Source organism: Apium graveolens, chromosome 9, assembly GCF_009905375.1.
Source record: "Apium graveolens cultivar Ventura chromosome 9, ASM990537v1, whole genome shotgun sequence".
Classification (NCBI taxonomy): domain Eukaryota; kingdom Viridiplantae; phylum Streptophyta; class Magnoliopsida; order Apiales; family Apiaceae; genus Apium; species Apium graveolens.
The window spans coordinates 140,167,890-140,312,068 of NC_133655.1; the positions used below are offsets into that span (position 1 = coordinate 140,167,890).

The window sequence follows — 144,179 nt, forward strand, 5'->3', positions numbered from 1 at the left end:
AAATCTGCCTCCCCTGATTTCCAAAACTGCCCTGATTTTATCAACTTAATACTCACTTATCTTGTTCATTTATTGATTTTAATGGCTTGATAAGCTTCCTAAGACTTCATTACACTCATATAAACCAAGGCCAAATAAATTACTAACTTAAAGCATGATTATAATGGCTCAAATATGGACTTACACCAAATCTGCCCTGTTTTGGGCTCCTCTCGGTTTTGTGCTTGTGCACCTACCCAAATACATGTTTTTATTTAAAATAAAGCTACTGGACTCAAGTATATACCAATTACTAACTCTACTGAGTTCGGGCCTATCAAGGCCTCACCAATGCATACCTAAAACATCCTAAACTTATGGTGCAAAATCTGCCACTAAGTTTCTAATGCATCTCCTTCCACCTTAACTCCCTTCTTAACAACCAAAACCAAACAACAAATCAACAACCAAGTACTATGATGTACTAATACCTACTGAATTCTAGTATACAAGGTCTAATTATATTTTATTTAACACAAAAATTGATTATCAAGTAGTTAAAAGAAAAACTACAATAGTAATTTCATATCTTCGAGTTTTTAAGCAAAAATTTGAACTATATATTCAAAATAATCACGTGATATCTACGGAATATAATAACTTATTATCATGGAATACTTCATCTATCATTTTTATAACATAAACCAAATAATGCATCAAATAAAAATCAAGTACCAAGGCACAAAATCATCAAGTATGGTTTTTACTTCAATAATCACATGTAAATCGACATGCAAGTGCTAAATCCAACATGCAAGTGCTAAATCCAACATGAAAGTGCTAGAACTTAATATATCTTGAATAAAACATGGCATGAAAGAGTTTAAACAACATTTTAAGGAGCAAGTCTTTCAAAAACAACATGCATGGTCATTTTTCATAAAAACTTCTCAAGATCACCACTCTAAATATTTGGCTCTTAAGAAATCATTACCAAATGTTTATGAACAAGATTATGACTTGGAAAATAGAAGTAAAACACTTCTCCAAGACCATATCCAGTTCATGTCTATAAGCCAACATGATTTTAGACCTTAGATTCATGAGAATCAAAGTCTAAACCTTTGGCTCCAAGAACACATCATGCACTTAATAAGCTTACCTCAAATTTGCAAGAACTTCCAAATATCAAAGAAATATTACAAGGTGAACAAGATTTTTAGCTTGGTTTGGATTGAGAAATGAAAGAAAATGAGAGAAGGGGGGGAGTGTTTTGCTCTCGACCGAATGGAATAAGGAGGGAGTGGTGAAGTGAAAATGTGGTGGTGAGTGGAAATGATAACACTCACTTGATCTTTAGTCTTTTAAATGGTTAGATTGGTAGTGTAATTGATAAAGGTCAATTGTATCCTTTTTCCAAGCTTGAGAACTAATGCATGCAAGGGTAAACAAGTCTTTTGGTTGGTAAAAATGAGTTAGTGGGGTGTGAAATGTCAATCATTGCCTTAGTATCTTTTGTGCAAGAACTTTCATGCAAATGTACTATAGTAATCCAATAACTTTTATTCTAAAATTTATTGCATTATTTAAAAGAAAGATTTTTAGTAAATAATTTATAATTTCATAAATCATAAAAATTATACCATAAAATACTTTAGAATATTAAAAAATATATAAAAGTAATATCAAAATTTTTGAGCAAAAATATGTTTTTAAAAGGAATTTTCTGAGATTAAATGATTGAACAATAAACCATTTAAGCATGCAAATAATTAAATTTTTATGCAACTAAAATTTTGAAATATATAATTTATCACTATCTCAATTTTATCTAATCGTCTAAGCACAAAATTCTCATATCTAAATATTCGTACACATACGCAATCCATTAGAATCAAATTGCCACACAAGAGAATAAATATACAACTCACGAGAATTCATATTATTGCTTAAAATATATATACGCTCATATAATATTCTAAATAATTTTCCGGTTGCCATACTTTTGATAATCTATTCATTTCCTCAGTGGCAGCTACCATGCTTATGTGAATGTGAAACATTTTCATACTCATCTTTTTAACAAATTTCTTATATTGTGAGGCAATTATTAGGGCGAAAACACGCGCTAATATTCACGCAAGTATACGCATTCACAAGTAGTATAAGATATAAATTAGATTCATTCCCACAAAGACTGGTTTAAATTAAGTTCAATTTATGCACCTATGCAACAATGTATGGTTATTGCTCAATGCTAAGACAAATAACAAATTGGGTTTTTATTAAACTAGGAGATTATACTAAATAATATTAACTAAGAGAATTGAGGTTGAATTACTATATATGACAAACATGGAATTCTAACTTCATTACTACTTCATTCCAAGTCATTTTTATTAACCTTAGCATGTGATGGTGATGACACTAATCAGATAACACGAAACTAGTAAATGCCAACTTTCGTTGTACGAATACCCTACTACCAAGCATCTAAAAAAGAGATAGAAGTTGAATAGACACCAATTATGCTTAGTCCTTATATGTCTATAAGAATTGAAAACATAACGGTTTAATGCGCAAGTTATCTATCGTGATTACATAGGGCAAGTAAGATGGTTAAAATTACCTACGAATCATGCATAATAAATACATGAACCTATGCTAGCATGACAAGTTCTAACCTCTATATTCACTGTCACTTCAATAGAGATTAACATGATATCTTATATTTTAGCTACGCACATAAGACGAATAAGAACAACTAATACCAGGATATCAATCAATCACCACACACTAAGGTATCGGAATAAATTAACTATAGAAATCCATAAGTAAATCTGTTAGAACCCCATTATAACGATTAGCCCATAATAGAACTCATCGTCACCATGGGTTCATATGAAAGCATATTAATAACATAACTATATAAGGCTGAAAAATACTAAATAAATAATGAAGTACGTCACATGAGTATTAAGGTTCAAAGCATAAAGAAAACTAGCATCCACTATTACAACGAATTAAAAGAATCACAAGGTAAACTAATGCTTCCTCTTCTTCATTGTTGTGTGCTAAAACGGTCTTCTCAATCTTCTTGCCTTCGCTCCTGGTTGAAGAAAACGTCTTCCCATAAGGTTTATATAAGAGTCCAGGAGTCACCATGCCAACAGAAGCCCAAGCCAGAATTGAAAACAAATAAAACCATAATATGAAATTCCGCACGCACGCGGTCACATGCTCCCTCTACAGGGTCGCCTGCTGGCACGCGGTCGCATGCTCCTAGCGCGCGGTCGCGTGTTACCCTTCTGGAAAATTCTTCATTTTGCTCATGTTTGTGCTGATTTCTTTGCTCATCACCCCTAGACTGATTCCAAGTACTTTCTTAAAGCTTTATTTGATGAAAGCCACCTATCTAAGCAATTTATACCCTGAAATGCAAAACACTAGAAAACGCGTCAAATATACAAAATACTTGAATTTAATACACCAATTCAAGCTTTTATGAGACGCTCTAAGTGGTATAAAATGCCACTTATCAGCAATCAAATCAATGGTGGTTAGAATAGGTACCTCGGACTTTGATGTAAATGATTCTCCTTCCTCCAAGGCCATGAGATCATAGTTTCCATATTCTTTATTTTCATCTTCATCATATGTGTCATCCCAACTCTCTCCCTCACTTATATAAGTTTTTCCCTGTTGTTTCTTCAGAAGTGCTTCATACTTTCCCTCAATCTCCAGGTATGTCTTATATTTTTTCACCCTTTTTTGGATTATTGCATTAAGAAACTAGTTCAATCATCATAACTTAATTATCCTCAAGGCAATCACACGCTTATACGAAGAATATATTCTAGACAAAAAATGACTTATAACACTACAAGATTATTGGAGTTTATTACAGATTCATGCTTTTATTCAACACATAAAACAAATGCTTATTTGATCGTGCAATGAGTGAGGTCCACAAAAGACTTATGCAATGGTACCCATTTAACGAGTGTTAGGTTAGCGGATCCCACTATAAAAGCCTTAGGTCACTAGGAACAAAGTCCCCTAAGAACTTAATAACTCGAATACCAAAGAGCCCACTCGCGATCAATTGTGCATTAAACCATTTTTTTTTCTTTCTTTTTTTCTTTTTTCACACATATATTTTTTTTTTCAATTTCTGAGCAAATGTGTTTCGCTCCATCTTGCTCAACCCTAGACTACTCGTATACAATACGAGCCGGCTACTAGCCATTTAACGCCTAACCACAACTAGCAATGAATTCCAATTTTCTATCTCCAATTTTTACCTTTTCATGTCTTTTATTATTAAGAGCCTAGCATGCATTCTAAGTATAAGCAATAGATTAACCTTAAAAACCATCAAACCATGACAACGATCTAGTCATTAAACATACTCTAAGACTTAGTGAAATTACATGTGTTTCTAGCATGCATGTCAGCTTAACAAGATTCAACATCACTCTAACGCTATCACTACACTCGCATCAATATCACATATTAATCGGTAAAGTAACACAAAGGGATCATGGCATATGCATGAAAATGCAACTACACGGACTCGCATAATAACAAAAACAAAAATGCAAACAAATATGTCCTAAATGAACAATCATGCAAAAATATGAATGAACTACAACTAAACATGCAATATGAATCTATATGATCTATATAGACACACACACTACTAATCCTTACATTATCACCCCCAAACTTAAAATTTTCAATGTCCTCATTGAAGGTAATAATAAGTATTTCAGGCATACCTAATTAGCGGAAGAATCACCCTCGTCGGGTGGAGGATCAGGTGGCCAATCAACCTCGCCACCAGTATCTCGAAAAATAGTACCGAAAGCGTGTGTCTACTCTTTAGCAAAATATCGATGGATGACATGCATGGCCTCCATACGCCTAGTCAATCTTTTATATTGTGCATCACCAACACCAGTCCTATCAACTACCTGTTGCATATGAGAAGAACCCTCTATATAAGCACGGGAATATCCATCCAGCCACTCTCTACATCATCAAAAATATATTCCAACCTCTTATCATGGGGTGCACCTAATAATGAATAACTCAAGTGATCTGGCATTCGGTTGAGCTCAAGTGTGGGAGCTTCTTGAATAAATGGTTCAAAATGTTCCTGAGAACTTTTTAGCTCTGCTAACCCAAGAGAATCTAATGGCATATCCAACTTCCTCATCCACGGAGGTGCATTCAAATCCTGCAATTGCTCTGCTCCCTCTTTATCTTCAATAACTGATTCCCCTATTAAGGATCTCTCTAAGGCATCTAACTTTGGTAATTGCTCATGCTCTGAATATACTACAGAGTCGACCCACTCTACTTTAAAGCACTCCACTTTAGCTGTGGGTAACTTTATTTCCTTGAACACATTAAAAGTGACCTTTTGATCGTAAACCTTTATTGAAAGCTCTCCTTTTTGCACATCGATCATAGTTCGGCCTGTAGCCAAGAATGGTCCTCCCAAGATAATGGGAATCTTCTTATCTTCCTCGAAATCAAGAATTACAAAGTCAGCAGGGAAGATGAGTTTATCCACCTTGACCAAGACATCCTCCACTATAACTCATGGATAAGCGATGGAACGGTCAGCTAGTTGTAATGACATCTATGTTGGTTTCGGATCAGGCAGACCAAGCTTCTTGATGATAGATAAGGGCATCAGATTGATGCTAGCTCCTAAATCACATAAACACTTGTCGAATGACAAGTTTTCGATGATGCAAGGAATAGTGAAGCTTCCAGGATCTTTAAGCTTTAGAGGAAACTTCTATTGTAGCATAGCACTGTATTCCTCCATTAGAGCAACGGTCTCTAAGTCATCGATCTTCACTTTCCGAGAGAGAATACCTTTCATAAACCTCGCATAGCTAGGCATCTGTTCAAGAGCTTCAGCGAAAGGTATGTTGATATGAAGTTTCTTGAACACCTCCAAAAATTTCTCAAACTGCTTATCCAGCTTTTTCTTCTGCAGCCTCTTAGGAAAAGGAGGTGGAGGATAGATCTGTTTCTCCCCTGTATTACCCTCATGAGAAGTGTGTTCCATAGTAGTCTTCCTTGGTTCCACCTCTGCTTCCTTCTGCACTTCTTCTTCAGCCACAACTGCATTTTCTGAAACTTGAGATTTTCCAGCCTCTTCGTCTTACTGAATTTGGGTGCTTGCGACTTTTCCAGACCTCAAGGTGATGGCGTTCACCTGTTCTTCAACTTCCCTCTTACCTGGATTGGTTTCTGTATCACTAGGAAGCGTTTCTAGTGGTCGATTCAATAAGGCATTAGCAATTTGCCCTATTTAGTTCTCCAGAGTCTTGATAGAAACAGCCTGGCTTTGGCATATAAGAGCCTGGTTTTTGCACATAAGCCAGAACTCCTCCAATTCAGATTTTTCATTCAAAGATAGACATGCACCATGAGTTTATTATTTTGGTGTAATTTAGTACTGAAAACCAGGAGGGTTGAATAGCTTATTTCCAAACTACTGGAACGGATGTTGCATCACATTCTGATTGTTGCTACAGCTGAAGTTAGGATGATTCCAGTTGTCAGGATGATAAGTGTCTGGAACTGGTTGCTGCGATCTCTGAAAGTTGCTCACAAACTGAGCTGAGTCACTAGATATAACACATTGCTCCGTCACATGCGGACCTGTACACAGCTCACAAACACTAATTATCTGCTTAACACCATAGTTAGCCAGAGAATCGATCTTCATAGACAACGCCTTTAGTTGAGCAGTGATAGCCGTAGCTGTATCCACTTCAAGAACTCCTGCTACCTTGCCCTGTGGACATCTCTGGGTTGGATACTGAAATTCATTAGAAGCCATCAGTTCAATTAGATCATAAGCTTCCTCATAGCTCTTTGCCCATAATGCTCTGCCTGATGATACATCGAGCATGGGTCTGGACTGTGCTCCCAACCCATTGTAAAAACAATTGATGATCATCCAATCAGGCATTCCATGATGAGGATACTTCCTAAGCATCTCCTTGTAGCACTCCCAAGCTTCACATAGCGATTCTCCCGTTTGCTGTGCAAATTGAGTAATAGCATTTCTGAGTGCAGCTGTCTTCGCCATAGGGAAGAATTTGGTAAGAAACTTCTGAGCAAGATCTTCCCAAGTAGTAATCGAAACAGCTGGTAGAGAGTGTAACCAGCTCTTAGCCTTGTCCCTCAGAGAGAATGGGAATAGTCTTAGCTTCACAGCATCTTCAGTAACACCGTTGAACTTGAAGGTGTCGCAGATCTCAATGAAATCCCTAATGTGCATATTGGGATCTTCAATTTGAGAACCCCAAACTGGATTGAATTCTGCACCCATTGAATTATGCCAGGCTTGATCTCAAAGGTATTAGCTGTGATAGCTGTCCGGATAATGCTATATTGAATGTCATTGATCTTGGGTTGAGAAAAATCCATCAAGGCTTTCGTTCGTGCTGCTGGATCTCCCATTGTACTGAGTCCCTGAAACATAAATAAATAAACCGTGAGAGTAAAAGAGTCCGAGTCAGTGAACTTTAACGACCACTGATGACAAGCACATAAAATAAAAATTAACACCGACTCCCCAGCAGCGGCGCCAAAAACTTGTTAGGGCGAAAACACGCGCTAATATTCATGCAAGTATACGTGTTCGCAAGTAGTATAAGATATAAATCAGATTCGTTCCCAGAAAGACGGGTTTAGGTTAAGTTCAATTTATGCACCTATGCAATAATGTATGGTTATTGCTCAATGCTAAGATAAATAACAAATTGGGTTTTTATTAAACTAAGAGATTATACTAAATAACATTAACTAAGAGAATTGAGGTTGAATTACTATATATGATAAACATGGAATTCTAACTTCATTACTACTTCATTCCAAGTCATTGTTCTTAACCTTAGCATGTGATGGTGATGACACTAATCAGATAACACGAAACTAGTAAACGTCAACTTTTATTGTACGAATACCCTACTACCAAGCATCCACAAAAGAGATAGAAGTGGAATAGACACCAATTATGCTTAGTCCTTATATGTCTATAAGAATTGAAAATATAACGGTTTAATGCGCAAGTTTTCTATCGTGATTACATAGGGCAAGTAAGATGGTTAAAATTACCTACGAATCATGCATAACAAATACATGAACCTATGCTAGCATGGCAAGTTCTAACCTCAATATTCACTGTCGCTTCAATAGAGATTAACACGCTATCTTATATGTTAGCTACGCACATAAGACGAATAAGCACAACCAATACCAGGATATCAATCAATTACCACACACTAAGGTATCAGAACAAATTAACTATAGAAATCCATAAGTAAATCCGTTAGAACCCCATGATAATGATTAGCCCATAATAGAACTCATCGTCGCCATGGGTTCATATGAAAGCATGTTAATAACACAACTATATAAGGCTGAAAAATACTTAATAAATAATGAAGTACGTCACAAGAGTATTAAGGTTCAAAGCTTAAAGGAAACTAGCATCCACTGTTATAATGAATTAAAAGAATCACAAGGTAAACTAATGCTTCCTCTTCTTCATTTTTGTGTGCTAAAACAATCTTCTCAATCTTCTTGCCTTCGGATGGGTTGAAGAAAACGTCTTCCTATATGGTTTATATAAGAGTCCAGGAGTCACCGCGCCAACAGAAACCCAAACAGAATTGAAAACAAATAAAACCATAATCTAAAATTCCGCACGCACGCGGTCGCATGCTCCCTCCACGCGGTCGCCTGCTGGCACGCGATCGCGTGCTCCTAGCGCGCGGTCGCGTGTTACCCTTCTGGAAAATTCTTCATTTTGCTCCTGTTTGTGCTGATTTCTTTGCTCATTACCCCTAGAGTGATTCCAAGTACTTCCTTAAGCTCTATTTGATGAAAACCACCTATCTAAACAATTTATACCCTGAAATGCAAAAACACTTGAAAACGCGTCAAATACATAAAATACTTGAATCTAAAACACCAATTCAAGCTGTTATGAGACGCTCTAAGTGGTATAAAATACCACTTATCAGTAATCAAATCAATGGTGGTTAGAATAGGTACCTCGGACTTTGATGTAGATGATTCTCATTCCTCCAAGGCCATGAGATCATAGTTTCCATATTCTTTGTTTTCATCTTCATCATATGTGTCATCCCAACTCTCTCCCTCACTTATATAAGTTTTTCCCTGTTGTTTCTTCAAAAGTGCTTCATACTTTCCCTCAATCTCTAGGTATGTCTTATTTTTTTCACCCTTTTTTGGATTTTTGCATTCCGTGGCAAGCTCATCACATTTATAGCACCTAATCTTAGATCCGCCCACATATCCTGATTTATAACCACTTTTGTCAATTGCGTTTGTCTGAGTTTTTCCCTTCCAGTTATTGTTGTATGATGATTGAACTTTACCCTTGAAATACCTGGGCTTCTTAATTCTTATATTTCAGAACTTCCTTGCCAGGTAGGCCATAGACCGATCCATTTCATCCAACTCATAAAGAGTGTAATACACATCCTCTTCCAACTCCAGAATGACTTGCTTTTGAGTTTCCTTGTTTTTTTGCTCAACAGGTTGTATAACTTGAGTCTGAGATTCAGCTTCATTTTCAATTATTTTCTGATCCGTAGCTATCAAGACACTTAACACATCCACAACATGTCCTTCACTCAGATTTAATGATTTTCACTTTATCATCTCCAGCTCATAGGTTTTAAGAATACTATAAAACCTCCAAAGTTATTCTCTCTAGATCTCTTCCTTCTCTTATTCCAGAGATCTTTTATTTCAAATGGTTAGGAAGAGTGAGCATGAATTTCAGGTTGACCTCCTCAGCTTCATTGAACTTGTCATGTAACTGCAAGTCACTTATCAATTTGTTGAACCTTTCAAAAACCCCAGTTCTGCCTTCTTTAGGTTTAGCCATGAAACCCTCATATTGTGAGATAAGAATTCTTTTATGATTTGACCTCACTTCCTCAGTACCTTCACACAAGATCTCTATCTTCTCCTAGATTTTCTTGGATGAATCACTGTTGATAATGTTGTTATACATTACATTATCAAAAGATTCAATTAGAATGAGTTGCAAGCTACTGTCAAGTGAAACTTTCTCCTTTTCTGGTTCAGTGCATGTAGATGGTTCATTTGGAGCATAGTGATCAGGAAAGAATACATCACCTTCAGTTGCTTCAGGTACCCTTACCATAGGAATGAAGGGTCCTTGCTTGAGAATTTTAAGATATAGTGGATGAGCCATCCTGATGAAAAACATCATCTTCTTCTTTCATAGAGTGTAGTTTACTTTGTCAATGACAGGGACCTTGATACTGCTAAGTTTTTATGCACTCATACTTCCAAGATCTAATCTGTTTACTTTCAGATTTTGCACTAGTAGCACTTGTTAGGTATAAAATGCACACAAGGGGGTTTAATGTGTTTTCATGATTTTACTTACTTAAAAACTATGTTTTGATGTTTTCAAGATAATCAAGTTGAATGTTTGGCTGCTTGAACTCGACAGACTAAATAATTGTAGTGATAATCAAATAATTGTAAAGACAAAAACATAATTATCAAAACTCACTTGATTTATATTAAATCAAATTAGTTGTATGACGACCTCAATCTCGGGGTTAGGAAATGAGGACTCACACACCAGTAAACTAATTATATCAACAGATATAATAAACCCCGATTAATTACTAACAGGATCTAAACATGATTAGGTTTAAGACAAGATTACAACTATGAAACAAAATAAATAAATTACAACCCAAAATAATAATGAATTCAATTTATGCGATTCTGAAATGGAATCGACAGATAACCCACTGTATTTGAACCAACTTAAAGAATCCTTCCAACTACCACGCTTGCTCACACACACTGCTACTTGCTTTGGCATCTGGAAACCTATGACATGGTAGGGACTTCCAGGAACACTCATGCGAGCTGAACGCCTAAGTCTGGCCATCTCTTACTTAACTTCCATAGTTAGATCAAAGCAAATATATATGAGCCAAAACCTCAGCAGGTAACTACAAAGCAGTTCTATAAAGCAATAATAATAACAATTGCAAAATCTGAGGCATTCTACTTTTAAATCTTTAGGTGGCAGATTTTAGTCTTTGGGCTATGAAAGGGTTATGAGGAAAGGTTTGGGCTTTCAGGAATTAAGGCTCGAGATAAGGTGAAAGCCGACATTCATCACAAATCATTAACTGGATCTCAAAGGATCCTTCAAGTGGAAAAAAAGAATCTATTCAACTCTCGGAATCAATTATATGACTGATAACAATATATGAAGGTAAATCAACAATATGAAATCTCAAATAAAAGCTCAAGTCTTTAATAAGTGAATGGAATTGGAAATCTGCACGACGCTCTGAGCAATGAGGGGTGATCAGCCCGCATCAAAGCTCCGAACCACATAACAAGTGATTCACAACTATTGAGGTTCCTTGGCACACATTGGCCATATAAAACCATCAGGCTCCCCGCTACTGAGGTTTTTAAAATTAAAACAGTGACTGGTGCCTCAGTCTTATTGAAAAATACCATCCAATTCCTTTTATCAATTCATTTCAATTCAAATGGTTCTTGATCAAGGACAAAATAACGAGTGTATGTACTTTCAAGGTTCAAGTGACAAGTTGTCTAAAATGAGGGAACGTTATTAAGATCAGGGTTTCCAATAGAACTAATTCAAATTTATGAGGGGTTTAGGGTTCACATGATATATTAAGGGACTATTGTAGGGTATTCAAGTTAATGAAGAATTCAGGTTACTCAAGACATTTCGCAAGGGAATTCATAAAGGTTCTCTTAGGGTTTACGAGATCATAGGGTGACAAAGGAAATAGGCAATGTAATCGGGTATGAATCAATCAAGTGGTTGTAAACGGTCGAGCAGGATTGAAGAACAAGTTATCACAAGAATCAATATTAGGGTTTCTTAAAATTCAATATCAGGTGTATCACAAGTATAAAAAAAGAATCACTACTTTATCACGGCATCAGCAATATCAATTCATAAGACAAGGCAGAGTTACTTGCCTTAAATCGCTTTCCTTCTTTACTGAAATTGAAACTGAACTACTGAAGCTGAACTACTGCCACCTAAGTTTCCTTTCCCTTTTCTAGCCTGAATGCCTCCACTATTTGAATCTACAATCCTGAATGCCTCCGCTATCTGAATCTACAATCCAAAACATAATCCATAATTGGATACTTATTCGCACTCGACGTCCCTTGAACGTGTAACGATTATCCCAACTCGCATTGAAGCTTAACTTATATACACGAGTATAATCACAGAATATTCACATAGCACTTAGTAGTATATACTTATATACTTAACTCGTATATTCAAACATAATCATAGAGTACTCATATAACACATAACGAGTATATACTTGTATACTTAAATATTTATCTTAACAAAACAATTATGATCTAAATAACTCGACAACCAAACAACTATTCGTTCATTTTTAATTATAAAATTTGAACCAAAACAAATGGTACCAATCCAAGAAATTAACATGCAACCACTTAACTTGACATGCAACTAACCGAACATCTTTTAAACACCAAATCAATCTTACACAAACCATATAATTAGACTCTAAAATCAAATTAACCAACAACTTGAATCAACCCTTTTTAATTCCATATACCATTCAGCTTTTTTAATAAAACACAAACAACTTATCAAATATCGACATGCAAGGTTCTATTTATAATTTAAACCTATTTTAATCCCTTCCAAACAAGAACACTTCTTGAAATCATTTCTTTTAAATCAAAAACCGAATCAAAACATTATTTTTTAACAAAATCTTAACATGCATAAATCCAATCATTTATTCCTTTGAAAACCGAATGAAATCCATGCTTTTAATAATCAAAAACTTAATTTCTTCATACTTATCTACTCACATATCCAATATAAACCAAATTCTATTTCCAAATTAAACAATAACCCAATTAACAACAAAACAACATGTAGAATCGACATTCAATCAATCAACTCAACATGCAATACTCTAAATCACAAATCCAACTAAATTAAACCCATGATCTAATCATTTAACCCATCTTCTTTCCAAACAAAACAAAATATATCTTGATTACACTTAGGACTTTTCATGCATGCATGGAAACCAACTCAAAAACAATGGTTTACATATATCAACAAAACCAATCGAACATATAAACCCTTTTGCAAAACTCATTCATTCAAACCAAAAACCAAATCTTTGAACCAAAACCCTTTGTAAACTTTGAATCAAAATCAAAACCCACCTTTTTAATAGCAAAAGTCGAACCTATCTCCAAAACAAACCAAGAAAATCACATAACTTGTGTACTACACTCTCTCTTAAGGTCATACACTAAGAAATTGTATTTTCTTAGATATAACCAAGAGATGTTGATGCAGAAACTTCCTTAAATGCTTACATGCAAAGAGTATATGGATAGAGAATTGAAAATGATAAAGATTAATAGTAAGATCTTTGAATTCTATGTAGATTTTGGTGTTAAATGTAGGATAGAGAGAGAGAGAGAGAGAGTTCGGGTGAGTGAGAAAAGAAGAGAGGGAGAGAGCTGAGAGAGGGAGAGGAAGGAGAGAGGGGAGAGAAGGAAAAGAAATGAGATGAGTGATGTGGTGAGTGAAATGACAAGCTTTTAAATTGATTCTCCCATGTGCAAAGTTAGGGGATTTTGGAATTTACCAATTTATCCTTCTCCTACTACTAGCACAAAATGCATGCAAGGCTAGAGTGGTAATTTGGTTTGGTAGAAAAGAGTTAGCGGGGTGGAAAATGACACAACTACCCTTCTCTTATATTGTGAGTGGAAATGCATGGAAGGGAAATTAGGTAATCTAATGATTATTAATCTAATTAATTATAAAGAATACATTTTATAAAAAAAATCATAAATCTATAAATTACAAGAGTGACATCATAAAATAGCTTAAAATTTTAGGAATTTAATAAAATCAAATTCGAAATTTATAAATAAAAATAATTTTAAAAACTATTTTTCTTAAAGAATAAAAATGCATTTATAACCTATATAAATAGCAATTAATGTACTTCTTATTTTCTAAAATTCCAAATAATATCATACAAGCATATAATCACATATTCATCACCTTAACATAGATTCACATATCACGTATCGTAATGAAATATACTTAATCATAAAATTTTCTTTTTTACTAATATTCATTCTTCACGTAACGGGTCGCTCCTGACTGACGGCCCGACGCTGAGCGTTTTCAACTAGGCTTCACAATCATTCTCTTTATACCAGCTGACACGTCAAACTGGAATATAATATTTATTTAAATATTTCCATTTTCACATAATAACACATAATTCACATAATTACACTTTTACTCGCATAATTAATTCGCGAAAATTCCCAGTCGTTACATTCTACCCCCCTTAAAAGGATTTTGTCTCGAAATTAATCTAAACAAATAGAATGGGGATATTTCTCCCGTAATTCATTTTCTAATTTCCAAGTTGACTCTTCTATCCTGGGATTTCTCCACAAAACTTTAACCAGAGGCACTACTTTATTTCTAAGCGCTTTTTCTTTACGATCTAGAATTTATACTGGATGCTCCACATATGATAGATCTCGTTGAATTTCCACGGGTCCTAGCTCAATCACATGACTAGCATCATCATTATACTTCTTCAGAAGAGAAATGTGAATCACCTTATAAAGATGTTGCATCTGCAGAGGTAACACTAACTTATATGCTACTTTTCCAATTTGCCTTAGCACTTCGATTGGTCCAGTATATTTAGGACTCAGCTTGTCATTCTTCCCGAATCTGGATAGACCTTTCCATGGAGGGATCTTTAACAATACCTTGATTGCGGGTGCGAACATCACATCCTTTCTTGTTTTGATCTGCATCTTTCTTCTATCGATCTTGAGCAGCAATCAGCCTTTTACGAATCACATCCATTTTCTCTTTTGTCTGTTGCATCAACTATGGGCTAATAATTTGTGTTCGCCAACTTCGTCCCAGTAGGTAGGGGATCTGCACTTTCTTCCATACAATGCCTCGTAAGGCGGCATGTCGATAATTGCGTGATAACTATTGTTATAAGAGAATTCAATCAAAGGAAAAAGGTCGTCTCAATTCTCTTTGAAATCCAATGCACAAGTTCGCAACGTACCTTCGATTATTTGAATAGTCCTTTCGCTTTGTCCGATGTTCTACGGATGATATGCCGTACTAAATTTATAATTTAGCTTCCAAATGACCATGAAATTGTCGCCAAGATCTCGAGTTAAATTTCGGATCTCTACCGGATACGATAGATACTGGAATTTCGTGACGCATCACGATTTCATCCAAATACATCTTAACTAAAGTTTTCCAATGAGAATCTTTCACTGATATGCAAGAAACGTGCTGACTTTGTCAATTGATCAATTATTACCCATGTTGCGTCATGATTAGACTTAGCCTTTGGTAATCTTACCACAAAATTCATCGCGATAAGCTCCCATTTCCGTTCAGGTGTGTCTAGTGGTTGAAGCAATCCACTCGATCGCTGATGTTCCGCTTTTACTTTCTCGCACGTATAGCATTTACTTATCCATTTCGCATTCTTCCTTTTTCATATTTGGCCACCAATAACTTTCTTTTAAGTCCTTTTACATTTTTGTACTTCCATGATGAATCGATAATCTTGAGTTATGCGCTTCATGAAGAATCTCGTGTTTCAATTCCATAACACTAAAAATTTTAGATACGCGAGCAACTTGGTATATTCCTTTATTATCCTTTTGAGCCTTAATTTCTTTTGCAGACAACTAATCCTTCTCGTGGTTCATCATTTGTTCTTGATGACGTTGAATCTTTTCTAAAATTTCTGGCTGAAAAGTCATTGCATACATTACCTCACTTCCCATTTCTGGAATTCGCACTTCTAGTTCCAACTTCCCAAAATCCTTGATTAATTCCTCAGATGAAGTTTAACATATTCAACCTTTCTTTACGGCTTAGCACATCTGCTACAACATTCGCCTTTCCAGGAGGATAACTGATAATATCGTCGTAATCTTTGATCAATTCCAACCATCTCCTTCGCCAAATAGTTAATTTTTTTCTACATAATAATATACTTTAAGCTTTTGTGGTCCATATAAATCTCACAATTTACACCATACGAATAATGCTAGATCATGCGTAAGATATTTCTGCTCGTGTGGCTTTAATTTCCTTGTCACAGATACTATCACTTTCCCGTGTTGCATCAACACACAACCTAGACCTTTATACGAAAGATCGCTGTAAATCACAAACTTACCTTTTCTTCGTGTGAAACCTATACTGATGCGGTTACCAACCTTTTCTTTAACTTTTGAAAGCTTCCTTCGCACTGATCCGCCCAAACCAACTTTTCATTCTTCCTTGTCAACTTAGTCAATGGGACAACAATCTTAGAAAAATATTGTACAAATCTCCTATAATACCCTGCTAATCCAAGAGACCATATAGCTTCTATAGGAGTCTTAGGCCTATCCTCATCTCGTCACAGCTTCTATTTTGGCTGGGTCTACTTTTAATACCTTTAATGTTAAATACATGTCCAAGAAATTGAACTTCCTTTTAACCAAAATTCACGCTTCAAAACTTTGCATATAACTTCTCTTTCCTCAAAATCTCCAAAGAAATCCTTAAATGTTCCATATATTCTTCCTCCGTCTTGGAGTATATCAAGATATCGTCAATAAATAATACGATCACAAACTTATTCAAATATTCCTTGAATACTCTATTCCTGAGATCCATAAATGTAGCTGGCACATTTGTCAATCCAAACGCCATCACAAGAACTCATAGTGTCCATATCTTGTTCGAAACGCCGTCTTGGGTATATCGTCCGCTTAATCTTCAGCTGATGATACCCATATCTTAAGTCAATCTTTGAGAAACAAGTTGGTCCTTCCCATTTATCAAAGAAAGTCGTCAATTCGCGATAGAGGATACTTATTCTTATTCCTCAACTCATTCAATTCGCGGTAATTGATATACGGCCTTAGACTTTCATTTTTCTTATTTACAAATAGCACTGGTGCACCCCCCACGTATACACTCAGGCAAATAACTCCTTTATCCAGCAATTCCTGCAACTACGTAACTAACTCTTTTATCTCGACTTGTGCCATTCGATAGGGAGCTTTTGATATTGATTCCGTTCCAAGAGTCAAATCAATTGTAAACTCGACCTCTCGATCTGGAGGTAGTCCAGGTAATTCATCTGGAAACACATCGGGAAAATCTTTAGCTACTGGAATATTTTCAATCCTTAAGGAATCCTTTTCTACATCCTTCACATGTGCTAAATATGCTTCACACCCATGTCATAACAGTCTCTTCGTTTGGATATCCATTAGAAACTTCTTCTCTTACTTCTTTCCTTTGAATATCACATCAATACCATCTTTGGTCTCTAATTTCACTTTCTTGCTTCTACATTCAATTTGCACATAGTGGTTTGAAAACCAATCCATCCCTAATAGAATGCCGAATTCTCTTAACTTAAAAAGAATTAAGTCAGCGGAAAAGTGTCGACCTTCAATAACCCTATCGCAAAAGGGCCAGATTCTCTTGGCAGTAACTCTTTCTTGATTTGTTACTTCTCTAATCAAATTAGGTTCGAGAGGGTATGCAACACACTTTAATCTAGCAATAAAAGTTTTATCAATAAAGGATCTAGTTGCTCCAGAATCCATTAACATTTTAACTTCTACTAATTTTATATCAAGCATACTTGCCACCACATCCGCATTCTGCACAACATCTTTCATTGTTATGTTAAATGTTCTTGCCCTTGGCTGAGCTGATGGTGCTGCAGTAGGCGATGGTCCAGTAATCCTAAGCACATTCGCCTTCTGAACAGGCTCCTTACAGTTCCTTGCCATATGGCCCACCTTTCCATATTTAAAATAAGTCAATTATGGTTTCCCTGCTTCACTTGGGCATTCCTTCGAATAGTGACCTTCTTGATTGTACTTAAAACAAATCACGTCTTCTTGTCTCAGATTCATAAACCTCATCTCCAACTGGTCTTGTATATAATTTAGAAAATACTTCTCCAAAACATCTCCGTAAACTTCTCCCAGATTATAACTTTTCCTTCAAGCAGCGCCTTTGAAGATTTCTACCTATAACTCGCCTCAACCTAGAGGTAATAACTTGCGTACTACACCTTTTTCTCATCCTTAATTTCCGCTAACTTGAACGCTTTTCCATTTCTCTCAACCATGACTGAGCTTTAATCGATTCTGGAAATCCTACAAACTATGGGGGATGCACTGACTGAAAATATTTGAAGTTTCCGACTTTAGGGACTACATGTTATTGCAAAAGTTGAACAAGTCGGTTCATCATAGGAGTATCTTGGTTTAGTTCTTGGTCTTGGGTTTGAGTTTTTGATTGGTGGTTTGGTGATGTGACCATTCTTACAATCCTGATTGAGCAATTATTCAGTAATACGATAACATGGCATATATAACAATAAAGATTCTTTTTGAAACCATTTGTGGATTTTAAGCTTTACCCACTTGCACATGCAATCCTATTATTACATAATTCGCTCCTCAATTATGGTCCTCACATGGTACAAGATATGATTTACAAGGTATTTAGAAACATGGTATGTAAAAGAGTTGATAAAGATTTCTAGGGTTTACAAGGAGAAAGATTTATATAAGGCTTCAATAGTGCATAACAAAGAAGTTTAGGGACAATAAGTTCGGGCATAAGGTACAATGATACAGCAGGATAAAATAGAGGAAAAACTGGAAAACATCCCCCTTCCTTCCCTCAACTTCTACCTAGCCTCTACTGACTACGACCATAGAAAACCAATCATAATACAACAACATCGACAACTAATGCTCCACCAAAGGTCCTATATGGTCATCACCATCTAACTATCCAAGATTTCTCTCAATACGGACTACATCCAACGAATGATCTTATAAACCCTCCTGGCCTCAACATCCGCATCACCAGTGGACGGTCCCTCGTCCAATCTCCTTCGGCAAACTGCTCCACCATCTTAACATGAACTATCCACTCATCGTCCAACACTGAAGTCTGTTGCCCAGACTCACAAGCTAATCTATCCACCACAACTTTCAACTCTTGATATTAAAATTCATTTTGATGTTATATCAAATTAGATATCAATACGAACTTTGATGCTCACAACATCCCATACTAAAGTCAACATCAATCATCTATATTAATATTACTTTTGATATTTAACAACCTAAATATCAATATCAATCAAAAATTGAAATAAAACCGCTATCGTCTAAACTAGGGTCCTGAGAAAAGACATAAAATAGCAGCCACGAAACAAAATTAGGGTTAAATAAACCTCCAACTGACTCAAAGCCCTAATTCTATTCACGCTCTTATCCTATTCACTTAAACTATACCTAATAGTCTAACTCAACTCTATATGAGTCGAACACTCTCGCAATATAATATCCCAAATACCCTTTATCCTAACTTGTCTCAGGGACTATATCCTGTGGCTCTGATACCAAACCTGTGACGACCTCAATCTCGGGGTTAGGAAATGAGTACTCACACACTAGTAAACTAATAATATCAACAGATATACTAAACCTCGATTAAATATTAACAGGATCTAAACATGATTAAGTTTGAGACAAGATTACAACTACCTATCAAAATAAATAAATTACAACCCAAAATATTAATGAATTCAAGTTATTTGATTCCGAAACGGAATCGACAGATAACCCACTGTATCAGAAATAACTTAAAGAATCCTTCCAACTACTACGCTTGCTAACACACACTGCTACCTGCTTTGGCATCTGGAAACCTATGACACGGTAGGGACTGCCAGGAACACTCATGCGAGCTAAAGGCCTAAGTCTGGCCATCTCTTGCTTAACTGCCATGGTTAGATCAAAGCAAATATATATGAGCCAAAAGCTCAGCAAGTAACTACATAGCAGTTCTATAAAGCAATAATAATAACAATAGCAAAATCTGAGGAATTCTACTTTTAAATCTTTAGGTGGCAGATTTTTGTCCTTGGGCTATAAAAGGGTTATGAGGAAAGGTTTGGGCTTTCAGGAATCAAGGCTCAAGATAGGGTGAAAGTCGACATTCATCACAAATCATTAAGTGGATATCAAAGGATCCTTCAAGTGGAAAACAAGAATCTATTTAACTTTGGAAATCAATTATATGATTGATAACAATATCAAAAGGTAAATAAATGATATAAAATCTCAAATAAAAGCTCAAGTCTTTAATATGTGAATGAAATTGGAAATATGCATGGCGTTATGAGCAATTAGGGGTGATCAGCCCGCACCAAAGCTCCGAACCACATAACAAGTGATTCACAACTATTGAGAATCCTCGGCACACATTGGCCATATAAAACCATCAGGCTCCCCGCTACTGAGGTTTTTAAAATTAAAACAGTGACTGGCGCCTCAGTCTTATTGAAAAATACCATCCAATTCCTTTTATCAATTCATTTCAATTCAAAGGGTTCTTGATCAAGGACAAGATAACGAGTGTATATATTGTTAAGGTTCAAGTGACAAGTTGTCTAAAATGAGGGAACGATATTAAGATCTGGGTTTCCAACAGAACTAATTCAAATTTATGAGGGGTTTAGGGTTCACATGATATATTAAAGGACTATTATAGGGTATTCAAGTTAATGAAGAATTCAGGTTACTTAAGGCATTTCGCAAGGGAATTCATAAAGGTTCTTTTAGGGTTTACGAGATCATAGGGTGACAAAGGAAATCGGCAATGTAATTGGGTATGAATCAATCAAGTGGTTGTAAATTGTCTAGCAGGATTCAAGAACAAGTTATCACAAGAATCAATATTAGGGTTTCTCAAAATTCAATAACAGGTGTAACACAAGTATAAAAAAAGAATCACTACTTTATCACAGCATCATTAATATCAATTCATAAGACAAGGCAGAGTTACTTGCCCTAAATCGCTTTCCTGCTTTATTGAAATTAAAACTGAACTACTGAAGCTGAACTATTGCCATCTAAGTTTCCTTTACCTTTTCTAGCCTGAATGCCTCCACTATTTGAATCTACAATCCGGAATGCCTCCGCTATCTGAATCTACAATCCAAAACATAATCCCTAATTAGATACTTATTCGCACTCGACGTCCCTTGAACGTCTAACGATTATCCCAACTCGCATTGAAGCTTAACTTCTATACACGAGTATAATCACAGAATATTCACATAGTATATACCTATATACTTAACTCGTATATTCAAGCAAAATCGTAGAGTACTCATAATAACACATAGCGAGTATATACTTGTATACTTAAATCTTTATCTTAATAAAACAATTATGATCTAAATAACTCGACAACCAAACAACTATTTGTTCATTTTTAACTATAAAATTCGAACCAAAACAAATGGTACCAAGCCAAGAAATCAACATGCAACCACTTAACTTGACATACTACTAACCAAACATCTTTTAAACACCAAATCAATCTTAAACAAACCATATAATTAGACACTAAAATCAAATTGACCAACAACTTGAATCAACCCTTTTTAATACCATATACTATTTGACTTTTTCAATAAAACACAAACAATTTATCAAATATCGACATGCAAGGTTCTATTTACAATTTAAACCTATTTTAATCCATTCCAAACAAGAACACTTCTTGAAATCATTTCTTTTAAATCAAAAACCGAACCAAAATATTATTTTTGAACAAAATCTTAACATGCATAAATCCAATCATTTATTCCTTTAAAAACCGAATGAAATCCATGCTTTTAATAATCAAAAACTTAACTTATTCATACTTATCTACTCACATATCCAATATAAACCAAATTCTATTTCCAAATTAAACAATAACCCAATTAACAACAAAACAACTTGTAGAATCGACATGCAATCAATCAACTCAACATGCGATACTCTAAATCATAAATCCAACTAAATTAAACCCATGATCTAATCATTTAACCCATCTTCTTTCCAAACCAAACAAAATATAACTTGATTACACTTAGGACCTTTCATGCATGCAAGGAAACCAACTCAAAAACAAAGGTTTATATATATATCAACAAAACCAATCGAACATTAAAACCCTTTTGCAAAACTTATTCATTCGAACCAAAAACCAAATCTTTGAACCAAAACCCTTTGTAAACTTTGAATCAAAATTAAAACCCAATTTTTTAATAGCAAAAGTCGAACCTATCTCCAAAACAAACCAAGAAAATCACATAACTTATGTACTATACTTTCTCTTAAGGTCATACACTAAGAAATTGTATTTTCTTATATATAACCAAGAGATGTTGATGCAAAAACTTCCTTAAACGCTTACATGCAAAGAGTATATGGATAGAGAATTGAAAATGATAAAGATTAATAGCAAGATCTTTGAATTTTATGTAGATTTTGGTGTTGAATGTAGGACAGAGAGAGAGAGAGAGATAGTTCCGGTGAGAGAGAAAAGAAGAGAGGGAGATAGCTCAGAGAGAGAGAGAGAGAGAGAGAGAGAGAGAGAGAGGAAGGAGAGAGGGGAGAGAAGGAATAGAAATGAGATGAGTGAAGTGGTGAATGAAATGACAAGCTTTTAAATTGATTTTCCTATGTGCAAAGTTAGGGGATTTTAGAATTTACCAATTTATCCTTCTCTTACTACTAGCACAAAATGCATGCAAGGCTAGAGTGGTAATTTGGTATGGTAGAAAAGAGTTAGTGGGGTAGAAAATGACACAAATACCCTTCTCTTATATTGTGAGTGGAAATGTATGCAAGGGTAATTATGTAATCTAATAAATATTAATCTAATTAATTATAAAGAATACATTTTATAAATAAAATCATAAATCTATAAATTACAAGAGTGACATTATAAAATAGCTTAGAATTTTAGGAATTTAATAAAATCAAATTCGAAATTTATAAATAAAAATAATTTTAAAAACTATTTTTCTTAAAGAATAAAAATGCGTGGGAAAATGATTTTTTCGTCACCCAACTTATTGTGTTTTTAGAAACTTATCACTCAACTATATTTTTATTTTGTTTTACTCACTAATCTTAGGTTCAGATTTTTTTTAGTCACTAACATTAGGTTCGGATTTGATTATTAGTATTTTGTCAATTTTGTATAGCATTATTAAAATATAGTGATAACCAGTACAAAAAGTGTCATATGTGTCTTATAAAAAAGCTTATTGGGAAATAAAAAAAATCAATATAATCAAATTAGCAAACTGATCATAAAGTACTAAAAACATTAAAAATTTACATAACAATATTTTACCAAATGACACTTTCAAAAACCAAATGAAATCACTAATCACAACTCCTTCATGCAACTTTTACCGACCCAAAATCAAAACTATAAATCCATCCACTCTAATAGAATTGTGAAATAAGTATATATATATATATATAAACACAAAAATAGAATAATGTTGTAATAATGTGAATTTGGTATTAAATCAAACAACTCGCACAAGATATTTTTCTTACAAACATAGTTTTATAACTTATTTTTAAGATATTTGTTTTGTATATAAGAATTTAAACATTAAATTTAATATTCAGAAGAAAAAATTTTAAAATAAATCATGAAACTATATCTTTAGCATCCTTAAAATGTTTGTCAAACTCTCATCACCAAGGTAAAAGTCTTGCGGGACACATAGAGTACTATATATAAAGATATAGACATATATCAAATCATTAAAATATTACAGACTACCACTATATTTTAATAATGCTACAAAAAATTGACATAATGCTAATAATTAAATCTGAAACTAATGTCAGTGACTAAAAAAATATAAACCTAACATTAGGGAGCAAAAGAAAAAAAAAATAATAGTTGAATGGTAAGTTCCTAAAAACACGATAAGTTGGGTGACGAAAAAATCCATTTTCCCAAAATGCATCTATAACCTATATAAATAGCAATTAATGCACTTCTTATTTTCTAAAATTCCAAATAATATCATACAAGCATATAATCACATATTCACGCACCTTAACATAGATTCACATATCACGTATTTTTAAGGAAATATACTTAATCATAAAATTTTCCTTTTTACTAATATTCATTCTTCGCGTAACGGGTCGCGTCCCGACTGACAGCCCGACGCTGAGCGTTTTCAACTATGCTTCACAATCATTCTCTTTATACTAGCTGACACGTCAAACCGGAATATAATATTTATTTAAATATTTCCATTCTCACATAATAACATATAATTGACATAATTACACTTTTACTCGCATAATTAATTCGTGAAAATTCCCAGTCGTTACAAGTTGTGCTAAAAATCTGTGTTCTTGAATATGTTAGAACACAGCTACTTCTCGAGAGAATACAAGAATTCTAGATCTGTTTTTGTTAGATCTGAATAAAGGACCTGTGACAAGTTTTATAGATCAACACACAGTTTACAGAACTTCCACTAAAATAGACTAACACATTTTCAAAAGTTCTTTTGTCTATATCCATTTTAAGTGCAGCAAATCTGCATATAATCTTCTAGGTCCGTGACCCTCTTTTTTCCAGTTCATCTTGGCCCTTGAACTTGCACTCATCAAACTGCATTTGTAGACTGTTAGATATATTTGATAATGTCATGACTATTGTGATTTATGTTTAGTTTTCAGATCTTACTTAAATAGGACAAATCAGTACTTAACTGAAATCAGCACTTATCCTGAAGTCAGAACTTAAGTAGTCAGTACTTAAGGTTCAGGAGATATTTATCAGAAGATAATATCAGGACTTGAAGGAAACGTTCAGATAAGGAAGGCAGCTGATTTACAGGAAGAGAAAATCGAGACAAATATAAGAAGAGATATGCATGAAGAAGGAATTCTATGAAGAATAGAATACTTGGAAGAAAAGATATCTGATTGATATATTTTAGGAAGCAGAATTATATTCCATATCAATTAGCGATTATCTTGTAACTGTGTAGTATATAAACACAGACATAGGGTTTACACAAAAAGTGTTATCATTATCGAGAAGATTATTCATTGTAACCCTAGCAGCTCTCGTGATATTTGTTCATCACTGAGAGAGGACAGATCCATACTGTAACAGAGTTTATTATTTTGAATAAAGTTTGTTTTCTGTTACTTGAGTTATTAAAGTTTGATTTGATTGTACTATACACTGTATTCACCCCCCTCTACAGTGTGTGTGACCTAAAAAGTGGTATCAGAGCCTATCTGTTAACACACAAACAGTTTAAGATCCAAAAATAATCATATCTAAAGTAGAAACTCCAACTAAGCCCACCAAAACTGAAGAACCTCCAAAGACACAAATTCAAAGCCGATATGAGACTATTAGAGTTCCCATATTGAGACCATCTGAATATCCCATATGGAAGGTGAGGATGACCATGTTTCTGGAAGCTACAGATCCAGAATATTTTGATAGAATCAAGGAAGGGCCTCACAAACCAACCAAGCTCGCTGTTGCAGTTGCAGGTGAAGCAGCAAAGTCAGTACCAAAGGAAAAGAGTGACTACACTGCTGAAGATATCACATCAATTGCTAAGGATGATAAGGTACGACACTTACTGCATAGTGCCATTGATAATGTAATGTCAAACAGGGTAATAAACTGCAAGACTGCAAAGGAGATATGGGATGCCTTGGAAACAAGATGTCAGGGAACTGATACGATTAAGAAGAACAGGAAGACAATACTCACTCAAGAGTATGAACACTTTGACTCTAAGGCTAATGAGTCATTGACTGATTTATATGATAGATTTGTCAAACTCTTGAATGATTTGTCACTGGTTGATAAGGAGTATGATCTTGAAGATTCAAACCTTAAATTCATGTTGGCTCTTCCTGAAAGCTGGGATTTGAAGGCAACAACAATAAGAGACAACTATAATCTTGATGAAACAACTCTTGATGAAATTTATGGGATGCTCAAGACTCATGAACTTGAGATGGAACAAAGAAGCAAGAGGAAAGGAGGAAGTCAAGAACAGTTACTCTTAAGGCTGAAGAAGAATCCCCCAAGGCAGCTACCTCAAGGAAAGACAAGGGTAAAGCTCTCTTCACAAAGTCTGATACTGAGTCATCAAGTTCTGAAAGTGATGATGACTCAGAATCTGAAAGCTTGCCTGAGATGGATGCTGATGAAGAGATGATGAAGTTGTGTGCTCTTATGGTGAAAGGAATCACAAAGATTGCATACAGGAAGTTCAGGAAGGGAAAGAAGTTTTTCAGGAAAGGCGCAAGTTCTGATAAGAAGAATTACAGAAAATCTGAGGGCAGAGGAGGAAAGTCTGACAGAGGAGATTATACAAATGTCAAATGCTACAACTGTGGTGAGAAAGGCCACATATCTCTTGATTGCAAGAAAGTGAAGAGTGACAAAGGCAAGGCTCTTGTCACAAAGAACAAAAGTTGGACAGACACCTCAGATTCTGAAAGTGAGGAAAATTATGCCTTGATGGCAAATGCTGATAAGGCAAGTGCTGAAAGCAGTTCTGAAGCTGCTGAATTAAAGGTACCTCAAACTACTTATGTCTTTCATACTGATGATATTAATGAGTTGAGAAGATATCTTAAAACCATGTTCATTAGTTATAGAGATCAAACTTTAACATGTGAAAGATTAACTTCTGAAAATCTTGCTTGCAAAAAGAGGAATGATTATTTAGAAAAAGAGTTAGTCATGTTCCATCAAACTCAGAAAGATAGAGATGATGCTTTCTATGTTAGAGATGAAGTGCTTAAAATGAATGAATCTCTAAAAGCTGAGTTAGAAAAGGAAAGAGAGATTATCAGGACTTGGACTAACTCTGGCAGAACAACTCAGAATTTGTTAAGTAGTGAAAACTGGAAAGAGGGCTTAGGTTATGGAGAGGATAAGAATGATAAAGGAACTGTAGATATTAAGCCTATAGTTGTTAAACAAAAGCCAAAGTTTAAACCTGTTAAGTTTGTAGCTGTAAAGTCTGATATTGAGAAATCAGAAGTTAAAAACGAATTAACTTCTGACAAACTAAAACATGAAAAGACAACTGAAGTAAACGTAGGCTTAATGACAAAGAAGCAGCTTAAGTATAAGCTGAAAGATGTTAAGAATGCAAACAAGGTAAAATCACCTAGGAAAAATAGGAATGGAAAGGAAGGTGTGAATAAAAGCAATGATTATAAGCCCGTTCCTGATGCTCCTAGAAAAACATGTCATAACTGTGGAAGTTCTAACCATCTGGCTTCTTTTTACAGGAAGAATAAGAACATAAACTCCTTACCTTCAAAGTCAGGAGTCAAGAGTCAGTCTGTTAGATATAAGCCACAAAATCCTTGTTTTCATTGTGGTAGTTTATGGCATTCCATTTATACTTGTAAGGAATATCATAGTCTGTAGTATGATTATTATCAAATAAAACCTTCTTTAAAGAAAGTTAGCATTGTTCCTTCTAGTGTAAGTTCTAATTCAAAGTTTGATAGTGTAAATTCTGATAAGAAAAATGTTAACATAAACTCTGTTGCTAAATCCGCTACAAATGTTAACAAACTTAATAAGGCCAAAGGATCCAAGCAAATCTGGGTCCTTAAAACTAATCATTAGTGGTCTTTGTGATTGCAGGGCAACAGGAAAAACATCCTAGTTCTGGACAGTGGATGTTCAGGACATATGACTGGAAATAAAGCCCTGCTATCAGACTTTGTGGAGAAGGCTGGCCCAAGTATTTCTTATGGAGATGGAAACATTGGAAAAATATTAGGATATGACAATATCAATCTTGGGAATGTCATCATTAAAGAAGTAGCTCTGGTCTCAAGACTTAAACACAATCTGCTGAGTGTTAGTCAAATCTGTGACAGAGGTTATCATGTGGATTTCTTTGAAGAACACTGTGAAGTTGTAAGTAAATCTACAGGCAAAGTTGTTCTGAAAGGATACAGGCGTGGTAACATTTATGAAGCCAAGCTTTCAACAAGTACCGATGGTTCTGCAATCTGTCTGATTAGTAGAGCATCAATTGAAGAAAGCTGGAATTGGCACAAGAAACTCTCTCATTTAAATTTCAATAATATAAATGAACTAGTCAAGAAAGATCTTGTGAGAGGACTGCCAAAGTCAGTATTTGCTCCTGATGGTCTTTGTGATTCTTGTCAGAAGGCTAAACAAAGGAAATTCTCATTCAAGAGCAAGACTGAATCATCAATTCTTGAGCCTTATCACCTTCTACATGTTGATCTATTTGGTCCAGTAAATGTCATGTCTATTGCAAAGAAGAAATATGCTATGGTCATAGTGGATGAGTTCACCAGATACACATGGGTGTGTTTCTTGCACACAAAAAGTGAAACTGCATCTATCTTGATTGATCATGTCAGGCAACTGGATAAATTGGTCAAAGATTCTGTGAAAATAATAAGGAGTGATAATGGTACTGAGTTCAAGAATTTGATAATGGAAGAGTTCTGCAAAAACCATGGAATCAAGCAGGAATTTTCTGCTCCTGGAACTCCACAGCAAAATGGAGTTGTTGAAAGAAAGAATAGAACTCTCATTGAAGCTGCACGTACAATGCTTGATGAAGCAAAGCTTCCAACCTATTTCTGGGCTGAAGCTGTGCAGACTGCTTGTTTTACTCAGAATGCAACACTCATTAACAAGAAAGGAAAGACACCATATGAGATGGTGAAGAATAAGAAGCCAAATCTGAAGTATTTTCACGTATTTGGATGCAAGTGTTTTGTTCTTAAGACTCATCCTGAACAGCTATCAAAATTTGATCTAAAAGATGATAAAGGAATCTTTGTTGGATATCCACTTTCCACAAAAGCCTTCAGAGTCTATAACTTGAGAATAAGAGTGGTCATGGAATCTATCAATGTCTCATTTGATGATAAGAAGATTACTGGACTTGAAGATTTTATTGATCATGATCAACTGAGATTTGAAAATGAAGACTTAAATTCTGATACTGAAAATCCTGACAGTCTAAATCCTGATACTGCAAACTCTGGTGGATTAAACTCTGATGTTATTGAAACTATGGTGACTACGCCAAAGGAAGATGCACCTATGCAGGGGGAGCATACTCAAGATATAACCACATCTCAAGAAGCATCAGAACATACATCTGACTCTTCAAGTTCTGATTCGTCAAGTTCTGATTCGTCAAGTTCTGATAAGCCAAGATCTGATAGTTCTGAAAACTTAAATTCTGAAGGATCCAACTCAGAGAGCATAGTTTCAGGGGGAGCATCAGAAAATATTGATAAAGATAGCATGGATAATGGGGGAGCATCCAGTTCTAGAGAAAACCTTCCATCTGCAAGGAAGTGGACTAAATCATATACACCTGACTTAATTATTAGAAATCCTGATGCAGGTGTCAGAACTAGAACAACTACTTTAAGTGAATGTCTTTACAATTCTTTTCTTTCTCAGACTGAACCAAAGAAAGTGGAAGAAGCTCTTCAAGATGCTGATTGGGTGTAAGCAATGCAGGAAGAGTTAAATGAATTTGAAAGAAGCAAAGTCTGGACCCTAGTGCCAAGACCAAAGAACAGATCTGTTGTTGGTACAAAGTGGGTATTCAGAAACAAAACTGATAGTGATGGCATAATTACAAGGAATAAGGCAAGTTGGTTGCAAAAGGATATTCTCAACAGGAGGGAATTTATTATGATGAAACATTTGCACCAGTTGCTAGATTGGAAGCCATAAGGATATTTTTGGCTTATGTTGCTCACAAAAAGTTTACTGTCTTTCAAATGGATATGAAAAGTGCTTTTCTCAATGGAGAATTGGAGGAGGAAGTATATGTTGAACAACCTCCAGGGTTTGTAGATCCCAAATATCCTAATCATGTCTACAGACTTGATAAAGCACTTTATGGCCTTAAGCAAGCTCCAAGAGCATGGTATGAGACATTAGCTCAGTTTCTTCTGGAAAGTGGATTTAACAGAGGAACAATGGACAAAATACTGTTCTACCTCAACCATGGAAATGACTTACTTCTGGTTCAGATATATGTTGATGATATCATTTTTGGTTCTACAAATGACAAACTTTGCAAGAAGTTTGCCAAACTGATGCAGTCAAGATATCAAATGAGTATGATGGGGAAACTTAGCTATTTTCTGGGCCTTCAAGTCAAGCAGAATTAAGAAGGTACTTTTATTTGTCAAACCAAGTACACCAGAAATTTGCTGAAGAAATTTGGGATGCAAGATTGTTCAAGTGCATCCACTCCCATGGCCACTGCAACAAAACTGGATAAGGATACTGGTAAATCAGTAGATATTACTGATTACGGAGGTATGATTGGCTCTCTACTCTATCTAACTGCTAGTAGACCTGGTATCATGTATGCTACCTGTCTTTGTGCAAGATTTTAAGCAGATCCAAGAGAACCTTACTTAACAGCTGTGAAAAGGATTTTTAAGTATCTTAAGGGAACAGTTGATCTGGGATTGTGGTATCCCAGAGAATCAGATTTTAACCTAATAGGTTACTCAGATGCAGATTTTGTAGGTTGCAAAATTGACAGGAAAAGCACAAGTGGAAGCTGCCAATTTCTTGGAGGCAGATTGGTTTCTTGGTTTAGCAAGAAACAGAAGTCACTTTCCACATCAACTGCAGAAGCAGAGTACATTGCTGCAGGAAGCTGTTGTGCACAGATTCTTTGGATGAAGAATCAGTTACTGGCTTATGGGTTAACATATTTTAAAATCCCTATTTATTGTGATAATCAAAGTGCTATTGCTATGATAGGTAATCCAGTTCAACACTCAATGACAAAGCACATCAGCATTAGGTACCACTTCATAAGGGAACATGTGGATGAAGGTACAGTGGAATTGCACTTTGTTCCAACTAATCAACAACTAGCAGATATCTTCAAAAAACCACTGTGTGAAGCTACTTTTACAAGATTGGTAAATGAACTTGGAATGGTTTCAGGTTCTTTCTCTAGATCTGCTTAGTTTTTGTTCTGATGCATCAGACTTTATGATCAGTATTTACAGATATTACTCTCTCTATGTATTCTGTGTTTAATTGAAAATTGCTTAAGTACTGATTGTTATCTGATGTGAATTTCTAAACTCTGATATTGATATGATTATTTCTATGACTATTCGATCCTATGAGGATAATTGTGCTAGATGCTGATCTAGTAGTCTTCAATATACTAGAGATCCCATGTTAGAAGTAATTATTTATGTGGAAATCCATTGACACAAGCAAATTCTGATATTGAGCTTAGTTAAGTTTACTTTGTCTATCTTATTATTAAGTCAAAAACTAGAAGAATGCTTCTCATCTGTTAAGTTCTGATGTTAATAAATCTGTTGAATGTACTAAGTGCTGATAAACCTCTCTTATCAAAAGATAAAGGAAAAGAAAAAGAAATAAAAATCAGGTATTCCTTTGAGGTCTAGAGTAAAAATTTGGAAGGGACGACCCAAGTGCAGTGCTGGTATTAAGTAATATGCATCAGAAAAGCAAAAAAAAATTTCTTGGTGACTTTTCACACTCTATGATTACTGGAGAAATACTCTAATAATAGCATAAATTCTGATAAGCAGTTGTGACTCACTTACACTGAGAAGCCACTGCAAAATGGAATTTAAAAAGATGCATAAAATAAGCACAAAACAGTTGAGGTGGACACATGCATGAACTCATTCAATAGTAGGCTTCAGAATAATGACAGATTTTAAGTAAAGTTTTAGTTATGCCTTATTTCTAAGATGTACTGAAGTGAATCAGACTTTACTCTTTTTCTGATATTTAGCTTAATGCACACACTAACACTCCATATGAATGATGAAAATTACTGTGGTGATCTATGTTGTTGTAGATGAACAGTTTATGTGTCAGATTGCATAAATTCTGAGGACAGGTTCTGTTGAACGTTCCAATGATTAAATTCTGAAGAATCGATATCAGAATTTGGGTGAAGAACTACGAAGATAGGCATTCATTTTTCGAGTTAAGAAATCATGTTCTGATGATTGTTAAGTTTTGATATAAGTCTAAGTTCTGATATTACATTCTGATCCTTTACTTGACTTATTTGTGTTTAAAATATGAAACAGTCTCATTTTAAATTAGAATATGTTTGGGCGGAATATTAACAGTCAATATAATTAGGGATAGTGGTACACGTACATGCACAATAATTTTTACTTGTTTCTTGTGCGCATTAAACCTCGTTTTACACTTCCAATGACTGTTTTTCCTCTTCCCAGTCTAGGGAGACGAGGTAGAATTAATTCTACCTGTTAGCATTAAATTTCCTTGTGTCTCCTGGCATTCTCTTGCCTATATAAAGCAACACTTCACATCAGCCTACACATCATTTCTTTTCTCACATACTCACTCTCCTTTACTTCATACCAACACAAACATGGTCAACTACAATATGTTTTTGAACTACGAGACCTTCAACATGGAGCTAAACTATGAGGCCTGGCAGCAGGAATGGAACGTAACTATCATTCCTGATGAGATTTGGGACTCGGTTCCCCAGAAGGTTCTCACACACCTCTTGTTCTTTTACATGGACTACCATCGCCATCTGGAGCGATTGGAAGAAGAAAGGCTGGAAGCTCTCCGCCAACAAGAGCGAATCATTCGACTCGCTATTCTTTTTGTAGAGAGTCGGAAGAAGAAATAATTTATTTTCTTCTTCCTGTTTTTCTTCATCGTCAGCTTTGTACGGCTTCTTAGCCAAGGACAAAAGCTGTTGATGTTAGGTTTAGAAGCTTAGGACAGTCTGGTAATACTCTGATATAATTTTAATTTCATGAATGTATTCTCTTAATATATTAATGGAATTTCTTATTTTTTCAAGATTCTGTCTCTGAGATGTTTGCAATTTAACTGCACTGATAAATCCTGATATATCCATGTTCTGATGATCATTTTAATCATTGATTTAAATTAAGTTCTGATTTTAAAATATCAGTACTTGTTTAGCTGATTTATTTTGGTCATTCTCACACTCGAAATTTATTTTCAGAATATTGGTTTTGCAGTGAAAATAATTGAATAAGTGGGAACAGTTTAAATTTTGAATTAAAACTGACTCACCTCAATTAATGGGATTACTGGGTAAGTGGAACAGTTTTTCCTTGAAAAACCGCATGTGATAAGTAATGATTACTGTTTTCCCGTGCCCAATAATTATTCATTATTGCTGCATGTCTGGCAGGTGTCCAACGGTTATATTTTTTTAACCATGTATAAGTAAGAAAGAGAGAAGATTATACAATCTTTTATTTACTTTTACACTTTATCTCTCTTTCTTCACTTTTACGATCTCTCATCTCCTGAAGTTGTTTTTCATACAGACATTTTATCAAACACCTTACAGGCACTCTCAATTTTCAATTTTTCTCATGGCACTTAAGGATTTGATCATTGATGGAGCTAAGTTCGTTCCAATAACTATGCTACAATTCTCAATCATGATGAAGCTCCGTCTGAGTTGCATTTTGTGCAAGATCTTCTTGCACACAGTAAAATTGGGTATGCATTGACCCAGCCTTCAGTCTTTTCAAGCCAATAAGTTCTGATGTTTTGGCGGACTGGGCATTTTGATAATGGTGGTGCAACTGGTACTCCCAGTATTTTTTTTTTGAAGTGGATGATTCTGAACATGTGGTAACTCCTGGTACAATTCGCAAGGCCTTACATTTACCAGAAGGCTGTATTTTTTCAACACCGGAGGAATCAGCTCTACAAGAGTTAATGGACAGTTTGGTAAATGCTGACCTTAAGAAAACGATGGTTAGACCTTTACAGATTCCTCAGTCTGTAAAACAGATCTTGGTAAATGTTGATCCTGTAACCTATAGATCTGTTTATCCTGATGTACAATCTACCACAACATCCCAAACACCACAGCAACCATCAGAACATACCACTCATACATCTATACCTCAACCCTCCCTCAGAACATATCTCAAATCATATTTCACACCTTCACAGACACTTCAACCTTCGTCCTCAGCACCTACTGTGAAGCCTTCATCTTCCAAGCCCAAGAGGACAAAGATTGTTCCTCAAACACCCCAGAAGAGAAGGAGGATTGTTCTGAGAGATGAGTCTGATAGTGAGGAACAGGTTTCTGCATCAGAACCTGTTGTTACAGAAGCTGAGAAGGTTCCTTCTCATAAGGATTCTGGAATTGGGGGATCTAAGCTTCTCAAAAGGCTTAGAAGAATGACTTCTGCTGAACCTCCCAATGAATCCTCACCTTCAAAGAGATACAAGAAACAGAGAGCTAAAAGGCCAGCTTCAGATGATGAGGAAGCAGCAGCTAAGGAAGGAGATCAGGAATCTCTGATCTCAAAAGAACCATAATTTGCTGAAGCTACTGCATCTCCTTCTTCAATGTCCCCACCTCAGGAAGCTACTACAGACAAGGCAAACACACCATCTGTGTCTCCTGTACATGAAACTGCATCTCCTTCTTCATTGTCCCCACCTCAGGAAGCTACTACAGACAAGGCAAACACACCATCTGTGTCTCCTGTACATGAAACTGTATCTCCTGTAGACCCAAGCACAGGTGCTGAAATTGATATTCAAAACCTGGTTGTGCCTGAGGTTCTCTACTTAGAAGCTCCAACAGCAATTAATCCATCAACAACACCTGTTACTGATGCTACTCAAACTCCAGAATTGTCTACTACACCTTCTCTGCATCTAGATGTTGATGATCAGACTATAGGTGAGCATCAGGATATGGCTGTTGATCAGAACTTGGACACAGATCATCACTTAGATGATGATGCTGAAGCCTCGATTGCTTCTCATACTGTTGTTTTATCAGAAGATGCTGATTCTGTAAGTTCTGATGCTGCAAATGCTGATGATACTGGTGATGCTGCTCCAAATACAGATGCTGATGCAGTTGGTCCTTCAGGACATGCACCTCCCCAAACTGTTTCTAAATCTGAACTAGTCAAGAAGTTTGTACGAGGAGAAGCACCAGTACGTTGGAGTGAAACTCCTAGAGGACATGAGTGGACTAAGGAATGGAACTCAGTTACCTTTGTTCCATTTGAAAAGATTCTTGCTGAGCACTTGGCAAAAGCTGATGAAATGTTAATTAATGATGATTTCAAGACACAGCTTCGAGTCACTGCATTGAGTACTAGACATCTGCAAGGTCTCCATTCAACAACTCATGCAGAGTTACGTCAAGTTAAGGAAGAATTGCTCAAGTAAGATATGACTAGGACACTTGATAAGAAAAAATTCTTCAAACCTACCTTTGACAGAGTTGCTTACATTGAGAAGACTCAAGAGAAACAACAGTCTCAGATTGATGATATTTTGAAAAATCAAGCTTCTTAGCAATCTCAACTCGATGAAATCCAAGCCTCAGTGGAATTACTTGTCTCTCTTCTCTTACCTGCTGATGCCAAAAAAGGGGAGAAAGTAATTAAGCCCAAATGCAAAACTGGTCAGACACTAAGGGGGAGGATGATGAAAAAGATGACCAGGGAAACTCTGGAATGGGTGGAGGTCATGGTCAAGGTAGAAATTTCTCATCAAGAAAAGATGAAATCACAAGACACAGGACAAGTTCTGATGCTAGAAAAAGAATTACTTCTGCTACTGATTAAAGGATAAGTTCTGATGAACTTTTGGATCTTGATGAAGAAATATCAAGACAGTTATTTCTAAAGGAGAGTCCAGGAATGGACTTGGAAAGTCTGATGGAAGAAGAAGCTAGACTTAAATCAGAAAAAGTCCAACCTAAATCTGAAGCTTCTGTTGGTACAAAGAAACTTCCAAAAGTCAAAGGCATTGTGATAAAAGAAAGAACAAATCCTGAAGCAACCAAGGCTAAATCATAATTGCAGATAGATCCAAGGTCTAAGGGCAAAAAGAAAATTGGTGAACCTATCAAGGTTTATGTGCCTCCTGTGGATGAAGAAATTACCGTTGAAGATGTTGATCTTGCTCTGACTTCAAGAAAGATTTCTAAGACAACCTCTGACATGGCTCAAGTTGTTCAGAGTAAAGATAGAGTTAGTTCTGATATCTCAAAGAAGAAAGTAACCTCTGACATAGCTCAAGTTAACTTGATATCAGAAGATAAATCAAAGGAAACCTCTGACACAGCTCATGTTAAACCTTTAAAGATACTCCTACCAGGATTCACCAAAGCCAAACAGACTCAACCTTTGAAGACTGCTGCAAGTGGTTTTGAAGCAAGAGTGGTTACTGGAAAGGAATCAAGAGATAAAACTGGATTGGGAAGTGCTGATGAAAAAAGAATACAGAACATAACCAATAATCCAACTTCCTTAAGTGAACCAGGTATTGGAGCAACTCCTGAAAGATTGAATCAACTAGAATCTGTACAGATGGTTTACCATACCTACTTGAAAGAACACATCTTGTTGTACTTCATGACAGATGGTAGGGTTTATCATATAAGGGAAAATGCCATTCCACTGAAGTATTTTGAAGAACTGAAACATGTATTATTCTTACTTCAAGTGAATGACAAAATAACAGAAAGTGCTGCAAACTTTTTGAAGAGTCAAATTCAGAAACAGAAAAGGCGTTATTATGTTAAGTCTGACAACACATATCTTCCAATGTACAGAGATCACAAGGGTGATATTGTTGTGATGAAGCCCAACTCTGCTAAGATTATAACTACCTTTCTAGGTTACAGGGCTATGGAATTCAATCTTGAGTCTGACAAGGCGTATTTGATCAGACTGGATCAGGACTTAAAGAAAGCTAAATTAATGATCTCACGGCTGCAATCTTTCAAACTGGTGAAGATTCTGCAGAACTTAAAGATGCTAAAAGGAGGATGATTGATGAACTCAGATATGCTGGGAGATGTTTGTTAAAGAACTATCTCAGAACAACTCCTAACATTAGAGAGATCAGAAGATAAAGCCAATTCAAGATCTACAACTGCTCAAATTCTGATATGAATACAGACTGAAGTTGTTATCAGAAGTTAAAGTTGGTAAAGCTTTAAGGACTATAAGTTGTAGTTATCTAGTCAAATTCTCATGCATTTGTACTTAATGTTTTTGACATCATCAAATATCTGTTAACTTGTATATTATGCTAATTTACAAGTTGGGGGAGATTGTTAGATATATTTGATAATGTCATGACTATTGTGATTTATGTTTAGTTTTCAGATCTTACTTAAACAGGACAAATCAGTACTTAACTGAAATCAGCACTTATACTGAAGTCAGAACTTAAGTAGTCAGTACTTAAGGTTCAGGAGATATTTATCAGAAGATAATATCAGGACTTGAAGGAAACGTTCAGATAAGGAAGGCAGCTGATTTACAGGAAGAGAAGATCGAGACAAACATAAGAAGAGATGTGCATGAAGAAGGAATTCTATGAAGAATAGAATACTTGGAAGAAAAGATATCTGATTGATATATTTTAGGAAGCAGAATTATATTCCATATCAATTAGCGATTATCTTGTAACTGTGTAGTATATAAACACGGACATAGGGTTTACACAAAAAGTGTTATCATTATCGAGAAGATTATTCATTGTAACCCTAGCAGCTCTCGTGATATTTGTTCATCACTGAGAGAGGACAGTTCCATACTATAACAGAGTTTATTGTTTTGAATAAAGTTTGTTTTCTGTTACTTGAGTTATTAAAGTTCGATTTGATTGTACTATACACTGTATTCACCCCCCTCTACAGTGTGTGTGACCTAACATTGACTTTCCATTACAGTGATAAAACAGTTTGTTGACTGATAATCTTGAATCTTCAAGTTGGTTCCATTCTATAATTTGAACTGTTATCGAGATCTGCATTATTGTATAGAGATATCTCATATCAACCTATAGAATGACTTATCGAAATCTCCACTATCTACAAGTGCTATGACTTGTCGATGTCTCCAGTTCTCTATATATAGTTTGATTTATCGATATCTCCACTTCTCTACATGCAGTTTTGACTTGTTAACATCTCCACTTCTTTACATATCCTTTTGACTTGTCGATATCTCCACTTATCCTCATGCAGTTTTGACTTATCGATATCTCCACTTCTGTACATAAAATTTTTACTTGTCGATATCTCCACTTCCCCACATATATTATTTTTGAGTTGTCGATAGCTCCACTTCTCTACATAAACTTGAACTTCTCTACAAGTAGAGTGACATCTCTACAAGTATAAAGACTTTACTACAAGTAGAGTGACTTCTAAATAAGCTTGTCTGACTTCTCAATAGACTTCTCGACATCATTTGATCTCTCACTACTTGACACTTAACGTAGAACATTTTTCAATTACAACATTATTCTTCACCAAGCAGTTTATCTTCATTCTGAGGCATGATCAGGCTTGATCTTCTTTGAGAAATTTATTCCTAGCTTTTTGGTTGTTTACAGAAAAATACTCTAATCTAGTATACTTAAAAAATTTGCAGACTCAAGAAACATCATTGCGAAACACATAAAATATAAAACAACTAAATCTTGGGATTGTCAAATTACCTTAGTCTTGGTATGTAAAGGCATGTCTTGCACAACACACGCCACTTGGAGAGCCACTTGGCATGTGGGGGAATTTAAGAAGTAAGCATCAATTCCTGACAACTAGCATTATCAAATTGAGCAATTCGTACTCGGAAATTTGGTAGGAATTGGCCCGTTTTCCTACCAAAATGCTGCTAGAAAATGACCATTATTCTTGTAGTGAAATACAAGTAAGTTGGCAATAGATATTAATGTGTGTCTATTTGAAAAATTGGGGAAATAAGTTACTTTTTTTAAAAGAAAAATCAATAACTTTTTTTCAGTTTGAAACAATAAGATTTGATCTTCAATTTTTATAAAAAAAATTGTGTTTAGAAAATATTAAATATGAATATTTTAAAAAAATAAATTACTTATTATTTATAAGTAAATTTGTCAAACACGAGCATTATATATATAATAAGTTTTTGAAGGAGAAATTATCCCTTTACGGATCTTGAACAAATATTCGTAACCTCTAAATTAAGTTATAATAATTACTACTAACTTCTTATACCAATCTGGATACTCTGGTCCACCTGAGACAAAGCTGTAAGGGATTCTCCTCACGATTTCAAGTGACTAAGCCCCCCGCCGACATACTGGTAATCTGTTGTGTTGTGACATTTAAAAGAAAGTAAGAGTGAGCAATAATGCTCAGCCATAATAATCAACATTATAAAAGGACTGTTAAAGATATTATATTAATCCGTATAAGGATATGTATTTATTCAAGTAGTTTTCTTGGTGATACACACCTCTTTTCAAAACAATGTTGTTGATTGACTTATTAGTCTGCAAATACCTTAATGGTAAACCCCACGCCTAGGCTTGGTTTACGGTATTGCATCTCAATTCCAATTGGAAGAATAGGACATTTACCGGAGCCACCGCGTACGATGATCAGTCATAAGATGGAAATTAGTAACCTTTTCTACTAGTAGAAGGATGACACCTTCGTATACCGGTTATCACCCTTTCCGCATTCGGGCTATGTGTCCCATTTCGGGTATGCATAAACTTTACAGGCTCCTGAGTACACAGAGTACCTTCGCCTACGGTACCTTTGGTAGTCTCCCTAGTATTCATCGTATTAGAGTCTACCCCTCCTTGTCCTTTGAAGAATCTTATCATATCTCGAGAACTCGAACCACATTGAAGTTTCCCAAAAATTTTGCTTGTTGATAGAAACAACTCATCTCATATGTATATATATATATATGTACTTCCGAGAATTTTCGAAGGAAGTACTAAGATAATGTGAGTTGACCGTTGCCAACAGATAATTAAGTAAGGGGGAGTTTCTTTTAAAACTATATTCAAAATATTTAAAATACATCGAGATATTTTTGACGATCCGAAATAATTAGAATTATTATCTGAAACTCAGAAAATATATAAAATCAAGTCTTACTATTTTTAAATCATATTACATCATTTGATAAATATTTAATAATTAAATAATAATTATTAAATAATTAAACCTCAAATAAATATATTTTAAAATAATATTCATCAACTAATTTTTGTTTAAATAGTTAAAGTAATCTTCAATAGATATAAGTAATCGAGTTTAAAATAAATAATTGTTGGAGAATACTTCTCCTATTTAAAATGAATATCTGAAATATTATTCATTGTTCGAGTGATTAAATATAGTTGAGGGAATACGATATTTGAAAATCGTTTTAAATAAATTTGAGGTACAATACTTCATAATTTTCAATATTCGACCGACTACAAATAAGTATCAATTCTTGGTCGAAACGGACGGTCAAAGTGGTCTTCAAGAGTTGACTTTACCGAATGTTACTATTACGCAACTCACACTCTAAGATTTTTAATAAATCGAAAAATTAATATTTTAATATGAAACTACCTCAAGGAGCTTTTTGAGTGATTTTAATATATATTATAAAAGTTTTATTTTGAAATTATGAATTTAAATAGGTGAAAAACATTTTAAAAGTTCGGTCAACTACGGAGTTTTACTATTCATATCGCTTTCGCTAAAACGTTGATTTCTCTCAAACCGTTAACTCAATCGATGCACTGTTTTCCCGTGCGCGATCTACACAAAATTTATAACAGAGTATTTGAAAATGGTTTTCTGGTAACAGGGTTGAAAATCCCGAAGCACCAATTTTCTAGCAGCGGGTTGTGTTTGGTGTTTTTACTCTGCGCGACCTCGGCTCCGACATTTTTATAAAATTGAAAAGTTAATACTTTTACTTGAAATGTTAGTGGCAGTTTGTACACTCCATTTCTTACGCTCTGTAAAAGTTTCATGATTTTTGAATATTCTTAACTAGATCACTTATATTTACAAAGTTCGTAATTTGTAGCAGTTTTTGTCACGTAAATCGTTTTTACTAAAATGGTCATAACTTTTGATCCGTAAATCGAAATCAAGCGATTCAAGAGCCTAAACGATCCTCATAATATTTTCTATCATAATAAGGTCTTATTATTTAATAATCTACAGTTTATACATTCTGTATTTCTGCATAAAACCTATGGTTACGATTCTCTCATTTTAACGATGTTACGCTCGCGACTCGGGTTTCGTGTTTGCTCTAATTCATTAATCAACCATCATCAATCACCATATCATAATTTTAACACTTACTCCTCTTAAGAACATCATTTTCTTAAGGCTACAACATCAACCTTAATACTAAGTAACTAATCATAAAGAAAATAACAAATCAACCACAAAAACTAGGTTTACAACTAAGATCTTTAATCTTCTTGAAACTTAAACCTTAAACAAAGTTTGGGTAAATATTTATACCTTTCTTGAAATCTTGGAATATTTTTTTCTTGATGGTTGAACCTTGGGAGGGCTTAGTTGTGCTTAAGGATCCTAAATCATGCCATGCAAATTAAGAAAATATAAAGAGATTTTCGGAGTTACTATTCATCACCAATTTGAGCAATGATTTGACTATGCTATAATAATCCAATGCCCATGAAATTTTGAACGTACTTTTTACATGATATGAGGAAGCTTTGGTTAAAATTTTGTGACTTTTGAATGAGTAGATAATGAGATTTGAATTTTTCTTTCCTTGGTGTTCTTGAAAATCAGCATGATGTTTTTTTGAAGAGAGAGAGAGAGAGAGAAAATTTTCTTGGATTCTTGGATACTTCTTATGAAATTATGAAATTTATTATTTTTATATATCTCCTTGGATTTTCAAATCTTGCAAAATCTTCCTAGGATGGCATATGATCAAGGCTAGTTGCTAGGTAGTACTCTTGCTACTATTCATGCCACTTTTACTAGCTATGTTACTGTGCAATAGCTAGGTTATTATTCTTTCTAGGCTAGCTACTATTTAACCATGGTTACTTTCTTACCCTAGTTAGCTTGTATAGTTAGCTTGGCTCGATACGTTTATTTATTCTCTTACACGTTTGCTTGGTCACTTATTCGTTTTTGTAATAAATCTTTGTAAGCGGATCGCGGGGTAAATCCTTTCTTATACGTCCTTTACATTTTGAAGCCTCGTACTTGGGTTTGAATTTGTAGAATTTTAGATTTATAATTGTATCGTGATTCTCGTATTCCTTGACGATTCGTAGATACGGTCGTTTTTCAAAGTTCATTTTCTTCGAAAACTAATATCATTTACATACACTTATTTGGTACGTATAATCACAATATCAACTCAAAATCTTAAATTAAAAACTCGTATATGGTGTGGTCGCAAAAGTTTTTTTTTATACGACAAGGTTACTATTTATAAGGTTCTTTTACCGATGTCAAAAATTCGGGTTTCTACAGTCTTTCGCCCTTAAAAGGATTCCATCCCGGAATCAGTTTAGAAACAGGAGGGAATACAGTTCATTCATGACTACCTCAAGTTCTCACGTTGACTTCACAGTATTAGATCTCTTCATAAAATTTCCACTCGTTCGTCCAATATATTTTCGGGTACTCGCTCTTGTAGACCTATGACCTCTACATGTTATTCCACATACGCTAAATCTGGCTACAAGTTTATTAGCTCATTTTTAATCATATGTTTGGCGTAGACGGTTAAATTTCCTAACATCGATTCGTGGTACTCGTTATAAACTTGGCGACCATTTGACGATGGTGCGAATTTATAAGCCAACTTTCTTAGTCCTTTAAAGATTTCAACTGGTCCAATAAACCTTGGCTTCAACATTTTTTTACCTTTCGAATATCATCACTCCCTCCCCGGGAGGCACTTTGAACAATACTTGGTCTGTTACGTCGTACTCTCTGTCCTTATAGTTCTGGTCCGCATATCTCTAGTATTCATCCTGGGCTGCCACTAATCGGGTTCTGATAAGCTCTTGGAATTTCTTTGGTCTGTTGACTCAACTATGGTCCAAGTATCCTCCACTTACCAACTTCTACCCAACCTAAGGGAGAACGATTTCTTCTTCCGTACAAAGCTTTGTAGCCGTTCCAATGCCCGTATGATAATTCGTTATTGTCAATAATTCAATTAACGTCAACTGGTCACTTCATTTTCCTTAAAAATCTATAATATGGATAATTAGCGCATCTTCTAGTATTTGGAATGGTCCTTCAACTTATTTTTTTGTTCCTTAATGTTTGCTCATTTCGGCGCATCATCTATGTCGATTATTTTATATAAGAAGTTCTCATTGCATTTTTACACGCTCATCCCCTGTTATACGCTTAGCGCCAGATTTAATATTTCTTCTGGTAGTAATGTAAGGCACATCGTGGTCCTGTTGACATCTTTGAGGAAGAACCATTTCATACGCAATTGATTGATACGTTTTAGAATCGTGGAACGCTCAGCTTCCACTATCAGTCAGACTTCTTTAATCATTTCCCGTATAATATTTATAGTACTACGGTACCTTTCGGGTCGTATTCATTATTCTTGCTAGAGCCTTAGATGTATTCGCATTTATTGGGAACTGCTACTAGTGGCCTTTAAAGGACGTGTATGATGTTCTTTGCCTTCAATCAGCTCTAACCATAACATCCTTCATTCTTCCACGTTGTCCTTCGTAAGGGATATCAGCGATTATTTTCCTCATGCTAGCGTAGTAAGTATATCTACACGAATTTTCCATTAACGATAGGCGATTCTCAAAACCATTCCAAATAGAAGGCAAGCCTCTAGATAGTTCTCTCGCCCTTCTTGTCGATTTGAGAACCATAAGTCGTACCTCTGTTCGTTCTTTTTCATAAAATACTTGGGACATAACCCAGTTGTGAAATTAAATCTTGAGTCCTTGCGTGGCGCAATTGTCACAGGGTCTCTCTGTCACCAATTATCTCTTCTACATTCATAAAATTTTGTAGAGTGGAGATCTATTGTTTGCATAATAAAATAAGCGGTCTTATTTAACATATCACTTAAAATTCTCAAATAGCATGATGGCTTACTTAGTTCCTGATACCCTCCTTCAAAATTTATTATAATATACTCTTACTCCCATTCGGATGATTTACAAACCGTAATCACCCAAAATTTTAATTCTCGTCATTCCGTTTTCATTTTCAACCACGTCAATGACATCCCCTTTCATATTCGGTCATGACTAGTATCCTCTTAAGTTTCTAGGCATCATTAATCCTTCCCGTTACGTAATAAAGGGTTCTCTTCACATTATCTTAACTTCAAAATTCATTCATGCGATCCTTCTCATCAGTTGTTCTGAAATTTTGTATCCTCAATCTATCTTCTCCTACTTAAAGTGTCGGCCATCATATTGGTCTTTCTTTGATGATAATATATTTCTCAATCATAATCCTTGATCAATATGACTATAGCCTCTACCTCGTATTCAGTGTAAGTATACACTTTGGGATATAATTTGTTTTTTTCCATATTTTCCTCATGAGTTAAACTCTTCCCCCCTTACAGTGTGAACCTTATTGCGACTATTCTAGATCATTTATGACACCTTATGTCCCGGTCCTTAAGCCGCATAGACGTATTGTTATACTTCACACAAAATCCCTTTTTTTCTAGTACTGCTAACACGGGATTGTTACTAATCTTACCTTCACTTTTTGAAAACCCTATTCTTCTAATTCATATATGTTTGGTCGTTCCTGAATCCATTAAGTACTCATTCTGACAAAAGTATCGTATGATATGTTCTAAACATGTTATTCCCCCTTTTCAAAATTTTACCTATCAATATGTTTCAAATTGCACAATCATAGCACTAAGTTTTTATTCTCATATTATTGCAATCGGTTCAAAACTATACTTCTCTTTGTTCGGAAGAAAATCAGCCTTGGAAGAATGATTTTCACAATATCGATGTAATTTAGACAATCTTAACAAGATTTCAAAATCGAGTATCCCAAGAAATAATGAGCTCTGAATAAAAGAGTCACGACACTCAAAAGAGATATGATTTAGAAGAAAGACTACAACAAGGATTATTCTTCCATGTCCTTAAAATTTTATATAATGATATTATAGAGAATATCCATTGAAAGCAATGATTGCTAAATAATAATATCAGACGAATGATACTTGTAAGATTTCCCCATTGAAAGAATACTTTTCTTTTCGAATATTGAAAGAAATTTTGAATAACATCCTCAACCAAAAGTTAACCATTGAGGTTTCAAAGAGATGCTATTTTGAAAGAAGGCATTTTATTCAATGATTATAAGGAAGTATATTGTTCTTCAATCACTTTATGATTTTAATTGGATATTCATTATATAAACGAAAGAATAGAACATTTCATGAACAAAATATTTCATAAAACTGAATATGAATTCTCGTGTGAGTGGACGACCTAGTTAGGTCTCAATTAAATCATTCTTTGAAAATTTCATCAACAATTAATCTTGCATATATAATGCATCGTGTAAACCAAAAAATTTGATTAAAAGTGGAACTAGAAAAATAATAACTAGTCCATATCAAGCAATATTATCAACCGGCTAGGAAAATGGCCATTTCAATTGGTTTGGCACATAGCAACTAGCTAGGACGATTAGCTAGGCTTCCAATATATTAATTAAAATTTCAACTAGTTAGGACATTAACTAGTCCTTCATGAGAACATATGCAACCAAACATATTTCAGTTTGTTCGTAAAAATCTCAACATCATAACCACTGAAGAAATTTGTGGCTACCTGGATGACAATTTCAAAATAAAGAGTTTTCAAATTTGGTCTGAGAAAGGCAGTTATAACTCTGAATCGAGTGGTCTTGGCATCAGAACAATCGATAGCCTCCCATCAAGTATATCTTGCCAATAAAATGGTGCACTCAGATGTTCCCTTGTTCACATACTTTATCAGATTCTCAAATAGAATAGAATTCGGAATACCAATATCAAATTGATACCCTTACTATGATTTCAAAGTTCAATATACAATTTCATCCCGAATAGAAGAAAAGGATTCCTGAGGAATCTATGGATATTAGATCATCCATGTTTTTAACAATTTGTTAAATATTTAAAATCTTGACTGAAAAGAGTAAGTATGAAAGAAGAATCAAATGAAGATATTCATTATAAATATTCATCGATTAATTGAGGAAAATTTATTAAAAATTCCTCGGATAGTTGAAATAAAGTATAAATAGCGGTGAGCCGAACAAGGAGATCATAATCTATGAATGAAAGTTTATGGATCAACTAAAAGAATTGGACAAGTCCTCATGCAGAGAAAGACTATTCAAGTTGTTGGTCACATCAGAACTTCAAAATAGGGAAATAAAATGATTGCCTAATATGACTTATCAAGATAATAGGAATGATCAATAGTTTAGAGGGAGTAGTGTGACAGTAAGTAGGTGCCAAAATATTACACTGATTATCTTAACTCTCATCGTTATCCGTCCGAGGATGATCCCACCTCTTCGTCTTCGTAATTCCATGTTTCAACTAGTGTCTCTTTCAAACATTATTTTAAAATCGCTTACTAACTTGACTTTCGCAAGTATATATGTCATTTCGGTGTTTTACCTCGAAGACCTTACTCAGAATTATTCCAAAAGCATATGCTAAGCTGATAGGGGCCTGCTAAACGCATCCGTTACTAATTACAAGTGGCCAGTTCCCCCTGGGAATAGATCAAAGAGATATCTCAGGGATTTCAATGCAGTCCATAAGTTTAGTGGCTTGTGTGTTTAATTGAACATACGTTACCGAATATATTAGAGGTCTACGGGTATATTAACGTAGTCTCTGACATCATTTCTACCGAATAATTCCACTCTAAACTCATTGGTCTATCCTTTTAGAAGGTTCTAAGATCGAACTATCGCTCATTGTAATCTTATGTCATTTAATTGTAGACATGCCATCAATTCTCGACGCTCTCGATCTCTAAGCTAAACCATCATAATCTTACATGTTAAGCACACTAATAATATCATGTAGTATACTCGTCTTATGATAACATTATTATATTACATTCAAATCTTCCTTAATAAAAATAAAATCCTTAAGGGTATATTGGGCACTATCTCTGCTGAATCCGTTATTAATACAATATTCAAATCCTCATTGGTAAAATGACACCTTCAACTATTTTTAGTCAATAACCTCAATTGTATACTAATAATTAGACTTCATGATTTTCACATTGATGCCCCCTCATGGGCAACCTATTAGGAATGAGAGTAACCAGGATTGTGTTATCAAATCATCATACGGTCCTGGTAATATCTTCTTTACCTCAAACGCGCTGGAGGCTCAGCTCCACGTTTTATATCAAAATATTTCCCAAATCATATACGATTGTAAATTTTCTTCTCATCATTCTGATAATCTCTAATGGTTCTATTAGTCATACTTTAATACCTCAAATATACACTTATCCTAACCTACACATTGGGGCTACATCCGGTAGTCCAATGATGAACTCTATACGAGCTCTTACACAATATCGCATCTAGACAAACTCATAACACTCTCATCTCTAAGTAGTATAAGTTATTTCTCTGATACCATTTCTGTAACGCTTCCAAATTTGGGGTCAGAAATCTGGGTCATCACGCAACCCTTCACTCATGCGTAACTTGTATTAATTTAATAATCCAACAGACTCCAATCTCACGCGTACACACAAGTTATAGCTTTGGAAACGACGTACAAAATTTAATCTTCTTTATTACAACTCAAACGTACTTTACAGAATCTTAAACAATTATTCATAACCTCTATATGAAGTTACAATAAATACTACTAACATCTTATACCTATCTGAATACTCTGGTCCACCTGAGACAAAGCTGTAAGGGATTCTCCCCACTATTTCAAGTGACTAAGCCCCACGCCGGCATACTGGTAATCTGTTGTGTTTTGATATTTAAAAGAAAGCACTAGTGAGCAATAATACTCAACCATAATAATCAACAGTATGAAAAGACTGTTAAAGAAATTATATTAATCCGTATAAGGATATGTATTTATTCAAGTAGTTTTCTTGGTGATATACACCTCTTTTCAAAACAATGTTGTTGATTGACTTATTAGTCTGCAAATACCTTAATGGTAAATCCAGCTAATAGAATATATATTTATATATATTCTAAGAGATTTTAATCGTATATTTATATGATTTTGTATTTATTTGGGTATTTGTTAATATTATTTTGGTGTTCAATAACAGGATATAATAATTCTCAAAGTTGGAAGAGATTTGACCTATTTGGGCTAAAATCATATGGAAATTCGAATTTGTTGGAGGGCTTGCGCAACAATCGGTGTTTGGGCCTTAACTTGAATTCTGGATATCATATTTGAGTCATCTACCAGTCCACGTGAAGCTAAAAGAATTATCTTCAGTTTGGAGGTGGTCTCATATTTTATTTTGGACCAGATCAGATCGAAAACAAGCATGCAAATCAGCCTACGAATTTCATAATTATCCAACTTGTATTTATTTTAGGAAACAATTAAAAATACTTTTATATTAGGTTTTAGAGGATTATTCAGAGATATTGGAGAGAGCGTGTACTGGATTGAGAGAGAAGCTTAGAGAGAACTTGAGTAAGGATTGAAGGGATTCACTCCAAGTTTGAGAGATTTCGTAAAATTGTATATTTCTTAACTTTATACTCTTGCAATCACGGTTTCGGTTATATATATATATGTTTGTTTTATTCATATATTATGAGTAACTAATTCCATAATCTGGGAATTATGTAGAATTTATTGGTTAACTATGATTGTGTGATTTTATTGTGATTTCTCTGCCTTTCTAATCTGTTGTTGAGTGCTTAACATAATTGAGGGAGTCGCGAACCCTTTATTTGTATCTTTAGGAATCGTAATGAATCGGAAGATGAATTGCAATTTTAGTTTATGATATGACAGACATAATTCTATTATTTTATTTGGAGATTAATATGCGAGTTATGAAACCGAAATTCCATGGGCTTGAACAATTTATAATTATATGTTGATTGATCATGGGAGTGACTTCAATATGTAGTTGTAGGCATTATATTGTGTCTTGGGAGAGAGCAATATAATCATTAGAGGAATGTTTTTATCAAGAGCATGAGTCTTTAACATCACAGTTGATCCACATTCGTTAATATCAATGCAGAACCCTTATTTCTGGATTGCTTTCTATCATCCTTAAATTGTTAATTCTATTTACTTATTAGTTTAAATTAGTTTAAAAACACAAACCCAATTATTCTTCTCACTTCTAAATAGTAAAAAAATTACAACCTGAACTAGTATTAAATTCAGTCCTTCCCTGTGAACGATACTCTAAATATTACTTCAACAAATTGGCGCCGCTGTCGGGGAAGGCAGCAATATTAAGTTTTGGGTTAATTATTCCTTATTGTTTAGATTTTATCAGATTTGTTTCCAGGATCCATCTTATTGTGTTTTCTTTTTAGGTGCTATAACTCTTATATGCGATGTTCTGCAAGTACGGGAAATTTAGAGTTTTACCCAGAAATTGAAACCACTTTTCGAGCTTTAAGGAAAGAGGCAAAGCAAAGAAAATAAAGAGAGAATATGGGTGACCGTCAAATTGTGAATAATGTCAATCCTGATGAAACTTGTTTTTGGGATCAAGAGACTCTTAATCTTACAAACTACATTTACAGGAATCCAGCGATTAATGCAGCTTAGTTCAATATTAATCTGAGTTTAATTCAAATGGTGAGCAACTCTTATTTTGAAGGAGATATTGAGCGAGAGGATCCACACCATCATCTAGAGAATTTTATGCAGATGTGTGGTTCATTCAAAATCCCTGGAGTGACTGCTGACCAAATTCGTCTTCACATATTCCCTTACTCTATAAAGGGAAGAGCTTTGGAATGGTTTTAACAACTTCCAGATAATATAGTGGCTACTTGGGAAAGTCTCTCAACCGAATTTTTGTCAAAATACTATCCTTCGGACAAGACTCAACAAATGAGGGAAATCATCATAATTTCAAGACGAAACCAGGTGAAGGCTTATTTCAGGCATGGGAGAGATACAAGTCATTGTTAAGAAAATGTCTGCATCATGGATATTCAGAATGGATGCTTTTGAGTACTTTTATGGGTCCTTGAATAAAGAAGTTCGTTTGAGTTTGGATGTGGCAGCTGGAGGAGATTTTAAGATACCAGTAACCAATGCAAAAGCACTTCTCGAGCAACTGGCCGCAAATAACTATGAATGGGCACTAATGGTGCGAACTCAGTGAAATCAGCACAAGATACTGAGATGATGAATTTACTCACTCTTAAATTGGATGCTTTGACTCAATAGGTACATGGACAAAGGGCCAATGTTAATGTTATCTCTGCTTCAATGAGAGAATATAATGATTATGGTGTTGATCAATATTCATATGCTCCTAAATTTCCTGAGAAAGCATCTTTTATTCAAGGAAGACAATTTTGGCCTGTGCAAAATAATTCTTACTACAATCCAAATCAAAGGCCGAACAACAATCTCTCTTATAGCAACAATGTGGCACCCTCCAAACCCGGGTCAGAAGTTTGGGGTCACACCTTAATTATAACCTGCTTTTAACAATACTAAAGATAATAATAATATACAGTGACCCTACTTACCAACTACCACGGATCGTAACAGGTTAAAGTACGCACACAATCCATACACACACTTATATTATAAGCGCCCAAATCCCAACTATTCAAACTTATAACTGAATATTAAACATTATTAAAAACTTTATAAACTTAAACTATTCCAAAAGCTGTCAGCTAGCTTGACTCGATCAACCTGGACCCCTAGCTCTTGCACTGGATTGGGAATCCTCGCTACCAACAGGTTCCTTCTTAACTAGAAAAGAACATAAACAACATCGCACAAATGAGCTAACTAGCTCAGCAAGTCACAATGACAAGACTGAGAATAATGATCATCAATTGAAAAGGGTTAAGGTATCAAGTGAACAATGATTAATGATTTAGAATTGGATATTATATTTTTATTTTAAAAACCAAGGTTAGGCTGCTGATCAGTCACGCACTAACCCCGAGCAAGGCACACAGCTCTGCTCTAATTACTGGATCCAAGGCACACATTGGCCTAACTTGACCACCAATCTGGTCTGACCACGAATCTGGTCCACAATTTTATAAAATAGTCCAATTCTAACATAATAACTGAATAAATAATATAAAGCAGTAAACATAATTCATAAGCAACATTGGATGTCCAATAATGAGATGGTTCTGATTTTCACAATTGAAGTGTGGCTATCAAATGGTGAAAGAAATGGATAACAAAAGAATCAAAATTTCAAGGTTATAAGGATTTGGTCTTTCAGAGAATAAGGTACAATGGTTTGAATATGTAAGCAATCTGATCCAGTGTTCGTTTTTTAATTTGCATGTATTTATGGAGTAGTATCGTATATCTGTGGTTCGTATTCGGGGATTTAACAATCAATGATTCAGAAATAATAAGGTTTACGGCTCAAAGATCAATAGCTGGAATTAAGGTTTAAGGTTCAGTGCTTCAAAGCACTTGTAATATAGGACTATCAATCATCTACAATATATCTCGAGAAAGTTCAGAATACTTGCCTGGTACTAGCTTGCTATACTTCACTAACTTCCAATCACAACCGCCGTACTCCTCGACTATCTGCTTCCCTTTCCTATGTCTTGCCTCTTCTGCTCACATATCATAAACATCTATCAATACTCAACTCATACGATTTTATTCGGTATACACTTCAATCTACACATCGTTTTACCCAAATCCGACTAACTAATTGAAAGTTACACTAAAAATAAGTAAACAATGAACGTATAGACCGACAGTCAAACAAGCAAGCCACAAATATCACATAACATGTCAGACAATCAATGAAATTTCATTTATAAGGAAGTCTCGGGTCATAAACAGTCTTTCGGGTATTTAATATGATTTTTAAAATATTTTTGGGGTCAAAACGGGTCGTTGGGTAGGTTTTAAAGTAATAAACAGGGTTCGGTTGGCCACATCTGGCTTCAAAATAATTTTCTAATAATTATAGAGCCTTGAAAACAATTTAAAATAATATTTTAAAGCTCGAAACTATATTTCGGAATTTTTAAATCATTAATAAATAATTAAATCTAATTAAATAATTATTTAAAATTAATTAATAATTAAATCAATCAATTAATCAATTAATTTTTGAATTAATTGACCAATTAACTAATTAATTATTAACTAAAATTAATTAACTAATTAATTCAGATTTATTTTTGAGTTAAAAATAATTTTTAGAATTAAAATAATAATTTTTGGAATTTTCATAAATTAAAAACGAATTTTTATAATTAAAATAAATAGAAAATTTGATTTTTAAATAATTTAAAAACAGGAATCCTAAATTTGCAAGTTCTGAAAACCTGGGGAACCAAACTGTATCGTTTTTAAAACTACAGGGGCCTTTTTGAAATTTTGCCAGCCCCGCCGTCGACTTCGTCAGTGTGTGGCCGGAGAACATGATCCCGGCTACCACAGGCCACCAAACTCTCCAGAATTAAAGTACAGACCACCAGGAACTTATACTAGTAATCAAAACACATAACCTATTTCAGAATTGGCCGGAAAATGCTCAAAAAACTCGCCGGTTTCCGGCGAGCTCGACGAAAACTTTAAAATACAACTCCCTTCGAACCAGGGATCGTCTGTTAACGAGCTATACACCAATCGATTGCAAATTTCATGGGGAACAAAACCCACCCATCTAGAACATCTAATAACCCCTGGAACAAAAAACCCTAAATTTCAATTAAGAACATTCATACGTGTTATAAACCCTAATTTCAAAATTCGAAAATCAAACTCAATTTTGAACATGTTATTGAACTCCAAATCAGTCATATGACATATCAAAATCATCAGGAAAACAAGCTGTACAATATGCAAGCATCAAATCATTCAAACAATCATCCGTACAAAAATTCATATTTTTAATCAAAATAATTCGAAAATAAATAAAAATACATAAAATCAACCTTTGATTCTGCAGTTCTGAAACTTGTATAATCTGAAAGTACTCTTCAAACCCTTCCTTTTGATTACCAGAGCTTTCCAAACAAAGATCAATAACACCTCTGATTTGCAGTTTGATTCTTGAAATGTTATATGAATATAAGTATTTTCTCTGTAAAATTATATAATTACTGTTTACAAATGATTTTCGGTACGGAATAAAATACGGTAAAGGCTATTTATAATTACGAAAAATTAGTATCCCGCTGGATCATTCCGGATATAAAATAGTACGTTTATTTATAAAAAAACAGATCCAAACGGTACTGGTTTTCGGGATAATTATCCAAATCAGTACAATTTGTACTGCGGTCTTGGTCTCAGTGCTTGGTTACACGTATTACGAGGTGATAATTATAATAGTTTATTAAAAAAATCCCGTTTATCGAAAATACGAGTTTTATTGATTTACCGAAATGAATAACGTATCGAAAATATTACGTCGGGACCCGCACAGGACAAACCGTACGCCGGATCGACATGGAAAATGCTCGAAATATTGCAATTAGGTTAGGAAGGAGTTCTCGGAAGAGTTTCGGGTTATAAATACGTAGAAACGAGTTAAGTCTGCTGGTTCCCGATTAAATTAAATAGTTTATAAATACTCGGAAATAGAATTTATAAAATCCATAAATTTCCTACAAAATCATAAATCAACATAAAAATAAATAGGAAGATATGACAATTATCTATATTTTATTTTGGACATATAAAAATTAAAATACTCAATTTTTATTATTTTTAAACATCCCAACGCATATACCACTTAATAAATACTTCACAGAATAAATACGGAACATGCATAATATTTATTTATTTGTCAAAATAATTACACGATATATCCCAGATATTACATCATTCCCCCCTTAAAAGGATTCTGTCCTCAGAATCTCCTAAGAAAACAAATGAGGGTACTTTTCTCTCATATCACTTTCTAACTCCCAGGTTGACTCTTCAACCTTTGGGTTTCTCCACATTACTCTTACTAATTTTACCACTTTATTCCTTAACACTTTCTCTTTTTCTTCTGGAATCTCTATCGGACTCTCTACATACGACAAATCTGCTCTAAGCTCTATTGGCTCGTATTCGATTACATGCCTGGAGTCTGGATTATACTTCTTAAGCATCGATACGTGAAAAACATTGTGAATGTGCTCCATGTGCGGAGGTAACGCCAACTCGTAAGCTACTTTGCCAACACGCTTTGGAATCTCAAAAGGTCCGACATATCTAGGGCTCAGTTTTCCTTTATTCCCGAATCTTGTCAATCCTTTCCACGGAGATAATTTCAGTAATACTAGATTTCCTTCTTCAAATTCCACATCTTTCCTTGATTGATCTGCATACTTCCTTTGACGGTCTTGTGCTGCTATCAATCTCTTCTGGATAACTTCAACAACTTCCTTCGTCTGATGCACTAATTCAGGTCCAAGTATTTTGCATTCTCCTACTTCGTCCCAATATACAGGACATCGACATTTGCATCCATAAAGAGCTTCATAGGGTGGCATCCCAATGCTGGCATGATAACTGTTGTTGTAAGCAAATTCTACCAAGGGTAAATGCTCGTCCCAACTTCCTTTGAAATCAATAGCATAAACACGTAACATATCTTTGATTGTCTGGATTGTTCCTTCACTCTGGCCGTCCGTCCGTGGATGGTAAGCCGTACTCATGTTTAATCTCGTTCCCAAACATTCTTGAAAACTCTTCCGAAATCTTGAATTAAATCTCGGATCTCGATCGGATACGATAGACACAGGCACTCCATGACGAACTACGATTTCTTTCAGGTACATATGGACTAACTTGTCTAGTGAAAATCTTTCATTTATAGACAGAAAATGAGCTGACTTGGTAAGTCTGTCCACTATAACCCAAGTGGCATCATGATTAGCTTTCGTCCTTGGTAATCCAACTATGAAATCCATGGCAATATGCTCCCACTTCCATTCTGGAATCTCTAATGGCTGCAACAATCCACTTGGTCTCTGGTTGTAACTACCGGGAAATTTAAATTGTATTATATCATATTTGCAATAAAATATGTGTATTAATATGTCAGTTATGTGTGATTATCTGTTAAACCCTAATTGTTACGTGCCACGTGTATTCTGTATCATTTCTGTATTTTTAAGGTATTTTTCAAATGTTTTATATCGTATTCAAAGGTTTCATTTCAAACGTTTTGCAACCCAAACAATGATTTTAAAACCAGTATTTCAAATAAAATAATGGGCCTTGTTTTTCATTAAACGGCTTTTACAATCGCAATATTCTGAACATCTAGATATTTTCTAAATTTTCTCGTTTTACGAAAAATAACTTTTCCGGGCCCCATTGGGTGTTAAAAACCCCACAAAAATCACATTTTTATTTTTATAAAATTATAAGACTTTTATTTATACCATTTCTTTGTATTTTTGAATTATTCACAATTTTTGGGAATTTTTGGCATATATATTGTATATATAAAATATTTATAAATTAAATTTTAATACCCAAAAATTATCAAAATTAGGGCCAAATATTTTTATTAGATGTATAATTAGCCCCTTAGTTTTATTTAGGAGTATTATTTTTCATACTATAAATACCCTAATTATTATTATTAATTCATAATTCTGCAAATTATTCCTAAATTCAGAAATTAGGTGTTAGATATATTTGATAATGTCATGGCTAATATGTTTTATGTTTAGCTTTCAGATCTTACTTGAACAGGATAAATCAGTACTTAACTGTTGATCAGTACTTATACTGGAAGTCAGGACTTAAGGATATCAGTACTTATGTTATCAGGAGATAATCATCAGAAGATAGATATCAGAACTTAAGTGCTGAAGGACGATCAGATAAGGACAGTAGCTGATTAAAGGAAAGAAGATCAAGATAAACATAAGAAGAGATATGCATGAAGAAGGAATTCTGTAAAGAATGGAATACTTGGAAGAAAAGATATCTGATTGATATATTTTAGGAAGCAGAATTATATTCCATATCAATTAGCGATTATCTTGTAACTGTGTAGTATATAAACACAGACATAGGGTTTACACTATAAGTGTTATCATTATTAGAGAAGATTATTCATTGTAACCCTAGCAGCTCTCGTGATATTTGTTCATCACTGAGAGGTAACAGTTCCATACTGTAACAGAGTTTATTGTTTCAATAAAGTTTGTTTTCTGTTACTTAAGTTCTTAAAGTTCGATTTGAGTGTACTATACACTGTATTCACCCCCTCTACAGTGTGTGTGTGACCTAACAATTGGTATCAGAGCCTATCTGTTAACATACATATAGTTAAAGATCCAAACACAATCATGTCGGACACAGAAACTCCAACTAAGCCTACCAAAACTGAGGAACCACCAAAGACACAAATTCAGAGTCGGTATGAGACCATCAGAGTTCCCATACTGAGACCATCCGAATATCCCATATGAAAGGTAAGGATGACCATGTTCCTGGAAGCAACAGATCCAGAATACCTTGATAGAATCAAGGAAGGCCCTCACAAACCAACCAAGCTCGCTGTTGCAGTTGCAGGTGAAGCAGCAAAGACCGTACCAAAGGAGAAGAGTGATTATACTGCTGAAGACATAGCATCAATTGCTAAGGATGCTAAGGTACGACACTTACTGCATAGTGCCATTGATAATGTAATGTCAAACAGGGTAATCAACTGCAAGACTGCTAAGGAGATATGGGATGCTCTGGAAACAAGGTGTCAGGGAACTGACACAATTAAGAAGAACAGGAAGACAATACTCACTCAAGAGTATGAACACTTTGACTCAAAGACTAATGAGTCATTGAATGATTTATATGATAGATTTGTCAAACTTTTGAATGATTTGTCATTGGTTGATAAAGAGTATTATCTTGAAGATTCAAACCTTAAGTTCCTGTTAGCTCTTCCTGAATGCTGGGATTTGAAGGCAACGACAATAAGAGACAACTACAATCTTGATGAAACAACTCTTGACGAAATCTATGGAATGCTCAAGACTCATGAGCTGGAGATGGAACAAAGAAGCAAGAGGAAAGGAGGAAAGTCAAGGACAGTTGCTCTTAAGGCTGAAGAAGAATTCCCCAAAGCAGCTTCCTCAAAGAAAGACAAGGGTAAAGCTCTTTTCATAAAGTCTGATACTGAGTCATCAAGTTCTGAGAGTGATGATGACTCAGATTCTGAAAGCTTGCCTGAGACTGATGCTGATGAGGAGATGATGAAGCTGTGTGCTCTTATGGTGAAAGGAATCACAAAGATTGCATACATGAAGTTCAGGAAGGGAAAGAAGTTTTCCAGGAAAGGCATAAGTTCTGATAAGAAGAATTTCAGAAGATCTGAAGGCAGAGGAGGAAAGTCTGACAGAGGAGATTACACCAATGTTAAATGCTATAACTGTGGTGAGAAAGGCCACATATCTCCTGATTGCAAGAAGGTAAAGGGTGACAAAGGCAAGGCTCTTGTCACAAAGAAGAAAAGCTGGACAGACACCTCAGACTCTGAAAGTGAGGAAAACTATGCATTGATGGCAAATGCTGATAAAGAAAGCGCTGAGAGCAGTTCTGAAGCTGCTGAAACAAAGGTACCTCAGACTACTTATGCTTTTCATACTGATGATATTAATGAGTTGAGAAGATATCTTAAAACCATGTTTGTTAGTTATAGAGATCAAACTTTAACATGTGAAAGATTAACTTTTGAAAATCTTGCATTTAAGAAAAGAAATGATTTCTTAGAAAAAGAGTTAGTCATGTTCCATTAAACTCAGAAGGATAGAGATGATGCTTTTTATGTTAGGAATGAAGTACTAAAAATAAATGAATCTCTAAAAACTGAGTTAGAAAAGGAAAGAGAGATTATCAGGACTTGGACTAACTCTGACAAAACAACTCAAAATTTGCTAAGTAGTGGAAACTGGAAAGAGGGCTTAGGTTATGGAGAAGATAAGAATGATAAAGGAACTGAAGAAATTAAGTCTGTTGATAAGCAAAAGCCAAAGTTAAAACCTGTTAAGTTTGTAACTGTAAAGTCTGAAAATGAAAAATCAGAAGTTACAAAGAATTAACTTCTGACAAACTAAAACAGGAAAAGACAGCTAAAGTGAACATAGTCTTAATAACAAAGAAGCAGCTTAAGCATAAGCTGAAAGATGTTAAGAATGCAAACAAGGTAAAATCACCTAGGAAAAATAGGAATGGAAAGGAAGGTGTGAATAAAAGCAATAATTATAAACCTGTTCCTAATGCTTCTAGGAAAACATGTCATAACTGTGGAAGTTCTAACCATCTGGCTTCTTTTTGCAGGAAGAATAAGAATATTAACTCCTTACCTTCAAAGTCAGGAGTTAAGAGTCAGTCTGTTAGATACAAACCACAAAATCCTTGTTTTCATTGTGATAGTTTATGGCATTCCATTTATACTTGTAAGGAATATCATAGCTTGTACTATGATTATTATCAAATAAAACCTTCTTTGAAGAAAGTTTCCATTGTTCCTTCTAGTGTAAATTCTGATTCAAAGTCTGATAGTGTAAGTTCTGATAAGAAAAATGTTAACATAAACTCTGATGCTAAATCCGCTGTAAATGTTAACAAACTTAATAAGGCCAAAGGATCCAAGCAAGTCTGGGTCCTTAAAACTAATAATTAGTGGTCTTTGTGATTGCAGGGCAACAGGAAAAATATTCTAGTTTTGGACAGTGGATGTTCAGGACATATGACTGGAAATAAGGCCCTGCTATCAGACTTTGTGGAGAAAGCTGGCCCAAGTGTTTCTTATGGAGATGGCAACATTGGAAAAACATTGGGATATGGCAATATCAATCTTGGAAATGTCATAATTAAACAAGTAGCTCTGGTCTCAGGACTTAAACACAACCTACTGAGTATAAGTCAAATCTGTGATAGAGGTTATCATGATGATTTCTTTGAAGAACACTGTGAAATTGTGAGTAAATCTAAAGGCAAAGTTGTTCTGAAAGGATACAGGCGTGGTAACATTTATGAAGCTAAGCTTTCAACAAGTACTGATGGTTCTGCAATCTGTCTGATGAGTAGAGCATCAATTGAAGAAAGCTGGAATTGGCATAAGAAACTCTCTCATTTAAATTTCAACAATATAAATGAACTGGTCAAGAAAGATCTTGTGAGAGGATTGCCAAACACAGTATTTGCTCCTGATGGTCTTTGTGATTCATGTCAGAAAGCCAAACAAAGAAAATCTTCATTCAAGAGCAAGACTGAATCATCAATTCTTGAGCCTTATCATCTACTACATGTTGATCTATTTGGTCCAGTAAATGTCATGTCTATTGCAAAGAAGAAGTATGCGTTGGTCATAGTGGATGAGTTCACCAGATACACATGGGTGTATTTCTTGCATACAAAAAGTGAAACTGCATCAATCTTGATTGATCATGTCAAACATCTGGATAAAATGATCAAAGATTCTGTGAAAGTTTTAAGGAGTGATAATGGCACTGAGTTCAAGAATTTGATAATGGAAGAGTTCTGCAAAAGCCATGGAATAAAGCAGGAATTTTCTGCTCCTGGAACTCTACAGCAAAATGGAGTTGTTGAAAGGAAGAATAGAACTCTCATTGAAGCTGCACGTACAATGCTTGAAGAAGCAAAGCTTCCAACCTATTTCTGGGCTGAAGCTGTGCAGACTGCTTGTTTTACTCAAAATACAACACTCATTAACAAGCATGGAAAAACACCATATGAGATGGTGAAGAAAAAGAATCCAAATCTGAAATACCTTCATGTATTTGGATGCAAGTGTTTTGTTCTCAAGACTCATACTGAACAGCTATCAAAGTTTGATCTAAAAGCTGATGAAGGAATCTTTGTTAGATATCCACTTTCCACAAAAGCCTTCAGAGTCTATAATTTGAGAACAAAAGTAGTCATGGAATCTATCAATGTCTCTTTTGATGACAAGAAGATTATTGGTCTTGAAGATTTCATTGACCATGATCAGCTGAGATTTGAAAATGAAGACTCAAATTCTGATACTGAAAATCCTGAAAGTCTAAGTCCTGATACTGTAAACTCTGATGGAATAAACTCTGATGTTATTGAAACTGTGGTGGCTACGCCAAGGGAAGATGCACCGATGTAGGGGGAGCATACTCAAGATCCTACCACAGCTCAAGAAACATCAGAACATACATCTGGCTCTTCAAATTCTGATTCGTCAAGTTCTGATAAGCCAAGTTCTGATAGTGCTGAAAATTTAAATACTGAAGACTCCAACTCAGAGAGCATAGTTTCAGGGGGAGCATCAGAAAATGAAAATGAAGATAGCATGGATCATGGGGGAGCATCCAATTCTAGAGAAAATCTTCCATCTGCAAGGAAGTGGACAAAATCACATACACCTGATTTGATAATTGGAAATCCTGATGCAGGTGTCAGAATTAGAACAGGTACTTCAAATGAATGTCTTTACAATTCTTTTCTCTCTCAGACTGAGCCAAAGAGAGTGGAAGAAGCTCTTCAAGATGCTGATTGGGTGCAAGCAATGCAGGAAGAGTTGAATGAATTTGAAAGAAACAAAGTCTGGACCCTAGTGCCAAGACCAAAGAATAGATCTGTTGTTGGTACAAAGTGGGTATTCAGAAACAAAACTGACAGTGATGGCATAATTACAAGGAATAAGGCAAGGTTGGTTGCAAAAGGATATTCTCAACAGGAGGGAATTGATTATGATGAAACATTTGCACCAGTTGCTAGGTTAGAAGCCATAAGGATATTCTTGGCTTATGCTGCTCACAAAAAGTTTACTGTCTTTCAAATGGATGTGAAAAGTGCTTTTCTCAATGGAGAATTGGAGGAGGAGGTATATGTTGAACAACCTCCAGGTTTTGTAGATACCAAACATCCAGATTATGTCTACAGGCTTGATAAAGCACTTTATGGACATAAGCAAGCTCCTAGAGCATGGTATGAGACTTTAGCTCAGTTTCTTCTGGAAAGTGGATTCAACATAGGGACAATAGACAAAACACTGTTCTACCTCAACCATGGAAAGGACTTACTTCTGGTCCAGATTTATGTTGATGATATCATTTTTGGATCTACAAATGACAAACTTTGCAAGAATTTTGCCAAACTAATGCAGTCAAGATATCAGATGAGTATGATGGGGGAACTTAGCTATTTTCTGGGCCTTCAAGTCAAGCAGAATGAGGAGGGCACTTTTATTTGTCAAACCAAGTACACCAGAAACTTGCTGAAGAAATTTGGAATGCAAGATTGTTCAAGTGCATCCACTCCAATGGCCACTGCAACAAAACTGGATAAGGATACCGGTAAATCAGTAGATATTACTGACTACAGAGGTATGATTGGCTCTCTACTCTATCTAACTGCTAGTAGACCTGATATCATGTATGATACCTGTCTTTGTGCAAAATTTCAAGCAGATCCAAGAGAACCTCACTTAACAGCTGTAAAAAGAATCTTTAAGTATCTTAAAGGAACAGCTGCTCTGGGATTATGGTATCCTAGAGAATCAGATTTTAAACTAATAGGTTACTCAGATGCAGATTTTGCAGGTTGCAAAATTGACAGGAAAAGCACAAGTGGAAGCTGTCAATTTCTTGGAGGCAGATTGGTTTCTTGGTACAGCAAGAAACAAAAGTCAATTTTCACATCAACTGCAGAAGCTGAGTATATTGCTGCAGGAAGCTGTTGTGCACAGATTCTTTGGATGAAGAATCAGTTACTGGATTATGGGTTAACATATTTCAAAATCCCTATTTACTGTGATAATCAAAGTACTATTGCTATGACAGGTAATCCAGTTCAACACTCTATGACAAAGCACATCAGCACCAGGTACCACTTCATCAGGGAACATATGGATGAAGGTACAGTGGAATTGCATTTTGTTCCCACAGATCAACAACTAGCAAATATCTTCACAAAACCACTGTGTGAAGCTACTTTTACAAGATTGGTAAATGAACTTGGAATGGTTTCAGGTTCTTTCTCTAAATTTGCTTAGTCTTGTTCTGTGTTATCAGACTTTATGCTCAGTATTTACAGAATTAATCTCATTGTGTATTCTGTGCTTAATTGATAAATGTCTTTAAGTACTGACTGTTGTCTGATATATGTTTCTAAACTCTGATAAGTGATATGTCTGTTCAAGTACCTATTAAATCCTATGAGGATAACTGTGCTAGATACTGACCTAGTAGTCTTCAATAAACAAATGATTCCATGTAAGAAGTAATTATTTCAGTGGAAATCTTATGACACTAGCAAATTCTGATAACTGAGCTTAGTTAAGTTTACTTTGTATATCTTATTACTAAGTCACAAATTAGAATAATGCTACTCATCTGTTAAGTTCTGATACTAGTAAAACTGTTGAATGTACTAAGTGCTGATAAACCTCACTTATCAAAAGAAAAAGCAAAAAGATCAAAGAATAAAATCAGGTACTGCTTTGAGATCTAGAGTAAAAATATGGAAGGGACGACCCAAGTGCATTGCTGGTATTAAGTAAATATGCATTAGAAAAGCAAAATATTTTCTTGGTGACTTTTCACACTCTATGATTACTGGAGAAATACTCTGATAATAGCATAAATTCTGATAAACAGTCGTGACTCCCTTACACTAAGAAGCCACTGTAAAATAGAATTTCAAAAGATGCATAAAATTAGCACAAACCTGTCACACCCCCAACTTAAATAGCAAAATAATTATAGCTATTACATCATTTTAATGAGTATTACACAACCAAAATCCAAGATCTTACAGTTTAGGGTTTGGAACAGCCCAACACTACCAACTATTACATCTGATTACAAATACCGAGTCCTCACACAACTATTATTACTTATTCTACCTGAGCTCGAACATAAGCATCAGCATCACAGGTCTTACGGGCAGTCTGCTTGAATCTAACCATGGCTGCTAGCTGTAATATCAGGGTAAAGCAAGAAGTGAGCCAAAAGCTCAACAAGTGCTAACAATACAACGCAAAGCATAAATCGAGATATACCTTTAGGAATGACAATGGAATGACATAATCAATGATAATCGAGAGATAAAACTTATGTGAGTTGGCATCATTTTGCTTGCATCAAAACAAATTTTAAAACCATTCTTAATCAAAATCATTTTATGACGCTACGGATTACAGCCGGTGATCAGCCGTGAAGTAATCCCGAACCTCGCTGGGTTCTAAAACATTATTGGGAATCCCTAGGCAACTTTTAAGCCTAATATAAGTGTGGAAAGGACTCGCGTCTCAGTCCAGATCCACCATTCAAGAAAACATTTGTCCCCCTTTGGGACTGAAAAATCCACCTTTTATTCACTTTGAAAACTGATGCCGATTTATGACAAAATCTCTTTTGACTGAAATCATTCATCATTTTTTTTTATCAGGGGATTATAGATCAACTTGAAACACTGGAAATATGACACTAAATCTCAGGGCCATGATCCACTAGACTTTACTATATTAGGGTAATCGAGAGATTTCCATAAACAAGAATTTTGACAAGGAAATTAAGCAAGGCTACTGGATAATATGAAAGAGTAATGCCAAACTAGGCTTAAAGCAATGGTTGTAGACAAGGTATAGGTATTAGAACATCAAGAAGATAAGCATCACTGGTTCCAATAGGATAGAGGTGCTAAAATATAAAGGAAGTGATCATCAGCTCAAGATATAACAGGGTATCAAGCTTTAGGGTAAGGATAGGGTTATCAAACAATCATGAATGAATTTAAGAAAAGATTGGCTTTTAGGTATCAAGATAAAGTTTCTATCGAGGTTATTTCAAGAGTTGAATCAAAGCATCAGGGTGCAACATCAAGATTTCTTAGGGATCAATAGCATGATAATCAAAAGGATCAATAAGGTATTATAACACATCTCTATTTTATCATGGCATTAAACTATCATGAAAGACTTTTGAACTACTTGCAATACGTACTCGAGGGTTCATGGTATCTCTATGTAACTCAAAGATAAACAAAAGATACTCTTATTTTAAATATATCAAAATGACTCAGGATAATTGCATCGATATATATATGAACTGTTTACAGTAAATGCGAAGGTCAAGTTGAATCACTTGCCTTGAGATAGACTGGTCTGGTCTGACTGGTAGGAGCAACAACTGGAGCTTCACTCGACTTTTATGGCAAGTTTTCCCTCGTCTCGAGATCCTACATAAATAATAATAATCCTCATTATAATATATTCTTTCCATCTTAACCTATTTACAACCCGAAATTAAACATGGATGGCACTTAGGCCTATACACACTTAATTCATATCCACCATTTATATTTTCAAATGTACACACGTAGCCACATAATCACATATCGTATATTAATACCAAATAACATCATATACACCATAATGCCACACTAGGCTTGGATGATCTCGACTCACCACTTAAGTTACTTGGTCGCTAACTAAACGAAGTCTTCGAATTTGGGCTTCCTAACTCAATGTGCCTTTCCTAAATTATCCAAAACCTATTGACCCTCACTTGTGCCTTTTGTTCTACTGACCTTATACTATCTTACAACTATGGTGGTCGACCTAATACTCACTTCTAAGTGTCCTAAAACTATGTGATAAGTGAAAGTGCTCACTGGTGCAAATTTCAGAATGGTAACTAAGGTTTCTTGAGTGCATTAGACACTCTTAAACTACAAGTTTTTCTTCAAAATTTTTACACAAGACTCTCCTGACCTAAGGGCATCTCACAAGCTTGATGTGGCTCAAAGGCCTGGCTTGGGCCTTCTTGGGCCTAAGCTAAAAGTCCAAGGTACCCCTGTTTTTCTGGGCAGAAAATGCCCTGACTTGAATTAACTTGTGACACATGGTTCTAGCTCATATCCTATGAACTATGGTTGGAAAAACTTCTCTGACATACCCTCTAACTAAGGCCCAATTGGGCCTAATGAGGGCCTACCCATGACATGGCCAAATCTCCCTATTTCTAAGTTGCAACAAAACTGTCCCCTGCTGGACAGATTTTGTTATTCTACTTGTGCACCTAACCAAATGACATGCAAACCTCCAACCAACTCCTAAAACCTATTATATACTCCCCATACTAACTTCTGGTGGCTTGGGCCTCAAAGTGCACATCAATGACATGGTCAAAACTCACTCTAAACCTCAGGGTACTAAACTGATTTTTCTGCAGAAACTATAACTCTCATTTTCCAAGGTTTTGACTTGACAAACCCAATTATCAACAACTAAATACTTAAACCAAGACCTATACTTGGTATTCTACCGAACTAACTCCCTTTTTCTCAAAATAACCTTGGTGAGATCATCCTTACCTAAGGTGCAACTATGGCAAAACAAAAGAGACTACTCTTAACAAATCACAAATCTTCATGCTTTTGAAACAACAAGATATATATTTTTATAAAAGATAACCACAAATTATTACCATGCAACAAGAAGCATAAATCAATATTATCACATTATTCCTACTGAAATTAAGGCTCACTAACAAAATCTTTTCCAAATGATCAAAATCTTACAACAAACTAAGAGAATTCCACATGCATGCATGCCTTCGGGTTTTTCAAACCAAAACAACATATTTTCTACATATATTCCATCTTAAAATTGACATGCAAGCCTAGCATAAGGTATACCTAGATGATCACTTAGCATGCAAGGAGTTTTATCAAATTTTCACCACAAAATTCAAGTCATTATCACATAAACATGCAAAAATTGAACAAAACAACAAGAATGATTTCAAGGACCATTCATTCGGCTCCCATATGGTCATGGCCGAATGAAATGGATGGAAATGGCCATTAAATCATCAAGAGTTTCCTTCTCAAGACTTGGCACTTATCCATTTATTGTAGTCCTCTCGAAAACAACCTTAAATCCATAAGAATCAAGATTGTATTTTGAGTTTCACTAAAACCTTTACATGCAACCCTTAAACTTAAACTTTCTACTCAAAACTCTTTGAAATATGAATGATCATGATATAGGAAGTAATATTTACTTGTATGGAAGGTGGAAACTTGAATGTGGAATGAAGAAAAGGGGAGGGGGTAGGTTTTCGGCTAAAAACCCGAGAGGAGAGGGGGAGGGCCGAGAGGAGAGGGAGGAGGGAGGAGAAGTGTGGAAATGGTGGAGTGAAAGTGGTGTGTTTGTCATGTTTACTTGGTTTTTATTTGCCCATAAGTGAGTGGATGAGAGAAATTACAATAGTAACCTTCCAATCTTAGTTAGGTAGATTTGCATGCAAGGACAAAATAGTAATGTGGCTAGTAAAATGAAAGTGAGTGGGGTTGGAATTGCCCTCCTTGCCCCTTGGTTGAATAGAAGAGAGTTTGCATGCAAGGGTAATCATGTAATTTGATAATTATTAAGCAACTAATTTCCAAAGATTTATTTTTATATAATAAAATACAAGTTCAAAAATTATAAAATTTATACCATAAAATAACTTGGATTTTTAGAGACTTTATAAAATCATTTTCAAAATTTTGTGAACAAAATGTCTTTTAAAAGAAAATTTTTCCAAAGCTTAGAATATTCCTTATAAATCAAAAATAAAGAAATTAAATAAATTCTTGCTTTGAAAAATCATATACTACCCAAAGCAAATTTATAATGCAGAAATTTTCACTCACACAAACGTACAAGCATTGAATATATTTTTATTTAACTTAATATTATTCACAAATAATATTACATAAAATGCCGGTCGTAACATCCTCTCCCCCTTAAGGGATTCTGTCCCCAGAATCTAAGAGAACAGATGAGGATACCGGGAACGCATATCAGACTCTAACTCCCAAGTCGACTCTTCGACCTTAGGGTTCCTCCAAAGTACTTTCACTAACTTTACTGATTTATTTCTAAGACTCTTTACTTGCCAGTCGAGTACTTTAACCGGTTGCTCCACAAATGACAGGTCTGCCTGAATTTCTACAGGTTCATATTCTATCACATGGCTAGCGTCAGGATTGTACTTCTTAAGCAACGACACATGGAACACATTATGCACATGCTGATACTGAGGTGGTAAGGCCAACTCGTAGGCCACCTTTCCTACTTGACTCAAAATCTCAAAAGGACCTACGTATCTAGGTGCTAACTTTCCTTTCTTGCCAAATCTTATCAACCCTTTCCTAGGTGACACTTTTAGCAACACAGCTTCGCCAATTTGGAATTGAACATCCTTACGCGCTGGATCCGCATACTTCCTCTGTCTATCTTGAGCAGCAAGCAACCTTTTCTGAATTAACTTGACTGAGTCATGCAACTGTTGTACCAATTCTGAGCCGAGAATTCTTCCTTCTCCTACTTCATCCCAACTTGTTGGTGATCTACATTTTCGCCCGTACAAAGCTTCATATGGTGGCATGCCGATACTGGAATGATAGCTGTTGTTATATGAAAATTCAATTAATGGCAGGTGGTCGTCCCAACTTCCAGCAAAATCGATTGCACAACTGCGCAACATGTCTTCAATTGTTTGAATTGTTCTTTCACTCTGGCCATCAGTCTGCGGGTGATACGCCGTGCTCATATTCAACTTCGTGCCAAGACATTCCTGGAATTGCTTCCAGAATCTTGAGTTAAATCGGGGATCTCTGTCTGAAACTATTGATACAGGTACCCCATGCCTTAATACGATTTCGTGCACATACAGATGAACCAACTTGTCCAGTGACGACTTCTCATTTATTGGAAGGAAATGCGCCGACTTCGCAAGACGATCAATTATAACCCATATTGCGTCATGTCCGGATTTTGTTCGCGGTAGTCCTACTATAAAGTCCATAGCGATATTTTCCCATTTCCATTCTGGAATCTTCAGGGGCTGAATTAATCCGCTTGGTCGTTGATGTTCTGCCTTTACTTTCTGACAAGTATAGCACTTCGCAACCCTTCTGCCACGTCTCTTTTCATATTTGGCCACCAAAAGTTCTTCTTTAAGTCTTGATACATCTTGGTGCTTCCCGGGTGGATTGAAAATTTCGAATGGTGGGCTTCATGGAGGATCTCATTCTTTAATTCAGGTACATGGGGAATCCATATTCTGGATGAAAACCTTAGTATCCCTTGCTCATCCCTTTTAGTATTAATCTCTTCTCCAGATAACTGATTTTTCTCTTTTTCCATTACTTCCTCTTGATACTTCTTTATCTTTTCCAGTAGTGTTGGCTGAAAGGTCATTGCATGACAAACTTCTTTGACTTTCCCATAAGCACAAAGTTCCAATTCAAATTTTCCGATTTCTTCGGATAACTCTTTTGATGTTATCATTATATTCAATCTTTCCTTCCGACTCAGCGCATCGGCCACTACGTTCGCCTTTCCAGGATGGTAATTTATCGAACAGTCATAGTCCTTAATCAATTCCAGCCATCTCCTCTGCCTCATATTGAGCTCTTTCTGAGTAAAAATGTATTTTAAACTCTTGTGATCCGTGTAGATTTCACACTTTTCTCCATAGAGATAGTGTCTCCAAATCTTGAGTGCGAACACTATGGCGGCTAGTTCCAAGTCATGCGTCGGATACTTTAACTCGTGCGGCTTCAACTGTCTTGACGCATATGCTATTACCTTACTGTGTTGCATCAACACACAACCCAAACCCTTATGTGAAGCGTCGCTGAATATTACAAAATTCCCTTGATCATCGGGAAGTACCAACACCGGAGCTGTTACCAACTTCTGTTTTAACCCTTGAAAGCTATTTTCACATTCTGCACTCCATTCAAACTTTTGATTCTTTCTGGTTAACTTGGTCAATGGTGTGGCGATCTTCGAGAAATCCTTGACGAATCTTCTATAGTATCCGGCCAATCCTAGAAAACTTCGCACTTCCGTAGGAGTCCTTGGCCTCTCCCAACTCATAACTGCCTCAATCTTCGCCGGATCCACTTTAATTCCATCATTTCCAATAACATGCCCCAAAAATTGAACTTCCTTTAACCAAAACTCACATTTGGTAAACTTGGCATACAACTTCTCTTGTCGGAGTATCTCCAATGCTATCCAGAGGTGCTGCATATGTTCTTCTTCCGATTTAGAATAAATAAGGATGTCATCAATAAATACCACGACAAATTTATCCAAATACTTCTTAAATACTCGATTCATCAGATCCATGAATGCGGCCGGAGCGTTGGTCAATCCAAACGGCATTACTAGGAATTCATAATGCCCATATCTGGTCCTAAATGCGGTCTTGGGAATATCTTCTTCCTTGATCTTTAATTGATGGTATCCCGATCTCAAGTCAATCTTCGAAAAACATTTTGCTCCCTTTAACTGATCAAAAAGGTCATCTATCCTTGGTAGCGGGTAGCGGTTCTTGATCGTTACTTTATTCAACTCCCGGTAATCTATGCATAGACGCATACTCCCATCTTTCTTCTTCACAAAGAGAACAGGTGCTCCCCATGGCGACGTACTTGGTCGTATCACTCCCTTATCCAATAATTCTTGTAGCTGGCTCGCCAACTCTTTCATTTCTGCTGGTGCCATCCTATACGGAGCCTTTGAAACTGGTTCCGTGCCTGGAGCAAGGTTGATCTCGAACTCAATTTGTCGATCTGGTGGTAAGCCTGGTAGTTCGTCGGGAAACACATCGGGGAACTCATTAACTACAGGAATATCTTCCATGCTGGGGCTGCGTCTCTCTGAATCCACTACATATGCTAGGAACGACTCACAACCTTTTCTAAGTAACTTCTTAGCCTGAATAATTGTAAGAAATAGTCGCTCTTGCCTCTGTCCCTTAAATACTACCTTCTCTCCACTCTTCGTCTTTAAATACACTCTCTTGGTCTTACAATTTATCTGAGCGCTATTCTTTCCTAACCAATCCATTCCTAAAATTATATCAAACTCTCCCAGCTTGAAGAGTATCAAGTCGGCCGAGAACTTATATCCCGAAATATCAATCTCACATTTTGGACAAAATTGATTCACAGGAATCTTCTCTTGGTTCGCAATTACCACATTTACTACCTCACTCATAAACGTTTTATCACATTGGATCTTATCAACAAAAGATTCTGATATGAAAGATCTTGTGGCTCCCGAATCAATCAATACTTTGGCTTTGACATTATTGAGTAAAAGTGTACCTGCTATCACCTCAGAATTCTGAACAGCATCTTTCATCTTTAGATCAAATGTCCTTGCTGTTGCTTGCGGGGTTGGTGCGGGTGGTGGAGGTAATGCCAATACCTCAGCTGGCACGCTTGCACTGGTACTTGCCACGTTCATCAGAGCTCTGACTGGTCCTGTTGCCTTACACTCCCTAGCCATGTGTCCAGTCTTCCCACATTTGTAGCACGTAACTCCTGGCTTCGGCATCTTGCACTCATTTGCCAAATGTCCCTTCTGATTGCACCTATAACAGGTCATACTCAGCTTATTGCATACTCCGGGGTGCCTTCTTCCACAGTGCTTGCATTCTGGCCTCTGGAACCTGTTTTCTCCAACTTGCCCTTGGCTTGCCTGATTGTTCCCTTTTGATTCTTGCCTTTTGCCCAAATTTCCTTTCCTTTGAAAATTTCTGCCCTTCTGGAAACCAATCCTCTTTACATTCCGATCTTGCGAACTTCCAGCTTCAGACTTTTCTCCATAAAATGGAACCTTCCTCTTCTTGTTATCCCTCTCTTTCCTTGACTGCATCCCATTATTCTCAATCAGAGCAGCTTTCTGTACTACTCCCGCATAAGTTTCAAGCTCAAACATAGCCACCCTATCTCTGATCCAAGGCTCCAATCCTTGCTGAAATTTCTTTGCTTTTTCTTCCTCAGTGCTGGTATACTTTGTCACAAACCTTGACAACTCAGTGAACTTCTTCTCATATTCCAGTACAGTCATGTTCCCTTGCTTTAACTCAAGAAATTTTAGCTCCATCTGATTCTGCATGTACTTAGGGTAATACTTGTCCAGAAATAACTTCTTAAATCTCTCCCAAGAAACCTGCTGAGTGACTACCATAGCTTTTACTGATTCCCACCAATAAATGACTTCTCCCTTCAAGAAGTAAGTGGCATACAGCGTCTTCTGATCGTCTCCTAACTGTACCAACTCAAAAGCCCTTTCCATCTCCTTGATCCATGTGTTTGCTATCACTGGATCAGTGGTATCATGAAATACAGGTGGATTCACACTCTGAAAAGCCTTGAAAGTGACAATTTGTCTTGGTGGTACTGGTGGTTCAGGTGGTTGGTGTGGCTCACGGTCATCTTGGTTTTCAATTCGTTGTTGAAGAGTTAGTTGTTGTTGAGCTATAGCATTGGTTTGCTGTTGCAAGGTTTCCAGTAGTTGAAGAATGTTTGGGTCTGTGGTGAAGGTGGTTGTTGGGTTCTTCTTTTTGGGAGGCATGATCCTGAAATAAGAGTTGTGTCATAACAAATATGAATGATAAAATGATTCGAGGGTATCGCATGGCATTCGCATTTACATATGGGGTCAAGTTTCCAAATTAAGCAGATATGATGATAAAAACATAAAATAACAGTTGAGAGCAGATGGAACAATAGCACATAATTATTGAAATTTTAAAGGTCACAGTACATAGGATTGGGACATAGTCTGATTCTAGAAATAACAGGCTTATTTAAAGGAAAGACGGAAACAACTGGGGATTCCATAGAGTTTGATAGTACAACAACATGAAAGATAAATGGAAAGAACTAAGGCTCCACTCCATCTGAACGGGGCTTGGTAGTCTTTTCCTCTCGAAGCGTCTTCGCAATGCTCTGGAGCTCATCCGCCACCATCTGAATGACATACTGGCTGGTACGGTCCCGGTGCGCTGGCATCTCCTCAAGCTTAGTGTTGACGTACCCAACCAAGGTCTCAAGTCTCGCAATCATCTGCTCCTTGGGCTTCCCTTCGTAGTTTCGGCTGTCCGGATACACGTTCTTCAGTCGGTCTATCAGTCGGTCGTACTTGCCCTGAAGCATGTCGAACTCGCGCCTCAACTCAGCATACACGGAGAAAGCAATAGTGTCGTCCGACCCAGAGGATGACGAGGAATGCGCCCTTTGCTGACAACCAATAAGAGGAGTATTAATAATAATTTACTTTACCTTCTCTCTCGCGTAATATCTATAACCTACACACAAATCCTATAACCTATTTGGGCTGTCCACGGACTCTAAACCGTAGCTCTGATACCAAAACCTGTCACACCCCCAACTTAAATAGCAAAATAATTATAGCTATTACATCATTTTAATGAGTATTACACAACCAAAATCCAAGATCTTACAGTTTAGGGTTTGGAACAGCCCAACACTACCAACTATTACATCTGATTACAAATACCGAGTCCTCACACAACTATTATTACTTATTCTACCTGAGCTCGAACATAAGCATCAGCATCACAGGTCTTACGGGCAGTCTGCTTGAATCTAACCATGGCTGCTAGCTGTAATATCAGGGTAAAGCAAGAAGTGAGCCAAAAGCTCAACAAGTGCTAACAATACAACGCAAAGCATAAATCGAGATATACCTTTAGGAATGACAATGGAATGACATAATCAATGATAATCGAGAGATAAAACTTATGTGAGTTGGCATCATTTTGCTTGCATCAAAACAAATTTTAAAACCATTCTTAATCAAAATCATTTTATGACGCTACGGATTACAGCCGGTGATCAGCCGCGAAGTAATCCCGAACCTCGCTGGGTTCTAAAACATTATTGGGAATCCCTAGGCAACTTTTAAGCCTAATATAAGTGTGGAAAGGACTCGCGTCTCAGTCCAGATCCACCATTCAAGAAAACATTTGTCCCCCTTTGGGACTGAAAAATCCACCTTTTATTCACTTTGAAAACTGATGCCGATTTATGACAAAATCTCTTTTGACTGAAATCATTCATCATTTTTTTTTATCAGGGGATTATAGATCAACTTGAAACACTGGAAATATGACACTAAATCTCAGGGCCATGATCCACTAGACTTTACTATATTAGGGTAATCGAGAGATTTCCATAAACACGAATTTTGACAAGGAAATTAAGCAAGGCTTGTTACGACCGGCATTTTATGTAATATTATTTGTGAATAATATTAAGTTAAATAAAAATATATTCAATGCTTGTACGATTGTGTGAGTAAAAATTTCTGCATTTTAAATTTGCTTTGGGTAGTATATGATTTTTCAAAGCAAGAATTTATTTAATTTCTTTATTTTTGATTTATAAGGAATATTCTAAGCTTTGGAAAAATTTTCTTTTAAAAGACATTTTGTTCACAAAATTTTGAAAATGATTTTATAAAGTCTCTAAAAATCCAAGTTATTTTATGGTATAAATTTTATAATTTTTGAACTTGTACTTTATTATATAAAAATAAATCTTTGGAATTTAGTTGCTTAATAATTATCAAATTACATGAATAACCTTGCATGCAAACTCTCTTCTATTTAACCAAAGGGCAAAGAAGACATTCTCCACCCCACTAACTCACATTTTGCTAGCCAAATTACCTCCTTGACCTTGCATGCAAACTTGCCTAACTTTAGCTAGAGGGTTACTCTTGTCATTTCCTAAATCCACTCACATTTAGTCTAGTCAAAGACATAAAAACAAAACTAAAGTGATGATCACTCCATTTTCACTCCACCCTCCCCTTTTCTCCTCCCTCCCTCTCGGCTCAACCCTCACTCTCGGCCATCCCATAGCCGAGGCCCTCCATCCCCTTCATTTCTTCATTCTTTCACCCAAACAATCATCTTATATTCAAGTAATTTTACTCCCTATATGTTATTCTTATATATTTCAAAAGTATAGAGTGAAAAACCTATGTTTTGACCTTGCATGGTGATGTTTTTGTTAAACTCAAAGTGAACCTCCTTGATCCTTGTGAATCTAAGGCTTTCACCATGAGTTATAGTATCATAGGGTCAAGAATGGCTAGACATAAGAGTGTTACACCTATGCGAATGCTGTTTTTACCCTAATCCATTCGGCCATGACTTGATAGGAGCCGAATGGATGGTGTTTTGTTGCCTTGTTAACATTTTTGTGTATTTTGTGATGATAACATGAATTTTGTAGTAAAGTCTTGATAAAATCCTTTTGCATGCTAGTTGATCATTTAGTTGTAATCCATGTTAGGCTTGCATGTTGAATTATGATAAAAATTTATTTGGAAATCATGTTGTTTTGGTTTGAAAAACCCGAAGGCATGCATGCATGTGGAACTCTCTTAGTTTGTTGTGAAATTTTGATCATTTGGAAAGATTTTGTTAGTGAGCCTTAATTTCAGTAGGAATAATGTGATAATATTGATTTATGCTTCTTGTTGCATGGTAATAATTGTGGTTATCTTTTATAAAAATATATATATCTTGTTGTTTCAAAAGCATGAAGATTTGCGATTTGTTAAGAGTAGTCTCTTTTGTTTTGCCATAGTTGCACCTTAGGTAAGGATGATCTCACCAAGGGTATTTTAAGAAAAAGGGAGTTAGTTCAGTAGAATACCAAGTATAGGTCTTGGTTTAAGTATTTAGTTGTTGATAATTGGGTTTGTCAAGTCAAAACCTTGGAAAATGAGAGTTATAGTTTCTGCAGAAAAATCAGTTTAGTACCCTGAGGTTTAGAGTGAGTTTTGACCATGTCATTGATGTGCACTTTGAGGCCCAAGCCACCAGAAGTTAGTATGGGGAGTATATAATAGGTTTTAGGAGTTGGTTGGAGGTTTGCATGTCATTTGATTAGGTGCACAAGTAGAATAACAAAATCTGTCCAGCAGGGGACAGTTTTGTTGCAACTTAGAAATAAGGAGATTTGGCCATGTCATGGGTAGGCCCTCATTAGGCCCAATTGGGCCTTAGTTAGAGGGTATGTCAGAGAAGTTTTTCCAACCATAGTTCATAGGATATGAGCTAGAACCATGTGTCACAAGTTAATTCAAGTCAGGCCATTTTCTGCCCAGAAAAACAGGGGAACCTTGGACTTTTAGCTTAGGCCCAAGAAGGCCCAAGCCAGGCCTTTGAGCCACATCAAGCTTGTGAGATGCCCTTAGGTCAGGAGAGTCTTGTGTAAAAATTTTGAAGAAAAACTTGTAGTTTAAGAGTGTCTAATGCACTCAAGAAACCTTAGTTACCATTCTGAAATTTGCACCAGTGAGCACTTTCACTTATCACATAGTTTTAGGACACTTAGAAGTGAGTATTAGGTCGACCACCATAGTTGTAAGATAGTATAAAGTCAGTAGAGCAAAAGGCACAAGTGAGGGTCAATAGGTTTTGGATAATATAGGAAAGGCACATTGAGTTAGGAAGCCCAAATTCGAAGACTTCGTTTAGTTAGCGACCAAGTAATTTAAGTGGTGAGTCGAGATCATCCGAGCCTAGTGTGGCGTTATGGTGTATGTGATGTTATTTGGTATTAATATACGATATGTGATTATGTGGCTACGTGTGTACATTTAAAAATATAAATGCTGGATATGAATTAAGTGTGTATAGGCCTAAGTGCCATCCATGTTTAATTTCGGGTTGTAAATAGGTTAAGATGGAAAGAATATATTATAATGAGGATTATTATTATTTATGTAGGATCTCGAGACGAGGGAAAACTTGCCTTAAAAGTCGAGTGAAGCTCCAGTTGTTGCTCCTACCAGTCAGACCAGACCAGTCTATCTCAAGGCAAGTGATTCAACTTGACCTTCGCATTTACTGCAAACAGTTCATATATATATATCGATGCAATTATCCTGAGTCATTTTGATATATTTAAATCAAGAGTATCTTTTGATTATCTTTGAGTTACTTAGAGATGCCATGAACCCTCGAGTATGTATTGCAAGTAGTTCAAAAGTCTTTCATGATAGTTTAATGCCATGATAAATAGAGACGTGTTATAGTACCTTAATGATCCTTTTGATTATCATACTATTGATCCCTGAGAAATCTTGATGTTGCACCCTGATGCTTTGATTCAACTCTTGAAATAACCTCGATAGAAACTTTATCTTGATACCTAAAAGCCAATCATTTCTAAAATACATTCATGATTGTTTGATAACCCTATCCTTACCCTAAAGCTTGATACCCTGTTATATACTGAGCTGATGATCGCTTTCTTTATATTTTAACACCTTTATCCTATTGGAACCAGTGATGCCTATCTTTTGATGTTCTAATACCTATATCTTGTCTACAACCGTTGCTTTAAGCCTAGTTTGGCATTACTCTTTCATCTTATCCAATAGCCTGGCTTAATTTCCTTGTCTAAGTTCTTGTTTATGGAAACCTCTCAATTACCCTAATATAGTAAAGTCTAGTGGATCATGGCCCTGAGATTTAGTGTCATATTTCCAGTGTTTCAAGTTGATCTATAATCCCCTGATAAAAATAATTTCAGTCAAAAGAGATTTTGTCATAAATCGGCATCTGTTTTCAAAATGAATAAAAGGTGGATTTTTCAGTCCCAAAGGGGGACAAATGTTTTCTTGAATGGTGGATCTGGACTGAGACGCGAGTCCTTTCCACACTTATATTAGGCTTAAAAGTTGCCTAGGGATTCCCAATAATGTTTTAGAACCCAGCGAGGTTCGGGATTACTTCGCGGCTGATCACCGGCTGTAATCCGTAGCGTCATAAAATGATTTTGATTAAGAATGGTTTTAAAATTTGTTTTGATGCAAGCATAATGATGCCAACTCACATAAGTTTTATCTCTCGATTATCATTGATTATGTCATTCCATTGTCATTCCTAAAGGTATATCTCGATTTATGCTTTGCGTTGTATTGTTAGCACTTGTTGAGCTTTTGGCTCACTTCTTGCTTTACCCTGATATTACAGCTAACAGCCATGGTTAGATTCAAGCAGACTGCCCGTAAGACCTGTGATGCGGATGCTTATGTTCGAGCCCAGGTAGAATAAGTAATAATAGTTGTGTGAGGACTCGGTATTTGTAATCAGATGTAATAGTTGGTAGTGTTGGGCTGTTCCAAACCCTAAACTGTAAGATCTTGGATTTTGGTTGTGTAGTACTCATTAAAATGATGTAATAACTATATTTATTTTGCTATTTAAGTTGGGGGTGTGACAGGTTTTGGTATCAGAGCTACGGTTTAGAGTCCCTGAACAGCCCAAATAGGTTATAGGACTTGTGAGTAGGTTATAGATACTATGCGAGAGAGTAGGTAAAGTAAATTATTATTAATACTCCTCTTATTGGTTGTCAGCAAAGGGCGCATTCCTCGTCATCCTCTGGGTCGGACGACACTATTGCTTTCTCCGTGTATGCTGAGTTGAGGCGCGAGTTCGACATGCTTCAGGGCAAGTACGACCGACTGATAGACCGACTGAAGAACGTGTATCCGGACAGCCGAAACTACGAAGGGAAGCCCAAGGAGCAGATGATTGCAAGACTTGAGACCTTGGTTCGGTACGTTAACACTAAGCTTGAGGAGATGCCAGCACACCGGGACCGTACCAGCCAGTATGTCATTCAGATGGTGGCGGATGAGCTCCAGAGCATTGTGAAGACACTTCGAGAGGAAAAGTCTACCAAGCCCCGTTCAGATGGAGTGGAGCCTTAGTTCTTTCCATTTACCTTTCATGTTGTTGTACTATCAGACTCTATGGAATCCCCAGTTGTTTCCGTCTTTCCTTTAAATAAGCCTGTTATTCCTAGAATCAGACTATGTCCCAATCTTATGTACTGTGACCTTTAAAATTTCAATAATTATGTGCTATTGTTCCATTTGCTCTCAACTGTTATTTTATGTTTTTATCATCATATCTGCTTAATTTGGAAACGTGACCCCATATGTAAACAAGAATGCCATGCGATACCCTCGAATCATTTTATCAATTATATTTGTTATAACACAACTCTTATTTCAGGATCATGCCTCCCAAAAAGAAGAACCCAACAACCACCTTCACCACAGACCCAAACATTCTTCAACTACTGGAAACCTTGCAACAGCAAACCAATGCTATAGCTCAACAACAACTAACTCTTCAACAACGAATTGAAAACCAAGATAACCGTGAGCCATATCAACCACCTGAACCACCAGTACCACCAAGACAAATTGTCACTTTCAAGGTTTTTCAGAGTGTGAATCCACCTGTATTTCATGATACCACTGATCCAGTGATAGCAAACACCTGGATCAAGGAAATGGAAAGGGCTTTTGAGTTGGTACAGTTAGGAGACGATCAAAGACGCCGTATGCCACTTACTTCTTGAGGGGAGAAGTCATCTATTGGTGGGAATCAGTAAAAGCTATGGAAGTCACTCAGCAGATTTCTTGGGAGAGATTTAAGAAGTTATTTCTGGACAAATATTACCCTAAGTACATGCAGAATCAGATGGAGCTAAAATTTCTTGAGTTAAAGCAAGGGAACATGACTGTATTGGAGTATGAGAAGAAGTTCACTGAGTTGTCAAGGTTTGTGACAAAGTATACCAGCACTGAGGAGGAAAAAGCAAAGAAATTTCAGCAAGGATTGGAGCCTTGGATCAGAGATAGGGTGGCTATGTTTGAACTTGAAACTTATGCGGGAGTAGTACAGAAAGCTGCTCTGATTGAGAATAATGGGATGCAGTCAAGGAAAGAGAGGGATAACAAGAAGAGGAAGGTTCCATTTTATGGAGAAAAGTCTGAAGCTGGAAGTTCGCAAGATCGGAATGTAAAGAGGATTGGTTTCCAGAAGGGCGGAAATTTTCAAAGGAAAGGAAATTTGGGCAAAAGGCAAGAATCAAGAGGGAACAATCAGGCAAGCCAAGGGCAAGTTGGAGAAAACAGGTTCCAGAGGCCAGAATGCAAGCACTGTGGAAGAAGGCACCCCGGAGTATGCAATAAGCTGAGTATGACCTGTTATAGGTGCAATCAGAAGGGACATTTGGCAAATGAGTGCAAGATGCCGAAGCCAGGAGTTACGTGCTACAAATGTGGGAAGACTGGACACATGGCTAGGGAGTGTAAGGCAACAGGACCAGTCAGAGCTCTGATGAACGTGGCAAGTACCAGTGCAAGCGTGCCAGCTGAGGTATTGGCATTACCTCCACCACCCGCACCAACCCCGCAAGTAACAGCAAGGACATTTGATCTAAAGATGAAAGATGCTGTTCAGAATTCTGAGGTGATAGCAGGTACACTTTTACTCAATAATGTCAAAGCTAAAGTATTGATTGATTCGGGAGCAACAAGATCTTTCATATCAGAATCTTTTGTTGATAAGCTCCAATGTGATAAAACGGTTATGAGTGAGGTAGTAAATGTGGTAATTGCGAACCAAGAGAAGATTCCTGTGAATCAATTTTGTCCAAAATGTGAGATTGATATTTCGGGATATAAGTTCTCAGCCGACTTGATACTCTTCAAGCTGGGAGAGTTTGATATAATTTTAGGAATGGATTGGTTAGGAGAGAATAGCGCTCAGATAAATTGTAAGACCAAGAGAGTGTATTTAAAGACGAAGAGTGGAGAGAAGGTAGTATTTAAGGGGCAGAGGCAAGGGCAACTATTTCTTACAATTATTCAGGCTAAGAAGTTACTTAGAAAAGGTTGTGAGTCGTTCCTAGCATATGTAGTGGATTCAGAGAGAGGCAGCCCCAGCATGGAAGATATTCCTGTAGTTAAAGAGTTCCCCGATGTGTTTCCCGACGAACTACCAGGCTTACCACCAGATCGACAAATTGAGTTCGAAATCAACCTTGCTCCAGGCACGGAACCAGTTTCAAAGGCTCCGTATAGGATGGCACCAGCAGAAATGAAAGAGTTGGCGAGCCAGCTACAAGAATTATTGGATAAGGGAGTGATACGACCAAGTACGTCGCCATGGGGAGCACCTGTTCTCTTTGTGAAGAAGAAAGATGGGAGTATGCGTCTATGCATAGATTACCGGGAGTTGAATAAAGTAACGATCAAGAACCGCTACCCGCTACCAAGGATAGATGACCTTTTTGATCAGTTAAAGGGAGCAAAATGTTTTTCGAAGATTGACTTGAGATCGGGATACCACCAATTAAAGATCAAGGAAGAAGATATTCCCAAGACCGCATTTAGGACCAGATATGGGCATTATGAATTCCTAGTAATGCCGTTTGGATTGACCAACGCCCCGGCCGCATTCATGGATCTGATGAATCGAGTATTTAAGAAGTATTTGGATAAATTTGTCATGGTATTTATTGATGACATCCTTATTTATTCTAAATCGGAAGAAGAACATATGCAGCATCTCTGGATAGCATTGGAGATACTCCGACAAGAGAAGTTGTATGCCAAGTTTACCAAATGTGAGTTTTGGTTAAAGGAAGTTCAATTTTTGGGGCATGTTATTGGAAATGATGGAATTAAAGTGGATCCGGCGAAGATTGATGCAGTTATGAGTTGGGAGAGGCCAAGGACTCCTACGGAAGTGCGAAGTTTTCTAGGATTGGCCGGATACTATAGAAGATTCGTCAAGGATTTCTCGAAGATCGCCACACCATTGACCAAGTTAACCAGAAAGAATCAAAAGTTTGAATGGAGTGCAGAATGTGAAAATAGCTTTCAAGAGTTAAAACAGAAGTTGGTAACAGCTCCGGTGTTAGTACTTCCAGATGATCAAGGGAATTTTGTAATATTCAGCGACGCTTCACATAAGGGTTTGGGTTGTGTGTTGATGCAACACAGTAAGGTAATAGCATATGCGTCAAGACAGTTGAAGCCGCACGAGTTAAAGTATCCGACGCATGACTTGGAACTAGCCGCCATAGTGTTCGCACTCAAGATATGGAGACACTATCTCTATGGAGAAAAGTGTGAAATCTACACGGATCACAAGAGCTTAAAGTACATTTTTACTCAGAAAGAGCTCAATATGAGGCAGAGGAGATGGCTGGAATTGATTAAGGACTATGACTGTTCGATAAATTACCATCCTGGAAAGGCGAACGTAGTGGCCGATGCGCTGAGTCGGAAGGAAAGATTGAATGCAATGATAACATCAAAAGAGTTATCTGAAGAAATCGGAAAATTTGAATTGGAACTTTGTGCTTATGGGAAAGTCAAAGAATTTTGTCATGCAATGACCTTTCAGCCAACACTAATGGAAAAGATAAAGAAGTGTCAAGAGGAAGTAATGGAAAAAGAGAAAAATCAGTTATCTGGAGAAGAGATTAATACTAAAAAGGATGAGCAAGGAATACTAAGGTTTTCATCCAGAATATGGATTCCCCATGTATCTGAATTAAAGAATGAGATCCTCCATGAAGCCCACCATTCGAAATTTTCAATCCACCCGGGAAGCACCAAGATGTATCAAGACTTAAAGAAGAACTTTTGGTGGCCAAATATGAAAAGAGACGTGGCAGAATGGGTTGCGAAGTGCTATACCTGTCAGAAAGTAAAGGCAGAACATCAAAGACCAAGCGGATTAATTCAGCCCCTGAAGATTCCAGAATGGAAATGGGAAAACATCGCTATGGACTTTATAGTAGGACTACCACGAACAAAGTCCGGACATGACACAATATGGGTTATAATTGATCGTCTTACGAAGTCGGCGCATTTCCTTCCAATAAATGAGAAGTCGTCACTGGACAAGTTGGTTCATCTGTATGTGCATGAAATCGTATTAAGGCATGGGGTACCTGTATCAATAGTTTCAGACAGAGATCCCAGATTTAACTCAAGATTCTGGAAGCAATTCCAGGAATGTCTTGGCACGAAGTTGAATATGAGCACGGCGTATCACCCGCAGACTGATGGCCAGAGTGAAAGAACAATTCAAACAATTGAAGACATGTTGCGCAGTTGTGCAATCGATTTTGCTGGAAGTTGGGACGACCACCTGCCATTAATTGAATTTTCGTATAACAACAGCTATCATTCCAGTATCGGCATGCCACCATATGAAGCTTTGTACGGGCGAAAATGTAGATCACCAACAAGTTGGGATGAAGTAGGAGAAGGAAGAATTCTCGGCTCAGAATTGGTACAACAGTTGCATGACTCAGTCAAGTTAATTCAGAAAAGGTTGCTTGCTGCTCAAGATAGACAGAGAAAGTATGCGAATCCAGCGCGTAAGGATGTTCAATTCCAAATTGGCGAAGCTGTGTTGCTAAAAGTGTCACCTAGGAAAGGGTTGATAAGATTTGGCAAGAAAGGAAAGTTAGCACCTAGATACGTAGGTCCTTTTGAGATTTTGAGCCAAGTAGGAAAGGTGGCCTACGAGTTGGCCTTACCACCTCAGTATCAGCATGTGCATAATGTGTTCCATGTGTCGTTGCTTAAGAAGTACAATCCTGACGCTAGCCATGTGATAGAATATGAACCTGTAGAAATTCAGGCAGACCTGTCATTTGTGGAGCAACCGGTTAAAGTACTCGACTGGCAAGTAAAGAGTCTTAGAAATAAATCAGTAAAGTTAGTGAAAGTACTTTGGAGGAACCCTAAGGTCGAAGAGTCGACTTGGGAGTTAGAGTCTGATATGCGTTCCCGGTATCCTCATCTGTTCTCTTAGATTCTGGGGACAGAATCCCTTAAGGGGGAGAGGATGTTACGACCGGCATTTTATGTAATATTATTTGTGAATAATATTAAGTTAAATAAAAATATATTCAATGCTTGTACGATTGTGTGAGTAAAAATTTCTGCATTTTAAATTTGCTTTGGGTAGTATATGATTTTTCAAAGCAAGAATTTATTTAATTTCTTTATTTTTGATTTATAAGGAATATTCTAAGCTTTGGAAAAATTTTCTTTTAAAAGACATTTTGTTCACAAAATTTTGAAAATGATTTTATAAAGTCTCTAAAAATCCAAGTTATTTTATGGTATAAATTTTATAATTTTTGAACTTGTACTTTATTATATAAAAATAAATCTTTGGAATTTAGTTGCTTAATAATTATCAAATTACATGAATAACCTTGCATGCAAACTCTCTTCTATTTAACCAAAGGGCAAAGAAGACATTCTCCACCCCACTAACTCACATTTTGCTAGCCAAATTACCTCCTTGACCTTGCATGCAAACTTGCCTAACTTTAGCTAGAGGGTTACTCTTGTCATTTCCTAAATCCACTCACATTTAGTCTAGTCAAAGACATAAAAACAAAACTAAAGTGATGATCACTCCATTTTCACTCCACCCTCCCCTTTTCTCCTCCCTCCCTCTCGGCTCAACCCTCACTCTCGGCCATCCCATAGCCGAGGCCCTCCATCCCCTTCATTTCTTCATTCTTTCACCCAAACAATCATCTTATATTCAAGTAATTTTACTCCCTATATGTTATTCTTATATATTTCAAAAGTATAGAGTGAAAAACCTATGTTTTGACCTTGCATGGTGATGTTTTTGTTAAACTCAAAGTGAACCTCCTTGATCCTTGTGAATCTAAGGCTTTCACCATGAGTTATAGTATCATAGGGTCAAGAATGGCTAGACATAAGAGTGTTACACCTATGCGAATGCTGTTTTTACCCTAATCCATTCGGCCATGACTTGATAGGAGCCGAATGGATGGTGTTTTGTTGCCTTGTTAACATTTTTGTGTATTTTGTGATGATAACATGAATTTTGTAGTAAAGTCTTGATAAAATCCTTTTGCATGCTAGTTGATCATTTAGTTGTAATCCATGTTAGGCTTGCATGTTGAATTATGATAAAAATTTATTTGGAAATCATGTTGTTTTGGTTTGAAAAACCCGAAGGCATGCATGCATGTGGAACTCTCTTAGTTTGTTGTGAAATTTTGATCATTTGGAAAGATTTTGTTAGTGAGCCTTAATTTCAGTAGGAATAATGTGATAATATTGATTTATGCTTCTTGTTGCATGGTAATAATTGTGGTTATCTTTTATAAAAATATATATATCTTGTTGTTTCAAAAGCATGAAGATTTGCGATTTGTTAAGAGTAGTCTCTTTTGTTTTGCCATAGTTGCACCTTAGGTAAGGATGATCTCACCAAGGGTATTTTAAGAAAAAGGGAGTTAGTTCAGTAGAATACCAAGTATAGGTCTTGGTTTAAGTATTTAGTTGTTGATAATTGGGTTTGTCAAGTCAAAACCTTGGAAAATGAGAGTTATAGTTTCTGCAGAAAAATCAGTTTAGTACCCTGAGGTTTAGAGTGAGTTTTGACCATGTCATTGATGTGCACTTTGAGGCCCAAGCCACCAGAAGTTAGTATGGGGAGTATATAATAGGTTTTAGGAGTTGGTTGGAGGTTTGCATGTCATTTGATTAGGTGCACAAGTAGAATAACAAAATCTGTCCAGCAGGGGACAGTTTTGTTGCAACTTAGAAATAAGGAGATTTGGCCATGTCATGGGTAGGCCCTCATTAGGCCCAATTGGGCCTTAGTTAGAGGGTATGTCAGAGAAGTTTTTCCAACCATAGTTCATAGGATATGAGCTAGAACCATGTGTCACAAGTTAATTCAAGTCAGGCCATTTTCTGCCCAGAAAAACAGGGGAACCTTGGACTTTTAGCTTAGGCCCAAGAAGGCCCAAGCCAGGCCTTTGAGCCACATCAAGCTTGTGAGATGCCCTTAGGTCAGGAGAGTCTTGTGTAAAAATTTTGAAGAAAAACTTGTAGTTTAAGAGTGTCTAATGCACTCAAGAAACCTTAGTTACCATTCTGAAATTTGCACCAGTGAGCACTTTCACTTATCACATAGTTTTAGGACACTTAGAAGTGAGTATTAGGTCGACCACCATAGTTGTAAGATAGTATAAAGTCAGTAGAGCAAAAGGCACAAGTGAGGGTCAATAGGTTTTGGATAATATAGGAAAGGCACATTGAGTTAGGAAGCCCAAATTCGAAGACTTCGTTTAGTTAGCGACCAAGTAATTTAAGTGGTGAGTCGAGATCATCCGAGCCTAGTGTGGCGTTATGGTGTATGTGATGTTATTTGGTATTAATATACGATATGTGATTATGTGGCTACGTGTGTACATTTAAAAATATAAATGCTGGATATGAATTAAGTGTGTATAGGCCTAAGTGCCATCCATGTTTAATTTCGGGTTGTAAATAGGTTAAGATGGAAAGAATATATTATAATGAGGATTATTATTATTTATGTAGGATCTCGAGACGAGGGAAAACTTGCCTTAAAAGTCGAGTGAAGCTCCAGTTGTTGCTCCTACCAGTCAGACCAGACCAGTCTATCTCAAGGCAAGTGATTCAACTTGACCTTCGCATTTACTGCAAACAGTTCATATATATATATCGATGCAATTATCCTGAGTCATTTTGATATATTTAAATCAAGAGTATCTTTTGATTATCTTTGAGTTACTTAGAGATGCCATGAACCCTCGAGTATGTATTGCAAGTAGTTCAAAAGTCTTTCATGATAGTTTAATGCCATGATAAATAGAGACGTGTTATAGTACCTTAATGATCCTTTTGATTATCATACTATTGATCCCTGAGAAATCTTGATGTTGCACCCTGATGCTTTGATTCAACTCTTGAAATAACCTCGATAGAAACTTTATCTTGATACCTAAAAGCCAATCATTTCTAAAATACATTCATGATTGTTTGATAACCCTATCCTTACCCTAAAGCTTGATACCCTGTTATATACTGAGCTGATGATCGCTTTCTTTATATTTTAACACCTTTATCCTATTGGAACCAGTGATGCCTATCTTTTGATGTTCTAATACCTATATCTTGTCTACAACCGTTGCTTTAAGCCTAGTTTGGCATTACTCTTTCATCTTATCCAATAGCCTGGCTTAATTTCCTTGTCTAAGTTCTTGTTTATGGAAACCTCTCAATTACCCTAATATAGTAAAGTCTAGTGGATCATGGCCCTGAGATTTAGTGTCATATTTCCAGTGTTTCAAGTTGATCTATAATCCCCTGATAAAAATAATTTCAGTCAAAAGAGATTTTGTCATAAATCGGCATCTGTTTTCAAAATGAATAAAAGGTGGATTTTTCAGTCCCAAAGGGGGACAAATGTTTTCTTGAATGGTGGATCTGGACTGAGATGCGAGTCCTTTCCACACTTATATTAGGCTTAAAAGTTGCCTAGGGATTCCCAATAATGTTTTAGAACCCAGCGAGGTTCGGGATTACTTCGCGGCTGATCACCGGCTGTAATCCGTAGCGTCATAAAATGATTTTGATTAAGAATGGTTTTAAAATTTGTTTTGATGCAAGCATAATGATGCCAACTCACATAAGTTTTATCTCTCGATTATCATTGATTATGTCATTCCATTGTCATTCCTAAAGGTATATCTCGATTTATGCTTTGCGTTGTATTGTTAGCACTTGTTGAGCTTTTGGCTCACTTCTTGCTTTACCCTGATATTACAGCTAACAGCCATGGTTAGATTCAAGCAGACTGCCCGTAAGACCTGTGATGCGGATGCTTATGTTCGAGCCCAGGTAGAATAAGTAATAATAGTTGTGTGAGGACTCGGTATTTGTAATCAGATGTAATAGTTGGTAGTGTTGGGCTGTTCCAAACCCTAAACTGTAAGATCTTGGATTTTGGTTGTGTAGTACTCATTAAAATGATGTAATAACTATATTTATTTTGCTATTTAAGTTGGGGGTGTGACAAGGCTACTGGATAATATGAAAGAGTAATGCCAAACTAGGCTTAAAGCAATGGTTGTAGACAAGGTATAGGTATTAGAACATCAAGAAGATAAGCATCACTGGTTCCAATAGGATAGAGGTGCTAAAATATAAAGGAAGTGATCATCAGCTCAAGATATAACAGGGTATCAAGCTTTAGGGTAAGGATAGGGTTATCAAACAATCATGAATGAATTTAAGAAAAGATTGGCTTTTAGGTATCAAGATAAAGTTTCTATCGAGGTTATTTCAAGAGTTGAATCAAAGCATCAGGGTGCAACATCAAGATTTCTTAGGGATCAATAGCATGATAATCAAAAGGATCAATAAGGTATTATAACACATCTCTATTTTATCATGGCATTAAACTATCATGAAAGACTTTTGAACTACTTGCAATACGTACTCGAGGGTTCATGGTATCTCTATGTAACTCAAAGATAAACAAAAGATACTCTTGATTTAAATATATCAAAATGACTCAGGATAATTGCATTGATATATATATGAACTGTTTACAGTAAATACGAAGGTCAAGTTGAATCACTTGCCTTGAGATAGACTGGTCTGGTCTGACTGGTAGGAGCAACAACTGGAGCTTCACTCGACTTTTATGGCAAGTTTTCCCTCGTCTCGAGATCCTACATAAATAATAATAATCCTCATTATAATATATTCTTTCCATCTTAACCTATTTACAACCCGAAATTAAACATGGATGGCACTTAGGCCTATACACACTTAATTCATATCCACCATTTATATTTTCAAATGTACACACGTAGCCACATAATCACATATCGTATATTAATACCAAATAACATCATATACACCATAATGCCACACTAGGCTTGGATGATCTCGACTCACCACTTAAGTTACTTGGTCGCTAACTAAACGAAGTCTTCGAATTTGGGCTTCCTAACTCAATGTGCCTTTCCTAAATTATCCAAAACCTATTGACCCTCACTTGTGCCTTTTGTTCTACTGACCTTATACTATCTTACAACTATGGTGGTCGACCTAATACTCACTTCTAAGTGTCCTAAAACTATGTGATAAGTGAAAGTGCTCACTGGTGCAAATTTCAGAATGGTAACTAAGGTTTCTTGAGTGCATTAGACACTCTTAAACTACAAGTTTTTCTTCAAAATTTTTACACAAGACTCTCCTGACCTAAGGGCATCTCACAAGCTTGATGTGGCTCAAAGGCCTGGCTTGGGCCTTCTTGGGCCTAAGCTAAAAGTCCAAGGTACCCCTGTTTTTCTGGGCAGAAAATGCCCTGACTTGAATTAACTTGTGACACATGGTTCTAGCTCATATCCTATGAACTATGGTTGGAAAAACTTCTCTGACATACCCTCTAACTAAGGCCCAATTGGGCCTAATGAGGGCCTACCCATGACATGGCCAAATCTCCCTATTTCTAAGTTGCAACAAAACTGTCCCCTGCTGGACAGATTTTGTTATTCTACTTGTGCACCTAACCAAATGACATGCAAACCTCCAACCAACTCCTAAAACCTATTATATACTCCCCATACTAACTTCTGGTGGCTTGGGCCTCAAAGTGCACATCAATGACATGGTCAAAACTCACTCTAAACCTCAGGGTACTAAACTGATTTTTCTGCAGAAACTATAACTCTCATTTTCCAAGGTTTTGACTTGACAAACCCAATTATCAACAACTAAATACTTAAACCAAGACCTATACTTGGTATTCTACCGAACTAACTCCCTTTTTCTCAAAATAACCTTGGTGAGATCATCCTTACCTAAGGTGCAACTATGGCAAAACAAAAGAGACTACTCTTAACAAATCACAAATCTTCATGCTTTTGAAACAACAAGATATATATTTTTATAAAAGATAACCACAAATTATTACCATGCAACAAGAAGCATAAATCAATATTATCACATTATTCCTACTGAAATTAAGGCTCACTAACAAAATCTTTTCCAAATGATCAAAATCTTACAACAAACTAAGAGAATTCCACATGCATGCATGCCTTCGGGTTTTTCAAACCAAAACAACATATTTTCTACATATATTCCATCTTAAAATTGACATGCAAGCCTAGCATAAGGTATACCTAGATGATCACTTAGCATGCAAGGAGTTTTATCAAATTTTCACCACAAAATTCAAGTCATTATCACATAAACATGCAAAAATTGAACAAAACAACAAGAATGATTTCAAGGACCATTCATTCGGCTCCCATATGGTCATGGCCGAATGAAATGGATGGAAATGGCCATTAAATCATCAAGAGTTTCCTTCTCAAGACTTGGCACTTATCCATTTATTGTAGTCCTCTCGAAAACAACCTTAAATCCATAAGAATCAAGATTGTATTTTGAGTTTCACTAAAACCTTTACATGCAACCCTTAAACTTAAACTTTCTACTCAAAACTCTTTGAAATATGAATGATCATGATATAGGAAGTAATATTTACTTGTATGGAAGGTGGAAACTTGAATGTGGAATGAAGAAAAGGGGAGGGGGTAGGTTTTCGGCTAAAAACCCGAGAGGAGAGGGGGAGGGCCGAGAGGAGAGGGAGGAGGGAGGAGAAGTGTGGAAATGGTGGAGTGAAAGTGGTGTGTTTGTCATGTTTACTTGGTTTTTATTTGCCCATAAGTGAGTGGATGAGAGAAATTACAATAGTAACCTTCCAATCTTAGTTAGGTAGATTTGCATGCAAGGACAAAATAGTAATGTGGCTAGTAAAATGAAAGTGAGTGGGGTTGGAATTGCCCTCCTTGCCCCTTGGTTGAATAGAAGAGAGTTTGCATGCAAGGGTAATCATGTAATTTGATAATTATTAAGCAACTAATTTCCAAAGATTTATTTTTATATAATAAAATACAAGTTCAAAAATTATAAAATTTATACCATAAAATAACTTGGATTTTTAGAGACTTTATAAAATCATTTTCAAAATTTTGTGAACAAAATGTCTTTTAAAAGAAAATTTTTCCAAAGCTTAGAATATTCCTTATAAATCAAAAATAAAGAAATTAAATAAATTCTTGCTTTGAAAAATCATATACTACCCAAAGCAAATTTATAATGCAGAAATTTTCACTCACACAAACGTACAAGCATTGAATATATTTTTATTTAACTTAATATTATTCACAAATAATATTACATAAAATGCCGGTCGTAACAAAAACAGTTGAGGTGGACTCAAGCATGAACTCATTCATCAGTAGGTTTCAGGACAATGACAGCTCTTTAGCAAAATTTTAGTTATGCCTTATTTCTAAGATGTACTGAAGTGACTCAGACTTTACTCTTTGTCTGTTATTTAGCTTAATGCACACACCAATCACTCCATATGAATGATGAAAATTACTGTGGTGGTCTATGTTATTTTAGATAAACAGTCACTGTGTCACTTTGCACAAATTCTGAGGACAAGTTCTAGTTACACGTTCTAATGATTAAGTTCTGAAGTCTATAACTCAGAACTTGTATGAGGATTTACTAAGATGGGCATTCCTTTTTCGAGTTAAGAAATTATGTTCTGATGACTGTTAAGTTCTGATATAAGTTTAAGTTCTGATATTACAGTCTAATGTTTTACTTGACTTATCTGTGAATAAAATTTGATAACAGTCTCAGTTAATAATTGAATATGTTGAAGTGGAAGATTAATAGTCACTATGGTTAGGGTTAATGGTATTTGTACCTGAACAGTCCAATGTTACTTGTTTCTTGTGCACTTTAAACCATGTTTCCTCTTTCCAATGAATGTTATTCTTTTTCAAAGTCTAGGGAGACGAGGTAGAATTAATTCTACCTGTCAGCATTCAATTTCTTTGCGTCTCCTGGCATTCTCTTGCCTATATAAGCAGCCACTTCACATCAGTCTTTCCATCAAATTCTTCTCACATACTTATCTTCATACTTCTTCTTTCAAAAACACAATGGTCAGATACAACATGTTTTTGAACTACCAAAACTTCAATATAGAGCTAAGTTGTGCCGATTGGCAGCAGGAATGGCATGTCACAGCCATTCCTGAGGAGATATGGGACTCTGTCCCACAGGAGGTACTGACACACCTCCTGTTCTTCTATATGGACTACCATCGCCATCTGGAGTGATTGGAGGAGGAAAGGATGGAAGCTCTCCGCCAGCAAGAGCGAATCATCACACTCGCCATTCTGTTTGTCGAGAGTAGGAAGAAGAAGAAATGATTTAATCTTGTCTTCTTCCTGTTTTTCTTCATCATCAGCTTTGTCAGGCTTCTTAGCTAGGACTAAGGCTGTTGATGTTCGGTTTAAAAGCTTAGGGAAAATCTTGTATAAGTATTGATGTAATTTCCATTTCATAAATGTATTGTCTTGATATATTAATGAAAGTTATTTTTACTTCAAGATTTTGTCTCTGAGTTATTTTATCTTGTGTTGATAAATCCTGATTGATAATCTGATGACCATATAAATTTTGTTTTATATTAAGTTCTGATTCGTTTTCAGCACTTACTTATCTAATTTATCTTGGTCATTTTCATGTGATGTATTTTCAGAATATTAATGATGCAGTGAAAAATAATTCAATCAGTGATAACGGTTTAAATTTTGAATTAAAACTGTTTCTCTTGATAAATGGAATGGTTTTTCCTTGAAACTAGGCAAATGGATAAGTAATGATTCATGTTTTCTCGAGCCCAGTAACTGTCCGTTATTACTACATGTCTGACAGGTGTCCAACGGTAACATTTTTGTTCAGAGTATAAGTACAACAGAGAGAAGATTTCTTTAATCTTTTATTTTCTTCATATTTTATCTCTCTCCTTACTTTTACTCTCTTTCTCTTTATTTCTCACGTTGGTTTTTCATACAGACATTATATCAAACACCTAACAGGCATACTTGAATCTCAATTTTTTTCACATGGCACCAAAGGATTTAATCATTGATGGAGCTAAGTTTGTCCCCAACAACTATGCTGCAGTTCTTGATCACACTGAAGCTCCATCTGAATTGCACTTTGTGCAAGATCTTCTTGCACATAGTGAGGTTGGGTATGCATTAACACAGCCTGAATTCTTTTCAAGCCAACAAGTTCTGAGGTTTTGGAGGACTGGACTTTTTGATGATGGTGGTCAACGTGGAACTCCCAGTATTATTTTCCAAGTGGGTGATTCATCCTTTGTAGTCACTCCTGGTACAGTACGCAGGGCTTTACATCTTCCAGAAGATTGTACTTTCTCAATTCCAGAGGACTCAGCCCTTCGGGAGTTAATGGCTGAATTGGGATATGAAAAGAGTCTGACGAAACTTGGACAGTTGAAATGGGCTAATATGAGAAGAGAATGGAGTTTCTTCTTTGTTTGCATCATCAAAGCTTTTGGGAACAAATGTTCGAATTTTGATGCTATTCCAATTATGAGTCAGCACATCGGGTATGCAATTATCAATCAAACTCATTTTGATTTTGCAACTGCTTTAATTGGTTTTATTGGGGATAGGATGACAGAGGATCGAGATGTTGTTTATTTTGCTAGATTTTGTCAACTTATTTACACTTATTGTACTGATGAACCTCATTTAGTCAGCACCCAAACCCCACCTTTTAAGGTTGCAAAACGATACTTTAATGACCTGGTAAATGCTGATACTAAGAAAAAAGTGGTTAGACCATTACAGATTCCTCAGTCTGTAAAACAGATCCTAGTAAATGCTGATCCTGATACTTATAGATCTGTTTACTCTGATGTCCAACCAACTCCAAACACCCAAAATCCATCAACCTCAGTACCTACCTCTCATTCTACTCAACCTACCCTCAGAACATATCTCAAATCCTCTCTCTCCACTTTACAGACTGCTCAACCTTCATCTTCAGCACCTACTGTGAAATCTTCATCTTCCAAGCCAAAGAGGACAAAGAATGTTCCTCAAACACCTCAAAAGAGACGGAGGATTGCTTTGAGAGATGAATCTGATTCTGAGGAACCGGTTTCTGCTAGAGAACCTGTTGTAACTGAAGCTGAGAAAGAGATTTCTCAGAAGGATTCTGAAATTGGGGGTTCTAGGCTTCTCAAGAGGCCTAGACGAATGACAGTTCCTGAAACTCCCAAGGAATCCAAATCAACAACGAAGTACAAGAAACAGAGGGCGCAAAGGCCAGTTTCAGATGATAAAGAGGAAGCAGCTAAGGAAGGGGATCAGGAATCTCTGATCTCACAAGACAAGGAATTTGCTCCAGTCACTTCTTCTCCATCAACTCCATCTCAGGAAGCTGTATCTGACAAGGCTAACTCACCATCTGTGTCTCTTGTTGATCCAGGCACAAGTGCTGATATTGATGTTCAACACTTGGTTGTGTCTGAAGTATTTCTCTTAGAAGCTCCAACAACAAATAATCCTTCCACAACACCTGTTACTGATGCTGTTCAAACTCCAGAGTTATCAACAACACCTTCTCTGCATCAAGATGCTGATGATCAGACTTTAGGTGAGCATCAGGATATAGCTGTTGATCAGAACTTAGTATCAAATCAGCAATTAAAGGATGCTGAAGCCTCCATTGCTACTCACACTGCTGTCTTATCAGAAGATACTGATTCTTTAAGTTCTGATGCTGCAAATGCTGGAGATACTGGTGATGCTGCTCCAACTGTAGATGCTGATGAAGCAGGTCCTTCAGGATATACTCCTCAACAGACTCTTCCTAAGTCTGAACTGGTAAAGAAGTTTGTTACCGGGGAAGCACCAGTACCTTGGAGTGAAACTCCTGCAGGTCAGGAGTGGACTAAGGAATGGAACTCAGTTTCATGTGTTCCAACTGAAAAACATCCTGCTGAGCACTTGACTAAAGCTGATGAAATGTTAAATTCTGATGATTTTAAAACCCAGCTTAGAGTCACTGCATTGAGTACTAAACATCTACAAGGTCTTCATTCAACTACTCATGCAGAGCTACACAAGATTCAGGAGAACTTTATCAAACAGGAACAAGTTTGGAAAATTGATAAGAAAAAGTTCTTTCAACCTACCATTGACAGGATTGCTTATATTGAGAAAACTCAAGAGAAACAACAAGCTCAGATTGATGAAATTCTGACAATTCAAGCTTCTCAGCAATCGCAACTTACTGAAATCCAATCCTCAGTGGAATTACTTATCTCTCTTTTACTACCTGCTGATGCCAAAAAGGGGGAGAAGGTAATTAAGTCCAAATGCAAAACTAACAAGACACTGCAAGGAAAGGATGATAGAAATGATGATCAAGGATACTCTGGAATGGGTAGCGGTCATAGTCAAGGTAGAAGGTTTACATCAAGACAAGCTAGTCACAGGACAAGTTCTGATACTGGGAAAAGAATAAGTTCTGCTGCTGGTAAAAGGATAAGTTCTGATGAACTTCTAGATCTTGATGAGGAAATGTCAAGACAGTTATTTCTTCAAGAAAATCCAGGAATGGACTTGGAAAGTTTAAAGGAAGAAGAAGCCAGACTTAAATCAGAGAAAGTCACATCTAAATCTGAAGCTTCTGGTAAAAAATCACTTCCAAAACTCAAAGGCATTGTGATCAAAGAAAGGACACATACTGAAGCAACATTGGCTAGATCATAACCACAGATAGATCCAAGATCCAAAGGTAAAGAAAAGGTTGGTGAACCTATCAAGGTTTATGTACCTCCTGAGGAAGAAGAAATTACTGATAAAAAGGATGATCTTGCTCTGACTTCAAGAAAAGTTCTTAAAACAACCTCTGACATGGCTCAAGTTGTTTAGAGTCAAGAAATTGTAAGTTCTGATATTCAGAAGAAGCAAGTAACCTCTGACATAGCTCAAGTTAACTTGATATCAGAAAATAGATCAAAGACACTCCTACCAGGATTCACTAAAGCAAAACAGACTCAATCTTTGAAGACTACTGCAAGTGGTTTTGAAGCAAGAGTAGTTACTGGAAAGGAAGCTAGAGATAAAACTGGATTGGGAAGTGCTGATGAAAGAAGAGTACACAACACTACCAATGATCCAACTTCCTTGAGTGAACCAGGTATTGGAGCAACTCCTGAGAGATTGAATCAACTGGAATCTATACAGATGGTTTACCATACCTACTTGAAAGAATACATCATGTTGTATTTCATGACAGATGGTAGGGTTTATCATATAAGATTAAGTGCCATTCCATTGAAGTATTTTGAAGAATTGGAGCATTTACTTTTCTTACTTCAAGTGGATGACAGAATAACAGGGACTGCTGCAAACTACTTAAAAGAACAGATTCAGAGACAGAAAAGGCTTTATTCTGTTAAGTCTGACAGCATATATGTTCCAAAGTACAGAGATCACAATGGTGATATTGTTGATATGAAGCCTAATACTACACAGATCAGAACATATCTTTGTATTAAGGGACTTGAATTCAATCTAGAGTCTGACAAACCTTATGTCATAAGACTAGATCAGGAGTTGAGAAAAGCAAAGATCAATGATCTCAGAGCTGCAATCTTTTAAACTGGTGAAGATACTGCAGAGCTTAAAGATGTCAAAAGGAGAATGATTGATGAACTCAGATATGCTGAGAAATGTTTGTTGAAGAACTATCTCAGAACAACTCCTGACATCAGAGAGATCAGAAAATGATGAAGCCAAGTCGAAGATCTACAACTGCTTAAATTCTGATATTTATACAGACTGAAGTTGTTATCAGAAGTTGAAATTGGTAAAAGCTTTAAGGACTGTAAGTTGTAGTTATCTAGTCTAATTCTCATGCATTTGTACTTAATGTTTTTGACATCATCAAATATCTGTTAAACTTGTATATTATGTTAATTTACAAGTTGGGGGAGATTGTTAGATATATTTGATAATGTCATGGCTAATATGTTTTATGTTTAGCTTTCAGATCTTACTTGAACAGGATAAATCAGTACTTAACTGTTGATCAGTACTTATACTGGAAGTCAGGACTTAAGGATATCAGTACTTATGTTATCAGGAGATAATCATCAGAAGATAGATATCAGAACTTAAGTGCTGAAGGACGATGAGATAAGGACAGTAGCTGATTAAAGGAAAGAAGATCAAGATAAACATAAGAAGAGATATGCATGAAGAAGGAATTCTGTAAAGAATGGAATACTTGGAAGAAAAGATATCTGATTGATATATTTTAGGAAGCAGAATTATATTCCATATCAATTAGCGATTATCTTGTAACTGTGTAGTATATAAACACAGACATAGGGTTTACACTATAAGTGTTATCATTATTAGAGAAGATTATTCATTGTAACCCTAGCAGCTCTCGTGATATTTGTTCATCACTGAGAGGTAACAGTTCCATATTGTAACAGAGTTTATTGTTTCAATAAAGTTTGTTTTCTGTTACTTAAGTTCTTAAAGTTCGATTTGAGTGTACTATACATTGTATTCACCCCCTCTACAGTGTGTGTGTGACCTAACATTAGGGTTTGGTGTTCTTGAGATTCAAGCAGCGATTTGATTGTGATTCCGACTTCCAAATCAGACATGTGAGTACTCAATCGAAAGCTCTTGATCCCTACTTTTTAATTCTGTCATCAATTTTGTGTTTTATTACGTTGATTTTCAATTCGTAATTCTAGGGTTTATACCCGATTTGGTACTTTTTGATTCTGGGGTTATTTGTTGAAATTGATATTGTAAATAGCTTTATTTGATGATGTATGTTTGATTTCTGATAGTTAATTTTACTGACGATAGCTAGATATTGAAGTTCGATTTTTAGGGTTCTTGAACTAATTTGGGTATTTGTAAATCATTGAGTTTTGGTTGATGAGAGTTGTATGAATAGATTGCCCAGGTTGTGTAGATGATTATACGTATTTTTAATTGATTTTTCTATTCCTAGATTTATGATTCATATTTTTAGTGTTCGACCCATTTTTTGAATTCGGGTTTTGAATTTGAGTGATTGTTAGACGATTTTATTGTTAGAATCGTGTAGAGTGTTGAATTTGCAGTCGATTGGCGCCGGTTTGGTGTGTTTTGCATTCGTTTTTCGGGTCGCCGGAGTTTGCAACGAAGCTCGCCGGTTTCTGCTATGTTTTCGCCGGAGAAGGAGCTGTAGGATTCGTCGGCCACAGGAGACATGGGGGAAGGATTTCTGCAGTCAAGGGGAATGATTTTGCATCAAAAACGCATCGAAACCGTGCTTATTTGGCTATGTTTCTGTCTCGCCGGAAACAGAACGCCGGTGCCGGATTCTGGGCAGCCGGACGGCTGTTCTTGGCAACCCGTGGTCGACCCGGTATCAACCCGGTGAACGACCCGGTCTCGATCCGAAATTCCCCAAATCAGTTGTCTGAAACATGTTTCTGTAATTTAATTTATTTACTTTTATTTTTATAAAACATAATTTAATTTTGTAAATTATAAAAATCAAGTAAAAATCAGATTAAAAATCTGAATTTTTTGTAAATAATTCCTAAATTATTTTCTTAAATTATAAATTCGAATTTAGTGATTTAATTAAGTATTTAATTATTTATTTAATCATTTATCTATTTATTTATTAATAGTTAATAACTAATAATTAAGGATTAAATTTATTGAATATTACAGGGAACGATTCGATAAATAAAGTAATAAATCGAATAACTCGTAGTTATACGAGTAATTGAACGATAAGTTCGATTATTAATATTCAGATGATAGATAATTATTCGTATAATATCGTAATAATTATTCGTAATGAATAATTAAATACAGATAATTAATTAAAGCGTATACGTGTAATAATAACAGTAATGTTTCGATAATTATGCGAGAAACACGAATAACTCGTAGAAATACGAGTAGTGGATCGTTGCGTTGAAATATGATTCGAATAATGACTCATTTATTCAGTAATTAATGTACCAGTTAATGATATCGATTATTTATTTATAAATAATCGATCTAATCGAATAAATAACAATAAGTCGTAAATATTTGTAATAAATTGTGATTAATCCTAATAATTTGGGATTAATTATTTTAAATTATTAAATAATTATTTATTAATTTTTTTATTAGTTATTTATTTATTAAATATTTAAAAAGTGATTAATTATTTCGATAATTAATCACATAATTTTCAATAAATCATAACTTCTTCGTTTTAACTCCAAAAATTATAAAAAAATTATTTTTGACTTTGATTTTTCTTAAATAATTATTTAAAAATTATTTTAGGATTTAAAAGGTTGTAATAATTATTTATATTGAATAATAAATTGAATTATCAGTGTTTAATTGATAATAATTCAACCGTTAGTCAGATTTGAGTGAAACGAAAGCCATTTTACTCAGAAAAATGAATTTTTTTATTAAAAATAATATGAAGACCTAATTTCTTCTCGAAATTAGTTGAATTTATTGATTGCTTGATTATCAGTCGAAATACGCGCCGAGACGAGTCCAAAAATTCCGGAAAAATTGGAAATGAAGCAGAAGGTGATCAACGGAGCAATCAGCGAGTCGATTTTGATTCTAAAAATTATTTTAACTATAAAAATGATTATGTGCTTATGTGCTTATGTGTATTATGTGGTTGATCGAGTACTTGCTTATATGTAATATAAGAGTCAGTTATAGGCGCATGGGTAGATAATAGGAACGAAATGAAGTCAATTCAAGATGCAAATTGAAGTACAAGATGACTTAATCAGTCTATTTTGCTAACAGAAGCTAAGCCAGCAAGGCAGGTCAAGTAGGGGATAGACGGAAGTGATTTAATTGCAGTAAGTCGCGCAGAAGGCAAGTTTCTCCCCTATTCTACTTTCAGAATAGTAATAGACATTTTAAATTCTTATTACGCTTGTACTCCTTTAATTCCTTTATTCATATCTCAGTTTGATTCTTGAATTATTCTTTTCATTTGAATTCATTATTCATATTACAATTGTTACTCACAATTATTGATATATTCTGATGATTAGAATATATCAAAGCATACCGATTTGTTCCGGTTGCTATTCCATGGACTGGATAATACTATTTTTGGGATTAAGTCTACTTAATCCTAAGGACCGGGACATAACCGGATTCTTGAAATGGGCCATAGTGGCTGGGTGCCCGACGGGATCTATATAGTGAGATATAGATCTGCACTGTATCATGGCTGATCAGCAGGGTATAGCTGCGAACTTGAGTCCAGTCTAGTTCAATTGTATTCGCCAGTAATTGCCTTCTTTCGATTCTTATGAGGTTATATCTTTGCAGATATACCTGGGTTACAGATTCAATTATAATGCTTTAACACTGTTTATATTTTGTGGACTTGTTGAGCAATTTTGGCTCACCCCTTTTTGTTGTTATTCACTTTTTTGTTTTCAGTTAAGAAGGAATATGAAATCCATCAGGACACGAGTGGTAAAGAAGCGGGTCAAGCCTCGGGATCCTCTCATACCCAAGGTGTTGATCCCAATTCAGGAAGAAAGCTTTGAGTTGCCCGAGCAGGTGGAGTGTTGATAGATAGTATGTGTGTTTGTATAAAAGCTGAACTTAGTTTAAAAATAAATTAGACAATGGTTTGTAATAAAGAGAATTGTGAGATTTTAAATGTTGGTTTATAATAAAAGTAGTTAGTGGTTCTTGTTTTCATACTTCAACCTAAAAAGGTCCTGGTTAGTGTTAAAGGGGTTTAATTTCATTTCTTTATTATTTATTAATAAGCTTGTACAGGTTTGGTAATTAGCTCGTAACCCCCAAACTTATACCCCGGGTTTGGAGGGCGTTACAGTTTGGCATCAGAGCTGGTGGTTTGGTCCCTGAAAACAAGAACATTAGGACTAAGAGAGGATAGGGAGATCACATAAGATAGGGATAGTCAAATTAGGAAGAATAGTATTAGGATTTAGGTTAAATTAGAATAGGGAAATATAAATCTTAGGATTGTTTAGTGACCTTTTTTTTTCTTTGGTATATTATCAGATGGCATCTTCTGGTTATTCTGCATCTTCCGGGAGGACAGTCACTGGGCCAGCAGCACCAGTTATACCTCCAGTATCTGAGTATATGTTTCCTCCTTTACCACCTCCACCACCATTGTCGCAAGAGCCGGTACCACCAGTTCTGGGGATAGTGCATGACCCCATAGAGATGTTTGATCCTTTTGAGTTCTTCAAGCCGATAGTTCCTTTACCTATTGAGCACCAGTTTATACCAGGTATTGAGCAGGAGTTACCACCACCACCATTGTTACCTCCTATACCAGTGCATGCCCCAGAGCCGGACATAGTTCAGATGATTCCAGTCAAGGGGATGGGAGAGCATGATGTGGATCTACAGTTAGGTTTACCACAACAGGGTGCAGGTATTCCGAGGGTTCCTTCCCAGGAGTCAGTAGGTCAGATTGCTCAGCCGCATATGGTGCCATACCATGAGTATAGAGTCATGAGGGACGATATGGAGTATTGGCGGGCACAGTGTCGAGAGATTATGCATCTGTTTGATCAGAGGGACAGAGGACCGTTAGCGGCCCTACATCCGAATTATTACATGAGACAGCGATTACAGTCAGTGTTGATGAGTGCTACTTGGGAGCTTGATGAGTTGACCCATGATGGACCTCCTTCTTTTGCAGAGTTCTATCGGATATTCCGCTTGGCACAGACTTTGGTCCAGGCACTTAGAGAGGAGCTTAGGTGTATTCCGCCTGGGTTCTGAGATGGTTCGAGACGGTGACTCCAGAAGACATGTGTATATAGAGGCAGCATAGTATAACCTAGTGAGTAGTGTGTATGTGTGTATTAGTAGTTTAACATGTAGTAGGATTTTGACCTGTAGTGGTAGTATGACTTCTAGCCGCGGTGATTACCAGCAGAGCGAGACTTTTTGTATCAAGCATTTACACCTGAGGTTGGTGTCATATATATATAAACTGAACTTTTCAAATATCTTTTATTAAAATTTCAGTCTTTCCAGTTTTACAGCATTTACTTTCACTTTATTGCTTTATAGTCTTTTAAACTATAATTCCTGTTGAAAAAAAAATAATAAATAAAAAAAATAAACATTTTATTTAACTGTTTACATTTCTAGTTTTTACATTCAGTAACTGTTTTCTTTAAATAAACCATGTTGTTAATACAGGAGAAATTGTTTCCATCACATACTGTCAATTGTTTATTAAACTGTTAAATAAATATCACTTGTTTTATTATCAGAAGAAGATGAAACCAAAAAGAAAGACTAGAGCTGAAACCTCTAATAGCAATTCTGAAGATCAGACTAATGAGACCATGAACCAAATGTTCCATCTGATGCAACAACAGATGGTAATGATGCAGCAGTAGATGCAGCATCAACAACAGCAGATACAACAACAAATATTACAATAGCCACCTCGTCCTGAGCCTCAATTACCACCAGTATTACCTGTTGTTACTTTTAAGCAGTTTCAGTCGGTTAAACCTCCAGAATTTGATGGGTCTACTGATCCTATTAAAGCTACCACCTGGTTAAAAGAAATAGAGAAAGCGTTTGCACTAGTGAAGGTAGGTGAAGACCAGAAGACTGATTTTGCTAGTTACTTGTTGAAGGGAGAGGCAAATTATTGGTGGGAATCTAAAAAGGCTTTAGAGGGTGAAGATGTTATTGCTTGGGATAGGTTTAAAGAGTTATTTTTAGAAAAGCATTTTCCTCTCTACGTAAGGAATCAGATGCAGATAAAATTTTTAGAGCTGAAGCAGGGAAGTATGTCTGTAACAGAATATGAAGCCAAATTTAATGAGTTGGCTAGGTTTGTTCCGGAACAGGTTGACACTGAAGAGAAACGAGTGCAGAGATTTCCAGAGGGATTACGACCATGGATACGCGGACAAGTTGCAGTTTTTGAATTAGCAATATATACCACTATAGTCCAGAAAGCTTTGATCATCGAAGGGGAAAGTGAAAGATCTCAATGAGACAGAGGACAGGGAAGTTTCCAAGACCGTTTCAACAGGAAGCCGGGATTTCAAGCCCGGGCAAATTTGAATTTCAAAAGGATAGGACAGGGTACACAAAAAGCAGGTAATCGTTTCCAAACCTCCAAACAACAGGGAATTGTTAAGGTTCCAGTGCCATATTGCAAAACTTGTGGACGCAAGCATACCGGCGTATGTATTAAAGCAGATGTGACATGTTTCAAATGCAAGCATAAAGGGCACTATTCCAACGAATGTCCAACAGGAAAAATAGCAAAAATCACTTGCTATCAATGCGGAAAGAAAGGGCATATCGCTAGGGATTGTAAAGGACCAGCAATGGCAGCCAGTATTCCGAAAGTATTGGCATTACCTCCGCCACCACTGCCGAATCAACCCAAAGTAAGGACTTTTAACAAGACAATGAAAGAAGCAGTGCAGAGTCCAAGTGTGATTGCAGGTACACTTTTGGTGAACTCCGTAGATTTAAAAGTATTAATTGATTCTGGAGCTACCCGTTCATTTATTTCTGAGGAATTTCTTAATAAGTTACATTACGAAATCGAATGGTTGGGCGAAATGTTAATTATAAAATTAGCGAATGACGACCAAGTTCTAGTAGATCGAGTATGTCCTGCGTGTGATGTAGAAATAGCTGGACATCATATCTCTGTAAACTGAATTCCTTTTAAGCTAGGAGAATTTGATGTGATTTTGGGAATGAATTGGTTAGCGTATCATAAGTCTCAAATAGATTGTGCGAATAAAAAGTGAAATTGCGAACTACGGAAAATGCAACGGTAATTTTCAAAGGCGAAAAATAGCGGAAGAAATTTCTCACCGTAATGCAGACCAAACGATTGCTTCGACAAGGATGTGAGGCATATATAGCTTACGTGTTAGATACTGAAAAAGCAAGTCCTAGAATAGAAGACATCCCAGTTGTATGTGAGTTTCCGGACGTCTTTCCAGACGAACTTCCAGGGTTACCGCCAGATCGAGAAATCGAATTCATGATTGATCTAGCACCAGGCACAGAACCAGTTTCGAAAGCTCCGTATCGAATGGCTCCAGTCGAGATGAAAGAATTGTCCACGCAACTGCAAGATCTTCTAGACCGAGGCATTATATGACCTAGTGTATCCCCATGGGGTGCACCAGTGTTATTCGTGAAGAAGAAGGACGGCAGCATGCGATTATGCATCGACTATCGGGAATTGAATAAACTCACTATTAAGAACAAGTATCTTTTACCGAGAATTGACGATTTGTTCAACCAGCTAAAAGGAGCTGCATGGTTTTCAAAGATAGATTTGCGATCAGGTTATCATCAATTGAAGATTAAAGCTGAAGATATTCCTAAGACTGTGTTTCGTACGAGATATGGACATTATGAGTTTCTTGTAATGGCATTCGGTTTGACAAACGTGCCAGCTGCATTCATGGATTTGATGAACAGGATATTCAAGAAATATTTGGATAAGTTCGTGATTGTATTCATTGATGACATTTTGATTTACTCCAAGACAGAAGAAGAGCATGCAGAACACTTGAGAATAGCTTTGGAAATTCTGAGGAAAGAGCAATTATACGCAAAATTCTCAAAATGTGAATTCTGGATAAGGGAAGTACGATTTATAGGGCATATCATCAGTAGAGAAGGCATCCATGTCAATCCAGCAAAGATTGAAGCCGTGTTGAATTGGGAAAGACCGAAGACACCCACAGAAGTTCGAAGTTTCTAGGGATTGGCAGAATATTATCGAAGGTTTGTCAAAGATTTTGCGAAAATAGCAACGCCGCTGACCAAGTTAACTCGAGAAAGTGAAAAGTTTGAATGGAATGATAAGCGTGAAGAAAGTTTTCAAGAGTTGAAGAATCGGTTAGTGACCGCACCTGTACTAGTATTGCCAGACGAGCAAGGGAATTTCGTTATTTTCAGCGACGCTTCGTATCGCGGGCTAGGATGTGTATTAATGCAACACGGTAACGTCATTGCATATGCTTCGAGACAACTTAAACCTCATGAACAGAAATATCCTACGCATGATTTGAAATTGGCAGCGATTGTATTTGCATTGAAACTTTGGAGACATTATCTCTACGGTGAAAGATGCGAAATCTACACGGATCATAAAAGTCTGAAGTATATCTTTACGCAAAAGGAACTGAACATGCGACAACATCGATGGCTGGAATTGATAAAGGATTACGATGTTACAATCAGTTATCATCCAGGAAAAGCAAATGTTGTAGCGGATGCGTTGAGCATGAAAGAAAGATTGAATTGGTTAACTTTATGCGAAGAATTGGCCAAGGAATTCGACAAATTGGAAATTGAAATTCGTATTCCCAATGAATCTACAGAAGCTATTTACACTATGACCTTCCAACCGGAACTGTTAGAAAAGATTCGCCGTTGTCAAGATGAAGTAATGAGTCAAGATGACGACCTGACGGGAGAAGAGATCACAACTCAGAAAGATAGTGAAGGAATTTTACGCTTTGCATCGAGAATCTGGATCCCTAATATGGTAGAATTAAAAGAAGAAATAATGCGAAATGCGCACAATTCGAAGTATTCCATTCATCCAGGAAGTACAAAAATGTATCGCGATCTTAAAGAAAACTTCTGGTGGCCGAACATGAAAAAGGAAATAGCAGAATGGGTGAGTAAATGCTACACATGCCAGCGAGTTAAAGCAGAACATCAACGTTCGAGCGGGTTATTGCAACCATTAGACATTCCAGAATGGAAATGGGAAAATCTAGCGATGGATTTTGTGGTAGGACTACCGAGGACTAGGGCAAATCATGATACGATATGGGTAATCATTGACAGACTTACGAAGTCGGCACATTTTCTACCGATTAACGAAAGATTTTCACTCGACAAATTAGTGCACATGTATCTTAAGGAAATTGTGATGCGACATGGAGTCCCAATATCTATCGTGTCTGATCGAGGTCCTCGTTTCAACTCAAGATTTTGGAGATAATTTCAAGAATGCCTTGGAACGAAATTAAACATGAGTACTGCGTATCATCCGCAAACCGATGGGCAAAGTGAAAGAACTATTCAAACGATTGAAGACATGCTACGAGTTTGTGTGATCGATTCTGAAGGCAGTTGGGATGAACATCTACCCCCAGTGGAATTTTCTTACAATAACAGCTATCACGCCAGCATTGGAATGCCACCGTATGAAGCACTATATGGGAGAAAATGCAGATCACCAGTACACTGGGATGAAGTTGGGGAACGCAAAATTTTGGGTCCAGAATTAATTCAGCAGACGAAAGAAAAGATTGAACTTATTCACAAACGACTCGATGCAGCACAAAACAGGCAACGCAAATATGCAGATCAAGCAAGGAAGGATATGAACTATCAGGAAGGAGAACACGTATTACTTAAAATATCGCCATGGAAAGGATTGACCAGATTTAGCAATAAGGGTAAATTGAAGCCACGATACGTCGGACCATTTGAAATTTTGAAGAGAGTAGGAAAGCTTGCATACGAATTAGCTTTACCGCCTCATATGCAACATATTCACAATATGTTTCACGTGTCAATGCTTAAGCGATATAATCCTGATTCTAGGCATGTAATAGAGTATGAACCGATAGATATCCAACCTGATTTGTCTTTTGTAGAGCAGCCGGTAAAAATTTTAGATCGGCGAGAGAAAGTGTTGAGAAATAAGTCTGTATATTTAGTGCGAGTGTTGTGGAGAAATCCGATGATTGAAGAATCAACCTGGGAACTTGAAAGTGAAATGTTAGAGAAATACCCTCATTTGTTTTCATAGAAAATTCTGAGGACAGAATCCTATTAAGGGGGGGAGAATGTAATGACCGGGAAATTTACGTTGTATTATATCATATTTGCAATAAAATATGTGTATTAATATGTCAGTTATGTGTGATTATCTGTTAAACCCTAATTGTTACGTGCCACGTGTATTCTGTATCACATCTGTATTTTTAAGGTATTTTTCAGATGTTTTATATCGTATTCAAAGGTTTCATTTCAAACGTTTTGCAACCCAAACAATGATTTTAAAGCCAGTATTTCAAATAAAATAATGGGCCTTATTTTTCATTAAACGGCTTTTACAATCGCAATATTCTGAACATCTAGATATTTTCTAAATTTTCTCGTTTTAGGAAAAATGACTTTTCTGGGCCCCATTGGGTGTTAAAAACCCCACAAAAATCATATTTTTATTTTTATAAAATTATAGGACTTTTATTTATACCATTTCTTTGTATTTTTGAATTATTCACAATTTTTGGGAATTTTTGGCATATATATTATATATATAAAATATTTATAAATTAAATTTTAATACCCAAAAATTATAAAAATTAGGGCCAAATATTTTTATTAGATGTATAATTAGCCCCTTAATTTTATTTAGGAGTATTATTTTTCATACTATAAATACCCTAATTATTATTAATTAATTCATAATTCTGCAAATTATTCCTAAATTCAGAAATTAGGGTTTGGTGTTCTTGAGATTCAAGCAGCGATTTGATTGTGATTCCGACTTCCAAATCAGACATGTGAGTACTCAATCGAAAGCTCTTGATCCCTACTTTCTAATTCTGTCATCAATTTTGTGTTTTATTATGTTGATTTTCAATTCGTAATTCTAGGGTTTATACCCGATTTGGTACTTTTTGATTCTGGGGTTATTTGTTGAAATTGATATTGTAAATAGCTTTATTTGATGATGTATGTTTGATTTCTGATAGTTAATTTTACTGACGATAGCTAGATATTGAAGTTCGATTTTTAGGGTTCTTGAACTAATTTGGGTATTTGTAAATCGTTGAGTTTTGGTTGATGAGAGTTGTATTAATAGATTGCCCAGGTTGTGTAGATGATTGTACGTATTTTTAATTGATTTTTATATTCCTAGATTTGTGATTCGTATTTTTAGTGTTCGACCCGTTTTTGAATTCGGGTTTTGAATTTGAGTGATTGTTAGACGATTTTGTTGTTAGAATCATGTAGAGTGTTGAATTTCCAGTCGATTGGCACCGGTTTGGTGTGTTTTGCATTCGTTTTTCGGGTCGCCGGAGTTTGCAACGAAGCTCGCCGGTTTCTGCTATGTTTTCGCCGGAGAAGGAGCTATAGGATTCGTCGGCCACTGGAGACATGGGGGAAGGATTTCTACAGTCAAGGGGAATGATTTTGCATCAAAAACGCATCGAAACCGTGCTTATTTGGCTAAGTTTTTGTCTCGCCGGAAACAGTCCGCCGGTGCCGGATTCTGGGCAGCCAGACGGCTGTTCTTGGCAACCCGTGGTCGACCCGGTATCAACCCGGTGAACGACCCGGTCTCGATCCGAAATTCCCCAAATCAGTTGTCTGAAACATGTTTCTGTAATTTAATTTATTTACTTTTATTTTTATAAAACATAATTTAATTTTGTAAATTATAAAAATCAAGTAAAAATCAGATTAAAAATCTGAAATATTTTGTAAATAATTCCTAAATTATTTTCTTAAATTATAAATTCGAATTTAGTGATTTAATTAAGTATTTAATTATTTATTTAATCATTTATCTATTTATTTATTAATAGTTAATAACTAATAATTAAGGATTAAATTTATCGAATATTACATGGAACGATTCGATAAATAAAGGAATAAATCGAATAACTCGTAGTTATACGAGTAATTGAACGATAAGTTCGATTATTAATATTCAGACGATAGATAATTATTCGTATAATATCGTAATAATTATTCGTAATGAATAATTTAATACAGATAATTAATTAACGCGTATACGTGTAATAATAACAGTAATGTTTCGATAATTATGCGAGAAACACGAATAACTCGTAGAAATACGAGTAGTGGATCGTTGCGTTGAAATATGATTCGAATAATGACTCATTTATTCAGTAATTAATGTACCAGTTAATGATATCGATTATTTATTTATAAATAATTGATCTAATCGAATAAATAACAATAAGTCGTAAATATTTGTAATAAATTATGATTAATCCTAATAATTTGGGGTTAATTATTTTAAATTATTAAATAATTATTTATTAATTTTTTTTATTAGTTATTTATTTATTAAATATTTAAAAAGTGATTAATTATTTCGAGAATTAATCACATAATTTTCAATAAATCATAACTTCTTCGTTTTAACTCCAAAAATTATAAAAAAATTATTTTTGACTTTGATTTTTCTTAAATAATTATTTAAAAATTATTTTAGGATTTAAAAGGTTGTAATAATTATTTATATTGAATAATAAATTGAATTATCAGTGTTTAATTGATAATAATTCAACCGTTAGTCAGATTTGAGTGAAACGAAAGCCATTTTACTCAGAAAAATGAATTCTTTTTATTAAAAATAATATGAAGACCTAATTTCTTCTCGAAATTAGTTGACTTTATTGATTGCTTGATTATCAGTCGAAATACGCGCCGAGACGAGTCCGAAAAATTCCGGAAAAATGGGAAATGAAGCAGAAGGTGATCAACGGAGCAATCAGCGAGTCGATTTTGATTCTAAAAATTATTTTAACTATAAAAATGATTATGTGCTTATGTGCTTATGTGTATTATGTGGTTAATCGAGTCTTACTTGCTTATATGTAATATAAGAGTCAGTTATAGGTGCATGGGTAGATAATAGGAACGAAACGAAGTCAATTCAAGATGCAAATTGAAGTACAAGATGACTTAATCAGTCTATTTTGCTAACAGAAGCTAAGCCAGCAAGGCAGGTCAAGTAGGGGATAGACGGAAGTGATTTAATTGTAGTAAGTCGCGCAGAAGGCAAGTTTCTCCCCTATTCTACTTTCTGAATAGTAATATTCATTTTAAATTCTTATTACGCTTATACTCCTTTAATTCCTTTATTCATATCTCAGTTCGATTCTTGAATTATTCTTTTCATTTGAATTCATTATTCATATTACAATTGTTACTCACAATTATTGATATATTCTGATGATTAGAATATATCAAAGCATACCGATTTGTTTCGGTTGTTATTCCAGGGACTGAAAATACTACTTTTGGGATTAAGTCTACTTAATCCTAAGGACCGGGACATAACCGGATCCTTGAAATGGGCCATAGTGCCTGGGTGCCCGACGGGATCTATATAGTGAGATATAGATCTGCACTGTATCCTGGCTGATCAGCAGGGTATAGCTGCGAACTTGAGTCCAGTTTAGTTTAATTGTATTCGCCAGTAATGGCCTTCTTTCGATTCTTATGAGGTTATATATTTGCAGATATACCTGGGTTACAGATTCAATTATAATGCTTTAACACTGTTTATATTTTGTGGACTTGTTGAGCAATTTTGGCTCACCCCTTTTTGTTGTTATTCATTTTATTGTTTTCAGTTAAGAAGGAATTTGAAACCCATCAGGACACGAGTGGTAAAGAAGCGGGTCAAGCATCGGGATCCTCTCATACCCAAGGTGTTGATCCCAATTCAGGAAGAAAGCTTTGAGTTGCCCGAGCAGGTGGAGTGTTGATAGATAGTATGTGTGTTTGAATAAAAGCTGAACTTAGTTTAAAAATAAATTAGACAATGGTTTGTAATAAAGAGAATTGTGAGATTTTAAATGTTGGTTTATAATAAAAGTAGTTAGTGGTTCTTGTTTTCATACTTCAACCTAAAAAGGTCCTAGTTAGTGTTAAAGGGGTTTAATTTCATTTCTTTATTATTTATTAATAAGCTTGTACAGGTTTGGTAATTAGCTAGTAACCCCCAGACTTATACCCCGGGTTTGGAGGGCGTTACACTGGTGCTCTACTTTAACTCTCTGACATGTATAACATCTGCTAACCCATTCTGCAATTTCCCTCTTCATATCGGGCCACCAATAATTTTCCTTTAAATTTCTGTACATCTTGGTACTTCCTGGATGGATTGAATACCTTGAATTATGAGCTTCCTGTAAAATTTCTGTAACACCCCCAAATCCGGGGTCGGGGATTCGGGTTGTCACGAGTTCCATTTCCCTTATCAATACTTAATCTTAACAGTCAACCAACTACAGCGTACTGTGACCCCATAATATACACACACACACCACACGTTATAGTCTCAGAGATGAATATCCAAAAATAACACAAGTCATTTTATTCCACAATTATAAACCGTTACACCTTAAAAGGGTTTCTGAATAATTTACATATTCCTTGCCATTATTAAAATTCATAATATACATAAGTCTGGTTCATCAATAGTTGAAAACTTAGCCTATTGGTAGCTCTTACCTCAACTACGGCGGCATCAACGCTTCTAGAAAACTGCGGAACGTTTCCTAACCGCTTGCGAATTGGAAGCTTGGTCTTGTTCATCTTTTCTATCTGTTGTTGTGTGATGAAAGAAGAAAGCAAGGGTGAGCAACAAGCCCACCAAAATAATATGTATAATGATTAACAATATATGAGCATTCTCATAGTACTCATGAAAGTCTTGGTCAAGAAGAAATGAACCAAGTTTAATCTCTTAACGCTACCAAGTCATAAAATATTCAGTATATATGTACATATACTTTTCAAAATCTTGGAAGTCCTCTTCCATGCATAATAAACACAGAGTTCCATTTTATAACTGTATAAAAATATCGTTGCAAGGTGATCTCATATATCTAACCTTGTCTCAACGTTTTTCTGAAAATCTTTGACATGCATAAGATAATCATTTACTAGATATAAGTTTAAAAGATGAAGTAAAAAAATACTCCAATATACTTATATCTTTTCCGAATACTACTTGAACTACCACCGTTCAAGTTATAATTAGTTTCAAAAGTTCATCACATAGATGAGACTACAAGACAAGATTTGAATAGATTCAATCTTTGAATATCATTATAAATAATGAAGTTACGAAATACTTCATTAAGTCCCGATATATATATACACACCTATATATATATATTTCATACACTCCTTGAAAACCTCTGCTATGAAAATTATAAACAGAGTTGCAATATCCAATGAATTTGGAAAGGAGAAAACCTTGGCATAAACCTGATATCTTGCTGATCAGGCAAAGATACCAATAAGTAACCTTTTCTACTAGTAGATGGACGAATTCCCCACTGGTCATCACCCTGGCCGTAATAGGACCTTATGCTGGACTGCCACTCAGCCACTTACGCATTTGATGGACTCCCACTGAGCCACTTACACTTTCATGGACGCCCACTGAGACCATGTTGCTTATGCCGACTCAATAGATGGACTTACTTCCCGAACGTTGGGTAAGTAATCAATTCATTTACCAAAACAGCAACCTCATTGCGAATATAAAATATACCACAGAGCCGGATCCCTCAGGTTTTGAGCGAGTATTTAAATCCCCTTTAAAAGGAAGATCTTAAATATAAAAATGAGTTTTGGGATCCGCTCTAACTTTTAAAAATCATTTTGAAGACTCGAAAACACTTTAAAGAGTGTTTGGAGTAATGCTGATTTAATAAAGTAAATCAGTCCCGATATATTAGAAAATATCTGAATATTATCATTTAAATAATATTCCCATAAGGATAATCCTTATAAAAATAATTGAAGAAAAAGTTTTAAAACTTATACTTGAAATGAATAATAAATAACCAAAGATATACTTATACGAAAGTACTATCTTTATTTGAATAATCGAAAATAAGTTTGATTGTCGAAACCTTATTCTTTAATAAAATAAAGAATATTATTTAGTAAATAATCGGAGTCATAAGTCCTCAAATGAATATTCGAATAATATTCAATAAGTAGAATAAACAGAGTCATAAGTCCTCAAATGAATATTCAAATAATATTCATTAAATAGAATGAACAGAGTCATAAGTCCTCGAATGAATATTCAAATAATATTCATTATTTAAAATAAAGTTATCGAATAAACCTTATTCGATTAATAGTTTTGAAAACTATATCAATATATATATATATATATAAATATATATATATATATATAATATACTCGGGAACATCGACTCCCGGTTTTAGAAAATGTTCACCATTGGGTCCCCTATACTCAGGGTATACGCAACTACTGCTTATCTCTAGATAGGTATTATGCAACTAATAAGCATTTGAATCAACAGATATATATCAGAATACGAAACAGACATGCATATATATACCATATCAGCATGCTTCAATATATCGCAAAATTTGCTAATTATCCAACATGCATCTATCACAAGATAATGCATATATATATATACATCACAACAGTATAATGGGTAGAAAAATTGCCTGAGTGCTCCCGGATAGACTTAAGCTTAGAGTGGGTCTAATAACCTATGAACAACAACATAAGTCGGAATTAAACCCCGGTTGCTTAAGAAACTAGACTTTAACCAATTGAACCCTAACGTTTGCTTTTGCGCTTAACGATTCACTTACGTCGCTCGAGTACCCTCGGCTCCACCATTTTTAATAAATTAACCATTAAGAATTTTAAAGCGATTCTTTCGCGAGTACCTTAACAACTGCCTAATCCACTTAACATAATTATTTCATACCCCAATTAGTCATTTAAAGTCCTGAACCAAGGTTTCAAAGTAAGGCAAGGGGTAATGGTTCGGTCGCGAAACGCCGTTACTTAAAACGGTCGTTTATCCTAAACCGTACATCGGATTCAAACGAACCACATATCAAAACGAAGCTCGTAACATGAACTATCTAATCATGGCAATGGTCAAAACTTAACAGTGAGTTCTCGGGTCCTGATGTTATGAACAAAAACAGTCTAGGATAATCAAACATTACGACGGCTATGTTTACGCGATTACCAAATTTGTAAAACTCCAAATTAATCCACAATCAACCCACAATCAACATCACAACCCAAAATCCTTCCAAACCTCACCACATCAGTCCATTACTTCATGTTTTAACCAACTCATTCAATCACAACAAAAGCTACTAACCATATTAAGGTTCATTAACTAATAACCAAGATTCAACCATCAAAATCTCTACAAACTCAACCAAACTTTAAACAAACAAGCATCATGCTTCACATATACTATATCAATCATAACCATTCCTAAATACTCAAAACTAAAAGCTAGGGTTTGGATTTTATACCTTCTTGAAGCTTCTTAACACAACACAAGAGCTTTGAATGCCTAAGGAACCTTGATCCTTGCTTGTATAACCTTAAACTTTCATAAAAATTCAAGAAAACTAAAGTTATTTTTTGAAAGTTACTATTCACCATCTTCTTCCTTGAATTATTGGAAGAGATTGTGAAGGAATTTGAAGCTTAAACTTATAGGATATCCATATCTATGTACAAGGAACCTTAGATAATTACCTCACTAATTAACAAGGCTTGGATCTTGAATTTTGGAATTTTCCTCTTTGAAAAAGAAGAAAAGCCGAGAGCTCTTCTTGAAAATGGAAGTGTTTTGTGTTTTTTGATGTTTATGATTTGTTTTGGCTTGGTTGATGTTGTTTTGTTTGTTAATTACTTTTTACCATGGTAACTTTTGCATGGCCAAGAATCAACCAACAACACACTTCCTTTTTGTCATGCTTATGTCACCTTTCTTATGTCATCTTGTTACACTTATCTTCCTCTTGTTGGTGTGATGACATCATCATCCACTAACCCCTTGATTAACTCCTAATTACTTGGCTAATGACCGCTGATCTGTTATGCGGTTCGCTTAACTTTCGTTTTCGTTTTTCGTTTGAGGGATCATACCCGGGATCTTATTACTTAGGTTTCCTTAACCTTTCTCAATACATTATATTCCTTTTATGATCCTCTCTTATAATCCTTGAATTTAAATCCTTTTTATTATGTTACCTTATACTCAATTCTTTTGGTATCTGGTAGATTTCCGGGAAAAATCAAAGTGTTCGAATTTGGATTCTGACGATCTTTACATACACTTATATATCATATAGAGTACTAATAAGATCTCAGAATAACAATAAAAGAACCCCTATATAGTGTGGCATGAAAAGTTTTCTTATTCAGCATTATCAGCAAAATCACTATTCATAAAGGTTTCAAAAAAAATTCCAAAAAAATTGGGGTTATTACAGTCTCCCCTCCTTAAAAGGATTCCGTCCCGGAATCAGATAGAAAATGAATAGGTATACTTTCTTAGCATTGCACTTTCTAACTCTCAAGTAAATTTTCCCATATTGTGGTTCTTCCATCAAACTCTGAATAGTTTGATAACCCTTCTCCTAAGCACTTGTTCCTTTTTCAATCTATAACCCTTCCTGGTTGCTCCATATAGGTTACGTCTGGTTGCATGTCTATGCGCTCATATGCCCCTATTTGTCTAGCATCTGAATTACACTTCCTTAACATTAATATGTGGAACACGTTATGAACTTGCTACATATTCGGGGGTAGGGATAGCTCATATGCTAACTTCCCAATACGTCTTAATACCTTCAAGGGTCCAACAATTCGTAGGCTTAGCTTTCCTTTCTTTCCGAACCACATCCATCCTTTCCAAAGGAATACCTATAACAACACGAGGTCCCCTACTTCCTACTCTTTGTCATTTCGTGTCAAATCAACATACTTCGTATATCCATCTTGGGCTACTATCAGCCGTCCTCTGATTAGATCTATTATATCCTTGGTCCTTTGGACTACTGCGGGTCCGAGCATCTTGCGCTAGAGCAACTTCATCCTAACATAAGGGAGATCGACATTGTCTTCCCTCAAGGATCTCATAAGGCGACATCTCGATACCTGACATACGATCTATTATCGTGAGAAAACTCAATCCGCGTTAAGAGATAATTCCAAATTCTTTCAAGTCTATTGCACATACTCTCATTATAGCTTTTAGCATTAGAGCTTTTGCTTCTCAATACCCATTCTTTTCCAGTTCGTAATCGCTACTACCTTTCATTCCTAATATTATACTGGTTACACCTTTGCTCGTTATCATTCTATAACCTTTTAATACACGCGTCAACCTTAGTATCACGAATGTGTTTCCATTCCGAATACCACCATAACTTTACTACTCCTTTTTCAGCTATTTCTATTTTCCAAAGTTTGATCAATCATGTAGAAGTAAAAGAATTTATTGAGAGATCACTATGATCATGAACACTTGTTATATCGCATAGTTAGTACAGAAGGTGTCCAACCTTTAGTACTTGACAAGCAATTAAACAACACGTGGTATCCTACTAGGCTTCTATCACACAGATAGATAGTCATTCGGCAATACCTCCCCCTCTAGAAGGGTTGTTCTTCTCAGCTTACATGAAATGAAAAGAAGAGAAAAGAACGAACAGAAGAGAATTGTATATATATAAAATATACTATCACAAAATATCTGGCTTGGAATCTACCTCTGAACTATAGAGGTTTAACATAGGAGAACAAAACATATATGTATATAAATCCACATCAATTATAATAGCATCGCATTTCACATGCTTAAATATTTACTATTCCATCCATCATTCTATGGACCCATGCTCTTGCTCGAGCTTATACACAATCACCTTTGAAACTCCCTCGACATCAAAAATCAAATCTGGGATCTCATTCTATACATCATCGTTACTAGAATTTTATGCTTGCACCGCAACCTTCCTCGTATAGTAATACGACTCTCTATTGATAAGAAGGAATAAGTATTCAATAGGTAGATAATCTACTTAATTAGTCTATCAATGATAACTTATACACCACCATGACCCGATTAGTGGTACTCAATCTCAACATCCATTCCAATACAACTCTCACGGTTGCAAGTAATTGGCTCATTACTCGTAGAATCATTCCTGCATTACTATGGTCCACCGTTGACCTACTGTAGTCATTCATTTTCCATGAAATCTTAATAGCTAACCATACGGAGTCCATACATATCGTATCGAATTCTTTTAAGGAGTTAACATAATCACCATTCCATGATTCATGAAGAACACTCCAGATCCTGACGTACATATGACATGAAGCAGATAAAATTGCAGAAGAGTTTCAATGAAAGCAACGATAGCAGGTTAATACCATTATTAACCATATGTCTTTATTAGGAGACATGAAGCTCAAAGGTTCATTTAGTCCTTTCGTAACATGGTCCTGGCTTATCTTAAGATATGACCCTCTAAGATAGATAGCCCGCTCATGGTGATTACAAAAATTAATCTTTACCCAACTACTATCACGGTTGAGTATCGCACAATCATCAGAAGGAATGCAAATCTTCCACACCATAATACAACCTTCACGGACTTAACCATTATCACTATATTCCTCTGGCACGAGCGCCTATAATTATCCTCTTACACTTAAAGTGTCGGCCACCTCTTTGGCCTTTCCTGATAGTAAAATTTCCTTACAATTAATGTCTTTTAAATGACCTTCAACTAAATTTTCTACCTCATTTCCAATCACTGCTTGTGTGAAGATGTTTTCCTTAAAATCTGATGAGTAAAAAAAAAATATCACCATTTTTCCATAAGTTATTGCCTTAGTCTTTAGAGGTTAATCATTGTCACAACTGACTCTCGATCATACTTAGGACATCTTTTATCTTAGGTCCTAATGGCCCTGAACAATTTCGACCTTTACTGGTTCGATCCATACTTTCTCGTGGTTTAACACGTGCCCCACTTGGCATTATTATAATTACGTCACATTTCCTTTATCAAAATTTCTATCTTGAGAACTTTGAATATACCTTTCTCCTTGTAAAACCTCTAAGGTTATCCTTAAATCATCCCTCCTGTATTCCCTGGATACATGGCATATCAAAATACCATTTACTAATACTAGAACCATTGTCTATGTACTTCTGAAAAAATTCTTTACTGATCTTTAAAGGTTGTTGTTACCTTGATCCTTTCCAATTCATACTGTCAAAACTCATGATGTCCCTATTAAGGGTGGAATGCCAACCTTTTTGCATTCCCCTAGGATTCATCTCAAGTTATCGAAGTTATATCCTTAATTCCACCTTTAAAAAGGTACTTGCATCCTTCCATGGATAAATCAAGTCATATATGCTTGATAGATTATCTTATTCATCATTCCCACCTCGATAGTCTATACCTAATTTCATAATAGCATCCTTATTCAAATTGAGGTCAATCCATATGGCCTCCAAAAGATAACAATGGTTATCTGCTTTTCTTTCCTGATTTGGTAATGATAACATGGATGTTCTGGAAGATATTGGTCCTGTTCAACGTGAAAATCTTCTTAATAAATCCTCATTTACCTTTGTTGTTTATTTCAACAGTCATCTCAATATGGGATATCTTTCATACCAGGCGTCTCCCTTCCTGGGTATCATGCCACCGGTCTTACACTTCACATTCTTGAAGGTCACCTCCTTCATCCAATTTTCCTAATTTCCTACTTTCTTGTCTCCTCAGTCTATCCGCGTCTCATTATTTATCCTTCGAACTATCTCAAGGTTTCCTCGAATTCTCCCAACTTAAAGGGGGTACAATATGTACATCTCTTATGCCTTTAACCATCAACTTTAGCTCATAGTGAATCATCCTCATCCTGACGATCACATACTTTTCTATTTCTATTACTATGATTCTTTAGGGTTTCCTCATACCCAACTCCCTTATCATTCCTCAAACTCTATTGCCTTTATATTGCTTTCCACTTCAGTTTCTTTTTATTTTCCTTTCTCTTACAATCATTTCATGAACCCACTAATTATTTACTTCAAACATCACATCGTTCTGGGATTCTTGTCCTCCGAACGAATCTTTACAACTTTTGCAATCTTACATTCATAATTCATCATATTCGTCCGCCTTTGTTCTGGCTCTTAAAGCTTTTACACTATCTCCCTAACGTTGGGATTTACTTTCTCGAAAACAATTGACTGAACTTTAATCAATTTATCATAATCTCTTGCTCCGTGCCTTTCTTGGTCTTTCACCAGTGGGTGGCCTCTCTCTTAGGAGGGTAAGTGACAAAAATAGTCTTTTGCGCTTTATCAATCATTTAGAATATAAAATCATTTCTCTATTTCCTTTAGCCAGGCTCTTGCCTCGGCTAGGTCAGCTTGTTCCTTGGAACTCTGAGAGCTTAGCGACTTAAAGGTCCTGAAAGAATTTCTCACCGCATTGTTTCCTCAAGGTGGTGGTTGGGAATAAAAGTATAAGTTATGTTTAGACAGGTCCATGAATTGCCCAATAGGAGTACCATCCTGGTTCTCCCTATCTTGTTCGACTTCTGTTTTCTCAGTATGAAATGTTTCAACCTTCTCCCATAATCGGGGTTATCTTATACGTTAAAAAAACCTTGTTTTCCACTCTATTATGTTATGGGTTCTTTCTTTCTTGATGGCAACCTCCCTGACTATCACATTCAAGGTTTTCCCTAAATCTTATTCCTCAAACTATGGCTCTCATCTAAGTTCTCATCCTTAAGCTCTTGAACTTTTGGAACCCAAATTCTGTAGGAACACCTCACTATCCCCTTATCATCTTTCTCGGTATGGATCTCTTCTCCAGTCATTGACTCTCTGCCTTCATTCATCCCTTTTTCTTGGCACAATATTATATTTTCCAATAATTCAGACCGCATAGCGATCTCAAATAGCTTTTCGGTACCGGCTCCGGTTGTGTTCACTTCTATTTCCATTTTCTTAAAATCTCTAATCAACTCTCTTACAGACAATATCATCTTGAGTTTCTCCTTTCTACTAAGGGAATTAGCCACCATTTTGGCTTTCCCTGGATGATAAAGAATCTCATAATCGTAATCCTTGATTAGCTCTAACCACCTCATTTGGCGCATGTTGAGCTCTTTCTGTGTGAAATTATAATAGAGCAATTATGGCTTGTGTAAATCTCGCACTTCTCTCCATACAAGTAGTGCCTCAAATCTTTAGGGCAAACTATTGCCACGAGCCGAAGCTCATGGGTGAGGATATCAAATTTTTATATTCCCTTAATTGTCTTGACGCGTACGCGATTACCTTGTTGTGCTGTATAAGAAGCACCCTAATTCCTTATGTGAAGCGTTACTACACTTCACAAAATCTCATTTTCCATCCGGCAACGCCAACATAGGGGACGTCACCAACCTTTGCTTCAGTTCTTAAAAGTTGTTCTCACATTTCTCTGTCCATTCGAACTTCTCAGTCTGACGAGTAAGCCGCGTTAAATGGGCTACTATCTTTACAAACTTGAACGAACCTCCGGCAGTGACTAGCCAATCCTACCTCTGGTAGTCGCCCTAACCATGGTTATCAATTCCTCAACGATCATCTCTTCAGTCTTGTTAGGATCCTCCACGAGATCCTTCTCACCAACAATCCCTTCTGGGACAACATCCTCAACCGCTATATCCTCAATATGAATATCATCCGGTCCCTCATTAGGGTGTTCCATTGGATCCACAATCCGATCCCCAATCAGTAATAAAACATCATCGTGTTGTTGCTCCTCAACCTGAGGGTTCGGAGTCCCGCTACCATATACGATAACGAACTACGCTTCTATCACGATATTTATAAGGGTTCCCATAAGGGTTTTTACTGTCAGTACTACGTTAGGTAGCCTGACTATGAACTTGGCAAAAGTTCTTATTATCTTAACGTCACATCATCTCTGAGGTTTATAACGCTTGGCTCTGATACCATTTCTGTAACACCCCCAAATCCGGGGTCGGGGATTCGGGTTGTCACGAGTTCCATTTCCCTTATCAATACTTAATCTTAACAGTCAACCAACTACAGCGTACTGTGACCCCACAATACACACACACACACCACAAGTTATAGTCTCAGAGATGAATATCCAAAAATAACACAAGTCATTTTATTCCACAATTATAAACCGTTACACCTTAAAAGGGTTTCTGAATAATTTACATATTCCTTGCCATTATTATAATTCATAATATACATAAGTCTGGTTCATCAATAGTTGAAAACCTAGCCTATTGGTAGCTCCTACCTCAGCTACTGCAGCATCAACGCTTCCAGAAAATTGCGGAACGTTTCCTAACCGCTTGCGAATTGGAAGCTTGGTCTTGTTCATCTTTTCTATCTGTTGTTGTGTGATGAAAGAAGAAAGCAAGGGTGAGCAACAAGCCCACCAAAATAATATGTATAATAATTAACAATATATGAGCATTCTCATAGTACTCATGAAAGTCTTGGTCAAGAAGAAATGAACCAAGTTTGATCTCTTAACGCGACCAATTCGCAAAATATTCAGTATATATGTACATATACTTTTCAAAATCTTGGAAGTCCTCTTCCATGCATAATAAACACAGAGTTCCAGTTTATAACTGTATAAAAATATCGTTGCAAGGTGATCTCATATGTCTAACCTTGTCTCAACGTTTTTCTGAAAATCTTTGACATGCATAAGATAATCATTTACTAGATATAAGTTTAAAAGATGAAGTAAAAAAATACTCCAATATACTTATATCTTTTCTGAATACTACTTGAACTACCACCGTTCAAGTTATAATTAGTTTCAAAAGTTCATCACATAGATGAGACTACAAGACAAGATTTGAATAGATTCAATCTTTGAATATCATTATAAATAATGAAGTTACGAAATACTTCATTAAGTCCCGATATATATATACACCTATATATATATTTCATACACTCCTTGAAAACCTCTGTTATGAAAATTATAAACAGAGTTGCAATATCCAATGAATTTGGAAAGGAGAAAACCTTGGCATAAACCTGATATCTTGCTGATCAGGCAAAGATACCAATAAGTAACCTTTTCTACTAGTAGATGAACGAATTCCCCACTGGTCAACACCCTGGCCGCAATAGGACCTTATGCTGGACTGCCACTCAGCCACTTACGCATTTCATGGACTCCCACTGAGCCACTTACACTTTCATGGACGCCCACTGAGCCCATGTTGCTTATGCCGACTCAATAGATGGACTTACTTCCCGAACGTTGGGTAAGTAATCAATTCATTTACCAAAACAGCAACCTCGTTGCGAATATAAAATACACCACAGAGCCGGATCCCTCAGGTTTTGAGCGAGTATTTAAATCCCCTTTAAAAGGAAGATCTTAAATATAAAAATGAATTTTGGGATCCGCTCTAACTTTTAAAAATCATTTTGAAGACTCGAAAACACTTTAAAGAGTGTTTGGAGTAATGCTGATTTAATAAAGTAAATCAGTCCCGATATATTAGAAAATATCTGAATATTATCATTTAAATAATATTACCATAAGGATAATCCTTATAAAAATAATTGAAGTAAAAGTTTTAAAACTTATACTTGAAATGAATAATAAATAACCAAAGATATACTTATACGAAAGTACTATCTTTATTTGAATAATCGAAAATAAGTTTGATTATCGAAACCTTATTCTTTAATAAAATAAAGAATATTATTTAGTAAATAATCAGAGTCATAAGTCCTCAAATGAATATTCGAATAATATTCAATAAGTAGAATAAACAGAGTCATAAGTCCTCGAATGAATATTCAAATAATATTCATTATATAGAATGAACAGAGTAATAAGTCCTCGAATGAATATTCAAATAATATTCATTATTTAAAATAAAATTATCGAATAAACCTTATTCGATTAATAGTTTTGAAAACTATATCAATATATATATATAAATATATATATATATATATATATATATATATAATATACTCGGGAACATCGACTCCCGGTTTTAGAAAATGTTCACCTTTGGGTCCCCTATACTCAGGGTATACGCAACTACTGCTTATCTCTAGATAGGTATTATGCAACTAATAAGCATTTAAATCAACAGATATATATATATATCAGAATACGAAATAGACATGCATATATATACCATATCAGCATGCTTCAATATATCGTAAAATTTGCTAATTAACCAACATGCATCTATCACAAGATAATACATATACATATATACATCACAACAACAGTATAACGGGTAGAAAACTTGCCTGAGTGCTCCCGGATAGACTTAAGCTTAGAGTGGGTCTGATAACCTATGAACAACAACATAAGTCGGAATTAAACCCCGGTCGCTTAAGAAACTAGACTTTAACCAATTGAACCCTAACGTTTTCTTTTGCGCTTAACGATTCACTTACGTCGCTCGAGTACCCTCGGCTCCACCATTTTTAATAAATTAACCATTAAGAATTTTAAAGTGATTCTTTCGTGAGTACCTTACCAACTGCCTAATCCACTTAACATAATTGTTTCATACCCCAATTAGTCATTTAAAGTCCTTAACCAAGGTTTCAAAGTAAGGCGAGGGGTAATGGTTCGGTCGCGAAACGCCGTTACTTAAAACGGTCGTTTCTCCTAAACCGTACATCGGATTCAAACGAACCACATATCAAAATGAAGCTCGTAACATGAACTATCTAATAATGGCAATGTTCAAAACTTAATAGTGAGTTCTCGGGTCCTGATATTATGAACAAAAACAGTCTAGGATAACCGGACATTACGACGGCTATGTTTACGCCATTACCAAATTTGTACAACTCCAAATTAATCCACAATCAACCCACAATCAACATCACAACCCAAAATCCCTCCAAACCTCACCACATCAGTCCATTACTTCATGTTTTAACCAACTCATTCAATCACAACAAAAGCTACTAACCATATTAAGGTTCATTAACTAATAACCAAGATTCAACCATCAAAATCTCTACAAACTCAACAAAATTTTAAACAAACAAGCATCATGCTTCACATATACTATATCAATCATAACCATTCCTAAATACTCAAAACTAAAAGCTAGGGTTTGGAGTTTATACCTTCTTGAAGCTTCTTAACACAACACAAGAGCTTTGAATGCCTAAAGAACCTTGATTCTTGCTTGTATAACCTTAAACTTTCATAAAAATTCTAGAAAACTAAAGTTATTTTTTGAAAGTTACTATTCACCATCTTCTTCCTTGAATTATTGGAAGAGATTGTGAAGGAATTTGAAGCTTAAACTTATAGGATATCCATATCTATGTACAAGGAACCTTAGATAATTACCTCACTAATTAACAAGGCTTGGATCTTGAATTTTGGAATTTTCCTCTTTGAAAAAGAAGAAAACCCGAGAGCTCTTCTTGAAAATGGAAGTGTTTTGTGTTTTTTGATGTTTATGATTTGTTTTGGCTTGGTTTATGTTGTTTTGTTTGTTAATTAGTTTTTACCATGGTAACTTTTGCATGGCCAAGAATCAACCAACAACACACTTCCTTTTTGTCATGCTTATGTCACCTTTCTTATGACATCTTGTTACACTTGTCTTCCTCTTGTTGGTGTGATGACATCATCATCCACTAACCCCTTGATTAACTCCTAATTACTTGGCTAATGACCGCTGATCTGTTATGCGGTTCGCTTAACTTTCGTTTTCGTTTATCGTTTCAGGGATCATACCCGGGATCTTATTACTTAGGTTTCCTTAACCTTTCTCAATACATTATATTCCTTTTATGATCCTCTCTTATAATCCTTGAATTTAAATCCTTTTTAGTCTGTTACCTTATACTCAATTCTTTCTGTATCTGGTAGATTTCCGGGAAAAATCAAAGTGTTCGAATTTGGATTCTGACGATCTTTACATACACTTATATATCATATAGAGTACTAATAAGATCTCAGAATAAGAATAAAAGAACCCCTATATAGTGTGGCATGAAAAGTTTTCTTATTCAGCATTATCAGCAAAATCACTATTCATAAGGGTTTCAAAAAAATTCCAAAAAAATTGGGGTTATTACAATTTCATTCTTCAACTCCGTCACTGGTGGAATCCAAATTCTAGAAGAAACCCTAAGAATACCTTGATCATCATTTTGTGTGCACAATTCCTCACCTACCAAACGGTTAATATCTTGATCCATTACCTCCTCCTGACACTTCCTTATCTTCTCTAATAACTCCGGCTGGAAAGTCATACTATACACTTTTGCTTCATCAGGCTTGCTAACTCTAATCTCCAATTCCAGTTTCAGAAATTCCTTGTATAACTCTTCGGGTATTGATAACACATTCAACTTTTCTTTCCGACTTAACGCGTCCGCTACAACATTTGCTTTACCGGGATAATAGCTAATCGTGCAATCATAATCCTTAATCAACTCTAACCATCTTCTCTGTGTCATATTAAGCTCCATCTGTGTGAATATATACTTCACGCTTTTGTGATTCTCGCATTTCTCTCCATATAGATAATGTCTCCAAATCTTCAAAGTGAAAACTATGGCTGCTAGCTCCAAATCATGAGTAGGATATATCTGTTCGTGTGGTTTCAATTGCCTTGACGCATACACAATAACCTTATCGTGCTGCATCAGAATACATCTGAGTCCTTTATGAGAAGCATCACTATTGATTACAAAATTCCCTTGATCATCTGGAAGTGACAAAACAGGTGCCGTGATTAATCTTTACTTTAATTCCTGAAAACTTTCTTCATATTTATCGTTCCATATAAACTTTTCATTTTTCCGTGTAAGCTTTGTCAATGGTGTTACAATCCTTGAGAAATTTTGAACAAATCGGCGATAATATCCCGCTAATCGTAAGAAACTTCTTACCTCTGTTGGTGTTCTCAGTCTTTCCCAATTTGTAATTGCTTCAATCTTCGCTGGGTCCACTTTGATCCTTTCATTACTGACTATGTGTCCTAAGAATTGGACTTCCTGTAACCAAAACTTACACTTTGAGCATTTAGCATATAACTTTTTCTTCCTTAAAATCTCCAAACTGTCCTCAAATGTTTTGCATGATCCTCTTCTGTCTTTGAATAAATCAAAATATCATCTATAAACACAATAACAAACTTGTCCAAGTATTCCTTGAAAATTCTATTCATCAGGTCCATGAATGCTGTCGGGGCATTGGTTAATCCAAAGGACATTACTAAAAATTCATAATATCCATACCTTGTCCTGAAAGCTGTCTTTGGTATATCCTCTGGCTTAATCTTTAGTTGGTAATATCCCGATCTCAAATCGATCATGGAAAAGTACTTGGCTCCTTTCAACTGGTCAAACAAATCATCAATTCTGGGTAACAGATACTTGTTCTTGATTGTAAGCTTATTGAGCTCCCGATAATCGATGCACAGTCTCATGCTTCCATCCTTCTTTTTGACAAATAGTACCGGTGCACCCCACGGGGATACACTGGGTCTGATTACTCCTTTCTCTAACAACTCTTGCAATTGCTTTGCTAGTTCCTTCATCTCAACGGGCGCCATTCTGTACGGGGCCTTGGATATTGGTTCCGTTCCAGGTGCTAAGTCGATTGCAAACTCAATTTCTCTGTCTGGAGGAAGTCCTGGTAACTCATCGGGAAACACGTCTGGAAATTCATTAACTACTGGAATATCTTCAAGTTTTGTTGGCTCCTGACTTCTATCAATCATATAAGAAATAAAATGCTCGCATCCTCTCCGTAGTAACTTTTTAGCTTAAATCATCGTTAAAAACTTCTTTGCTTGCTTCTGGCCCTTAAACGTTACTATCCTCTCGTCTGGCGTCTTCACCATTACCTTCTTATTTTGACAATCTATCTGGGCATCGTGCTTAGATAACCAATCCATTCCTAAGATAACGTCAAACTCTCCTAGCTTAAATGGTATCAAATCTACACAAAACTTATTACCAGAAATCTCAATCTCACAATTCCCATAAACTTGATTAACAGATACACGTTCTTGATTTGCTAATTCCACAGTCATTATTTCATTTAAATACTCAACTGAACAATTTAACTTATTAACAAAATCTTGAGAAATAAACGATCGAGTTGCTCCCAAATCTATTAACACTTTGCACATAAAGAATTCACATTAAGCATACCTGCCATGACATCAGTATCCTGGATAGCGTCCTTCACAGACATATCAAAAACTCTAGCCCTTGGAGTCTCATTCACTGTTGGAGTAGATCCCATAATTCTTAATGCATTACTGACTGGGGCTGATGTCTTGCAATCCCTGGCTATATGTCCTGGCTTTCCATATTTAAAGCATGTAAATCCAATAGCTAGAATCTTAACCGCTGGATTCCGAGTAGGCTGATCCTTATTTACTGGTTCTCTCGCTGGCTGATTGCGGCACTCCCTCGAATAGTGCCCTTTCCAATTACACTTGAAATAAACCACGTTCAACTTATTACAAACTCCTCAGTTCTTCTTCCCACATACCTGACAATCGGGAAAAGTTAACCTTAACTGATTCGGCTGATTCACATTGACTAGACGGTTGCCCTGGCCTCCGTCACCTGCATTTTGCTTCTTGAAATTAAAATTTCTCCCTGGATAAAACTTGCCCTTCTTAAAATTTGGAAACTTCCCTGGTTGTGACTGTCCTTCATTTCCTTCAAACTTCCTCTTCTTACTTTCATTTTCTTTCTGTGACATCTCACTCTCAGTTTCTGCAATCATGGCCTTCTGTACAACTCCTGCATAGGTATACAATTCATATATAGCTACCTTCCCTCTAATCCATGGCTTCAGACCTTGCTGGAATCTTTTGGCCTTCTTCATGTCAGTATCTACATATGATGGCACATACCTTGACAATTCTTCAAACTTACTTTCATAATCAGCTACCGACATATTTCATTGCTTTAGCTCTAAAAACTTCAGCTCCATCTGATCCTGAACAAACTGAGGAAAATACTTTTCTAAAAACAATTCTTTGAACCTCTCCCAAGTAATAACATCTGTACCTTCCAATGTCTTCACAGTCTCCCACCAATAGGTGGCCTCATTCTTCAAATAATAACTTACAAACTCCACCTTCTATTCTTCCTTCACTTTAACTAAAGCAAACGACTTTTCTATTTCCTTTAACCAAATATTCGCTTCAATCGGATCTAAGGAACCCTTGAATTCTGGTGGGTTTACCGCCTGAAAGGTTTTGAAAGTTACCTGGGGATTGGTTTGTCTTTGTTGCTGTTTTGTCAGGTGAACTGTTTGTTGAGCCAAGATTTGAAGAATCCGGGCTATTACTGGGTCTATGGGTCCTGGGTTTGCATTCTGGTTGGTATCATCTTGGTTGTTATTGTTGTTGTTGGGTTCTTCATTCTGGGTGTTGGTGCGGGTATTTCTTCTGGGAGGCATTTTCTGTAAAGAATCAAACAACTTATTTAGTATTTAAATCAAATCCTTTGCATAAAAGAAAAGTTTTGTAAAACAGAAATACCTCTTTTTGATAACAGTTGTAACAGTTGAACTAAGTAAATTGCATGCTTCTTTACAAAATATAAACAGTTAAGGGAATAAGGTATATGGTATCACAGGAGGTATAACTGGTGCAATAAATAAGGTAAAGTAAAACATGTGCAGTAAAGTAAATGATAATGCTGGAAATGAAAAGGTACTGATATATATAGATCAAAAGTTTTAGGTAGTACAAGCGTTAAAACGCTTCGGAAATAAAAGCAAAAGAATACAACAAACCTACTCACTAGTCAGCAGATCTAGTCTATAAATACAACCTAAAAGTCTACTGATACATACTACACACTACTGTAAATACTAAACAACCACAACAACACTGCTCAGCATCTCCATTTCTGCATCTCTCGCTCATGGCAAGTCCGGGCCTCCAATCTCCTCAAGCTCCTCTAGAACCCACTTAGCCCACTCCACAAGAAAATCAGGGGTGATATCCTCATGAGTAGCCTCAGCAATCCTCACAACAGCTGCTCTCCGAAACACCTGGAGCCTCTCTCTGAGTCGCCTCTCACCACTCCCAACCTCTCTGGTACGCATGATATGCAATAACTCCTGAATCTGACCCTGTAGGAATCGCTGCTCCATAAGAAAAGCCTCAAACTGATGATATGGGACAGGATATGAAGAGAACTGAAAAGGTACACCTGTAACTGAGTGACCAGTGAGACCTGAATCAGCAGGTGGGAGTCCTCTGATAGGTGGTCTCATGTCTGGGGGTGGAATAGCCTGCAGTGCTACGGGCTGCAACACAGGTGGAGGTAAAATAGCCAACACTGGTGGAACAACAGGACATGGATCTGAAGATGGTACTCCAACTGAGGGCTCTGAGTGATCAGCTGGTACGGGGATGAAAGAGTCGGCCATCTGTTAGGGCGAAAACATGCGATAATATTCACGTAAGTATACGCATTCGCAAGTAGTATAAGATATAAATCAGATTCGTTCCCACAGAGACTGGTTTAGGTTAAGTTCAATTTATGCACCTATGCAACAATGTATGGTTATCGCTCAATGCTAAGACAAATAACAAATTGGGTTTTGATTAAACTAAGAGATTGAACTAAATAACATTAACTAAGAGAATTGAGGTTGAATTACTATATATGACAAACATGGGATTCTAACTCCATTAAATACTTCATCCAATAGCCTTATTATTCTTAACCTTAGCATGTAATGATGATGACACTAATCAGATAACACAAAACTAGTAAATGCCAACTTTCGTTGTACGAATACCCTACTACCAAGCATCCACAAAAGAGATAGAAGTTGAATAGACACCAATTATGCTTAGTCCTTATATGTCTATAAGAATTAAAAATATAACGGTTTAATGCGCAAGTTATCTATCGTGATTATATAGGGCAAGTAAAACGGTTAGAGTTACCCACTAATCATGCATACAATGCATGAACCTATGCTAGCATGGCAAGTTCTAAACCTCTATATTCAATATCGCTTCAATAGAGATTAAGACGCTATCTTATCTGTTAGCTACGCACATAAGACGAATAAGCACAACCAATACTAGGATATCAATCAATCACCACACACCAAGATATCAAAACAAATTAATTATTAAAATCCATAAGTAAATCCGCTAAAATCCCATGACAACGATTAGCCCATAATTGAACTCATCGTCACCATGGGTTCATATGAAAGCATGGTATAAAACAAGGTCTTAATATACTGAATAATAATCAAAGTACGAATAAACGAGATCTAGGTTCAACAAGAATGAAAATGAGCATCCAAAGTTACAACTAATTCAACGAATCACAAGTTGAAAATAAAATCTTCTTTTTCGGAGTTGTTTTGTGCTTCTAGGTCTTCTCCTTGGTATCCCAATCTTCCCGGATGGTGAAAACCTTTTTTTAAGTATATATCCGCCCATATTGGACCTGAACCCTTAAAATCGTCAAATTCCACTCAAAAAAGGCATTTTCAGTAAAATCAACGAACTCAGCCACGCATCAGCGGGCGGCCGCGCGGCACACCAGGCGGGCGCCTCCCCCAGCGGGCGGCCGCGTGGCACACCAGGCGGGCGCCTGAGGCCTGTCTGGAAAAATTGTGATGAATCTTGTTTTGGCAATAACTTGAGTTCTACTCGTCATAATTAGGCGATTCAACTGCCCATGCGAAGCTAACGAGATTCTCTACAACTTGACAATGGGCTTGGCTTCCAAATCTGATCACTTTTCATCATATTTCCTTTAAAAACTACTTTCTTCATTTAACTGATACCTGAAATGCAATAACACAAAAACACATCAAAATACCAACAAATTGAGTCCAAAACACCAATTTAAGCTTGTAATGAAGCTTTCCAAGTGGATATAAAATCCACTTATCACACCCCCAAACTTGAATCGATGCTTGTCCTCAAGCATAAATGTAATAACCCCAATTTTTGGAATTTTTGAAACCCTTATGAATAGTGTTTTTGCTGATTATGCTGAATAAGAAAATTTTTCATGCCACACTTTGTAGAGGTTCTTTTATTGATATTCTGAGATCTTATTAGTACTCTATATGGTATATAAGTGTATGTAAAGATCGTCAGAATCCAAATTCGAACACTTTGATTTTTCCCGAAAATCCACCAGATACAGAAAGAATTGAGTATAAGGTAACATGATTAAAAGGATTTTAATTCAAGGATTATAAGAGAGGATCATAAAAGGAATATAATATATGAGCACTAGAGGATGAAGAGTTACCAAGGGCACAGAGGATAATGAGGGCAGAAGAAGTGGGACCTTCCACGACACCGGTTATACCAGTATCGGACCCTCTTCCAGAGGTTCCTGTAGACATCCATGAGGTTCCACCAATTCCTGTTCCCTCCACTGTACAGAGCCCAGCACCTACTGAGGAAATGCCACCTTTATCTCCTCCACCATTGTCACCTGATACCGTGCTAGGTTATCCATTTGGATCTCCTGGATCTGCACCACCTGCACCCCATGGACTGCTAGATGCTACCACTCAAGCTTCTCTTATCGCCGATTATTATATGACTTTGGGTGGCCTGTCTGAGGCTCATAATGTTAGGAGTGATCTGTTGGATCGACTTACTGCTCCGAGGATTGAGGGCGGGGTACTTCCGGCAAGATTAGCCTATAGCATGGAAAGGATTGAGGCTACCACCCTTGTTACAGCTAGAGGCCATCTTGAGGGTCAGATTGATCCAGCTCTACTTGCAACTATCTTAGACCTCATCACCGCTTTAATGGAGCAGGTTAAGGAAGTCGTGCGTGCCCGCATTTCTTGATCCATAATAGTGTGCAGAGTCTGACCAATCTGACAAGGATTTCATGCAGCACCGCTTTTGGAGGATTAGCCTAAGTTATGAATGATTAGTTTTTAATGACTAGATGATTATATGTGGTAGTACTTTTAAGATAGAAGCGATCAGGCCAAATGATATAATTCTCTTTCATGTGTTCAGTTGTTGTACCTCGAACAAATGGTTATGTATATATTTGTTCCTTTCAGTTCAGATCAGTTTGTTTGTGATAAGTTCATATTGTTAGTTGCACTATCAGCACTTAATAGTGTCATGAAGTTTATAGAACTTGAGAACTCATAAGTTACGATCATGTAAGGACTGAACGAAGAAAGAATTAAGCAAAGTAAGTAAGACAAATATAAAGAGATTCCCAAAATTTTTCCAAGCATTATGCCCCTCGAAGAATAAGATTTGGGGCAAACCCTGAATGTGATAATCAGGGAGGTCGTAATTAAGATATAAGGGACCCGAAACATAATGAAGTGGAAAATAAGGATTTTAAAATATAGGAATCATTTGAGCTTCTAAATGATTGACGAAGCACAAAAGACTATTTTTGTCACTTACCCCCTAAGAGAGAAGCCACCCGCTGGTGAAAGACCAAGAAAGGAACGGAGCAAGAGGTTATGATAAACTGATTAAAGTTCAATCAATTGTTTTCGAGAAAGTAAATCCCAAGATTATGGAGATAGTTTAAAAGCTTTAAGAGCCAGAACAAAGGCGGACGAATATGATGAATTATGAATCTAAGATTGTAAAAGTTGTCAAGATTCGTCTAGAGGACAAGATTCCCAGAACGACGTGATGTTTGAAGTCAATGATTAGTGGGTTCGTGAAATGATTGTAAGAAAAAGGAAAATAAAAAGAAACTGAAGTAGAAAGGAGCATAAAGGCAATAGAGTTTGAGGAATGATAAGGGAGTTGGGTATGAGGAAACCCTAAAGACTCGTAGAAATAGAAATAGAAAAGTATATGATCGTCAGGATGAGGATGATTCACCATGAGTTAAAGTTGATGGTTGAAGGCATAAGAGATATATATATATATTGTACCCCCTTTAAGTTGGAAGGATTCGAGGAAACCTTGAGACAGTTCGAAGGATAAATTATGAGACGCGGATAGACTGAGGAGACAAGAAAGTAAGAAATTAGGAAAATTGGATGAAGGAAGTGACCTTCAAGAATGTGAAGTGTAAGACCGGTGGCATGATACCCAGAAAAGGAGACGCCAGGTATGAAAGATATCCCAATATTGAGATGACTGTTGAGATAAACAACAAAGGTAAATGAGGATTTATTAAGAAGATTTTCACGTTGAACACGACCAATATCTACCAGAACATCCATGTTATCATTACCAAATTAGGAAAGAAAAGCAGATAATCATTGTTATCTTTTGGAGGCCATATGGATTGACCTCAATTTGAATAAGGATGCTATTATGAAATTAGGTATAGACTATCGAGGTGGGAATGATGAATAAGATAATCTATCAAGGATATATGACTTGATTTATCCATGGAAGGATGCAAGTACCTTTTTAAAGGTGAAATTAAGGATATAACTTCGATAACTTGAGATGAATCCCAGGGGAATGCATAAAGGTTGGCATTCCACCCTTAATAGGGACAGCATGAGTTTTGACAGTATGAATTGGAAAGGATCAACGTCACAACAACCTTTAAAGATCAGTAAAGAAATTTTTCAGAAGTACATAGACAATGGTTCTAGTATTAGTAAATGGTATTTTGATATGCCCTGTATCTAGGGAATACATGAGGGGCGATTTAAGGATAACCTTAGAGGTTTTACAAGGAGAAAGGTAATATTCCAAGTTCTCAGAATAGAAATTTTGATAAAGGAAATGTGACGTAAGTATAATAATGTCAGGTGGGCACGTGTTGAACCATAAGAAAGTATAGATCGACCCAATGAGGGTCAAGATTGGTGAAAACAAGAAGGACCCATGATAAGAAACGTCCTAAGTATGATCGGGAGTCAGCCGTGACAATGTTCACATCTAAAGACTAAGGCAATGACTTATGGAAAAATGGTGATTTTTTTTCTTTTTTTCACCAGGACTTAAGAAAAGCATTTTCACATAAGCAGTGATTGAAATGAAGTAGAAAAATTTAGTTGAAGATCATTTAAAATGACATTGATTGTAAGGAAATTTTACTATCAGGAAAGGCCAAAGAGGTGGCTGACACTCTAAGTGTAATAGAGGAATTATAGGCGCTCGTGCCAGAGGAATATATTGATGATGGTTGAAGCCGTGAAGGTTGTATTATGGTTTGGAATATTGACATTCCTTCTGATGACTGTGCAATATCCAACCGTAATAATAGTTTGGTAAAGGTTTAGTTCGTGTAATCACCATGAGCAGGCTATTTATCTTAAAAGGCACTATCTTGAGAATAAGACAGGACCATGTTTTAAAAAGGACTAAACAAACCTTTGAGTTAAGTCTTCTATGCATATGATTAAGAATGGTATTAACCTTCTATCGTTGCTTTCATTGAAACTCTTCTGCAATTTTATCTGCTTCACGTCATGAATGTACGTCAGGATCAGGAGTGTTCTTCATGAATCATGAACGGTGATCATGTTACCTCCTTAGAAGAATTCGATACGATATGTATGGACTCCGTATGGTTAGCTATTAAGATTTCATGGAAAATGAATGACTACAGTAGGTCAACGGTGGACCATAGTAATACAGGAATGATTCTACGAGTAATGAGCCAATTACTTGCAACCGTGAGAGTTGTATTGGAATGGATGTTGAGATTGAGTACCACTAATCGGGTCGTGGTGGTGTATAAGTTATCATTGATAGACTAATTAAGTAGATTATCTACCTATTGAATACTTATTCCTTCTTATCAATAGAGAGTCGTATTACTATATGAGGAAGGTTGCGGTGCAAGCATAGAATTCTAGTAACGATGATGTATAGAATGAGATCCCAGATTCGATTTTCGATGTCGAGGGAGTTTCAAAGGTGATTGTGTATAAGCTCGAGAAAGAGCATGGGTCCATAGAATGATGGACGGTATAGCAAAAATATTTAAGCATGTGAAATGTGATGCGATAATACTTGATGTTGATATATATACGTATATGATTTGTTCTCCTATGACAAACCTCTATAGTTCAGAGGTAGATTCCAATCCAGATATTTTGTGGCAGTATATTTTATATATATACAATTCTCTTCAATTCGTTCTTTTCTCTCCTTTTCATTTCATATAAGCTGAGAAGAACAACCCTTCCAGAAGGGGAGGTATTTCCGAATGACTATCTATCTGTGTGATAGAAGCCTAGTAGGATACCGTCTATTGTTTAATTGCTTGTCAAGTACTAAAGGCTGGCCACCTTCTGTACTAACTATGTAATAGAACAAGTGTTCATGATCATAGTGATCTCTCAACAAATTCCTTTACTTCTATATGATTGATCAAACTTTGGAAAATAGAAACAGCTGAAAAAGGAGTAGTAAAGTTATGGTGGTATTCGAAATGGAAACACGTTCATGATACTAAGGTTGATGTGGTTATTAAAAGGTTATAGAACACTAACGAGCAAAAGTGTAACCAGTATAGTATTATGTACGGAAGATAGTAATGACTTCGAACTGGAAAAGAATGGGTATTGAGAAGCAAATGTTATATTACTAGAAGCTATGATAAGAGTCGGTGCAATAGACTTGAAAGAATTTGGAATAGTCACTTAGCACGGATTGAGTTTTCTTACGACAATAGATCGTATGTCAGTATCGGGATATCGCCTTATGAGATCCTTGAGGGAAGACAAGGTCGATCTCCCTTATGTTATGATGAAGATTGTAGAGCGCAAGATGCTCGGACCCGAAGTAGTCCAAAGGATCAAGAAAGGCTACAAAGTAGGGGACCTAGTGCTGTTATAGGTATTCCCTTGGAAAGGATGGATGAGGTTCGGAAATAAAGGAAAGCTAATTGTCACACCCCCAACTTAAAAAGCAAAATAAATATAGCTATTACATCTTTTTAATGAAGAATACACAACCAAAATCCAAGATCTTACAGTTTAGGGTTTGGAACAGCCCAACACTACCAACTATTACATCTGATTACAAATACTGAGTCCTCACACAACTATTATTACTTATTCTACCTGAGCTCGAACATAAGCATCAGCATCACAGGTCTTACGGGTAGTCTGCTGGAATCTAACCATAGCTGCTAGCTGTAATATAAGGGTAAAGCAAGAAGTGAGCCAAATGCTCAACAAGTGCTAATAGTACGACACAAAACATAAATTGAGATATACTTTTAAGAATGATAATGGAAAGACATAACCAAAGGTAACGAGAGATAAAAACTATGTGAGATGGCATCATTTTGCTTGCATCAAAACAATTTTAAAATCATGTCTTAATCAAAATCATTTTATGACGCTACGGATTACAGCCGGTGATCAGCCGCGAAGTAATCCCGAACCTCGCTGGGTTCTAAAACATTATTGGGAATCCCTAGGAAACTTTTAAGCCTAATATAAGTGTGGAAAGGACTCGCGTCTCAGTCCAGATCCACTATTCAAGAAAACATTTATCCCCCTTTGGGACTAAAAACCCACATTTTAATCATTATAAAAATTGATGCCGATTTATGACAAAATCTCTTTTGACTGTAAACATTTTTATCAAGGGATTATAGATCAACTCGAAACACTGGAAATATGACACTAAATTTCAGGGCCATGATCCACTAGACTTTACTATATTAGGGTAATTGAGAGGTTCTCATAAACAAGAACTTTGACAAGGAAATTGAGCAAGGCTATTGGATAATATGAAGGATTAATGCCAAACTAGGCTTAAAGCAATGGTTGTAGATAAGGTATAGTATAGGTATTAGAACATCAAGAAGATAAGCATCACTGGTTCCAAATAGGATAGAGGTGTTAAAATATAAAGAAAGTGATCATCAGCTCAAGATATAACAGGGTATCAAGTTTTAGGGTAAGGATAGGGTTATCAAACAATCATGAATGAATTTAAGAAATGATTGGCTTTTAGGTATCAAGATAAAGTTTCTATCGAGGTTATTTCAAGAGTTGAATCAAAGCATCAGGGTGCAATATCAAGATTTCTCAGGGATCAATAGCATGATAATCAAAAGGATCAATAAAGTATTATAACAAATCTTTATTTTATCATGGCATTTAACTATCATGAAAAGACTTTTGAACTACTTGCAATACGTACTCGAGGGTTCATGGCATCTCTATGTAACTCAAAGATAAACAAAAGATACGCTTGATTTAAATATATCAAATGACTCAGGATAATTGCATCAATATATAAGAACTATTTGTAGTAAATACGAAGGTCAAGTTGAATCACTTGCCTTGGGATAGGCTGGTCTGGTCTGACTGGTAGGAGCAACAACTGGAGCTTCACTCGACTTTTATGGTAAGTTTTCCCTCGTCTCGAGATCCTACATAAATAATAATAATAATCCTCATTATTATATATTCTCACCAACTTAACCTATTTACAACTCGAAATTAAACACGGATGGCACTTAGGCCTATATGCACTTAATTTATATTCACTTTTAAATTATAATTGCACACACATAGCCACATATTCACATATCATATATTAACACCAAATAACACCATATATACCATAATGCAACACTAGGCTTGGATGATCTCGACTCACAACTTAAGTCACTTGGTCGCTAAACTAGACAAGGTCTTCTAATTTCGGCTTCCTAACTCGATGTGCCTTTCCTAAATTATCCAAAACCTATTGACCCTCACTTGTGCCTTTTGCTCTAATAATCTTATACTATCTTACAACTATGGTGGTCGACCTAATACTCACTTCTAAGTGTTCTAAAACTATGTGATAAGTGATAGTGCTCACTGGTGCAAATTTCAGAATGACAACTATGGTTTCTTGAGTACATTAGACACTCTTAAACTACAATTTTTCCTTCAAAACTTTTACACAAGACTCTCCTGACCTAAGGGCATCTCACAAACTTGATGTGGCTCAAGGGCCTGCTTGGGCCTTCTTGGGCCTAAGCTAAAAGTCCAAGGTTCCCCTGTTTTTCTGGGCAGAAAATGCCCTGACTTGAATTAACTTGTGACACATGGTTCTAGCTCATATCCTATGAACTATGGTTGGAAAAACTTCTCTGACATACCCTCTAACTAAGGCCCAATTGGGCCTAATGAGGGCCTACCCATGACATGGTCAAATCTCCCTATATCCAAGTTGCAACAAAACTGTCCTCTGCTGGACAGATTTTGTGATTCTACTTGTGCACCTAACCAAATGACATGCAAACCTCCAACCAACTCCTAAAACCTATTATATACTCCCAATACTAACTTCTGGTAGCTTGGGCCTCAAAGTGCACACCAATGACATGTTCAAAACTCACTCTAAACCTCAGGGTGCTATACTGATTTTTCTTCAGAAACTATAACTCTCATTTTCCAAGGTTTTGACTTGACAAACCCAACTAACAACAACTAAATACTTAAACCAAGACTTATACATGGTATTCTACTGAACTAACTCCCTTTTTCTTAAAATAAACTTGGTGAGATCATCCTTACCTAAGGTACAATTATGGCAAAACAAAAGAGACTACACTTCACAAATCACAAATCTTCATGCTTTTGAAATAACAAGATATATATTTTTATAAAAGATAACCACGAATTATTGCCATGCAACAAGAAGCATAAATCAATATTAACACATTATTCCTACTGAAATTAAGGCTCACTAACAAAATCTTTCCAAATGATCAAAATCTTACAACATTCTAAGAGAAATCCACATGCATGCATGCCTTCGGGTTTTTCAAACCAAAACAACACATTTTCTACATATGTTCTATCATAACATTGACATGCAAGCCTAGCATAAGGTATACCTAGATGATCACTTAGCATGCAAAGAGTTTTATCAAGACTTCGCTAAGATTTTCATGTTATCATCACAAAAACACACAAAGTGGAACATGATAACCAAAACACCATCCATTCGGCTCCTATCAAGTCATGGCCGAATGGATTAGGGTGAAAACAATAATTGCATGAGTGTAGATACTCATGTCTAGCCATTCTCAACCCTTTGCTACTATAACTCATGGTGAAAGACTTGAATTCACAAGAATCAAGGATATTCACTTGGAGTTTTAACAAAACACCACCATGCAAGGTCAACACATAAGTTTTTCTACTCTATACTCTTAAGATATACAAGAACAACATGTAGGGAGTAGGATTACTTGATAATAGGATGATTATTTGAGTGAGAAATGAGGAAAGAAGGGGATGGGGGCTCGGTTTTTGGGAATTTCCGAGAGGGGAGGGGGAAAAACCGAGAGGAGGGGGAGGAAAGGAGGAGTGTGGAAATGGTGGGGTGAATGTGAAGTAATAATCATGTTAGTTTGGTTTTTATTTGGCCAAAAGTGAGTGGATTTGAGATTTTACAAGAGTAACCTTCCAATTATAGTTAGGTAGATTTGCATGCAAGGGTAAAGGGGTAATTTGGTTAGTAGAATGAAAGTGAGTGGGGTTGGAAATGTCTTCCTTGCCCCTAAGTTGAATTGGAAGAGTATTTGCATGCAAGGGTAGCCACGTAATTTGCTAATTATAACAAATAAAATTAATAAAGATTTATTTTTATAAAATAAAATACAAGTTCAAAAATTATAAAATTTATATCATAAAATAACTTGGATTTTTAGAGACTTTATAAAATCATTTTCAAAATTTGTGAACAAAATACCTTTTAAAAGAAAATTTTTCCAAAGCTTAGAATATTCCTTATAAATCAAAAATAAATAAATTAAATAAACTCTTGCTTTGAAAAATCATATACTACACAAAGCAAATTTATAATGCAGAAATTTTCACTCACACTAGCGTACAATCATTGAATATTTTTTTTTTATTTGACTTGAATATTATACCCAATCCACAAATAATATTACATAAAATGCCGGTCGTAACATCCTCTCCCCCTTAAGGGATTCTGTCCCCAGAATCTAAGAGAAAAGATGAGGATGCCGGGAACGCATATCAGACTCTAACTCCCAAATCGACTCTTCGACCTTAGGGTTCCTCCAAAGTACTTTTACTAACTTTACTGACTTATTTCTAAGACTCTTTACTTTCCAGTCGAGTATTTTAACCGGTTGCTCCACAAATGACAGGTCTGCCTGAATTTCTACAGGTTCATATTCTATCACATGGCTAGTGTCAGGATTGTACTTCTTAAGCAACGACACATGGAACACATTATGCACATGCCGATACTGAGGTGGTAAGGCCAATTCGTAGGCCACCTTTCCCACTTGACTCAAAATCTCAAAAGGACCTATGTATCTAGGTGCTAACTTCCCTTTCTTGCCAAATCTTATCAACCCTTTTCTAGGTGACACCTTCAGCAACACAGCTTCGCCAATTTGGAATTGAACGTCCTTACGCGCTGGATCCGCATACTTCCTCTGTCTATCTTGAGCAGCAAGCAACCTTTTCTGAGTTAACTTGACCAAGTCATGCAACTGTTGTACCAAATCCGAGCCGAGAATTCTTCCTTCTCCTACTTCATCCCAACTTGTTGGTGATCTACATTTTCGCCCGTACAAAGCTTCGTATGTAGGCATGCCGATACTGGAATGATAGCTATTGTTGTAAGAGAATTCAATCAATGGCAAATGGTCGTCCCAACTTCCTACAAAATTGATTGCACAACTGCGTAACATGTCTTCAATTATTTGAATTGTTCTTTCACTCTGGCCATCAGTCTGTGGGTGGTACGCCGTGCTCATATTCAACTTCGTGCCAAGACATTCCTGAAATTGCTTCCAGAATCTCGAGTTAAATCGGGGATCTCTATCTGAAACTATTGATACGGGTACTCCATGCCTTAGTATGATTTCGCGCACATACAAATGAACCAACTTGTCCAATGACGACTTCTCGTTTATTGGAAGGAAATGCGCCAACTTCGTAAGACGGTCAACTATAACCCATATTGCGTCATGTTCGGATTTCGTTCGCGGTAGTCCTACTATAAAGTCCATAGCGATATTTTCCCATTTCCATTCTGGAATCTTCAGGGGCTGAATTAATCCGCTTGGTCGTTGATGTTCTGCCTTTACTTTCTGACAAGTATAGCACTTTGCAACCCATTCTGCCACGTCTCGCTTCATATTTGGCCACCAAAAGTTCTTCTTTAAGTCTCGATACATCTTGGTGCTTCCCGGATGGATTGAAAATTTCGAATTATGGGCTTTATGGAGGATCTCATTTTTTAATTCAGGTACATGGGGAATCCATATTCTGGATGAAAACCTTAGTATCCCTTGCTCATCCCTTTGAGTATTAATCTCCTTTCCAGATAACTGTTTCTTCTCTTTTTTCATTATTTCCTCTTGACACTTCTTTATCTTTTCCACTAGTGTTGGCTGAAAGGTCATTGCACGATAAACTTCCTCAACTTTTCCATAAGCACAAAGTTCCAATTCCAGTTTTTCGATTTCTACAGTTAACTCTTTTGATGTTATCATCATATTCAATCTCTCCTTCCTACTCAGAGCATCGGCCACTACGTTCGCCTTTCCAGGATGGTAATTTATCGAGCAGTCATAGTCCTTGATCAGTTCCAGCTATCTCCTCTGCCTCATATTGAGCTCTTTCTGAGTAAAAATGTACTTTAAACTTTTGTGATCCGTGTAGATTTCACACTTCTCTCCATAGAGGTAATGTCTCCAGATCTTGAGTAAGAACACTATGGCGGCTAGTTCCAAGTCATGCGTCGGGTACTTTAACTCATGCGGCTTCAACTGTCTTGACGCATATGCGATCACTTTACTGTGTTGCATCAACACACAACCCAAACCCTTATGTGAAGCGTCGCTAAATATTACAAAATTCCCTTGATCATCTGGAAGTACCAACACCGAAGCTGTTACCAACTTCTGCTTTAATTCTTGAAAGCTATCTTCACATTCTGCACTCCATTCAAACTTTTGATTCTTTCTAGTTAACTTGGTCAATGGCGTGGTGATCTTCGAGAAATCCTTGACGAATCTTCTATAGTATCCGGCCAATCCTAGAAAACTTCACACTTCCGTAGGAGTCTTTGGCCTCTCCCAACTCATAACTGCCTCAATCTTTGCCGGATCCACTTTAACTCCCTCATTTCCAATAACATGCCCCAAAAATTGAACTTCCTTTAACCAAAACTCACATTTGGTGAACTTGGCATACAACTTTTCTTGTCGGAGTATCTCCAATGCTATCCAGAGGTGTTGCTTATGTTCTTCTTCCGACTTAGAATAAATAAGGATGTCATCAATGAATACCACGACAAATTTGTCCAAATACTTCTAAAATACCTGTAACACCCCCAGATCCGGGGTCGGGGATCCGGGTCGTCACGGTCTTTCTTTCCACAATATCACTTCACTTAATTAATAATAAATAACCTTATGCTGTGACCCCACACTAACACACACCACAACCCGTTATAGTCTCAGAGATGAAATTTAAATAAGTACAAGTCTTTGAATCCACAATTTAAAAGTTATTACAACCCAAAATGATTACTTGATAAATTTACAGTTAATTGCCATTATCTGCCACAAGTTATAATTATACATAATTGATTCTCAAAAGTAGATGGTCTGATCTACAATAGATCTACCTCTGCAGCTATAGCAGCTACAACATCAACGGGAAGACGCGGGACGCTTCCCACGCGCTTGCGCTGGGTCTGCTGGGGTCTGGCCATCTTTCCTAACTGTTGTTGTGTGATGAAGAAATAAAGCAAGGGTGAGCAGCAAGCCCACCAAAATAATATGTATAATGATTTACAATATATGAGCCTACTCATAATACTCATGAAAGTCTTGGTCAAAAGAAATGAACCAAGTTCGATATCTTAATGCGATGAAGTCGCAAAATATTCAGTATATATACATATATACTTTTCAAAATATTGGAAGTCCTCTTCCATGCATAATATACACAAAGTCCCAGTGTATAACTGTATATAAAAAAAATATCGTTGCAAGGTGATCTCATATATCTAACCTTGTCTCAACGTTTTTCTGAAAATCTTTGTCATTCATAAGACAATTATTAATTAGATATAAGTTTAAAAGATGAGGTTACCAAATACCCCAATATACTTATATCTTTCCCAATACTACTTGAACTACCACCGTTCAAGTTATAATCAGTTTCAAAAGTTCATCACATAGATGAGACTACAAGACAAGATTTGAATAGATTCAATCTTTGAAATATTATTGAATGAAATAAATTTACGAGATACTTTATTTAGTCCCGATATATATATATCCACATATATATATCTCTTAAACATTTCCTGGAACCTCTGTTATGTAAAGTATGAACAGAGTTTGAAACATCCAATGAATTTTGGAAAGGAAAAGAATTTTGGCATAAACCCGATATCTCGCTGATCAGGCAAAGATACCAATAAGTAACCTTTTCTACTGTAGATGGATGAATTCCTCACCGGTCATCACCCTGGCCGCATTAGGACCTCGCGCTCGACCGTACCCCGGTCCCTCACGCGTTGATGGACTGCCACCCAGCCACTTACACAATAATAGACCGTACCCCGGCCTGTCGCTTATGCCGACTCAATGAAATGGACTTACTTCCCGAACATTGGGCAAGTAATCAAATTGTTTTCTCAAAACAGCAACCTCGTTGCGAATATAAAACACACCACAGAGCCGGATTTCCCAGGTTTTGAGCGAGTATTTAAATCCCCTTAAAAAGGAAGATCTTAAATATAAAAATGAGTTTTGGGATCCGCTCTGACTTTAAAAATCATTTTGAAGACTCGAAAACACTTTAAAGAGTGTTTGGAGTAAGGCTGATTTAATGAAGTAAATCAGTCCCCAGAATATTAGAAAATATCTGAATATTATTAATTAAATAATATTCCCATAAAGAATAATCTTTATAAAAATAATTGAAGTAGAAGTATTAAAATTTATACTTGAAACGAGTATTAAATAACCAAAGATATACTTATATGAAAGTATTATCTTTATTTGAATAATCGAAAATAAGTTTGATTATTTACACCTTATTCTTTAATAAAATAAAGAATATATCTCAGCAAATAATCGGAGTCATAGATCCTCAAATGAATATTCAAATAATATTCAATAAATAAAATAAGCTGAGTCATAATACCTCGAATGAATATTATAAATAATATTCATTAAATAAAATAAAGGAGTCATACATCCTCAAATGAATATTCAAATAATATTCAATAAATAAAATAAAAGAGTCATAAGCCCTCGAATGAATATTCAAATAATATTCAATAAATAATAAAAGGAGTCATACGCCTTCGAATAATATTCGAAATAATATTCAATAATAAATAAAGTTTAAAGTTATCGAATAAACCTTATTCGATTAATAGTTTTGAAAACTATGACCATATATATGTATATATATATAAATATATATATATATATATATATATATATATATATCCATATCCATATATATACAAAATCTACTCGGGATCCTCGACTCCCGGTTTTAGAAAATATTTTCACCTTTGGGTCCCTATACTAAGGGTATATGCAAATTACTGCTATTCTCTAGCATAGGTATTATCAACTGAACCAACAGATATATATTTCAAGAATATGAAACAGGCATGCATATATACCATATCACATGCTACAATATATCGCAAGAATTTGCTAAATAACCAACATGCATCTATCGCAAGATAATGCATATACAAGTGTATACATCACAACAACAGTATAACGGATAGAATACTTGCCAGAGCGACTGGGGGTTACGAATGGCTCGGGACGAGTCTGGTAACCTATAAACAACAAGTAAGTTGGAATTAAACCAAAGTCACTTGTGAATCTATACTTTAACTAACTTAGACTCTAACGCTTGTTTTGCGCTCACTGATTCGCTTAAGTCACTCGGGTACCCTCGGCTCCACCATTTTTAATAATTTAACCTTTACGAGTTTTAAAGCGATTCCTTCGCGAGTGACTTACCAACTGCCTAAAACACTTACCATAAATGTTTCATGCATTAATTAACCCTTTTTGGTCTTTAACCTATGTTTCAAAGTAAGGCGAGGGAAAAAGTTTCGTTCGCGAAACGCCGTTACTTGAAACGGTCGTTTCTCCTAAACCGTGCATCGGAATCGAACGAACTACATATCAAAACGAAGCTCGTAACATGAGCTACCTAAACATGGCAGTGGTCACAATCTAGCAGGGGGTCCTCGGGTCCTAATGTTATGCACAAAACAGTCTAAAGAAAATCGGACGTTAAGACGGCTATGTTTACGCGATTACCAATATTTATACCACTCCAATTCTTTACCAATTCACTACAAACCACCCAACCATCATCAATACCTCAAACACAACTTATATCAAGGCAAAGTCAGTCCATAATCTCAAGGTTTTCCAACTTATTCAACCACAAACATGATCTACTAACCATAACTTAAGATTCATTAACCATTAACCAAGATTCATATCCAAAATCACCACAAATCCAACCAAACCATCTATCATACATGGATCTTGCTATACATACATGGATATTTCTATATATACATTAATCCATCCATAAACTCATCAAAACTCAAAGTTCAAACTATAAGTTAAAGGTGAAAGTTGTTTATACCTCCTTGAAGCTTCCTAACACAACCCAAGAGCTTTGAATGCCTAAAAGAACCTTGATCCTTGCTTGTATAACCTTAATCTTTCATAAAAATTCAAGAAAACTAAAGTTATTTCTTGAAGGTTACTATTCACCATCTTCTTCCTTGATTTATAGAAAAAGATTGGCTTGGAATTAGAAGCTTAAACTTATAGGAAGTATGTAACTATCCATGGGGA

The 144,179-nt window shown here is 35.9% G+C and overlaps 1 non-coding gene across 1 annotated transcript; it reads left to right on the forward strand.

The window, feature by feature from the left end:
• Window positions 1–6,977: 6,977 nt before the first annotated feature.
• Window positions 6,978–7,084, forward strand: LOC141688537 (small nucleolar RNA R71). The gene has a single exon (XR_012561973.1). It is a non-coding gene; the product is annotated as a small nucleolar RNA R71 (small nucleolar RNA).
• Window positions 7,085–144,179: the final 137,095 nt, after the last annotated feature.